This window comes from Lissotriton helveticus, chromosome 3_1 (genome assembly GCF_964261635.1).
Source record: "Lissotriton helveticus chromosome 3_1, aLisHel1.1, whole genome shotgun sequence".
NCBI lineage: Eukaryota > Metazoa > Chordata > Amphibia > Caudata > Salamandridae > Lissotriton > Lissotriton helveticus.
The window spans coordinates 794,046,431-794,190,609 of record NC_136061.1 but is presented as its reverse complement, the minus strand read 5'-3'; the positions used below and the strand labels follow the sequence as shown (position 1 = coordinate 794,190,609).

At 45.3% G+C, this 144,179-nt stretch overlaps 1 pseudogene; it reads left to right on the top strand.

Moving 5' to 3' along the window:
- Nucleotides 1–30,457: 30,457 nt before the first annotated feature.
- Nucleotides 30,458–109,980, top strand: LOC144823946 (2',5'-phosphodiesterase 12-like; annotated as a pseudogene).
- Nucleotides 109,981–144,179: the final 34,199 nt, after the last annotated feature.

Below are 144,179 nucleotides of genomic sequence, written 5' to 3'. Positions count from 1 at the left end.
TCTGTTTTCCCTTGTTTAAGTTCAGGAACCCCCGATAATATGCACACAAAGGGCGCCGCCTCTGGAGGAAGGTCAATTCTGGAATTTTGGTTCACGTTTAACTTAGTAGCAATGGGATCAGGTTTTTTTAGGCTAGAGGGACCTTGATTATCTAAAGGTGTCTGAATTTGTGTGGGCCTCTCTGTTGGTGGACTTCCTACTCGTTGCAATAAAGGTACAGAACTATTTCCATCCTGACGCTCAACAGGGGCTTTATCTGCAGACCTGTCCACTTCTACTGGGGAGAGCTGGGTTTTAACTAAACACATCAGTCTATCAACTTCTGAGGTAAGTGCGTCTATTTTGTGCAGCAAGGGGGAAATAATTTATACCATTTTTCTTTCTAGTTTGGTCTCAAAAGCGCCCAGTATTAATTCAAATTGTTCCATGTTTGTACTACAGCCTACAGCAGTTTGTGGCAATTCAGGTCCCCCATGTTTACCTTTATTTTTGCGAGGGGTTTCCTTACTCTCTAGAGCTTTTCTTGGCTTCCCACCACCCCGTTTGGATGGCATTTTCCTACAGGCCCTGACTGCTCTAGCTGTTTTAGAGCGGATCTCATCTGGCCCGGGTGAACCATCTGGGCTAGCAACAATATCGAGAATTAAATCTATTGGGGGTGGATGTACCTGGACGTCTGTCACTACCATTCCCCTCCTTCCTAAGACAGTGTTAGCCTCAGGGGGGGTAACTGTTGTATCGGGGAGGGAACTAGGGAGCAAAGGCCCTGAAGGGCCAGATTTCCCAAGTGAAGCTCTCCGGTCACTATTAATTTTAGAAACCACTTTTACTAAGTAGTTATCAAGTGTGGTGGTAGTATTTTTACAGTTAGGCATATTTACACAGCGTAGAAAAATGTAAGCCAGGTGAATAACAATACTAAACAACAACTAGCAACCCGATAGAGCACCTCCAAAAGCACAACAAGCCAGACACGCTAGAGGAAAACAGGGAGATAGATTTTAAGCCTTATTAGAGTCTCGCAAAGAGGACTTATGCACAACGGAATCTAAAACAAAAGTGGTATTTACTGTACAGCCAGGGTCCGTTGGCCATTCCAGTCTCTTCAGGCCTCTGAGGGCCACAGAGGGCCCGCCCTTTGCCCGGGCTTCGCCCCGGGCGCTCCCGCGCGCGACTCGCGTTGCGAGAGGCGTTCCTCGCTTTTCTGGCGCCTCCGGGCGCGATGGTGGCGTCAGGGACGCGACTCAGCCGCCGGGGCACCTGGGAGGTGTGGTTCTGACCCCCGGTGTCTGCAGGCGATGTAGGAGGTAGCCGTTCCCCTCACGGCGCTTCCCTAGACCAAGCAGCAGCCGTTGCCCTCACGGCAGGTAAGTGATGGATTGAATGACCCCCTGAGCGCTCGGCACTCCTCGCTTTTCTGGCGCCTCCGGGCGCGATGGTGGCATCAGAGACGTGACTCAGCCGCCGGGGCACCTGGGAGGTGTGGTTCTGACCCCTGGTGTCTGCAGGCAATGTAGGAGGCAGCCTTTCCCCTCACGGCGCTTCCCTAGACCAAGCAGCAGCCGTTGCCCTCACGGCAGGTAAGTGATGGATTGAATGACCCCCTGAGCGCTCGGCGCTCCTCGTTTTTCTGGCGCCTCCGGGCGCGATGGTGGCGTCAGGGATGCGACTCAGCCGCCGGGGCACCTGGGAGGTGTGGTTCTGACCCCCGGTGTCTGCAGGCGATGTAGGAGGCAGCCGTTCCCCTCACGGCACTTCCCTAGACCAAGCAGCAGCCGTTGCCCTCACGGCAGGTAAGTGACGAATTGAATGACCCCCTGAGCGCTCACCGCTCCTCGCTTTTCTGGCGCCTCCGGGCGCGATGGTGGCATCAGGGACGCGACTCAGCCGCCGGGGCACCTGGGAGGTGTGGTTCTGACCCCCGGTGTCTGCAGGCAATGTAGGAGGCAGCCGTTCCCCTCACGGCGCTTCCCTAGACCAAACAGCAGCCATTGCCCTCACGGCAGGTAAGCGATGGATGTGCTGTCTCATGGATCTGGGGCCTATGGCCTGCCGAACCTCCATCATCTCAACCTATCTCGAGCTCCTGGGCGCTGTTGTAGGCACTGCTGATTTCTATTGCATTTTCCAGGGTCAATTGGCTGTGTTGTTGCACCCATTTTTGTATGGGTGGATGTAGGGACATTATAAATCATTCCAGGTAGCGACTCCTGGGGGCCACCAAACCTAGGACCTGCACTTACTCCCTACAACCATGCCAGAAATCTTAGAATCATCATTGACAACAACCTCACCATGAAATAACAGATCAACGCCGACTCCTTCACCTCCTTCCTCACTCTGCGCATGCTAGGTAAGATCTTCAAGTGGTTACTCCTACACACGTGACCCACCGTGACACAGGCACTTATCACCAGCCGACTGTACTACAGTAACGCCCTCTATGTAGAAATCATAGCACAACATCTGCAGAGACTTAGGATCATACCGAATGCCGCAGCCAGACTCATACTCGGCCTTCCCCGACTAACCCACATCACAGCCCACCTCAGTCAATACCATCCAGAAGAGATGCCAATTCTGGCATCTGACCCACGCACACACAGCTCTACACAACCAATGACCTGCATACACTAACCTCCGCCTGAACTTTCACCAACCATCAAGAACACTATGCTCTGCCTCCCTTTCACTTGCCCATACTCCCCACAGCTAACGAAGCAGAAGTGGACGACTATCCTTCTCCCACATCTCAGCACAGGCCTGGAACAGCCCCCATACACTCCTCTGGCCCATCACCTCACTTCTGGAATTGTGAATGGCCCTCAAGACCTGGCTGTTCGAATAAGCCTCCGGAATATGCAAATGCCTAGATACACTATTGGGTGATTAGTCGCACTTTATAAATCCAAAGAAAAATGTATATCTTCTCAAGAGTAGCAGACACAGGTTTAAACCATCTATCGGCCATGTCTTTCACCCTGTAGTAGAGAGCTCTAGGGGTCTCATGCAACCCCTCCTTAATTTGGCAAGTTTCTTCTTCTACTCCCTAATCTCTCCATGATGCCCTTTTTTTTTATTAACTCTTTTTTATTGGAAACAAGTCATGACACAAAGGTAATACAGTTGCATGCAAGGTGGCAATAAATGTTACATTGTAAATGGTTCCTTAAAACATACATATCGCAAAATGAAAATGACAGTTTCGATTGTACAAGATTAGGTTCCACTGATAATATCCTCTCTGGATCTCGGAGGTTCACAAATCTCTCCCCTGTGGATATTGTCCCCATATTTGCGTCCATTTGTTTGGTCACCCCATGGCTTCTTAAATGGACTTCTCCGTAACCGTACACCAGTCCATATCTTTGCACCATTCTGCTGTATTTGGTGGGTTCGCAGCTCTCCACAATCAGGCAATATTCCTTTTTGCAACCATCAGCCCCAAGGTAACATGCGTTCGTTCCCTGGAGTTCAAGTCAGTGGGGTCCCATACATTCAACAAAGCCAATTTAATATTGCAATGTATCTCTTCCTCCATCAGGCGCACAATACGTTCCCAGTAATTCTGAATCACAGCGCATTCCCAGATAGTATGGATAAAATTTCTCTCCTGTCCACACTGTCGCACACAGCCACCATCCAGAGTATAACCCATGCTAACCATCAGGAGCCCTGAAAAGTAGGATCTATGGAGAAGCTTTAACTGCACCAAACGGAGCCTGGAGGAGATGGCCACCTTCCGAGGTGAGGCCACTGCTGCCTGCCACTCTTCGTCATCCAAACCCCCCACATCGTGGTCCCATTTGGCTCTCAAGTGGGTCAGGGTATTCACCATGTTGTTGATGAGCTTTTTGTAAATGAGTGATATGGCTTTCTCCGGTAGGTCGCCATCCGAAATTCTGTCTATGAGTGGGGAGGATTCAGGGAGTTCACTACCATGGGAAGCACAGCGAGCAATCCATGCCTAATTTGGAGATATCTGAAATATTCAGACTGGGCTAGATCATATTCTTGCTGCAGCTGGGGAAAAGGGACCACTTCACCCGACTTCCATAAATCACCCACCTTGGGGATACCTATGAGGTCCCATCTAGTGAAACCCTTTGAGCGGATCAGTTTACCTAATTACTCGCTGTGCCAAAGTGGTGTGGCCTGTGTGAGTTTTCCGTCCCATCCTAAGCTCCTGGTAGCCACTCTCCACACATACACCGCGTTTTCAGTCGGACCAGTCAAAGCAGGCTTCGAAGACCATACATATAGAGTGCCCTCAAAACCGCTACCCCGGAGGAGCCACCTTTCAATCTGAAAGGCCGGGTCACCCTGCGGCCTGTACATACATTGGTTGATTACCGCGAGTTGCGATGCCCAATAGTACTTCCTAAAATCCAGAAGTCCGATGGCCCCATCAAACCACCTTAGCGTGAATTTGTGTGTTGTAATACGAGGTGGCTTCCCCTCCCACAGCAAATCTCGAACAATACAGTCGAGTTCCTTGAAATACGAGGTGTCGATAGGAAGTGGAGTGTTCTGTAGCGCATTTAAGAATCTGGTAAGGGACATCATTTTGAATTGGGCCGCATGCCCCAAAATGGTCAACGGAAGTGATTTCCAGTGTTGGACATCTGATCTAAGATGCACCAGGGGCGGCAGGAGATTGCAATTGTAAAATCTAGATAGATCTTTAGAGACCCAGATCCCCAAATATTTAAAGCCAGGGGTGCCTCCACCAATTGGCAGCCCAAGGAAGCAAAGGCCATTTGCCGTAAAGGACATAGAGCACTGATTTAGACCAATTTATCAAATATCCCGCAAACCTAACAAACTTATGAAATATGTCCAGGACCACGTTGAGGGAAGCAGCCATGGAGGCCAAATAGAGCAAGATATCATACGCATACAGCGAGATGTGATCCTCCAACCCTGACCTCCATTTAAGGCACCTTATGACGGGTCCTGACGGGCCCATGTTGCCTAAGGCTCAATGGCCAAGACAAAGAGAAGCGAAGACAAGGGGCAGCCCTGTCTGGTACACCTGCCGAGAACGAAAAATAGAGACTTCCTGCTGTTGATGTTGTAGAAGCTGCACCCAATTGACAAATTTGAGGCCAAAAAAACAGTTTATGAAGAACTGCGAACATGTAGGGCCAATCGATGGTGTTAAATGCTGAAGCAGCATCAAGGGATACCACAACAGCGTCTTCTTTGATTGTGTCAACCCGGCACAGCCTCCGTGGAACCTGCACAAGTTGAGGGAGGTATTTCTAGCAGGCATGAATCCTGATGGTTTGGATGGACCAAGCGAATAAGGACCCTGAACAGGCGAGTGGCAAGAACCTTCGCTAGGATTTTCACCTCGCAGTTAAGCAAAGAGATGGGTCTATTGGAGGAACATTTGTTGGCTGGCTTACACACCTTATGAATGATAACAATGTTGGGGAGTCTCTGATCGTCAGGAAGGAAACCCTCTTTTTTACTTTCGCTGTATATTTTGGTGAGATAGGGTGCCTTCTTGCCCGCCGTGAGCTTGAACAACTCGATGGGCAGACCGTTAGGGCCCAATGTTTCCCCCCCCCCACGCAAATCTTCGATGGTTTTTTCAACCTCTGGCACTGTGATGTCATGATCGAGGTTGGAACACTCCTCCTTGATGAGTAATGGCATCGAGATATCGCCTCTTCCTCAGTATGTGCCGTGTGGGACGTGTAAAGCATCCTAAAGTATTGGCCAAATGTGTCCGCTATATCTTGGGGTGCAGTGAGGTGGGACAGGGAGTCTGTTTCTATTTCAACCACGACGCGCTGGGCTCTATCTTTGCGATCTAGCCAACCCAGTAATTTGCCAGCCTTTTCACCTACGTCGTAGATTCTGCTGAGCGTGGCCCTATAGTGCGTCTTGGCAGCCTCCATACCCAGGTCAGAGAACTCCTTGACTTTTATACGCAGTTTTTGACGCACCTCCGTGGAGTCCTGTATACGGACTGCGTTCTCTAATTCCTAGATTTCCCCCTCTAAGCGCGTCATGTCTGCTCACTTCTCTCTACGCTGTCCAGCGATTTGGGCCAAGACCACCCCCGTATAATGACCTTGTAGGCTTTCCAAATCGTAGTCATCTAGTCAACCAACCCTTCATTTTCCTGAAAGTAAAAACGCCCGATTCACTCAAGACCTTATCCCTGATGTAGGAAGTCGTGAGGTATCAGAAGTTAATCGGGGCAATACGGCCGACTGTAGGCTTGCCCACTTCTAGGCAACACTATATGGGTGAATGATCGGTGATTCCCCTATCCAGGTGCTGTATGTCCCTGGTGGTGTGGAGTTGATGCGCTAGCGTCAACACATAGTCTATACAGGACATACTGCGATGGGGGCCAGAGAAGTAGATTTATTGCATCTCGGCTGGTTGCAGTCCCCTCCAGACTTCCACCAGGCCCATCGCTCCCAGAAAGGTATGGATCTGCCTATGGGAGGGCGGCAGGGCCCTCTTGGGCTATTGGTCGAGGGAATCAGAGACAATAGAATTGAAATCGCCCCCGATCAACAATATGCAATCTGGTAAGTCCAAAAGGAGATCTCCAAGATCTATGAAGGCCTAAGTGTGCAGTCCTGGCAGTATGTAGACAGAAAGGAGATTGAGTGTGCGCCCCTCCCAGGTCCAGGAGATAGCCACAAATCAACCCAGGATGTCAGTGCAGACTGAATCAACCATCACGGGGAAGGATTTTCGGACCAGTATACCCACTGCCTGGGAACCAGAACCGAAGGCCGAGTGTGCCACCACCTGGAAACCCCATCACGACATGGCCTTGCTGGCATTCCCAAGTAGGTGGGTCTCCTGTAGGAGGACAACATCCGGGGAGTGACATTTTAACCATTGGAGAACTACGCCACGCTTAATCTTATCTCCCAATCCATTGAGTGGAGTGGTGTGGCTCACTGGTTAGAGGCAGCAGACCCAGGAGAAGAAGTCGGCCCGGGACCAGGGTTCAATTCCTGACGCGGCAGGGTCGTGAACCAGGGTCAGCGGACTCGACAATTCTCGCCTCGGTGCCTACTCTAACCTGGGGTCCCACTCGGCAACTCTGGGCATTAGCTTGCCTAATCTCCACAACGGCCCCATCAATGCCGGGGATGCCTGGCTCCACCTTGGGGATTCCCAGTAGGGACCATCCCACAGGGAAAGCCAGGATGGGTTCCCCAGCGGTATACAGCGCCGGGACGCCCCATTGCTGGGGCAGCTGTGCGCTTTACAAGTATACAACATTTAACACATTTAACATTGACATTCCCCGACAGCATCTTAAGCTCCTGTCTAGTCGTCGTACCCATCACTTCTGCTTACTAGTATGCTCAGTCGCTGAGGGAACCACCCAGAAGGGCCCCCAGGAGGAGACACTCCCGTAGACCATTTCCCCTTCACAAATAGATATACCAAAAGCATGGAACTTGTAACTGCCATTATATGAAGCCAGTCAAATGTGTCATACCTGAAGAACAAAGTAACAACAATACAAATTAAAACAATCTCCCCCAACCCTCGCAGGAGCCCAGAAAACGTTAACCTGAACCACCCTCCCTGCCTCCCTGCATGGCGGTGTCAGAATCTCCAGCCCACCCAGACTTGCAGAGTACCTATTGCCCACCCCTCAAACCTATGGGTGCATGTAACCAACCAGGCACCCATCCCTGAGACTTAAGCAACTGGTAAACACACATTTTAGGCAAAAATAATCATTAGGCACTGTTCAATACCAAAACACATTATGTCCATCACAATGAAATCTGTGAATCATCAATCAATAGCAGTTCGGTCACTGAGAGGGTCCTGACCGCAACCTAGTCCAGCAGTTACTGGAAAATTACCCAGCCCACAAAGAGATTAGCATACAGACCAGTCATTAAGACCCTCTGGTCGCCGTTTCCAGTTCTCCAGGCAACATGCCGCAGTCGGATTCATCAGCGCCCTTCTCGCCCCTTGCTCCTCGGGCATGATTGCCCTTCCGGCCCACAGTGCGCCAGCCATCCAGCCAGTCCCAGGCCTACTCGGGGGTGACGAAGAACCAAGCTTTCCCATTCTATTCCACCCTCAACTTGTCTGGGAAGAGCATAGCATATTTCAGATCCTTCTCACAAAGCACCTTTTCGACGTCAAGGAAGCTGCTGCACTGTCTCTGCACTTTAAGGGTGAAATCCATAAAAAAGGTGACTTGACTGTTCTGGAAGTGTAGTGGGGGCACCCATCTGGCTGCTTGAAGGATGATGTCCCTTCTCTGAAGTTAAAAATCCTAGCCAGCACAGGCTGTGGAGGGGTACCCGGTTTTGGCCTGCCACCCGGCACCCGGTGCGCCCGTTCCGCAGAGAAGAAGTTGGAGAGGTCGCTTGGTTTGAGGTAAGTGGTGATCAGTTCCTCCACAAACAGGTCTGCTGCCGGCCCCTCAGCCCTCTACAGGACCCCCAGTATGTGGACATTGTTGCATCTAGAGCGACCTTCATAATCGTCCAGTTGCGTTAATAGTTTATTAGTGTGGACCTGGAGGTCATCCATCCTGCGCAGCAGTTCAGAGGTGTCTTCGACCAAGAAGCTCGCTTTAACTTTCACCTTCATTTGTGTGTTCATGGAGTGCATATTTGTCCGAATAAGCGAGATTTCAGAGGACACAGAGTCAATCCGTGACTCCACCGACGTACGGACAGTCGTAATGGCAGTGAGAATATCCTGCAGTGTAGGTTCTCTCGCCTCTCCTCCGGACTGCAGCTGCTCTATTGCTGCCGTTCCTGCCTGCGGGCTCGCACCAAGGGCCTTGTCCCATGCAAATTTACTCAGCTTGGCCTGGACCACCATTTTCGTGCCCCACCTTCCTGCTATGGCCCAGCCGCCTTGATCTGTGTGTGATCCAGGGGAACAGGGAGGGGAACAGCTTAGCGCCTCCAGCGAGCACTGCCAGACGTGAATGGAGTTCCCTCTGCGAGGCTATGGATAGTGATGTGGGCCAGGGGCCGTCTAGGAACAGGCAATGTTGGCAGGCCGTTAAGTCAGACCCCCGAGGACAAGGTGGTAAGTCCCCCTCCAGGCCACAGGAGAACACCCCAACTGTGCGCAAGGGACCGGGCGTGACAGGTGCGCAGAAACTTTAGTGGCAACTGGGCCACAGCTCACAATGATACTATTGTGGGTTCTCACCAGCTATTCAGAGCCCAAACTGGCCGAGAGGCATCTTGGTCGCGTAATCCGCTGCATCGGGGGTGGACACTTCGTTTTTGCAGAATCCAGTGATAACCGCCTCTGCACCCCGCTGCAGCCGCGGGTAGGAGCCCCGATCAGCCAGGTAGGCCACCCGCGGGGCCCGGCTGCCGAGGGACAGCAGGGGTTGCGTGCCTCCTCCCTTCCTTTGCCCCAAACAGTAGGTAGTGAGTAGGGCCAGTTCAAGCCATCTCGGAGCAGTCGATGCACTATTCTGCTTTGGGGCCCAACAGTAAGTCTCTGGGACCCCCCCCCCCCAGAGCAGCTAATTGGCCGGCATCCATTCTTCCTCCGGGTAGGCGAGCACCCTCACCTTCAGGTGTCCTCAACACTCTCAACAGCGCGGCACGAGCCCTAGGCCCGCCCAATGTCAAGGGAAGCCGCGGTGTTTCCCAGAATTCATCCGGGTACCGCGCTGCAGAACTTTCACCTAAGGGGGCCGCCGCTCAGTGTTCAGGCAGTACCTGGCCCCTTCCTCACAGTGACAGGAACTCGGCCGTCTCCGGGTAACACTCCCCCCGGGATGGAGCCTCCAGCGACGTTACGGGTGACTCTCAGGCGTGATCCCAGCAGCAGCTCCACCGGGCCACGGTGTGCGTTCTCAGACCGCAAGCCGGATCCACTAGCCAGAAACAGCAGTCTCTGGCTCAATCGGTCCGCAGCATGTTCCGATGCTGCATAGTGACTTCGAAATTGGCACATTTAATGTACTTGTCAGTCCCTAGTACTACACCCACCCAGGGCCTGTAAATTAAATGCTACTAGTGGGCAGCAGCTCCTATTGTGCCAACTAATAAATAGCAGTGCAAAACCAGTCTGCAGTGCAGTTTTAAACTACCATTTTGACCTGTCAACATAATCCTTTTGCCAGGCCTGAACCTTCCTTTTTTAATACTTATAAGTCACCCGTAAGGTACGCCCTAAAGGCTTATATGTCAGGGTAGATGGCATTTACAAAGTAGTATACATGTGTTTGTTTTACATGTCCCGACAGTGAATAACTCCTAACAAATTTCCCTGTGATAAGAGCTATCTCTCTCATAGGCTAACACTGGGTTACCTTATCTTAATTAAAAAGTGTTAGTTATTCTGTAATGTTCAGTTAATTCCAAGTTACAATCACTGTAAAATCACAGTTTAAAATATCATTAAATAAAATCCGACATTTTTTACATATCTTTTTGCAATCGTCCTTCCTTGAAACATTTGGCACACCTGAACAGCCACACCTGAAAGATTTAATCTCTATAATCATGAATCAAGATTGTGTTACTATTGCAAATAGCAAATGAACAAGACTGGATACTTTAAATTGGTGTAAATGTCATTACTCATGCAATGCTTTGCCACGAAAAGTCAAAAGAACATGAACATAAAACCTTGAACATAAAAACCTTGCAAGTTCCGAAATACTCAAGAGAAAGTGCTTAGTGCTTTGATTTCATTTCATTAAACAGGGAGTACTAAACCAGAGAGAAAAGAACAACTGGGATTAAAAATATGACAGCTTTAAAAGTGCACATTTTCTGGATAAAAGTGCTTAGTGCTTTGGCTTACTTTCATTTCCCCATAGCAAAAATACAATAATACTAAAATAAACTCGAACTACTAAAATATGGTAAATAATTGCACGACATAAAGTGCGTCCTGCTTGCCCATAGACATTAAATACCCTGCAAACAAGTGCTTGACAACTAGGGCATTTCAAACCTAGGACAATGTCTTCGGTCTACCAAAGTCTTGATCAATTTGCAAACATAGCCAAGTCGTAGTAAAGCTCTCCTTTCTAATTCTAACTTTGCTAATTTTGATTCTGCGATTCGTATAAACATAAGAAATTGTCCAGAGAACATTGAGGGGCAGATTTACAAGCCCCTTGCGCCACTTTTGCATCACTTTTAACATGGGAAAGGTGACGCAAAAGTGGCACAAGGTAGTTGTAAATCTGCCCCTGAGTCTTCTTCTTGAAGGCAAGCTATGATTGCCTGCCAGCATGTACGGATGCTGTTCCTAATAAAAAACGTTCTCAGCAAACCTTTTCATTCCATCATTAGAGCAGGACAAGTACAGAAAATGTGGCAAATGTCATCCTTGGAGTAATTTCAAAGCCAACATGTTATCTCAGTAGAGGATAGCCTCCAGACATAGGTTTGGAAATCGCCCAAACGTACGGTTATCAGTTTAAGCTAAGTTTTAAGCCCCAATAGTTCTCCTAAGTATGATAAAGGCTTTAGGAGGCCATATGAGCCTATTACCATCCAAGCATGAGTTCTCTTAGACAACAATCCTTTATTATCAAAGGATGAAATCTTTTTCCCCATTGAATTTATAATTGTATTAAGAGCACGTGGTTAATGGTTAAGGCCCAAAGACCCTCTGCCTTGAAGGTGCGGAATGCTGGATTTCAATAGGCTTAAGCGTCAATGTTACTTGGATCACTATAGCCTTCAGCACAGCACTACTTAGCTTGGGTCTTGGATAATGTTTTAGCTTATACCACCAATGGCGCGCCTGGGGCAAGCCCATCTGCGCCCGTCCGCGCCTGGACTGTGCCCAGTACCATACCCCCTGGCCACCATGACCCCCACAGTACCCGACACCGCTACGACGCCAACATCCTCCATGCACTCAAAGCGGCCGAAACTCCACCTGCTTCCAGGCCACCCCGAAATTCACCCACGGGCCCTTCGCCTGCCGAAAGTGCAGCTACACCAGTGAGCGCACACCATCACATCCTGTCCATCCTAACACTGCAGGCCACACCCATATCAGCTGCATACTACTCAATAACCGCTCAGTCCACAAGCACGCCGTCGAACTCCGGGACCTGCTCGACTCCTCCGCCCTAGACGTCGCCTTCCTGATGGAGGCCTGGATGAACACCTCCTCTGCACCGGACATAGCCATAGCCATCCCAGACGGCTACAAGATCACATACAGAGACCGGAACAACAACAAACCAGGAGGAGGAATCGCCATCATCCACAGGAACACCATCAAAATCTCAACCAACTCGGAAGAAGCTCTCAGCTTGGCCGAACACCTCCACTTACAGATCCACGTCGATCACAACACCACCCTCAGAGGAACCCTTGTCTACAGACCCCCGGGACCCTGACCACGGTTCAGCGAATCCATCACCGACCTAATCAGCACACACTCTCTCGCCCCCACAGACTACATCCTCCTTGGAGACCTGAATTTCCACCTCGTGAACGCCAACGACAACAACTCCACAACACTGATTGAAAACCTCGCCGACCTCGGACTCAAACAGCTCGTCACGACATCCACCACCTCTGCCGGACACACACTCGACCCCATCTTCTCCGCAAGCCCCCACGTCTCCTTCAGCCACAACACCGAACTCCACTGGACCGACCATCGCTGCATTCACTTCACCTTCCAGAAACCCACCACGCACCATGCACCCAATAGGTCCCCCACCGCAGCTGGAGCAAAATCACCGATTACCAGCTAAACACCGCCCTCGCCCGATGCCCACCCGCCGACCCCACCGACCCCACCGACCCCGACACCGCCGCCAGCAACCTCAGGCGCTGGATAGACAACTGCGCCAGCACTCTCACCCCGTTCAAGAACCCCTCCATCAAGAATGCCAGCTGGCTCTCCACAGAACTCCTGACCTCCAAACAAACCTGCCGAAAACTAGAGAAGAAATGGCACCGCAATCAGACACCGGAGAACCAAGAAGCCTACAAAAACGCCATGCGCCAACACCATCACCTCATCAGAGCTGCCAAAAGGGCCTCGAAAACAACGCACACAACAGCAAAGAGCTCTTCAACATCGAGAAGGAACTCTCCATCCCAGCTCAAACACCACCGACATCCCACCATCGCAAGACCTGTGCAACTCCCTTGACACCTTCTTCCACCACAAGATCGCCGACATCCACAACAGCTTCGACAACCTGACCTCCCCAACAACCAACGACACCTCAGACCCCACGGCCACCACCCACAGCAACCCCCTGCTCACCTGGACCCACATCAACGACGACGACACCATCAAGATCATGAGCACCATCCACTCCGGCTCCCCGTCAGACCCATGCCCACACCACATCTTCAACAAAGCCAGCGCCACCATCGCACCCCATCTCCGCAAGGCCATCAACATCTCCTTCAAGACCGCGATCTTCCCGGAGAGTTGGAAGCACGCCAAGATCAACGCCCTGCTCAAGAAACCCAAGGCAGACCCGAGAGACCTCAAGAACTTCTGGCCCATCTCCTTGCTCCCGTTCCCAACAAAGGTCATTGAGAAAGCCGTCAACAAACAGCTGACCCGCTACCTCGAGGAGAACTACATCCTGGACCCGTCCCAGTCCGGGTTCCGCAGCAGCCACAGCACCAAAACCGCCCTTATCGCCGCCACCGACGACATCAGGGCCCTGCTGGACAAAGGCGAAACCACGGCCTTCATCCTCCTGGACCTATCAGCTGCCTTCGACACTGTCTGCCACCACACCCTATGCAAACACCTCCACAACGCAGGGATCCGAGACAAGGCTCTGAAATGGACCACTTCCTTCCTCTCCGGCAGAACCCAGAGCGTCCGCCTTCCCCCTTTCCAATCTGAGGCCTCCAAGATCATCTGCGGCGTACCCCAAGGATCATCCCTCAGCCTGACACTGTTCAACATCTACATGGCCCCGCTCGCCCACGTCGCCAGCCTGCACGACCTCAACATCATCTCCTGCGCTGACGACACACAGCTGATCCTCTCCCTCACCAAGGACCCCCTCACCGCTAAAACCAACCTCCACGAAGGAATGAAGGCCATCGCCGAATGGATGAAGTGCAGCCGCCTGAAGCTGAACTTTGACAAGCCGGAGGTCCTCATCCTCGGCTCCACCCCCTCAGCTTGGGACGACTCCTGGTGGCCACCACCCTGGGAGCAGCACCAACACCCACCGACCTCGCACGCAACCCGGGTTTCACCCTCGACTCAACACTCTCCATGTCCAAGCAAGTCAACGCCGTCGCTGCCTCCTGCTTCAACACCCTCCGCATGCTCCGGAAGATCTACAGGTGGATCCCAACCAACACAAGAAGAACAGCCACTCAGGCCCACGTCAGCAGCAGACTGGACTACGGAAACGCCCTCTACACTGGAGCCTTGGCCAAACTGCTGAAACAACTGCAACGCATACAGAACAACTCTGCCCGCCTGATCCTCAACATCCCTCGACACAGCCACATCACACCCCACCTGAGAGACCTGCACTGGCTGCCCGTCAACAAGAGGATCACCTTCAAACTCCTCAACCACGCACACAAGGCACTACACGACACCGGACCAGCTTACCGCAACAGACGACTCACCTTCTACATCCCGAACCGCCAGCTCCACTCTGCCGACCACGCCCTCGCTACCGTCCCCCGCATCCGAAAAACGACCGCCGGTGGCTGATCGTTCTCCTACCTTGCTGCCAAGACCTGGAACACACTCCCCATTCTCCTACGGCAGACCCAAGACCTACTTACCTTCAGGAGACTACTCAAGACCTGGTTCTTCGAACAGTAGCAGCACCCCTCCCCCCACCAACGCCTTGAGACCCTCACGGGTATGCTGTGCGCTTTACAAATTTCATGATTGATTGATTGATTGATTGATTGAAGTACGCACCCAGACTGCTACGTTCTCTCTAAAGAGACCAAACTCCAGACGGATTTGAGTTGGAGAGGCACAATGAGGAATATTAAGCACATTGAGATATGTTCCTGTTCCAGCTTTGTCAATTTTTTATCAGCTCTTCCTCTTAGCACCTCTATTCCATTCATAAGAGAGGGTGCATGTTTGGCAGCCATAATTTTACGGAGTGGCTGAAAAGACATTTCTTTTAAAGAGTTCCTTAAGGAGCAGAAAGCGGAGGTTAAAGTGTTGTTTCTCCCCAGTATCAAGCTGCGCGGTGAATGTACCTCTTGAATCAAAAATTGCACCCAGGTATTTGTATTCCGACAGAGGATCCAGGGCTTAGCCATCCAAATATTAAGTTGAAAGTGGGCGTTTTCTCGTTGTTACTAGTATTGTTTTTCTTTTGGATAAATTAATTGGTCGCCTGTGATTTGTACCGTAATGGGACGTTGCAGTAATTTGTCGCTGTATGCCGACCTTTGTATAGCTAATCAGAACAACATCATTGGCGTACAGCATGTTTGACGTGCTAAATCTAGATACCATAGGGGAATAAGAGTTGATGCTATTAAGTAATGCTGTCAGCTTCGCCATATACAAGTTGAAGAGATACTGAGCCAATACACATCCATGTTTGAGGCTGTTACTTGTGGGGATTTTCTTCAAAACAAATGAACCTTTGCCCAAGCTTTGGTGTGCTGCAGTTGAATGGCTCCTAATAGAAGAGGAGAAATTCCCCAGCTTTGCAACCTGGACCATAAGATGTTACACTTTACTGCATCAAAGGCAGAGCGAAAGTCAACATAAAAGAGGTGTAGATTAGAGGAATGACCCCTGGTGTGGTCAATTAGTTTGTGGCTGTACCTCTTTTGTTTATGAACCCAATCTGACGCACTGGTACCAATGAGCCTGCTTCAGCCCAATCTATTAGATCAGCAAGCAGGCATTTGGCAAAACCTTTTGCCTCCCCATCCATTAGGGCAATCAACTAATAGATTGGATGTTAACATGATCTTCCCTGATTTATAAATTGGGGCCAAGATTGATCTCCGCCAGCTATCTGGTATTATCTGGTTAGTAATTACATAATTATATAAGTTGGTCAGATGTTAGGCCCAGTACAGCGGGGTCTGTTTGAAGATCACTTGCAGTAAGCCATTGGGGTTTTGGGCGCCATCTGTGACTGGTGGCGATAATTTTCTTTACCTCCTCCCTAGAGATAGAACTTGCTGAGCTTACCACCTCCAGGTTTAAGGGCCCTTTTTCATGGTAACCCTGTAATACCCTTGGTCACACATACATTTCTTGGGGATATAGTTCAGGTGGCTTCGGTGATGTTCGAGGTTAAGGGAGACATCGCAGTCCTGTGACGTAGTTCACCAATCACCAGAACTCTCTGGCGTAATTTTGGCTGGAGGCTGGGAGAATTTTGCACCAGGACAAGTCTACTTGAGTCTTTACTGACTCCCATGTGGCTTTTTAGGTTGAGCACTGAGCCAGCATACAAGCGCTACTCTGTGGTGGTAGTGTACGGGGAGGAGCCACGCCCATTCCCCCGCTTACTTCCACATTGACTTGTGTCTTTGTCCTTTATAAACGCTGCCTCCCGATTGGTTCATAGGCTGTTAGCCCCTCTTTATGAAGGGCATGTCGTCATTCGTATCCTTCCTGGCTACTGGCCCCTTTACTTCGAGTGTTGCATGAGCACTATTTTCTTCCCATGACTTCTATGTCTGTGCCTTGTCTCCTCTCTCTCTCGTTATTTGTGCCTTCTTGCCCCCCTGGCCCCACCCACCCACACTCCCATCCGCAATGCAATAGGTCTCGCTTAAATGCGATTCCTATTGCATTGCAATTGCTTTTTTTTTGCAGAGATCGGATGTTGTACATAAGAGAAATAGATTTGCATACTGTGCGATAGAAAATCAAAATAAAAAACAGTCATACATCGCAAATCTCTGTCCAGCCTGGGTGAAGAAGGCGGCCATCTTAACATTGAAAAACCATTGCAATAATGTTCCTGTTTTGCCGTGACCCATTAGCTAAAATGCAGATTTTCCACTGTTTTAATGGTTAGAAAATCATGATTTTATTAAAGGCACAGAGACTAATATTATGCATAACACCTTCATTGCCCCGCAAACACAGCAGCAACAAACTCTAGAATTAGAATACTCATTAGCTCTAGAACGCAGAATATGCATCTAATCATAGAACAGGCAGTCATCTTCCTCTTTTAACTGCTGCGAAATAAACAAAAAACACAGATCCTTCTGCTGATCCTGAATACCAAACCCTTGGACCTCTCCCGAACTTGAACTTGATGTTCAACTCTTCTTCTTTAACCTACATAAACAAAATAAATAATTAATAAAATAGGGTGGGCACAGTGATGGGATAATATTATCATCTGTGCCTTTGATAAAGTCATGATTTTCTACCAATTAAAACTGTGGAAAATCTGCATTTCATGGCTAGGCCCGGACGCCAATATTATGTATGTTCAAAGTTCATCTAAAACTCCTTCCAACACATTTTCCACAGGTTTAAAATAGAATATTTTAAAAGTTGAATCATTCGACCAATCAGCAGCCCTCAGAATTCCAATCAAGCTAAAACCCCTCATAAAAGCTCTTCTAGCCATGGCTCCTCTAACAGAATGTGCCTCAAAGACACTCACATCCACACCAGCCTTACACATTACCCCCTTTACCTACCTTGCCAAAGTAGGTGATGAAACTGCTTTAAAAGGCTCCTTATAAGAAAGTAACAACTGTGAGCAAGCACTCTGTCTCAACCCTAAAGTCCTCTTCTCATATTCTCTTAGACAACTAACCACACACAAACTATTGTGTCCCTCTAAAAGAGGATCCAAACCCCTTTTAACACACGAATCACACCATCTTCTCCATGCTGATCTATAGACCTTTGTTGTCCCTGTAGACCACGGCTGTGTGATGAGATCCTCATCCTCTTTTGATAGGCCATGCACTTGCCATACTCTCCTGAAATCAACCAAGCTACAAGCCTTAATTGACCAGACACTACCAACTTGTGGGCACTCCCTTGCACATCCAACAAAATCTCCCTGAAGTTTGGCAAGATGACTGGGTCCTCTGTCAACAGACTCATCAGATCTGGAAACCACACCTGAACTTTCCACAGTGGCGTTACCAAGACAAACTCTACCTTTTCTCTTCTGACTTTCGTCAACACCCTCTGTTTCATTGAAAACGGAGGGAATGCATAAGTCCTCCCCTCTTTCCACTCCGGAAGGAAAGCATCTATCTCCTTTGCTTCCCAATCCGGCCTCCAGCTGTAAAAATATTTCAACTGTGAGTTCAGTCTGTCTGCAAACACTTCCACCTGCAGAGGACCCCACCTCTGCTGTAACCTATCGAAAATTCCTTTGTTCAACCTCCAATTGCTCACTTCCCTGAGATATCTTGAATACCAATCCTCTTCTACTTTGCTCAACCCTGAAATATACTGAGCTTGAGCCATAGTCTCCTTCTCTAAACAAAACCTCCAAAACTCCTTTGCTAACTCTGCTAAGCAACTCGACCGAGGACCCCCTAACTTATTCACATACCGTACCCCTGACAAGTAGTCCATTTTTAACAGAACACAACATTTCACTTGATCCTTCATGAAATTCTTTATCGCAAAGGACCAAACAATTTATGTGCATCTTTCTTTCCTCCTTTGACCACTGTCCCTCTGTTCACACTGTGCCACACTTTGTTCCCCGTCCGTGCAAACTCGCATCCGACTCTATCTCTATCTCTGGTACCTCTCCAAAAATAGCCGTTCCATTCCATGCTTCCAGACTCATTAACCACCAATCCAATTCCTCTTGAGTCTCTTGATTCAGTCTCACTTTTTGTGAGTACTTTGCACCCTGCCTCAAATGAAAAGCTTTCAACCTCTGCAACGCTCTGTAATGAAGGGGAGTGGGAAAGATCTCTTGAATTGATGCAGATAACAGACCAAACAACCAAGCCAACTGTCTCAACGTAATCCACTCTGCATTCTTCACTTTTTTCATTTCCTTCCTGATTTTCTTCACCTTTTCCATAGGCAACTTCAATACATATTCCAATGTCTGAATCTGATAGCCTAAAAACTGCATCACCTGTTCTGGCTCCACACAAGACTTCTCCCTGTTGACCACAAATTCCAGTTCCTCCAGAACTCTCACAGCAAACTCTGTCTGCTCCTTCACTAAACTCCTCTCTTCTGCCATTATTGAGATATCATCTAGGAACACAATCAATCGAATCCCCCTGGATCTCAACCATGCTTCCACTGGCCTCATTACTTTGGTAAAACACCACAGGGCTGACGTCAACCTGAATGGGAGACTCTTGAACCTCCAATGCTTTCCCTTCCACCTGAACTGAAGGTAATCTCTTTGTTCCTCGTACATCGGAATGGTCAGATAAGCATCCTTCAAATCTAACCGGGTCAACCAATCCCCTTTCCTCAGCAAATTCCGCAACATATGAATACCTTCCATCTTGAAATGGTTGTAACAAACCCTGGCCTCATTCCATTTTCCTTCTTCTCCACTAAAAACAGATTGCGTATGAAACAACCTTGCACCTTTCTTGCAGGTTTTATCACCCCTTATACTTCCAAAGCCTCTACTTCCTTCATTACCAGATCCTCCATTTCCTTTGAAAAACGTAAAATATTGGGAAACCTCTCATGCACCGGCGTCTGAAAAAAATCTATTCGGTAACCAGCTACTGTCTCCAAAACCCAAGCATCCTGAGTTATTTCTCTCCATCTTGTAGCAAACTGGGCTAGACTGCCTCCCAATTTTACTTGAATAGAAATAGGGTCTGGTAAACAACTTACCTGAGGTCCCCCTTGTTCGTCTCTCCTGGTGTAACCATAGTTTGTAACAAAGCTGGCTCCGTAGGGTCTGAATCCTCTACCAAAGCTACCTCTGGTACCCAAAAACCCTTCTGATATCCTACTGTGCCTTTTTTAGTGAGTTAAATGTACCCACATACCTAGCCACGTCCTTGACAAAATCATTGCCAAAGAGCAAACCCTCACTTTGCTCTCCTAACTCCTTACTAGCCAAGTCCGCTAGCTTAGGGTCTATCTTAAACAGGATGCTCTTTCTTCTTTCAACACATAGTGCTGCATTTGAATTTCCAAGAAGGCATATTGCCCCCTGAACCCATTTACGCATTTCTGCAATGTCTACACCAGTATTATTTGAGTGTGCTTACTCTCACAAATCAGAAATCTTAGTTAGAGGTCCCAGCACATCCAACAGCCTATCTTGGCATCCTTTGAGCCCTTTATATAGACCCCTTCTAGAATCTTATCCAGTTTTACTGAGAAAGGCCATACTTTTTTGATCCAGTTCTGGCGTGTACACCACTTTACTGTCCAAACTAGGCCTAGGGCACTCCGATCTCAACCTAGTTCTAACATCTTTTGGGATCCCTCTCTTTATCCAGTACCTTATGTACTTGGCCACCTGCTCTGCAGATGTTCACTGTGGAGACAGAGGGTGCTCTATTAAGAGCGGATCGAACATTTCATCTCCCTGTGGATCCATAAAATCGCCTGCTTCCAATTTTATTTCTTTCTCATCTACCTTTCTCTTCTTGAGAGGAACTTCTTCCACATCTGTATCCTCAAAACTTGAACTGCATGTAAACTCTACCCCCCCACTTGTAGAGCTTGAATCACATGCCACAACACTGTGCCTTCTCTTACGTGCCTTTATAGCGCTTCCATTTGCCTTCATAGCACTTTCCTTCTGAACCTTACGTTCATGATCATTGCCCTTTCTTTTCTTATCTATATGCATCCCATTTTGGGTCTTGAACAGATACTCCTGCACCACCTCTACTTCTTCCGTTGTCCAGAAGTTATCCTCTTCTCCAGTACTTTTCCTGGAGTCTTTTCTCATCATGGTTCTCTCGAAAGGATTCTCAATCTTTTTATCGAGAGATGCTGACATCTACCCAAACACCTTCTCCATATAAATTCTCATCCTCTCTTCAAATCCTGCCTCTGTATTCTCTATTTAAAACAAATTCTGTACACTTCTTCACAACTACCAACTCTATATTACTTTCCAGATATCTAAAAATATGCTTCTTACAAAACTACTTGTCACCTTTAATGTGTTTGTGCCTTGCCTTAATGGAATGATTTGAAGGGTAGCTTGTAACGAAAAAATAAAAGGTTCAATATAGAGTGCAAATAAAAGGGGAGAGAGTGGGCAACCTTGTCGAGTACAACGAGATATAGAGAATATTTCCGATTGTGTACCTAAATATATTAGTTTGGCTCGAGGATTTCCATATAGAGCTTGAACCCATAGTTTAAATCTTGCCCCTAAACCCGCCCTCTCCAATACTACCCATAAAAACTTCCAATCCACCCGATCAAAGGCCTTTTGTGCATCTAAAAGCAACATACCCGGATGAATCCCTCTTTTTTCGGCTAGATCGAAAGCAGAAATGGCAGTATTTATATGGGACGTAGTCTCTCTACCCGGAAAAAAAGCCATGTTGGTAGATTGATACAAGCTCAGTCATTGCAGGTGCCAAACGAGTAGCTAACATTTTGGCAAAAATGTTGGCATCTGAGTTAATAAGTGAAATGGGCCTATAGGAGCCACACTCAGTAGGAGACTTATCTTTCTTTAAAAAGAAGACTATTCGTGTCAAATTCCAAGATTCTGGTACTACTCCATTTTGACCAATATATTGTATTAAATCCCTGAATGGTACAATTAGATGTTCCTTAAAAACTTTATAGAATTCCAGAGGGATTGTGTCCTCCCCAGTAGCTTTACCCGAAGGAAGTGCAGATATTGCCAATATTATTTCCTCACAGCTAATACCGTTACCCATACTAACTATATCTTCTTCTCTCAATGTTGGCGAGTGTATGTTCTGAAAATACTGTTGTATATCTTGGTCATTAGCAACGGTCTCAGAAGTATTTACAGGTAGATGCATCAAGCATTTTTGTGAGCGCTAACGGTGCAAATCGCAAAATTCAGCCGTTTGCGCCCACAAAAATGGCATTTGAGATGCATCAAGGGTTCATGCCCTCGCAATTTAAGATTTCGCAAATAATTGCGAGTTCTCAAATTGCGATTGCATTTAAGGAATCGCAATTTGCGATTCCTTAAATGCAATGCATGAACCATTCCAAGATTGCGAATTCGCAATCTGGGGCCGCTATTTACAGCGAAGTCTAACTACGTGGTAAATAGCAAAAACTTAGAAATATGCACTTTGGTACATTTTCTAAGTTGTACGTTACACACACACATGTCCTTGGGACATGTGTGTGCGCAACACCAGTGAACATTACCATTTCAGGGGTGCAACAGGGTGTCCTTTGGACACCCTGGCACCCTTGAAATTGCTTCCTTATTTGCGATTCGCTAATTGCTAATCGCAAATAAGGAATGACTCCCCATTCATTCCTATGGGCCTTTAGGCCATTCCTTATTTGTGATTAGCAATTAGCGATTCGCAAATAAGGAATCAGTAGAAATCGCAAAATATATTGCGATTCCTACATGCATCCCGTTTTGTGAGTGTTTAATAGCGAATCCTTAAAATTCGCTATTAAGGACTCGCAAAACATGACTTTGATGAATCTGCGGGTTCGTTTCTTATAGTAAGCAAAAAATTGTTCTAAAATACCCTTCCTTGAACCCCGAATGTTTGTCTAACTATCGGCCTATCTCCCTCTTGCCATTCCCAGCAAAAATTGCCGAACGTTGGGTAAGCGCCTGTCTTTCCGCTCATCTGGAGCAAAATCAGATCCTGGATGATTTTCAATTTGGTTTTCGCCCTGCCGACGGGACCGAATCAGCTGTCCTGACAGCCATGGAGGACCTTCGTATGCAGGCAGACAGGGGCCAGGCAGTAGCCTTGATCTTGCTGGACCTGTCTGCCGCATTTGATACGGTTAACCATGGGATCCTGTTGGAGAGACTCTGTGAGGCTGGGGTGGACGGCACAGCCCTGCTTTGGTTCCATTCCTATCTACGGGACAGGAGGCAGGCTGTGTCTCTCCCCCCTTTTCAATCCACCTTCTCCGCTGTCCCCCACGGGGTCCCCCAGGGCTCCTCCATCAGCCCCATCCTCTTTAACGTGTACCTCAAACCCCTCATCACGTTAATAAAGGCCCACAGGTTAAAAACTATTAACTATGCGGACGACACCCAGCTCATCCTCTCTTGGGAGGGAGAAGACTCTACCCCCCTTGCAGCTTTTCATGACTGCCTAAGGGAGACGGCTGGGTGGTTACATAAAAATTCCCTGCAATTCAATTCCTCCAAAACGGAGGTTCTGTATTGTGTGGGAAGTCGAATTCCTCGCCAGTCCCCCTGCGACTTCTGGCCTCCGGAAACACCAGATAAACCTCTGCCAGTCACGTCGGTCCGCAACCTAGGGGCCACACTGAACAACAGATTGAGCACAGAAACCCAAGTTGCAAAAACTGTGGGAACATGCTCGGCTCTTCTGCGCTCCCTGCGCAAAATTATGCCACTCCTTCCTGCACAAGCCCGGGAGCTGATAGTCAGGTTCACTATCCTTAGTCGCCTGGACTATTGCAACGCGCTGCTACTTGAGTCCCCAGTTGCTCTACTTGATCGACTTCAAAGAGTTCAGTCGGCCGCAGCCAAGTTAGCTCTCGGTTGGACCAGGAGATCCTCAGCCACAGCGGCCTTAGCCGAACTACACTGGCTCCCACTTAAACAAAGAGTGGCTTTCAAGACCCTCTGCCTCGTCTTTAAAGCACTCCACGGAGCTGGGCCCAAACCTCTGCAGGCCATGTTCACCTGGTACACCCCTACCAGAACCCTACGCTCAGCCTCTGCCTGTCTGGTAAATGTTCCGAGATACAACAAAGTAAGGACGGGGGGCAGATCCTTCAGAGTCGCAGCGGCTAAATTGTGGAACAGTCTGCCTCCTGAAATCCGTCAAATCTCACAACTCCTCCCCTTTCGGAAACGCATTAAAACCTGGCTATTCCCTTAAAATCCATTTTTACTTGCTCCTCGCCGTCAGTCCCCCTCAGTTATGAGTATTCTCCAGCGCCAGGAAACCTGCAAGGTGTCAGCCGCGCTTTACAAATGTTTAAAATAAATAAATAATAATAAACAATAAAATATATAGTCTCATTTGCTGATTTAATTGCCTTAATATACGTTTTAGCCTGATCATCGGCTACCTTAGGTGAAAATGTTAGGGTTCATTTCTACAGGTGTGGCTTGAAATTTTAACATAAGGGATTATGGTCAGAAGTTACTCTCGGACATACAGTCATCTCAGCTGTAATAGCAATGCCGTTAGAAACACACGCCATATCAATTCTTGAATATGACTGATGCAGAGATGAGTAATAACTAAAACCTGCAGTGTTAGGGTGTAAATATCTCCACAAAACAGTCACTAGATGAAATCTCCCCATTTCTATTATAGCTGATCTTGACTTTTTCATTCTACGACCAGATGTCTGTCTGCTAGTATCTATATTGTAGTCAATAATACAATTAAAGTCCCCCATAAAAATGTTTTCACCTTCCCAATTTAAAAGTTCCATATTCAGCTAATCAAAAAACAGTGGTTCATCTAGATTAGGGCCATATACAGAGTCTATAACATACTTTTTAGCTTGTATTTCAACCTGGGCCAGTGCCCATCATCCAGCTCGGTCCGTTAAAGTCTTTAAAGGGACGCAGCAAAATCCTTTTTGTTTTAGAATAGCCACCCCCCTGATGGAACAAGATTGTGAAGTGCATATAATTGTTTCATAGCCCAGCTAACCTAATAACTTCCGATCCTTATAAGCTAGATGTGTTTCAGTTAGTACTACAAGATGCGGGTTATATGTTTTCAACTCCTCACGTACAAACTGCCTCTTGAGTTTACTATTTAAGCCAGAAACATTCCCAATAATGCATTTAATTTTACTCATCATAAAAATATTTATTTTCCTGTTTAATGTAACCCATCGTTCTGCTAAATGTATCTCTCTCCTGCCTTATTGTAATTATCTCTTTTTTTTGCTGTCTTGTTGAACATTTTTTCCCCAATTTTTCCCCCGTCCAACCCCACCCTGCATTCAAGACCCCGTCCCAGTACCTTGGGAGAGGAATTACCCCCTTAGCAAAAAGCTGCCTAGCAAGCAGCCAAATGGAGACAGCGCAACCCCTAAACAGCCCCCTCACCCAAAAGCCTCTACCACCCTGCTAGTAAGAACATACTATTGATTAGCCTCATCACATCGATTCTACAAGCTACATATATACATCAATTTAGTGCTTCCCAGCCTTATCCTGTTGCCATGTATTAAGTGCTTTCTTAGCCTCTTCAATGGCTGAAAAGAAATAAGTTTAACTTCCTCTAAGTACTTTTAGTTGTGCCGGCTCCTGTAAGAAGACCTGTGCATTCAGGGATTTCATAGGCTCTAATATTTGCCGCATAGACCAGCGCCTATCCATCGTAGCCTTGCATAGATCTGAACGTACAAAAAAAGTTACGGTATCAATTGTTATAGGCGAGCTAGGACGGGCCTTAAGGTATACAGCCTGATGTAACAAAAAATTGCTAAAATAAATTAACATAGGCCTTGGAAATTTAGATCTCTGCCTCTGTGGCCCAAGAGGTAATCTATGTGCCCGCTGTTTCTGACTGTCCCAATCCCAATCAGCCAGATCTGGGAAAGCTTTCTGTAATAACATCACAAGATAAGCTCGAGGGTCGGAGCCCTCTTTCCCTTCTGGGACACCAAATAGTCTCAAATTTTGTCTTCTCTGGCGTTTTTCCAGAAGTTCCACCGTAAGTTGGAGTTCTTTAATAGAAGTATCATGGGTCTGTGTTAAATCTGCTGTTTGTAGCACAGCCTCCTCAGTTTCCGCGATACGTTGCCGAAGGTCTGTTATACCGCTTACCAAAGAGTCCACTTTGGCTGTTGCAGATTGGAGAGCCTGTTTTTTTTTTAATTTTAATTTTATTGATTGGAGAGCCTGTTGAATACCTGCATTATCTGTTCTAAATTGTGAGTAATGTTCCTGTGCTTCTTGCCTCTGATCCTTTGAAGCTTGAAAAATCAGAGCTAATGATGGTTCAAGACAAGTTCTCGTACTTAAGGCAGCTTCGTCATCAGCCCCAGGAGGACCTCAAGCTGAAACATTATCAGTTAGCTTTACTTGGGCGGGGGCAGTGGGGTTTATTGTAGCCATCACAGAAGGGGAGACATACTGGAAACAACAGAAGTTCCTTCTGTGTCTTTCCCTATCGCACCTGCGCCCTGAGGTGCATCTATCAAACTGCTCCCAGAGAGTCTCAAGACCAGTGACTTAACACCACCCTTCGTTTGCACCCACCGGCGAAGGGAAGTATCATTAAGAATTTCTTTGTTGCCTGACACGCCACCATGTTGGACCACTTTAGCCGGTGTATTCTTGTTAATTCCCCTCAAATGTTTGCCTTTAATTATTACGTTATTTTTCTTGGCCCCTGATCTGGGTGTGTTCTCTATATTTGACTCTAGATCCTTCCGATCTTCCTTTTGATTTAAACTTTGATGAGCCTCCCCCTCTTCTGATGAGCTCAAGTTCGATGAATTCTGTATAGCATTAGGCTCATTTGCAATACTGGACTCAGCAACATTTTCTGTTAAGCTCAAGCTATCAGCACCATCCTCTACTTCCTCTGTCATGCTGATCTGAGGTCCTGTTTCTAGCACAGCATTTTCATGATTCAAATTCAAAGTCTCGTTATCCCCAAGATCTAACCCAACTGCCCCCTGCTCCACAGTTTCAACATCCTCCGGTGCTCCATAGCCTAATTCAATGCTAGACTGCTGTCCGGGTATAGCCCCCATAAGCAGCGCCGCGATATCCTGATTCAAGCCAGTATCTGTAATTACTTTAGCTGAAATTAACTCTGCTGCTTTCCCTGAGTGGATCAACTGGGGAATGGGTTTACCAACCTTCAAGTAGACTGCCCGAAGTCTCATGTTCGGAGTCAACTGTTCTGTCGTCCTGTCCTCATTCTGAACTACTTCCACCACTGCAACAGGGGGTGGGGGCTTCCCTGCCCGTGTAGTACAAGCTGGTACCTTCGGCTGGGCCATTCTAAGCTCGCTGCTTCTGCGTGCCGACCAGCACAACCAGGACTCCCAGCCGACTCCCGAGCACAGCAAACAAAACTGCCGTAATCTATTGCTTTGCCTGAAGACTCCAATGCAAATGGCTAGCACGAGCATGAGTCACTCTTCTACCAGCAGTTATGCGTGAAACTTTGTTGCGGATTTGTTAAACGTTTATTCTTAAAGTCCTAAAGGTCTGACCGCTAGAGAGAAAGCTGCAGCACCCACCAACAAAAGACTGCTAATCCTCGTGTGCCCTTATTCCGGCAAACCAGTAGGGTGCAGTATTGCAGAGCGGTATAACTTTAAGATCCAGACTGGAGCTCCTTTTCGAAAACAATGTTAACTTGTTAGCTCGTTAGCATTTCCTCAGTTTTTTCTCATTTTTCTCGGTTTGGCGTGTTTTCATCCAGCAGAGGAAGTGATTCCGAAGGAAGATAGTATCTCACAAGAGGCTGTGGTAGTGCTTTTTTCAGGCTTTAGCGGGAGCTGCCTAGAGTGCCTGACATTCCAGCGGCGTCAAGCCGCCATCTTGCTCCTCCCCCGGTAACAGCTTATGCTTAGCTATATTTTCCTCCGATCCAGTAGGGGCAATGTTAGAAATAGGGAAAAGAAGAAGCAGATAGATTTGGAAAGGTAGCTGAATATAAGCTAAATGCACACAAAACACAGGTGGTGGTCAATTTTAACACGGGGGATAGCCTAAGCGGGGTAAGCACTATAGATGTTTATCTGGGGGTCAGAATAACAGCGTAGGTTAGCCAAATAATTTCATTAAACTATGAGTTATTGATTAAAGAAACAGCTATCCAGTAAAAAAATTGCATAAACTTCCGGATCGGTATCATTGGCCGTGCCAACATAATTAAAATGAAGATATTGCCAAGATTTTTATATCTCTTTAGATCTATTCCTTTACGTGTTCCTAACAGTGTTTTTTAAAAGGTTGGATGGTCTCTTTAGCAGCTTCCTATGGGGTTATAGGATAGCACATAGAGCCATGACTCTATTGAAGTGTCCTTTTGAACAAGGGGGCATAGATTTCCCAGATTTTAAAATGTACTTTTGGGCTTCATTTACAGTTCGTTTCCAGAGTTTACTTATTTCTTCTCGCTCTACCTTTTTTTCATCAACTGTTATTGGCAGAAAATAGTAAGATGCATATTTATAAAACTACCGATCCTAATTACTTTAGGCGGGTAAAATTCAAGACTGTGCAGGATACTATTTCTATATGGAAAACTATTTTTAACAGCTGTGACCAATGTTACTATCACAATAAACTCCCGTTGTGGGGGAATCCAATGCTCCCAGAGATTTTTCATGATAATGTATTACGACAATGGGCAGATTTTGGGATTCATTCATTGGGTGATTTATTTGATCATGGTGGGTTTGCCTCATTTGAGAAACTACAAATTTTGTTCAACTTACCCGGTCATATGTTTTTTAAATACCTACAAATTAAGAACTTCTTGGTGACGCATTTAAAATTGACTAATATTGTTGAGTCGGATATATGGGACCTATTATATCAAGACAGTGCTAAATTTAAGATCAGTCGAATGTACAAGATCCTTACCAGTAATAGAAAGGGGAATTGTAACACATTAGCTCATAAATGGAGCATGATACTTGGGGAGGAGGTCTTGGAAAAGGACATATAGCAAAGTTTACATATTGTAAAGAGGTATGTGCATGCCACTAATTTACAAATGCAGCAGTTTCGCACTATTTGCAGCTTGTATTATACACCAGATAAAATAGCTAAATGGGTTCCTGTAGGTTCACCGAGTACACGTACAAAATGCCCCAAATGTGATCTTCATGCTGCAAGTTTGTTGCATATGTTATTGGAGTGTCCTAAATTGAAAGCTTTTTGGCAACAGATAGGCCAAGTCTGCTCTCCTAAATTAGGGATCGAATTTTCTCCAAATGCAAGGGATATTATGCTAGGACCTAGTATGTTTAGTCATCAACAAAACCGGTTATTACTGATTCTGTGCGTGGTAGTTAGATTGGTCATCGCTAGAGTTTGGATTTGCTTATATCCTCCTAATATTAGTGATTGGTGGATGCTGTTGAAGGAAATATATTCAATGGAACACACATTGGCAAATTCTACGGGCTTAAAAGCCTGGGAAAAACTTAATTCAGTCTGGGGACTTATATCGGAATGTTTTTGATTAGGAATTTAGTATAATTAGTTACGTATATTATGTCTCTTGCTCTATTTTAGCTTCTATATTATTTTTGTGCTTTTATGTTTTTTCCTTATCTTTCTTTATATATTATGTTCTACTCCTGCCTATTATTATTGGATTGAATCATTGAATTATCAAAAGATTGTTTATGTTATTTTGCTGACTTGTTGAATAATAAAGATATTTTTAAAAAAAACTACTTGTCACCTCAAACAACCTAGCTGTCAACTCAAATAAATCAAAATATGCTTCTAAGAACACATTCGAACAGTCTTTCTAAACAATAAAAATCCTCTAAAAACACTTGTAATATGACTTCGCTACACAACGTCCTCCCCGTGAACTCCTGACTGAAATCTCCCAGAAACTAACTCCCATTCTGACAGACTCTTCGCTGTTTTCCAAAAATGTGTTGCTAAATGCCTGACACAACTTAATTGGCCTTAGCCCAAACCTCCAAGATGGCCGCTGCACTTAACGTAAGTACGGCGTCCTCGCTTGTGCAAGATTTCAAAATTCCCTGCTCGCGCTCCATAACACCGAAGGCACGAGAAGAAACAGATGTGCTCTATCGCTGCTACCCAACGTTAAGGCCCACTCGAGTGCTGATCAAGGAAGCCTCGTGCATTCGTCAACCACACGCGCTCGAAGTGCGCTCCGCATTTAAAAACTAACACCCAAAGCTAACCATCTTTGAACCTCTTAATCAATATTACTGTCAATCGCCCGAAAGCTTCTTTTCATTAAAAACTGTAATAATACACGCTATGCTACCTTTCTACCGAAAACATTATTTATTCCTCCAAGATTAAATCAAAACACTGCTTCTTCTGATTTAAATTAACATTATCTTAAGACTAACAACCATTGTGCCTTCTACTCTCATTCTTCAATCATACTAGAAGGGAAACTTACAAAGAAACATATTAATATACTGATTTATCCAAACATACCACATTCATAAACAAGAAAGATATGAACGGACTTATCTGTGCTTGAGCAGCAACAAAAGAGGAAAATGGCTGCCTGTTCTATGATTATATGCATGTTCTGCATTCTAGAGCTAATGAGTATTCTAATGCTAGAGTTTGTTGCTGCTGTGCTTGAGGAGCAATAAAGGTGTTATGCATAATATTGGCCTCCGGGCCTTGCCATAAAATCCTCACTGCCCTTGTATACCTGGCGCCGTGTTGATGCTGAGGCTTTCATCCTGGAAGCTACTGCCCCAGGTTTCCCATTTCGGTCCTATGCCTGCTCCAGTACCATTAGACACACCGCACGGGTGGAGAAGGCTGTAGTACGCTGTGTGCCTTCGGAGCCAAAGCTGACCCTCTCATTCACTCTTGATGGCAGTCAGAAGCCCATGCAATGGGACCAGTCGGAGACTCTGGGCCGGGCACTGGCCCGCATCGCAACCAACGCCGTGAAGGCAGCCCAGAGCAGCACAGCCAAGAAATGCAAGTGCTGTGGAAAGGCCTCTCCATTTAGCTCCCTTGCAGAGCCGTCCGTGTGCCTCTACTACCAGGAGCAACTGCTGCCCGATGAGCTGCTCAATGCCGAGACCTGGCGGGACGGTGCCGTTCTGCACGTGGGTGATACCCGCTATACGGTGGGGCACAACCCGCCACATTATGGCCGGCTTCCCCATCTGCCCTGCTCTGCACATAGAGATCGGGCAGCTGGGGGCCTCGCTCTTCAGCTGGTTCAGGGAAGCGCCCGAGGAGCCTGGAGGCCGGGCCACCATTGGTAGCCAGTGGGTCTACACACTGACCCCGGGCAGTTTGACCCCCCCCCACGGTACGGCGCCTCCTAGGAGATATAGAGGCCAGCTGCACGGTGGAGGCCGGGCACCTGTACACACAGCGGGTGAGCCCGGAGTAGCTCCTCTGCACAGTCTCCTGCAACATCTTGGCAGACATATACACGTAGACCGAGCACTCCCTGGTCGTGCTCTACCCCTACTCTGCGCCCTATGCCCTGGACATGGTCTACAGACAGACCCTACTGCGCAAGGAGCTCAATGACTAGAACATTTCTAAACTCTCCCCTCTGACTCCTTCCCTTCAAAACTCCTTTTTACTCATCCAAAAGCCTCTTCCTACTGCTAAGACTTTAAAAAAAAAAAATCCTTCACTCTTTTATCCCTCCACTATCCTTTTTCAATAAAAATTAACAGACTAATATGTTTCACTTCTCAAATTCCATATTCCATATTAAACTATACTAATATACTGCCCAAATAACTGAATAACATATCTACTACTCAAATTACTTCATATTTATACTATACTCATTTTCAACACGAATCCTTTATGGGTTCCGGAGTGGCGTGCAACGCGCCAGAAAAGCGCTTCAACGCCCATCAGGGGTAACAAGTGCTATATGAATGCAAATCTTTCTTCCCCTTTTATCCATCCGCTAACCTTCTCACTCCAAGTAACAGACTAATATCCACCACTGAAATGATCTCATATTTCACCATATTAATTCACCACTAATCCTCTATAGGCTCCCTGAATAGCATGCGTCAACAAGCGAGCGATAAATAAATACAAACCTTTGTCCTACTCTATCCTTCTGCTATCATTCCAAATCCAAATAACTGATTAACCTATCCACCACTTAAAATGTACTTGCATGTTTCACTATACTAATTCAACACTAATCCTCTGTGGGTCCTGGAGTAGCGTGCTACCCGTCGAAAAAGCGCTTCGACGCCTCGTCAGGGGTAGTAAGCGCTATATAAATGCAATTACAATACAATACAATACAACGTAGACCTGCTCTGTCTGCAAGAGGTGGACTGTCCTCTCTTCACGGACAGTCTCTGCCCAGCCCTGGCTGCTTTCGTCTTGTTAATATTATTTATGGCATCTCTCATCGAAAACAAAGAATGGCTTGTGCACACTGTGTGCAAAACTGGCGACTTGGAAGTGTCTTACAAAAGCTGTGGTGAGTGTTTTTTACTCCCTTTCCTAATGGTTTCTGAAGTGTCTGCTGTTTTGTATTAAGAAGCTGACTGACTCATGTACTGTATTTTTTTTCAGGGTCACAGCGCACATGAGGTAAAATAGCAAACAAGTCAACTTTTCTCTCAAAATCTCTTCGTATCGGAACTTGTTCTAAATGCTCGCCATGCGTTATTGTTATGGATCTGTGTTTAGAGCTTTAATTACCACAATCGACACGGTCATGCAGTATCAGGGAGAGTGATTTCGAAGTATTGTATAGGTGTGAAATTAAAACGACGATGTGAATACAATGTTACTTCCAAGGAATAGTGGCCAAATACCAGAACCTTCACTATGCATTTACATAATTCTATACGCATCCCTGAAAGCCTTAAAGAAAACTTTTCGAGGATGTGGCCTGACGACCAGAGCTGCCGACTTTGACGCTGAGGAACTAGGTTCGAGTCTCGGCGTGGGCTCAATATCCTGTGATTCTGGGAAAATCATTTAATCTCCTGGTGCCTACCAAAACAAGCATTTTCCATGCAATATGTCTCACATTTGCGAGAGTTTAAGCTATTGACAGTGTAAATGACAAAGCCTTTTATTTATGTTTTAAAAACCAAAACATAAATAAAAGGCATTGACATTTACAATGCCAATAGCACAAACTCACGTAAATGCAAGACCCATTGTATTGGTAATGCTTGTTTATAAAGTGATCTCAGCTTTTGGAGGGCCATTCTCTATGAGGTCTGATTTGAGCTAGTTTGAAGTAACTGTAGATCACGATTCGGTGTTTTCTTAGCTGTTATAAGTTGAGCCAAGGCCTTTTTGGGCTGGGCTAATGGTAAACCCGAAGTGAAAGATCTTCATCCTCCAAGAGACACATTGAGAGATGAAACCGATGGTCCAATGGGTCACTGATTTCTTCAAAAACCTGCTCCCATTTGTACCTGGCTTTACGTTACACCCTCTCAATGGATCCCGTTGACCAGTAAAGCCTTCTGCAAGTGGTAGTAGAGAGTGAGCCTATCTCCAGCTGACTTGGTCAGCTGGCTTGGTCATGCATTGGACAGTTTAAGCCTAGCAGTATCCTCTGAGGTTGATAGTCACTTCCCAGCTGGTTTCTCTGTTCATAATGTGTAGCTATTTTAAATAGAGCTAGTGAAACGAAAGCACAATACAATATAATTATAATCAATAAGTGATGAATTCAGAGTAGTAGCAAATACAAAAAAATATGCTTTGCTTACACTCATAGGAATTGATATATAAAACCCTCATTTGTGGTATAGTTGGATTTCAGATTATAATTTTTAGAATGCCACTTTTAGAAAGTTGGCATTTTCCTACCCAGCATTTCTGAGGCCTTTCTATGAGTTTCCAGCTACCTGAGACCTGTGAATGGTTCCCCCATCAAGAATGTCTCTGTGCCCAGACAGTGAACAATGGGATTTTGGTATAGCTGTATGAGGAGCTTCCTGGCAGGATAGCCGGAGAGGAGCTGGATCCTGTCTTCAGCACACACAAAAGAACCTGGCACCAGGCCTATCTTGCCTTTTGTCACCCTAGACAGTTTAGAGTGGGGACGTGGAGAAGGGGAGGAACTGACCAGATGCAATTTTGGGAGTAGGTGACGGCATTCCTTCACACAAAGGCTGGAATCAGATATCAAAAGAGGACCTTTATTAACTAGTACCCCATGTGTTGGGCCCTGGTGGTCGATGAAACTGGCCTGATGCAATGCAAGCAATAGCTCCAACAACATACGTGACCCACAACACCCTGAAGTCAATATACTGCCTCTTATTCAGCACATTCAGTGCCCAAACACACAAATGTCAGACATCACCCCAGGGTCAAAGGCAACAGATTGAAGCTATTTACAACTGTTTTCACCTTAATCACAACACCACTAAACCCAATCAATAGCAACATTGCTCCACATGACACGCTGGCAAGCAGCCCTTCAGAAGGTACTAACATGGTATCTCAGGCCTGCCACCACAGGGCCTGTGTGCAGTTGCTAACTGCCATGCTGCCCTGACCAGTGTCCACTCTACACATTAGACAACCCTATAGAGGGCCCTAGGTACCCCCTTGGTCATGGTGCGGTGTATATGAAAGGTGGAGCATGTACTAGTGTGTGTGACATGCTCTGGTAGGGAATTACAGCCATTTTTGTTTTTTACTACTGAGAGGGCTATCTTGCTTTCTTGTCTGGCCTTTCTGTGTGCCTTTGGCGGTTTGTGAATTGACTGTCTGGTTTGTGAGTGACAGGGCTGGGGGATTCCAGGAGACAGAATGAGTTCGCCCAGTGGTGAATAGAGAGATTTGCATCTAGATGGGAGGGAGGAGTTGCACCTGGGACCTGAATAGGACTGAGCCTGCCCCCCCCCCCCAGTGCTTACTCCCCCCCCCTGTGGTGCGTCTGATGTCTCTGCCCTGCACTGTGAAAGGAGAGAAGGAATCATGTCAACAAAGTGCCTCAGGGCTGTGCTATCCCTCCACAATGCTGGCTCCACCTCCTGTGGGGCATCTGATGTTTCTGCTCTGCACTGTGAAAGGAAAGAATGAGTCATGTAAAAAGAGTGTTCCAAAACTGGTTTGGACCGGGGTCAGAGCCCTCCTGCACAAAGGGAACACAGACTTTTTGGGGTATAAGTACAGAACCCCAGACCACTGAACTTTAGTTCATCCTGGAATCAAGAAGGAACCACTGGCAAGGAGAAAGCTGGAAGACTGAAGAGGAAGGACTGTCCTGCTGTGTGCGTGTGGACTGACCTGCAGTTGCTTTGCTGCCAAGGAGAGGGGAAGTACTTTGCTGTGTGTTGTGTTCCCTTGCTTGAAGGGATCTCCAAGGGCCTGAGGAGAGCTGGCCTCCTGCTAAGAAGTCTCAGGAATGAAAGGACTTCACCTCCAGCTTCCCCCTGAACTCTGCTGTAGGAGTTCTGCCCTTCCTATAATGCTTAATCCAATTGTGGTTAACCACCACAGGGGCATCCCTAACCACCTGAACCAGGGGCAATAGGTATTTTATCCTAACAGCGGTTCACAGTGTACCAAAAGTTACCCACATTTGAAAAAAAAAGAAATACAAAAACAAGTGCACACCAAAGAAAGATATCTAATTCCGCCCATATACAGATTTTTTTTTAAAAAACATACACAATTTATTCAATATAAAATGTATCACGAGGCTCCGGCATATAAGCTGGTACATATCACAATTGGTGAACATACAAGACCAGACAGGTGGCATACAAAAAGAGGTTACATAAAACACAGAGTTCCAGAACAACACTGGGACAACAGCAAACAAAACGATGTGTCCTCCATAAATTGCGGCCACAATTGCGTCGACGACGTTTCGACCTTTGTCATTGGCACATGGTCATCTTCAGGACACATAATTAGCTAAGCATCACACCAGAAGATTTCTTAAAAAACAATATATATATATATATATATATATATATATATATTTATGGTATTTATACACATACAAACAATACACAGGGTTGCTTTGTATGGGTAGCCAACCTATGCTTTACAGGGTAAGTGGTACATAGTAAGTACTTTGGGTGGCCCCCTTTCTTGCTTGGCTATACAGTGAAGGTAGGCTGTAAGTGGAGTAGGAGAAAAGAAAAAAGTGAATAAGTAAAGAGAGAGAGAGATTGCAAGGTAGGTCCCACAGCATCAGCGAGCTCATTGGCAAGATGGGAACAAGCACAGTGAGAATCAATGCTTGTGCGAGTAAAGTCATATATGTATGAAGACACCGAGAACTTTGCAACTACGCCCCATTCTTTTCATGTCTTCCGTAGCTGCTGAGGGTAAATCAGGCAGAACATTCCTTTCCTTAGATCATTTTTGTGAGCGCCCGAATGAACATAAATTAATTCCGGTTGTTGAGCCTTGCCTAGGGTCCAGCTTGCACCTTGCCCCTCTGACAAATCAGAGGGGCAAGATCTTTTCCTCAATAAAAGTTTTTAAATGCCAATAGGGTAAAAGTGTCTAAGTTAAAAGGTAAACTTTCCATGGATTTAACCTGGTCCCTTTACTTGATCAGTGATCTATCGTAGTCAAACGTAACATTTGGCATTGAACTGGTCTAGCATGACCAGGTAACCACGGTTTATGTTTTGTGCTCTTTGGTGCTATTTTTAACTCAAACTTTAAAAAATCATGTCTTCAGTTCTACTTATTTGTCATTTTGATATCATTTTATTTTATTCCTAAATTGGTTTGGGATTATATTGTATGGATACTATATAAATACGTTACACCTTGTCTCTAAGTTAAGCCTTACAGCTTTGTGCCAAGCTACTAAAGGGTTAAGCACAGTTTTGTTTAGTGACTTTGATGGTTTACCATGACAAAGATTGTGTTTTTTATCTGAGGTGGCCTCTCCCCTCATAACTAATACCCGTAGACTTAGCCCCAGTTTATTATACAAGGTCAGATTCATTTTATATTTTGGGCATGGGAAATTAGGAGATGTGCCCATAATCACAGGATGTGGCACCGACGCCAGGACTCGAAGTTGGTTTCTGAGTTCCAAAGACAGCAGCTCTGGCCATAACACCCCATTCTCTTTCTTTTTGTTTGAGTTTTGGATGCCTTAGCTCGATCAGGTATAGAAGAAACACTGGCTACTGCTGAGGAGATCTACCTGTAGAAAATCTTCAGCACGAAATATGGCCAAAGTCACTGAGAAGATCATCAACGTCCAACTAACGAACTAAATTGAAGAGAACTCCATCCTCGACCCTTCCCAATCCTGATTCCACAGCAACCACAGCACTAAGACTGCCCTCTTTGCCGCCACAGACAACATCTGCACTCTCCTCGACCAAACCCACACCACAGCCCTCATCCTACTAGATCTCTCTGCAGCCCTCAACACCATCTCCCACCGCACTCTCACCACCAGACTCCATGATGCTGGCATACAGGGAACCACCCTGAACTGGCTCCGCTCATTCCTCATCGGCAGAACACAAAGAATCAGACTCCCGCCCTTCCTCTCCTGAGGTACTGGGTTTTTAGGAACCGGTACCGAACCGGTAACCCAGCGGTGCCAGGGGATCAACACACCAAAGACCTCGGGTTCTCCTGAGTCAGACCCACAGAAACTTCAGAGTCTTCTAGGTGAAGTCAAAGATTAGTTTATTGGCTGCAACCAAGGTGACAGGGTCCTAGAAGTACAATGCCAGTATATTCAGGAGACTGCACACTTTCACAAAGTTAGGCTTCTCTTCTTATACATAACATTTGCCCTTTGGCGAAACATTCCTTGGGTGCGCGGTATTTCATTTATGGTTACTGATTACAAAAAGAAAGCAGAGTCATGATGACATGTACATATTTCACGTCGTGATACCCATAACAAATCATCCGGCAAGGCCCAACATTTCATCAGATATCGCTGGACCCCTAATAAAGATGGTCACCTCCCCACCATAAAATAAGTGAGGAAAAGGAGTGAAGAAAGATGTGAGCGAGATATGGCAGGTGTGCGTGCTGAAATGGCTTTATGGCCGGTTGGGCCTAGATACTATCTTGCTTGGCCACTGGGAGGGAACTGACCTAACGAGTTCGGCCTGGGGCAATGGTTCTAACTTGTACTGGGGTCAGGAAGAAGTCGATTAAGGAGTACGTGTCCTTGTGGAATCAAATTCGACTGGATTAAGGCCTATGTAGAGGGCAACATGCAACTAAGGGTTCAGAAGGTAAATGACGATTTCGAGGTGAAATTGTCACTCGAATATACTGAAAATACATGTGCTTGATGTACTCGTCATTTCCGGTCTTTTGATACCAAATTCGTCCTATTTCGACGAAGTTTTTATTCTCGAGTCCGGTACTATTACGGATCCATATTTTTCAGAACCACAGACCCTCCTTTTGCCCTTACATAGGCAATTAATCTATCCTTATGTTAATCTGAGTCCGGATCTATATTCATAAAGTCATTGAGGTGTTGCTGTAACATCATTCTAGTGCTGAGTTCGTGTCTTGACACAGGCTTCCTTACACATGATGTAGCACAGAGGCCACATATTGCAGGAGCACACTGTATGCATAGACAGAACAGGAAAAGAATGGCTAAGACCATCCCAATGACCATCAGAATTTTCCATCCCCAGGCAGATATCAGCCCCCAGAACCATCCCATTAATGACCAATCTCCTTTGTCCACATGGATAGATTCGGAAATCTTATGTAGTTTGGAGATGGCCCTGTACACTGTTGGAGCATTATCCGGAATAAAAATGCAACAACTGGACTGGATCAATTTGCATACCCCACCCCGGACGGCAAGTATTACATCCAAAGCGACCCGGTTCTGAAGGGTCATCAGTCGATCCGACTGGAGCTCAGCAGTCAGGTTACTAAGGGCACCGGCAGTTTCAATCACGGTGGATTCAACTACCCTTGTCAATTGCCTTATGTTTCTGCTGTTAACCATGGCTCCCCAGAACGGCAGAATACCCATTGCAAAGTCATCAAATTCTTGACCCGCAGTGTCTTCTTTACTCAAAACACCTCTAACTACCCTTGTCCGATGGTAATCCGCCGCTGCTGTGTAGGTGGGAGGTAACAGGAATGAAACAAAACATGAGCCTGAGAAGTCAGGGGGCAACCATGTATAGGCTCTATCGTGGCAGATGAAATAAGTACCCTTTGCGGCTAAAAAGGCAGGGGAAGTCTGGGATCCAAAAACATACGTTTCTGTGCAGACACTCTTCCCTAGCTGAGCTCTGGGATTCCTACCAATACCTTGCAGACACAGGTGACCTTGATGGGGTACGATCCAGATAGGGGACGATCTCTTGGCTTGCTGTTTCTCACTTAGTGTAGTGCCATATCCGGTCACATTCCAACCTACATATGCAAGTATCTCATCGTCTGGGGTATCTTCGTAAGAAGTCACTTCCTTGATCATGTCAACTATACCCTTCACTAGAGCGCTAGTCTTGAGGTTGTCTTTTACAGAACGTAGGGGTTGGATTTCTCGTGCATATATGAACATTGTCCTATATGCCCATACTGACCCATTGTGACTAAATGGCAGGACCAAATAGGGGATGCCTCTATCCGTGGTGTGGGGCATGAGACCACACACCCAACAGTTGGTTGTGTTCATCACAAGTTGGTGTTGGTGTAATAGCTGAATGAAGGAGTTATTAATGAACTCTAATCTCCTATTTGATTCGTGGTCAGGCAAAGAGTGGAAAGAATGAGAGGAAACAGTAGGGGGAGGTATGGGCGATGTAGTAGGCGTGAATGTCACATGAAAAGAGAATAAAGCATAGCTTATCAAAAACACCATTATGCTAAATATCATAAAAATACACATCATTATAAAAATTTTCTTTCTCATTGTTTTCAAAAGTCTCTGCTTAAAGTTCATTTGTCTGGCAGTTCTCTCCACATCAGGAAACTCCATCCTCTCTAAGGTGCTGCCCGCGGCGGTAGGTTGTTTCTGCTAAAGGATGCTTCCGTCAGTCTAGGGTGGCTCCCTTCGACCAACTGGAACCGGCAACCTATTGTTGTCAGCTGCACCCAAAAGTCTTTAGTCAACCGCGACCCTAGCAGCGGAACCCGGATGGCGGTTCGAAAAAACAAAAATAAGCAAGTTACCTAGATGGGAGAATCTGCATTTTCAAAATAGCATTTTGGAAGGAAAAACTCATGATTTTATTAGTCCACAGGTTTTTCTCTCGGATCAAAAAATGAATCACTTTTACTTTAGTCTGTTTTTCTCGGTCGGAAATTATAGCGTCTTTTCCCGGGTGCTGTCTGGTCCGGAAATAGTAGCTCAGGTTCCACAGAGTTCAATTGTTCTGATGGCGGCGTAGTTTCTTGAAAAATGTTCTTACTGTCACAATCGCGTTTAGCTTCTTCTACGCGTTCATCAGTTGTGCGCTTTGAGTCAGTGGCTCCTGTCCGGACCCATTGGTCATGTGGCAGAGGGAAAGGTATTTTCTTACAATGGATCCCGTGGACCCAATTGGCCTTCCCCTCCACTTTAACAGTTGACCTTGTAGACAGGAGGACGAGGTGCGGTCCGGTCCATCTGGGCTGGTCGTTTCTTGTTCTCTGGAAATTCTTGACCAGAACCCAGGAGCCAGGGTCAATGGAGTGACCCGGTGTCTCGGAAACTGGAGGCAAGGTGTTGTGGACCTGTTGATATAAAACACGCAATTTAGCCGTCAATTCATACAGATAGTCGAGTAAAATGGGGTGTTGCAGCTCGCTAAACTTCGTGGGCCTAGGCACTCCCCATATGTTGGCTGGCCGACCAAAGACTATTTCATAGGGGCTGAGTTTCATTCGCGAATGCACAGTCATTCTGGTGGATAGGAGTGCTAAGGGTAGAGCGTCGGGCCATTTAAGACCTGTGCTCGCTTGGATTTTGGCCAATTTAAGTTTAAGCGTGCCATTGTAACATTCCACTAATCCAGCTGATTGGGGGTGATTTGCAGCGTGGAACTTCTGACTAATGCCTAGCCCTTCACACACTCGTTTCATCACACTGCCCACAAATTCACTTCCGTTGTCCGACCAGACCATTCTAGGCATTCCGAACCTGGGGAAGAACTCTTTCACAAGGGCTTTCGCTGTGGACAAGGCAGTATTGTCCCTTAGGGGATAGGCTTCTACCCACCTTGAGAAGGCGCAAACAACCACGAGCACATATTTTAAGTTGTTGCACCTCTCCATGTGTATGAAATCTAGCTGCAAAACCTCAAACGGATACGTAGGAGGTGCGAAATGACCAGCTGGAGTTGGAGTTCCCCTACCAGGATTGTGCTTCAGACATACCATGCAATTCTTGACAACATTTTCTGCACACTTGGGAATCCCTGAATTCTTCCACACTGGGGCCAACAACTCGCAAATCCCTTTCGCGCTGATATGGGCCATCCCATGAGCCATTGTAACCACTGCAGGCACATACGCATCGGGTAACATCCATCTTTGTTGCTCTGTCGATTCAATCCAACAACCATTTACATCCATTCTCCCTGTACTTTCTTTCCACATGCTTAACTCTTTCTCCGTGGCCTCAGCTTGGATGGACTTCACACTTTCTATCGTGTCTTCACACATTCCAACATCACCAGTCCATCTTTCTGGGCTCGCAACATACATTCGGCTCATCACATTCTTTGCCGTTTCTTTAGCAGTTTCGTCAGCAAATGCATTTCCACGACCAACATCATCGATCACTTTCTTGTGTGCACTACATTTTACAACTGCTACTTTCAGGGGCAACGTCAGTGATTCAAGAAGCTCAGTCACCAACTGACCATGCTGAATCTTAGCTCCATGCGAAGTCAGGAACCCACGTTCTCTCCACAATCGACCAAAACTGTGAGCCACTCCAAAAGCATACTGACTGTCGGTATAGACAGTCACTTTCATTCCTTTTGATAACACACATGCTCTCGTCAGTGCCACGAGTTCGGCGGCTTGAGCCGAACCATGTGGTATTCGCGCAGTTTCAACGATTGTGTGCAGAGTTGTGACAGCATACGCTGTAGTCACTTTACCATTTGGGAGTTTAAAGCATGAACCATCCACCCATAATGTACCATCACTTTCGGCGAGAGGAATATCGGATAGATCAACTCTCCCTTTGGTCTCCTCCTCCGTCCTGAGGAAACAATCGTGCTTTTCTGAAGCATCCGATTCCTCAGCAATTGGTAACAATGTGGCTATGTTCAGAGTACTGCATCTTTTGATGTGCACATGGCTCGCTAGTAGCGTCAATTCATAACTGGACAGTCGAGCACTAGTTAAGTGCTGTGTCTTGGTCCTATTTAACAATGTATCTACTGCATGCGGAACCATCACAATTAATGTATTATTCATTACTAGGCCTGCAGACTGTCGAATAGAAACAGCTGCTGCTGCTGTGGCCCTTAGACAACTTGGCAATGCTCGTGCTACTGGATCCAAAGTTGACGGAAAAATAGGCGCATGGCCGTTGTCTATCTCCGTATAACTGAGTCAGCACAGACAATGCACAGCCCTCCTTCTCGTGGACATATAATGTGAAAGGCTTACTGTAGTTGGGGTTACCTAACACAGGGGCCGAACATAATGCTGTGCGTAATTCGAGAAAACTTTTCTGGCACTCATCGGACCAAGGAATGGGATTGGGTGTATTTGTACACGTTAGTGCCAATAAGGGTTTGGCTAATAACGAAAAATTTGGAATCCACTGTCTACAGTACGATGTAATGCCCAAGAAAGCGCGTACTTCTCTCTGCGTTCTTGGCACATTTAATTTCGCTATTGCCTGAATTCTTTCTGGGGTCAGTTTCCTTCCCTCCTTCGATAAGAGATGACCTAAGTAGGTCACTTCTTGTCGGCAATATTGGAGCTTGGAAAGTGACACCTTGTGATGTAGATCACATAGATGACGCAGTAGTGCCAACGTGGCCATTTTACATATTTTCTCAGTATCCGCAGCTATGAGCAAATCGTCCACGTACTGTACTAGAGTGGAACCTTTGGGCAAAACCATTGCGTCAAGCTGACTTTTCAGAGCTTGACTGTATATTGAGGGGCTCTCACAGTAGCCTTGAGGAGCGCGTTTAAAGCGGAAACTGCGACCACCTAAACTAAAGGAAAAAATATCCCTGCTCTCCTCCGCAATCGGGATACTGAAGAAAGCATTCTTCAGGTCAATCACCGAAAACCATGATGCGGATGCTGGAATCATAGTCAATAATGTTGTAATGTCGGGGACAACTGGGAATTGTGGCACCACTATCTTATTTACTTCCCTAAGATCAATCACAAATCTATACACAGGTGGCTGAGAAGGGTCAGTTCGTTTTAAAACAGGCAGAACAGGACTATTGCAAACATTGCCTCGTGTTTCCTCAATTACGTCTTTCTCAATCAACTAATAAACAATCGCTAGCAAAGCTTTTTCGCCCTCATTGGATATTCTGTATTGGGGAATTCGTGGCATTTTGACATTCGACTTAAATGTTACAACATACGGTGGAATTTCTAAAAGACCTACATCATTCGGACCAGTAGCCCAAAGAATATCCGGAAGAAGTGTCAATTCTGTTGGAAGCGTATTTCTCGACAAATACATGGGAGAGACCACTTTCTTACCTAAAGTCAGTTGTACTCCTGAGGGAGAACAGTACAAAGTCGCATACAATCTTTTTAGCAAATCTAATCCTAGCAAATTTTCACCACAACCTGTTGTCAAAATAAGGGGTGCTTCGAATTCACAAGGACCAACAGAAAGAGATAAAGGGTCAGAAATCGGATTTCTAACCGGGGCGCCAGAAAAACCTACGGAAACGTTCATTTCGCCAGACAAAGGTGCGCCAGGGAGTTTGGAGTGCAAAATAGAACTCTTTGTAGCACCAGTATCCAACAGAAAAGGTTCTGACACACCTGATGTAATCACCTCAACGTAAGGTCCACTCTGATCTACTGGAACTGAAACAACTCCCTCTCTTCGTCTAAGGCTGTCCTAGCAATCGTTATTCTCCCACTGCTCATTTTCTGTGTAATACTCATCGACGTAGTATTGAGCTGTCCTATCAGATACGTTATTTTGCTGGTCAAACCTGTTCATAGAGTTTTGTGGTGGAAGGGGACGTGTGTCCTGAGGGGTGTTTCCACGCCCTCTACCTCTGGGCGCTTGCTGACTACCACGACCTCGTACACCAGAAAACTCGCTTGTACGTTGCGGCAGGGCAGGACAGTCATATTTGTAATGGCCTTCTTGTTTGCAGTATAAACACTGATTGGGACCTACGCGGTTTTGATTGTAATCGAATCTCTGCAAGTTTCTCTGCGGCTGCTGAAAAGTGTTCCGGTAGTGATTCGGACCATTATTATTTCTATTACCACCACCACGTGGAGGATATGCTTGCTGTAGCAAAACCTTCGTTTTGAGTTCTCTAGTTTTCTTCTCTACTTTATCTTTCTCATCCTTGTCTCTATTCTCGTAGTACTGTGCGGTAGCTAATATCTGGGCTGAAGATGAGACTGCCCAAGAACTTTCTGAATCTTTCAATTTTCTACACAAGTCTGGAAGCAGATTGTGCACAAATTTATCGACGAACAATCTCTGACCACCTTCTGTGGTCATATCTTGACCGCTGTGATCAATGAATGTTTCTTCAAATCTGGTGAAGAAATCTGACACAGTTTCTTCTTTCTTTTGCTTGCATGCAGATAACTTATCCCAATTTACACGTATCGCAGGCATTATCGTCTTCATGTAATCTACTATTCTACCAGGTAGTTTCGCTATCAGGGGCTCAGGTTTTGCACCACCAACTTGTCGTGCATCTGCAACAGTAATATTAGCCCACGTGGCACCTAATTCCTGGTCATGATCTTCATGACGAATTTTTCCCCATAAAGGCTGTGGAACAACGTTCCCGAATAACATATCGATATCGGCTAAATTCATAATACATGACCCAGCAGTTTGCGACAATTCTTTATAGTACCCTGCAGGATTTTTACGCGGATCTGGTAGTGTTTGTTTGAGTGCTAAAACTTCTGCTCGCTTCCATGGAACATGTACCCATACTCGGTGAAAGTGGGGCAGGACAGGTGGGACAGCTGTCGCGTCACCCTCTCTCCACTGTGGGGGAACTTCTCTCATAGGGTATTGTCGTGCCTTTTTCTTACTAGATGCACTAGATTCTGATGGTGACCCAGAACTACTTCCCTTACTTCGATGTGATAATAGCATTTCAACTGCTTCTTCTACATCGGGACCTACAATCATACCCAGACTAAACTTAAACCTTATACGACACATCTCTTGTGGGAGGCAATCCTGATCATTGTCTTCTAAATCCTCGCAAAGAAAAACACACATCTGTTCGAACACATATCTCTGTGTCGCTGTTTCCCATTGATGGAAAACTTCCATGACAGACTGTAAATCATATTTCGCAGTGTCCATGACCCATTTCCGAGCTAAATTATTCAGGGAATCTCTCTCTTGATAATCGGGCAGTTGACTTCGCAACTGTCTTTTTCCTATGTTAGGGGTCGTAGCAGGCGACCCGAAAAGTGGTAAAAGAAGATTAGTAACAGTACTGGCCATTTTTTGCCGAAGGGAAGGTGAAACGGAAGAACAAACAGATGAAAGAACGGGGTGAGGTAAAGCGGATGCAGAGATGGCAGAAGAGGTATGAGAAATAATAGATGTGGTACTAGGCAAAATCACAGAAGGGGCATTTGTAGAAAGTACAGTAGGAAAGATCGTAGAAAACACAGGAGCAACAGAAGTGGTCGGTGGGCCTAGAGGAGGCTGCACCGAAGAAGTAGGAGCCAGCTGAAGAACAGCTGGTGGGTGCTGTGGAAAAGCCAGAGGCGCAGCTTGTGCAACTAAAGGTTGCGGGGGTGCGGTAGCATTCTGCGCATAGGGCGGTGGCGAAGTTAACAATTGCGACATTAATTGGTCTTTTTCACGCTCTTTTGCTTTCCCTTGCTGAAGAGACGGCAAGACTGGATAGCACTTATCTATTGCCATTTTACGTTGCCTGTGCAGTTGTTCATTTATCTGCTCTTCCTCATTATCTTTAAACTGCACGGCAGCTTGCATTACTGAGAGTCCCTCTTCTCTCTTATTTTTCTTAGCTAATTTAATTTCTTTTTGTTTGGCTTCTTTGCGCCATATGCGGAAAGAGTCAAACATCGCCGGCCGGGCTTTCTTTTTGAAGAGTTTAACTTCAAGGTTGTCTAAGATTTCAGAATCAAAGCTACCATATTGGGGCCATTTTAAAACACCGTCTTTCCTAGTGTATTTAATCCATACCTCGTTGTAAACGATGGGGCCTACCCCATGTTTAACGTATAGCTCGTAAGTCGGAGTTCCAACTGGAGGAACCGGACATGAGTCCTCCAATCGGGAGTCCCTATTATTATTACCAAGACAAAACAAATTCCCGAGTCTAAGACTAGGCATCCTTCTTCTCTAGTCTAGTTCCAAAACTTCAAAGGAGTTATCGATTACGATATTGCTCGTGAAAACACGAGTCCTTCGGTTATGGTACTTGCAAGAACCAATAAAAACCTTTATGTATCTCTAAGATATCACAAAGTAAGTCCAACTAAGGACTAGGAGACGCTCCACTTATACTTAACTGAAAATTATCGATGGCTTCACCAGAAGACTCGTCTCAGCGTTTCGCTCTACCGAAAATGTCAAGGGTCCAACATCAGGGCGATAGCCAGGGCAGCAGTCCTTGTAGCCGTCGGGAAGCGGGGAACCTCGTAGTAAAGACCTTCGGACCACGTCGACATGCAGGGGTCGATGAGGTGGTGGGCCCTCCTCCGGAATTTTCACACGAAGCTCCTCACGATCTTCAGGCTGATTGGTACCACTGGAATTGCCCCAACGCTGGGCGCCAAATGAGGTACTGGGTTTTTAGGAACCGGTACCGAACCGGTAACCCAGCGGTGCCAGGGGATCAACACACCAAAGACCTCGGGTTCTCCTGAGTCAGACCCACAGAAACTTCAGAGTCTTCTAGGTGAAGTCAAAGATTAGTTTATTGGCTGCAACCAAGGTGACAGGGTCCTAGAAGTACAATGCCAGTATATTCAGGAGACTGCACACTTTCACAAAGTTAGGCTTCTCTTCTTATACATAACATTTGCCCTTTGGCGAAACATTCCTTGGGTGCGCGGTATTTCATTTATGGTTACTGATTACAAAAAGAAAGCAGAGTCATGATGACATGTACATATTTCACGTCGTGATACCCATAACAAATCATCCGGCAAGGCCCAACATTTCATCAGATATCGCTGGACCCCTAATAAAGATGGTCACCTCCCCACCATAAAATAAGTGAGGAAAAGGAGTGAAGAAAGATGTGAGCGAGATATGGCAGGTGTGCGTGCTGAAATGGCTTTATGGCCGGTTGGGCCTAGATACTATCTTGCTTGGCCACTGGGAGGGAACTGACCTAACGAGTTCGGCCTGGGGCAATGGTTCTAACTTGTACTGGGGTCAGGAAGAAGTCGATTAAGGAGTACGTGTCCTTGTGGAATCAAATTCGACTGGATTAAGGCCTATGTAGAGGGCAACATGCAACTAAGGGTTCAGAAGGTAAATGACGATTTCGAGGTGAAATTGTCACTCGAATATACTGAAAATACATGTGCTTGATGTACTCGTCATTTCCGGTCTTTTGATACCAAATTCGTCCTATTTCGACGAAGTTTTTATTCTCGAGTCCGGTACTATTACGGATCCATATTTTTCAGAACCACACTCCGAACCCACAAAGATCAACTGCAGAGTACCCCAAGAATCATCGCTCAGCCCCACGCTCTTCAACATCTACATGGCCCCCCTCGCACCCATCGTCAGACAGCATGGACTCAGCATAGTATCCTGGGCCTATGACACCCAGCTCATCCTCTCCCTCACAAATGATCCCCACACCACTAGACTCAGCTTCCAGGAAGGAATGAAAGATGTTGCATTTTGGGTGAGCTGCAGGTGCCTGAAGCTCAACTCGAGGAAGACAGAAGTCCTCATCCTCGGACCCACCGCCTCAGCATGAGACAACACTTGGTGGCCCACCGCCCTCGGCAACCCCCCAATCCCACAGACCATGCCCGAAACCTCAGCATCATATTCAACTCCTCCCTCCCCATGACCTGACCAATCAATGCCGTCGCCTTCACCTGCTTCAACACCCCCTTGGCAAGACCTTCAAATGGACCCCCCCTCGAATCCAGAAAGACTGTCACCGACGCACTCATGACTAGCAGACTGGATTACGGAAACACCCTCTATGCCGGAATCGACAAATAATTGTTCTGCAAAATCCGGACCATCCAGATGCCCGCGGCCAGACTCATCCTCGGTATCCCATGACATGAACACATCACCCAACACCTGTGAGACTTCCACTGGCTCCCCGTTTAGAAGAGATTAACCTTCAAGCTACTCACTCATGCCTACAAATACTTCCACAACACCGGACCCCAATACCTCAACAAAACCTTCCAAATACCCAAGAGAAACCTCCGCTCCACCGACCTCCCCAAAACCCTGCGCATCCGCAGAGCCATAACCGGTGGAAGAGCCTTCTCCTCCATCGCGGCAAAGACCTGGAAAGAGCTCCTGATCAACATCAGACACTCCCCACTCTTCACACCATCAGTAAGAGCCTCAGGACCTGACACTTTCGCTGACTTGGTGCTGCACCCCCCCACCCTCCAGTGCCTTGAGACCCGCACGGGTGAGTAGCGCACTTCATAATTCCCTGATTGATTGATTGATTGATTGATTGAGGGAGAGAGAAAGCCAGGGATGAATGGAATGAAGAAATACAAAAATGCTAAAGTTAGAAAAGAGAAATAATTATTTTCCGAATAAAAACACCACACGTTAGACCTGCAACCCGTGAAGGGAACTGTTTTAGTTTTGCAGAAGTGCATTTTGTACACAGCCAATATTCTGTAATTCACAATCAGCTGAGGCATTCAGTGCTCCTTGTAGTAGGTTGTGGTGGACAGAAGCAAAAGAACAATGCCACTATAACAGACCAATGGACAAAGAGGACAGCTGAAAGCTCCTGTATGTATGTATATGTGTGTATTTTGTAAGTATTTTTGGGAAATTGGGAAAAACTTAAGGTCTTGCATAACGCCTGATCTAATAGAAAAAGTAACCACTCCACTAACTTGCAAAGTCCTCCAATACAGGCTTAGTCTATGCCTGTTTTAAACGTGGTAACTTTAAACTCATTTGGGCATTCGAAAATGTGAAGGAAGGGAATGTGATTCACTCGCTTTAATACTTTTCCCAGTTGTATTGCAGAACATAAATAATGCACTCTGTTTTACTTTTTCTTTTTGAAAAAAAAGATTACTATGATTTCTGCTTTTCATTTTGAATGTGTACATATTTTTTTGAGGTAAAATGTCGCTTTCATGTATTAAAATGTGATGTGCTTTAGTTTCTACCAAGCCAATGTATACCAAATGTATTGAACATGCTTCCAATGACAACACTAAATATTGCATTACCGACGGCATCACTGATGTCATTGATTACATCATGTCTGACGCCACCAAAAGCACTGCCATTGAATTAGCACTCCGAAACTATGTTTTCGTCGTGTTTAAAGCTCCATAAATTTAGTAAAAACAAACTGATGATATCACTTAGTACAACCGAGGAAAATAATATCTGTTGTCACTTCATTTACCATGGCGCGGTGTGACTCCCGGGAGAAGCAGTGAGATAACCTTTGCTTTCCTTTTCACACCGGGGGTTGATAGTAAAAGTCTCCGACATGTTGTTGCATTCTATTTTATTGAGCAGGCGTGCAGTGAGTTTGCACATTTTCTGGCTCCTTTCCCCACAGACCACACGTAAAAGATGTCTAAGTTGGTGTTGAGTTAGACGCAGAAACATGAAACTTAAACCATAAAAAATGGAGGTAAGGGCTAACAATGAAAGGTTAATTCGAATGGTTATTGACTGTGTTGTGTACTTTCTTGGCAAAAGTTTTTACAGGCTCAGGCGAGCAGAGCCCTAAGAGAGCAATGCTTCACACCGCACCACTTCATCATGTGTGTAAACGGGAATGAGTGCAAACAGATTGCGGGGCCTGCTGTCAGGATCACCTCCTTCTCATGGACGGGATACCCGTCATAATTACATTTTAGCTGCCAGATCATACATAGTTGTTACTGCGAACCAGACGTTATTGATGGCTTTTTAAAAGTACTAAAGCCGAACTCTAAACGGTAGATATGTCAGCAAATTCAAAACATGCCATCTTCATAAGTAATCGCTGGTGAAAGGACCCCTGAAACCCTATCCAAGTTTTTTTCGAAATCGAACACGAAGTTGAGGCTGCAATATGTTTTTAGTTAAGAAACTTGGATTCAGCTTTACCGTATTTTAAACCACAATAAGAACAGATAAACTTATTTGGCGTAGCCGTGAACTTTTTCGGCCAGCATCCTGTAATTGTTTCCTCGTTTCCCTTGGCAGTTAAATACACTAATGGCAGACCATGGTGAAGCATTTATACAAGTTTTAAAGCCAATAGAACAACATTCTACATTTTACACTAATCTTTTTTTAAAAATTGTCTTTATTGATTTTCAGCAGGTTATACATAGTTCAAACATTGACAGCTTTGTTATGTAAAGTATCAGAGTAAGATTTACTTGGGGTACCAAGCAGTACTGTATACAAGTGTCATGAAATGTAAGCAGCATTATGTGCATGCCATTGAATGTTATTGACACTAGAACCAGTACAAGTTTTCTCCAAATAAACTGCAAACTACCTGAAATTATTCGATCAGATCTAACCTACACATGTATTGTGGACTTGAACATATGTGGACGGGAGTAATTATTTATGTATGGATGTATGTGATACAGAAGGCGGGGAGGGGTTACTGCGTATACTCCTTAAACATGGATATATGCTGATCCAAGTCAATATTGGACTTGGCTATATCGGTCGCAAGGCATGCCATATATGCAATCATTTGACTGTATGCTGTGTTGGGTATGCAGAGCGAGGACATGCCTCACAAGCAGGCCCGGCTCCAGGAATATTTATTTGGGTGGGCCAAAGGTACATTTGGGTGGGCCACTGCTGGCCCGATTTATCGCTTATATATCTAGCCAGACCAGCTTCTGGGCCCTCCTTGTTCTCTGTAGTCTTACAAGGCACAATAAAACACACTCTTTTCCAAGTCTATTTCTAAATGTTATCACTCTCAAAAAGTGCTTTTCTTCCATGTAATGTCCCTTTAATGGGAAGAGAAGGTTACTAAGGTGGGAGTATCAAGAAAGTGACACTACTCGGCTCCCTCTGTGCGAGCCTTCAGGGAGAAACCCTCTTCATTACTACCTCCACCTTACCCCTGGCTCTGCAGCGCACTCCCTTACAGGCTTGATTATCCACTTTTCTACCATCCCCCTCCATTACACCTTATCTCACAGCTGACCTTGGGCCCCAGCCCCATATCAGCCACCATACAGTTCCACTTTCATTATTCCCAGTAAAAAAAAATAGTAAAATCACCTTCAAACTTGAAACATTAAATATAGCAGTAAATGTAATTAGCATGCATGTTAAAGTATGCTCCACAGTTCTCCTAATCGGTCGGCTTTAGTGCTGGTGCACAAGTCTTTTTGACCTCTTTTTTTACCTCTTTGTCTGTAGATAACTCAACTTCCACCCTCCAAAATTGCCCTTTATCTCTCCGTAGCCACTCCCCCCTCATGGCCTCCTTCTCACACTCCCTAACTTCCACCCTCCACCAGTGCCCCTCTTCTCTCCGTAGCTCCCTCACATCCCAAGACCTCCTCCTCAGATTCCCTCACTGCCACCCTCCACCAGCTCCCCTCATCGCTCTGTAGTTCTCCCCACCCCGTGACCTCCTCTTCGGATTCCCTCACTGCCACCCTCCACCAGTGCCCCTCATCTCTCTGTAGTTTCCTCCACCCCATGACCTCCTCCTCGGATTCCCTCACTGCCACCCTCCACCTGTGCCCCTCATCTCTCTGTAGTTTCCTCCACCCCATGACCTCCTCCTCGGATTCCCTCACTGCCACCCTCCACCTGTGCCCCTCATCTCTCTGTAGTTCCCCCACCCCATGACCTCCTCCTCAAATTCCCTCACTGCTCCCTCCACCAGTGCCCCTCAACTCTCTGTAGTTCTCCATCACGCCGTGACCTCCTCCTTGGCTTCCCTCACTGCTCCCTCCACCATTGCCCCTCAACTCTCTGTAGTTCTCCTCCCCCCGTGACCTCCTCATTTGCTTCCCTCACTGCCACCCTCCACCAGCGCCCCGCATTTCTCCGTAGCCCCCCACCCCATGATCTCCTCCTCAGATTCACTCACTACCACCCTCCACCAGTGCCCCTCATCTTGCCGTTGCCCCTCTCTCATATCCATTCCATTTGTTTCATAGCGCTACTTATATGAGTGTAGGGTGTCACAGTACTTTATATAACAGCACACTTTAAACAGAGACAATAAATCGGTCTACGGGGAATGTCACATAAGCCAATGAGGATTACAAGGTGTAGAAATAACATCATCCACACTGGTGGGCAGTATATTTTACGGGGGTTTGGTCTGGAGAAGCACACACTCAGGATTTAATGAGTACTCCAGTGGTTGGGAGTTGGCTTTACTGATAAAAAGGTATAACTGCCCAAACAAACTCTTTTTAGTAAAATTAGACTGTTGAAAGAATGGAGAAGTTCTAACTATATCACAACACAAAAAAGTGAAGTTTGTACGCAGCTCTTTGATGACAGTTCATAAGTCACTGTCCTATGTTAGGATAGTAACTTCTGAACTGCAAGTAACACAAGGATATCTGTGACTGAGGTAGTAACCCACTGAGCTATTCCCATAAAATTCAGTTTATCTGCATTTAAAAACTACCAACAGACAAATGGTTGCTCTGCAGCAGGATCGTAAATCACCAGTTATCTGAACAGTTTTTATTGATGTTGTAGATCGGTGGCAGATTTACTGCTTGGGCCAAGGATCATGTTTGGGTGGGCCAGGCTCATGTTTGGGTGGGCTTGGCCCACCCGGCCCACCCTCTAGAACCGGGCCTGCTCACAAGATGGTTGAAATGGATTCATTCAATCTAGCCTCTATGAACGGCAGATACTCACGCCAATATATGGGACTAGTCCGTGAAGGCGCACATGGAGTATTAAGGGCCTTATTTATGAAGGCCTTGCGCCGCCGGTGCGTCACTTTTTCCCATGTTAAAAATGAAGCACCGGCGGCGCAAGGCATTCATAAATCTGCCCCTTAGTGTTTGTGCACTATGCTCCGCAACTAGTGTCTGGCTGAGATGCAGGAGCCAAGTGCGTGTAGTAGGGCCAGTATGCGACTTCCACGTCATAGATATTCTACGTTTCGCCAAACCCAGGGCCAAGTCTAAAAATGTATTAAGGTTGTTATGTGCAGCAGAGGGTTTAGTAATACCAAGTAGGAAGTGTGGACCCTGAGGAGTTATTATCGCGTCCGTCGCTTCGGCTAGTGTCGCAGCTATCTCATTCCAATATGTACTAAGGCGAGGGCAAGTCCAGACCATATGATGAAACATTGCTTCTGAGGTTAAACAGCGAGGGCAGGCATCAGTAGGGGCGGAGTATATGCGAGCCAATCTATGTGGCGTTAAATATGTGTAGTGTAAGTAATTGAATCGCGTATACTTCAGCCTAGCGTTCATGGATATGATTTTAGGATAACCTATACATTGTTACCATTGCTTCTTCGTGACAGTGATCAACAGCGCTTAGTCCCAATATATGCAATGTGATGCTAATAAGGTTGTAGGGTCGGGCTGAGAGAGTTTTAAATCGCCATCACCACGTGCTTGCCCCTTCCATGTGTGAGTAGAATCTGCAGTATCTTCGATATGGCGGGTTCTATATGGTTATTCCCCCACGTTTGGAGAAATTGATGAGATAATGAGAGTCCCCTGTGGTATCCCGAAGTCTTATATTAAACCCTCGAGATTTTGCAGTTGTGAGTGTGCAAACAAGTCACGGTCACCCCAGGTGTCTAGTCTCGCCACTCGCCAGGTCTCTAGCTCCGCGTGTCTATGACAAGTAAATGAGCCCAGAAAAATCTCCAAAGGTAGATTTGGTGCATATGGTGTAGGTTGGCCTTTAGGCAGCATGTATCTAAACCAGCTGCACCTAGCTGCCATGATTAGCATGTTACCCGGTTTCCTCTGCTGTATCGTTGTGGGCCCCGAGAGCCATTCCATTATGGCTGGTTGTCACAGTGGCAAAGCCCAAGAGGTCAGCTCGGTAATGCTATCACCCATGAGCCACCTCATTGGCCATTGCAGTTGGGCTGCAGCGTAGTAATGCTCATAGTTTGGTGCACCCAAGTCTGTAAATGTAAGATCTCTAAATATACTCTGTGGTATTTGATGAGGGAGGGCTGCAAAGAAATACAGAAACCGTGGAAGTAAAAGCATTTTGGAAATAGCCACCCAACCCATAGGGGGCAAGGGCAGGCTCCGCCAAAATGGAAGGGTTGTGGGAACTCTAGTAATTGCTTTACGCAGGTTCGAATCTATGATATCTGACCGGGAGTGATACATTTGTACACCGAAATATTCGAAAGTGTCAAATACCCGTTCCAATGGCGTACGGGGTATAGTCTGTCTCTGGTATGGAGAACTCAATTTCATTGGGATCATTGCCGACTTGGACCAGCTGACTCAAAGACTTGAGACCTGAGCATGGGTGTCTAACAGTCTCATCAGCTCATGCAGAACAGTGACCTTGCCATGCAGGTAGATTAGTGCGTCATCTGCATAGAGCAATACTATATGTCATTGTCTGTCTGGATGCATGCCCCAGTCCAACACCTTTTGGCGCAGGTTGCACCCCAAAGGCTCCATGGACAATGCAAATACAATGGGCGAGAGGGGCAGCCATGTCTGGTACTGCGCTCTATTATGAACAGTAGGAAGAGGACACAGCCTGTCTTTGCTCTTGCATGCGGTTTTGTGTATAATATTTACACCCATTTCAAGTATTTAGGGCCAATGCCGAATTTTGCCAACACATCCAATAAATATTACCAACCCAAATTATTCAATGCTTTTCAATATCTAATGCTGCTAACCAAGGGGTTTCAGGTTCTGTATGGGCCCAATCTAGCAATTTAAAGATACAGCGCAGGTTCAGGCCAGTGCTTCTCCCTGGGATGAAACCATTTTGGTCTTCATGTATCGGTATGGATGCTGCTTCTAGTAGTCTATTGGCCAGTATATTCCCCAAAATGTTATTATTGACATTTATTAGTGACAAAGGTCAATATGAGACCATTTGGAGGGGATCCCAAGCCGGTTTAGGCAGCACCACTAGTAGCGCTTCGCACAAAGATGGTGGAAGCTCTCCTCTCTCAAATGCCTCTCCATACATATTGGACAACTGAGGCACAGGCTGCTCTGAATAGGTAGAGTAGAACTCTGAGGGCCAGCCATCCGCTGCCGAGGATTTGCCCGCTGCCAACTGTTTGATAGCGTCAGATATTTCGTCCTCTAAGATGGGTTCCTCGAGTGAATCATATTGGGATTGTGTTACCTGCGGGAGCTGGATTTGTGATAAAAAGTGTTGAATGTGAGGGAGATCATCAGTGTTAGGAGCGCTGTACAGAGAGGTGTAATTCTTATGAAAAGAGCCATTATTCCCCTCTGTGTGTTCACCAATCGCCCTTATTAGTATTTATCACCCCGATGGGGGGTTGTAAAGTATCATTTTTCAATAACCAAGCCAGCATTTTGCCTGCTTTGTCACCTTCTGAATGCCGACGAGCAAGATATTGTTTATAATCCAACGCAGAGAGACAATCCAATGTTTCCTTGTATGCCAGGTGTGCCTCAGCTAGCAGAACTATAAGATGGGGGTCTGTAGGTGTCAATAGCTCACATCTTTGAATTCCCAACTCATGTTTCTACAGTTCTGATGTAAGTGTCATTAAGTGGCAGGATTTCTACTAATGTTTAACATGTATTTTCCTAACCCCTATGCGTGGAATAGAAACACAGAATTGTGGGTTGTCTCCCCCCAAAAAGTATTTGACTCCATCGGAGGATGGTTTGTACTCTTACTTTAAAATAAAAGATGCACAGGTACTCAGTACCTGTTCGCACCTGTCCATTTTAACCTCTGCCTATCCTCAGTCTGAATGGCATGCTAAGATTGAGTTGCTGATAAGCATGACGTAAAACGTACATGGCTAAAATGATTAGCTTCTGAGGGGTATGGCCAAGATTGCAGATGGGTAGGACATCTTTCCCCACCTCTCTGTCCTCGCCGTCGGCCTAAGCCACATAAAACGCTGTGGCTGCCCACCTGATGACCAAGCTGGGGTCCTGAGGTTCTGCAGATGGTGGTGTACCCCATTGTGGGCAGAAGAAGCTGACACACTGGTTCAACAATCCAATGAGAGGACCCCATCCGAGTAAAGGTCAGGTTCAGCAAGATGGCAGCCGCTACCAAAATCTAGAGTCCAGAGCCGGGACTTTATTAGAGACGCAGAAAGAGGTCATGTGGACCCAAGACTCCTATTGGTCTCTGGCTCGGCGGTACTGTAGGGCAGCGGAGAACACCCCTCACTGCAGCAACTAGAGAGTTGAACCCAGCTGTGCGTGGCATGTCAGAGTCTGATGGGCCCCCGTCATCCAGTCTGAGTGACATTCTTCGCTGCCTGGGCGCTGAATCCTGCAGCCATTTGGCCCAACATTAGAGGCCTGGAGAGTGCTAACACTGGGCTGACCAGAATTTGAGGTGAAGCTGGAGTATGGAGATACTGCAGAGACCAGCAGCGATCCCCGCGGGGGCCCAGGGAACTCAGCTCCCGCTTCCCTATCGGCACCTGAGCCAAGGCAGCAACAGACCGAGTATGCTCCCCTTCAAGCCGTGCAAGCAGAGGCCCTCACTATGTAACAGTGACCATATAGTGTCTGACCCAACTCACAGCCTTTCCTACAGGACTGACATAATGTATGCAAGGGCTGCTCAAAGAGTGGAACTTTAAATTCAGGGGTCTGGGCCCAAGGGGTTCCATAATACTCAATAGCTGAGCTTGCCCAACACTCCAGGCGTTTGCAGGTGGCACGTGACTCTGCCCATCAGAGCTACCCCATACTGCCACATCGGGGGAGACTGACAGGTGAGTACTACCCGAACCATCACCACTGATATTTATTTGGGGTCCCCGTGGCCACCGAAGAGGTCCTCTTTCTGCTACCACACTATTCAATAACCTGGAGTAAATTTAGGGTGACACTAACTCAAAGGCCTACACTAATAGCACTTCTTCACTCACTGCACCAGAGATACATACTACAGTGCACCCTCTATATTTAATACCGAGGCAAACTGGGATAATTCCCAGGGACTATAAGCTACTCGCCTCGGGATCAGGGGAATAGAGAAGGTGGCACAAGCTGCGAGCTCCTGGATTTAGCAAAAGCGATGGGAGAACTCGTGGAAGCTCATGTGGTGCACTCACCTACTTAGTCCCAGGTCATTTGGTGTGCATAATTGACCAGCTGAACTCGCCTGTTTCATTTATAGCAGTATTTATGCACTGCTGTGTCCTGCTGAGCTGGGGCTGGGCAGATGCAGAGTTCGGATGCGATCCCTTGAGTCTGGAGAGATGATAACAGCCCGGGCGATAAAGACCGCAACCTAAAAGAAATGCTAACCAAGCCTGTCGGCGCTCCGGGGGAGATTGGGGGGGGCGGATCGCCTATCGAAATACAACCCGGGCCACCTCAAGGACAGTGAAGGTGTGGAGCAACCTGTAACACACTCCTTCCTTGAAGCCCTGTTCAGATCTCTGCGAGATGACCTGCAGGTGGTCAAACAAGATCTCTCAAGTGATATCAAAGAGATCCAACGGGACCTCCACATTGCCGGGGAACGAGTCGCAGCTCTTGAGGACCATGAAAATATAACCACGAAGATGAAGTGAAACATCTGCAACAGGAAACAGCAGATCGAATTGCAAGCCCACGCTAAAGATTTAGAATATAAGTCTCGGTGGAATAACATTTGCATCAAAGGAGTGTCATCAAAGGCAGAAGGATCAGACCTCATCCTTTATGTTAAAGATATCTTTCTTCTTATCTTGGAGGCAATAACAGACTTTAAGATTAAAATTGAACAATCGCACAGAGTGGGTCTACAGAATTGGCTCCTCCGGCCAACATCCTAGTCTGATTCGTGACTTTCAGTTAATAGAGACCATTTTGCGCAAAGGCTGCGAGAAAAAATCAGTGTACTTCAAGGGGTGCTCTATCAGGATCTAGTGGTGATCACTTTACAGAAATGACATGACTTTCGCACAGTTACTCTTACCTACAGAAAATAGGGGTTGCCTATTCTTGTGGCCACCTGATCTGGGTCATCTTTCACCTAGATGGCAAGCTGCACCAGCTGAGATCTTTGGAGGAAACCTGTTGGATCTAGGTCATTAACATCTCCACTACCAAAGAACTATAAATGAACTCCCAATCTCATTCGATCTGCCGTCGTTCATGTTGGCAAAGGCACAAAACAACCTCTGGAGACATGCGGCCTGATCCAGCGACAATTGCACTGGAACAAGAGGTCCTGGAGTCTTTGCTCGGGGAGCTGGCCAAAACTGAGGATCCGTGACATCGCTGGACATACAATAATGAAAACTGGTTTTGACTTGCCGCGATAGGTGGCAGGACAAGGGAAGGAGACTTGATGCCTCAAAATGGACCCAATCTCACTGTGCTCCCAAGGAACTGTAAGGTGTTCTACCATTATTGGACTTGATAGTCTTGTTATTTATGTTATTAATTGATGTTATCCTTGTTACTTGAAGAAAGCACCCCTTCTGGATAATTGCAAGTTACAGATTTGACATGCCTTTACAGAGACTGGTTGGAAGTGGAGAGGGTCGCAGGATCAATACAGTTGGAACATTGTACACTAGTGCACGTGCAACACACCTCAGGTCCATCTTACTCATACATCTACCCGGCGTCCTTACGTTAAATGTGAAGGGTCTTAACAACCCAGTCAAACACCTAACGGTACTATCATACCTAGAGCATCCAAAGCCAGACATTTGCTGTCTCCAGGAGACCAACTTCTTGTCAAGTGACTGGCATTGGCCGCAATCCCGAGCCTTCCTCAATCAATTCTTCTCATTGGCACCAACTAAGTCAGTGGAAGTGGCTATATTGGTAGCTCAATCCTAGGTAGGATAGGGTCCATAGTAGCAGAATTAAAAGGCAGACTCCTTGCATACAATATGTCCATTGGGGATCGATCCTTTGTAGGAGGCGCCATAACACCCCTAATGAGAGACAAGAACCCTTTCTGCGTAAAGCTGTGTTAGAGGTTATGTCTACACTGGAACAGCAGGACCTTTCAGAAGGCAATCTTAACCTAGTATTCAACCACGATATGGATAGAACAGCACATAGACACAGCCAGACTGGTTTCTATCTTGGGGGGGAGGGGTGGGGCTGATGTACCCAGCAGTTGCGGGACATGGGACTTCAGAATCTATGGAGGGAATATCACGTATGCGCACTAGAATCCACATTTATCTCACGCACTCATATAACATACGGACGTCTTTACTTTTTTGGCATGAAAGAAATATATACGCCTTGACTACCTCAGCGGACAGCGGTGAGGTTGCTGCTAGCGCTCTATTCAGTCTCTAAGCGAGACACTCAGCGTTGCTCAGCTTTAATACACTGTTTTTATTGCTCACTTTTTAAACTGTTACCTGCTCTTTTAATTTTTCTTTGGTGCTTTATTTTTTACTTTACCTGCTTCTCCCATACTCTTTCAGCCTGCCCTGGGTTTCTTGGGGGCCCTTTCTGCCTCCTGCCCCGTTCCATCGTGGCTGCCTCCCGCTTGTGTGGAGGGTGTTGTGACACCATTTTTGGGCACTTCGGGACTTTCCCTGCATTTCCGGGTAGTGTGCGGTCTATTTTTTACCACAACCACCTTATATAAACTCATGCTGAAGAGGACTGTCATATAGATATGCTTTGCCTTCACACCGTGTTAAGTTAGCATGAGCTTATTAGGAGTTTAAACGCCATTTTACCTTTCTGCTGCTTCCGCACAAGGCACATATTGTTATTAGAGCTTTGAGCCTAGTAGCATATTTTGCTTCACACGAGAATAATATGTTTTGCTATTGTATCAGCTGTGTTTGGTAAGTTATGTCTGTACAGTGAGTGCGGAGGCCTTCAAGGTTATTTCAACAAAGTGGTTGTTGTGAGGTCTGATCTTCGCACGTCCTAAACATAACATATATGCATCTGCGGCCAACTCTGGCTTTAGGCGCATTTAATATTGCACTGTGCAGAGCATGCACACACACTTGATGATGCTTCGCATGCAGAGAGCTGGTGGAAGATGATGTGATTCCTTTCCACTAGAATCAGAGGTATGGGGCCGCCCTTCTAAAAACCCAAGAGACCTTCTTTAGATATAATATAATATACTAGCAAGGGAGGGTAAGACTTAGGTGCCATTTAGCCTTCTTCCCTTTAGCATTTTAACATGCTTTCTCCCTTTGTTTTTTTTATGAACTAGTAACTATGCTGATTACTTTGTTTCTTATAATATGTTTGCTTGTATTAGCTAAGATACTGCGCTTGAGAACACGGATCCAGCACAACCCGCCCACAAGAACACAACCGAACTGAAGACCCTGCAATGCATCCTCCTCAACGTCCGATCCCTCCACAAACACGCCACAGAAATCTGGGACCTCCTCGACAGCACAACCCCAGACGTAGCATTCTTCACCGAAACCTGGACCAACACCACCTCGGGACCGGACATCGCCATCGCCATCCCCCAAGGATACAAGATCTCCAGGAAGGACCGCCCCATCCACCCAGGAGGAGGAATCGCCATCGTCCACAAATCCAGCCTCCGCCTGAGCACACTCCCTGACGAGTCCACAGAACTGATGGAACACCTTCACTTCAAGATACTGGCCAGCCCCACCTCCGCCCTTCGAGGAACCCTCATCTACCGACCCCCTGGACCCCGCGGACCCTTCGCCAACTCCATCACGGACATTATCTCCCCGCAGGCCATCGCATCCACCAACTACACCCTGCTGGGAGACCTCAACTTCCACCTCGACAATCAACTGGACCCCAACACCACATCCCTCCTGGACAACCTCCACAACATTGGACTCCGCCAGATCGTGACCGAGCCCACGCACTCAGCAGGACACACCCTCGACCCCCTCTTCACTACAGGAAACTCCATCACCTTCAGCCACACCACCGAACTCCCATGGACCGACCATCGTTGCGTCCACTTCACCTTCAGAACACCCACCATCCACAGACACCAGCACCTGCTTCCACAAAGAAACTGGACCAAAATCACCGATGACCAGCTCACCTCCTCACTGAACAACTCCACCCCAACCATCGCGGAAAACGACGACCCCAACACCGCAGCCCGAACCCTGCATAGATGGATCTCGGACAGCACCAACACCATAGCCCCCCTCAAGAAAAACAACAATACCCGTGCCAAGAAAGCCAGATGGTTTACCACCGAACTTCGAGAGTCCAGGCGCACATGCCGCCGCCTCGAAAAGGCCTGGAGAAACACCAAATCCACAGAAGCCCACAACAACTTCAGAGCCGCCACCAACGCCCACCATCAACTCATCAGAGAAACGAGGAAAAAAGCGATTGAAGACAGAATCTCCACCCACGCACACAACAGCAAGGAACTCTTCAGCATCATCAAGGAGTTCGCACAACCCACCAGCGAGTCTACCGACATCCCTCCCTCACAAGACCTCTGCGACAAACTCAGCATCTTTTTCCACCACAAAATCAAGAGCATCTATGACAACTTCGACGAAGACAACCAACACACTGAACTCTCACCAACCACCCCCGACACCCGGAAACCAGCGGTTGATGACTGGACAGCCCTCACCACCGAAGACACACTGAAGACAATGAAGTCAATCCACTATGGGGCCCCCACGGACCCCTGCCCCCACCACATCTTCAACAGAGCCGCCAACACCATCGCACCCATGCTCCGCCAAACCTTCAACCGCTCCCTGGCGACCGCCTCATTCCCCGATGACTGGAAACACGCCGAGGTCAAAGAAACCCTCAGCGGACCCCACCGACCTCAAAAACTACAGACCCATCTCCCTGCTCCCGTTCCCAGTGAAAGTCATCGAGAAAGCCATCAACAGCCAACTCGCCACATTCATTGAAGAACACAACATCCTCGACTCCTCCCAATCCGGCTTCAGAAAAAACCACAGTACGGAAACCGCCCTCCTCGCCGCAACAGACGACATCCGCACCTTACTGGACAAAGGAGAAACAGTAGCCCTCATCCTCCTCGACCTATCAGCGGCGTTCGACACAGTCTCCCACCGCACCCTAATACGCAGACTCTACGATGCAGGAATCCAGGACAAGGCCGTCGACTGGATCTGCTCCTTCCTCTCCAGCAGGACGCAGCGGGTCAGACTCCCCCCTTTCCTCTCGGACCCCACACCTATCACCTGCGGAGTCCCCCAGGGCTCCTCCCTCAGCCCGACGCTCTTCAACGTCTACATGGCTCCACTTGCCCCCATTGTCAGAACCTATGGACTCAACATCGTGTCATATGCAGACGACACCCAGCTCATCCTCTCCCTATCCAACGAGCCCAACACCGCCAGACGCAACTTTCGAGAAGGCATGGAAGCCGTCGCCAAATGGATGAAAAACAGCTGCCTACAACTAAACACCAACAAAACAGAAGTACTCATCATGGGCCCAAACCCCGACGCCTGGAGTGACACCTGGTGGCCCACCGCCCTCGGAAACCCGCCAACCCCCACAGACCACGCACGCAACCTGGGAATCATCCTGGACTCCGAGCTCAAAATGGACCGCCAGATCAACTCTGTCTCATCTTCCTGCTTCCACACCCTCCGCCTCCTTCGTAAGACCTTCAAATGGATCCCCCTCGAACACCGAAAGACAGTCACTCATGCCCTGGTCACCAGCAGACTCGACTACGGCAACGCACTCTACGCCGGAATAAACAAAAACCTCATCCGCAAGCTACAGAACATCCAGAACGCCGCCGCAAGACTGGTCCTCAACCTGCCAAAACACTGCCACATCTCCCAGCACCTGCGCACACTCCACTGGCTCCCCGTCGAGGCGAGATTCACCTTTAAGATGCTCACCCACGCACACAAGGCCCTCCACGGCACCGGACCAGCATACCTGAACAGGCGACTCAAATTCCACGCACCCCAAAGGACCCTACGATCAGCCCAGCTTTCCTACGCTGTGGTCCCCCGCACCAGAAAGACCAGATCGGGAGGCCGCTCCTTCTCCTTCCTCGCGGCCAAAGCATGGAACGCCCTTCCGCTCCACCTCAGACAGACAACATTGCTCCCCATCTTCGCAAGAAACCTCAAAACCTGGCTCTTCGACAGACCCCCTCCTTGATGGAATGGAACCTGCACCGCCCCAACCCCCCCCCACCCCTAGCGCCTTGAGACCCTTACGGGTGAGTAGTCGCGCTTTAACAAACTCCTGATTGATTGATTGATTGATTGAGAACACTGCATTAGAAATAAACATTTCAAACGTGCACGTGTCTTCATTTACTCCTTGTTCTGGATTGATATGTTGGTATAACAAAAGAGTGTTCATGTGTTCCACATTACCTGAGGTGTTCTAAATCCATGTTCTGGGTTGTCTAAACATTGGGAGTTTGTAAGAACCAATGAGACACTGATTGCTAGTCTGGTAGGGGATTTTGGGTACTAAGGTGAGTTTTGGCACACCCTAATTCACTGAGGTTCCAAGTCTCTATGCACAGTTCTGTGTGAGAGCAGGATCCCTGCGACAGGACAAACGCAGCGGGCGCGCCGCTGGTGCGCTGAAAGTGCAACAAAGGCAAGTCTGTCTGTACCCGTCCACATCTGATCTGGGCCAGGGTCCGGAAACCTGGGTTCGTCAGAGCAAGCTCCTGAATCTATTCCTCCCTGGCCCTTTTTAAATTAAGACCCACATCTAAAGCCCACTGCTAGGTTTTTAATCCTGACTCTCTCCCTTCTTACTGCACGTGCTGCCAGTTTGAATGTACTCCTATTTCCCAGCGTGTGTACGTCCCTCAGGCTAGTGTGGATGCACCCCGGCCCCTCTCCAAAGTTCAGACTGACTTTACCCTTTTCAGTGCATTCCCATGTTTCGGTTTAAACTGCCGCTCCTACCCAAAGATCAACTCCATTTATTTAACTTTCTTGTTGATGTTGGTCCTTATGTGGTCATTTTAACAGACACCTGGCGTCATGATGGGTCCCTACCAGATTTTATCTCAGCACTCCCTGATAACTTTGCTTTGTTGGGAATAAAAAGACACAATAAAATAGGGAGTGGTATCGCCATTATTTCTAAATAAATCTATAAGTGCAAAATCGTGAATCTTTTGATTTCTAACTACGAAGCCTTGTTTTTTTCTATTCCTTTCTCCTCTAAATGTTCTTTCTCGGGTCCTCTTATTTATCACCGCCTAGGCCTTTTCACAAGTGGTGCTCTACTCGCGGAATTTTTGGCCCCACAGATTCGATGGGAAGCCAATTTTTCTGTGCTTGTTGATCTTAACCTCCATCCTTAGGACTCCAATGACAAACAAGCATTGGCACTCATAGATTACCTGAACACTCTTAATCTCTGGCTTCCTAATTCCTCACCCATTAACTTGCGGGTCACATTTTGGACCCCATCTTTTCCAATCTCCCAACCTTATCTCTTGCTCCACCCATTAAACTTTTTTGGACAGATCACTTTGCGGTACCTTTTAACATTAAGTCCCTCTCCACCCCTTTTACCTGGCAGGCCTCCCCGCCTAAATCCAGGAATTGCTTCAAACTTGATATGTTAGTTTTTAACAAACTGCTCTTAGACAAAATCCCTACCCTTATATCCCAACCTGACCCAGAGCAAATCTCTGTGCATCAATGGCTTTCGGAGGCTATCGACTCAACCCTTCCACTTTCAGCTAAACCACAACACAGAATGCATCCTCCTGCCCCCTGGTTTACAGAATCCCTTAAGTAGGACAAAAAATGCTGCAAAGCCTCAGAAAGACAATGGAGGAAACACAATGCACCCAAGACTAAGTCAGAATGCCTGGCAGCATTGAAAAAATACTACGCCCTTTATAGATCAGCTTTAACAACCTTCTTCACGGAAAAGATTTCAAACTCCCAACACTGCCAGAAAACCTTGTTTAAAGTCATGAACGAACTCTCTGCAGCCATTAGTCTTCAACCCCCTTTCTCTATCCGAACATCAGTGTAAGGAGCTAGCAATGTTCTTCCAAAATAAAGTTGAGTCTATTCACTAGCATCTTGATATGGATGCTTCCCATATAGTGTTCCCCACAATTTCAACTTATGGTCATTCTGATACATCTTCCCAGGCCTCTCATTCTGAGGAACCTACACAAATTACAGCATAGCTCCCGTTGGACTTGACTACTCTACATTGATTACTGGGCTCCCCGCTTTACCCCCTTCTAAAATCAGGCTCTTGGAAAAGGCTGTCCTTATGGTGATTCTCAACCTTCTCAATGCCTCTTTAAGTACAGGGCATGCACTTCAGAATTGGAAACACGCTCTTTTTCTTCCTTTGTTAAAAAAGGACGGTCTTGATGCTCTCTGTTGGTCAAATTTCCACCCAATATCCCTCCTTTCTGTTTTTTCTAAGGTATTGGAAAGACACATAAATGCCCAATTTTCCTCTGTTGTTGCAATGCACAATTTGTTTCATTCATCACAGTCTGGCTTTAGATCTTGCCATATCACCGAACCGACCCTACTTGGGGTCACCGATTGTCTCAGGAAACAGCTAGACTCCGGTGCTATTGACACTCTTATTCTGCTAGACCTGAGTGTGGCATTTGATATGGTGTCACACCCCATCTTGGCAGACCGACTTGAAGCCTCAGATATTGAAGATTTGCCCTTAAGGTGGATGATATCTTTTTTAAAAGATCACACCTTTCAGGTATTCTTGAATAACATCCGATTCAATCTTTTAGCATTAACTTCCGGGGTACCTCGGGGATTGATTCTAGGCCCTCTGCTCTTTAACATCTATGTTCGCCCCCCTGGCGGACATTGCTGAGAAGCCGGGACTGGCCATTTTTTCATATGTAGATGATACCCAGATTGTCCTCTCACTTTCTGCTGCTAAGCACAAAGACTCCTCCTGGCTCCAGAATGGCTTGAGAAATATCTCCCTCTGGATGACCACAAATGTCCTGAAGCTGAACGGCACTAAAGCTGAGGTTCTTGTTCTCGGTAACAAACCTGAACCTTGGGGAATCAACCACTGGCCTGTTATCCTGGGACCACTACTTGTTCCGGTCCCTAAAGTAAAGAAACTTGGTTTCATCATTGATAACAATCTCTTCCTCAATCCTCAGGTGTCTAGGGTCACTTCGACCTGCTTTGCTCTCCTTAAGTCACTTAAAAAGATTCTCTTGCTAATTCCACCGGCAGCCCAGAAATCGGTAATGCAGGCTTTAGTGACATCCAGACTGGAATATGCCAAAGTTCTGTACTTGGTTGCAGATAAAGCCATCGCCCGCAGATCATACAGAATGCGGCAGCGCGCCTCCTCTTTTGCTCCCTAGAAATACCTCAGCTTCACCTCTACTTCATAAACTCCACTGGATCAGGGTGAACAAATGCATCGGATTCAAAGCTTTATACTACATGTTCAGGGCCAAACTTGGCTTAGCACCCTATGACATCCAGAGCCTTGTGAAACCCTATGTGCCTGCCCGACATATGAGATGAAGCAGTCTTTCTCTCTTCTCTGTGCACAGGTTTCCACCTTGCTCAAATGAGAGGCCGCACATTTTCCTACTTGGGCCCACTAACTTGGGCCCAAAACTTTGGAACTCTCTCCCAAATGAGCCCAGGAACTGTTACTCTGCTAGCCTTCTGTAAAAACCAAAATAATTTCCTTTATAGCCACCAAGTTTAAATCCTTATCCTAGGTTGCTGTCTAGCTGCTTGTGGCTTGCCTGCTGGCTTTTCCAGCGCTGGGAGACTCTGTTGTGTAGCTGTGTGCTCTATAAATCTTTAAATACATTTAAACAAAAATAAAAAATCGAATACAGAGTCCTCCATCCTCTTGCAGTGGTATCCCTTACCATGGTGCTCCCCCTGACGGAGTGTCCCTCACAAACTTGCTGATAACGAGAGACCCTTCTACACCACCCAGCAGTGGTGACACAGGTTAACTAAGCCATAAGCAATTTCCTTGAATTAAGTGGCACACTGAATATCTCAGTAACCAAACTATAGGAGACTTTGAAAACGGTCATAAGGGGTGAATTGATAGCAATTTCAGCAGTGGACAGCAAGGGTCATAATAAGCGGAGAGATCATTTGTCCAACCTGGTAAAGGAGTTGGAAAGTATCCAGCAGCACACTGGGGCTTCAAGAGGTTGGTGTCAGTTAATGGTAACCCGCTCTCAATTGGTAGGTATAGATTTAGATAGAGACAAGTATGCACCACTTCGATTACAACACTCCTTTTATGTTGGGGGGATAAGTGCAGGCACCTCTTGGCTTATAAATTGTGAGTCCAATGACAGGCGACCAGGGTTCACTCTTTACAATCTCCAGACAGCAGCAAGATAATGGATGACAAATCTACAGCTTCTGAGTTTAGAGATTTCTACACAGAACTTTATACCAGATAAAACCTTGCCCCAGAACATCATGCCACATACCTCCAGAATGCAAATATGACAAGACTTTCTCCAGAAAAAGCAACCTCTGTAGACTGCCCTATCCGTCTAGAAGAGATCATCTCTGCTATCTCTCGCCAGACGCCTTTGATTTCACCGGGACCTGGTGGGTTCCTGGCTATTTTCTACAAAACCTTTTGCCATACCCTTACCACAATTCTAACCAGGCTGTTTAATTCATTTGCCTGGACCAGCATTCGACCCCTCATCAATGTTGACAGCAGTCATAGTGATTATCCCTAAGCCTGGAAAGGACAAACAGCAATGCCTTTCATACTGTCCAGTATCTCTTTTAAACATAGATATAAAACTCTTTTCTAGCATACTTGCTACCAGACTGGGCCCTTACATGCCACACATTATTGACCCAGATCAAGCAGGGTTTATTCCTCAAAGACAATGAGGCAACATTACTAAACACATTTTGCACCTTTTTGACACAGCTAAACATCAACAAGGGAGCCTATACTACTGACGATTGATGCAGAGAAGGCCTTTTATTGGTACACTGCCCATAGCTCGAGGCAACCTTATCTCACTTCAGATTCAGCCAGATATTCAGAGTGTTGGTGCTAAGCAGCTATAGACCCCAAAGGGCAACAGTTAGAGTGAATGGCCACATTTTGGCACCCTTGTCCACTAGCGGAGGTACATGGCAGAGGTACTCATTGTCATCTCTGTACTTTGCTCTCTACATGGAACCCGTGGTGCAGTGGGGGCAAGACAACCCCAACATCATCTGGGCCACCTTTTGTGGGGAACAGCACATCATCAGCTTATAAGCTGATGATGTCCTGCTGCCCTTAGATGACCCTAGCATGGCCGTCCCAGCCTTTTTACCTGAATAGACTTTTTTCGGCCAAGCCTCAGGATTTCGTGTTGATGTAAATACATCTCAGGCTCTTAATCTATCAGTGTCCCGATACTGCAGACCCATCACAAAGCACAGTATACAATACAGTGGGTGCCTACATCCATTCCTTACCTGGAAATCCAGCCAGCTTCTTCGATTCAGACAACCTCTAAATTATACTGCAGCTCCCCACTCCAGCAGCTTAGGAATTACTTTTCCTGCAGAAAACACCTCTAGCTACCATTGATCGGACAACTGGACTACTGGACCAGGAACCCAGGGAAATACTTTCAGCTCGAACATAAATACAGGAGTGCCGTCTCTGTCCCTGGGGTGGGGCACAAGTCGACTAGATGATGTCTACGCGCATGCACGAGCATCAATCACGTCGAAAGAGTGCACTGCTAACCCAGTGACAGGGTGGCCAACGCTTCAGCAAGTGAAGAGCGCATGCGCACACAGGGCAACTATGCTTATTACATGAAGCATGTAAAAATTCACTACTAAACTAGTAGAAGTCTAAATAAGTATGTGGTGTTTGTTAGCGCGTGCATAGAGCCTCAATGGGATTGTAAGTGTATGTGGGAACCTTACAATAACTTTAACAGAAAGCACATATGATAGCGTGAATGGTTACTTTGGGCAGATCAGTGGTTCTGGTTAAGCCCTTAAAGATTAGATCCCAAACAGATATGTGGAATACATGAACAGAATATAAACACAGAACCTTACTGGTATTTAGAGAACGACAATGCATGTAAATTACTTACTCCCACAGCGTAAATAGGCACAAGTAGCCATGTGGAAGCTTACTCAATTGGACCGGCTTAGAGACGTGCGCAGACGAAACCAACCTCAGGCTGGAGCATGTTAGTCATCTTTTCAATACTGACCCCCCACGGGATGTTATCATTCATTCCCTGCTTGTGGAAGGCCAGACGGTAATTCCAGTTCTGCTCCTTCTCAAAGAGAGAGCTTTGCGTGTTCTAGCCTGGTTTGAGATGCTCAATTATTGTCCAGTGCATGTAATTTGTGGTATGATTGGCCTGCAGAAAATTGTTTGTCAATTTAGTTGTATTCCTTTTGCACTGGACGTTACTTCGCTGTTCCCAAATTTGTTGCTTGATTTTTCTGGATGTAATGCCCAGGTAACGTATGCCGCAGAGGCATGTGATTAGGTATACCATGTTACTCGAATTGAAGTTTAGGTGGGCTTTTTGAATCCATGTTCTGTATGGCTCAAGGTCAAGTGTTTTAGAAGCAGTGGTCAAATGGCAAATGCTGCAATGCCGACAGGGAAAGTGCCCAGCTATATACGGTGGGCCCCAAGTGTTCAGGATTGATGGATTGTTAGTAGGCGCCGGTCTCTTGGGACGGGTGTGAACCAACCAATCCTTGAGGCTTCTAGCCATTTTGAAAGAAAAAAGAGGTTTATTCCATTTTTTGTTTCCAGTCTCTAAGATCTTCCAATGCTTATTGATAGCTTTTGTCACTGCGTTAGAGGCTGTGCTGTACGTGGTCACGCATGTAGCGGGATTTCTCCTGTGATCCTTGGGTTGTCTTCAAGGAGTGTGTCACGGTGCTTTTTTCTCTCTCGCTTATAGCTTTATTTGAGGATGTGTTCTGGGTAACCACGATTCCGTAGTTTGCCTAATAGTTGAGCGGCTTGAGAGCGATAGTCATTGGTGCTGTTGCAATTTCACCTGATCCTCAGGTTATTGCCCATATGTGAGATTTTCCAAGAGCACTCTGGGGTGGAAACTGGTGAAGGCTAGGAGCCTACCTTCCTGTACTGTGATGGTTCTGTCCAGTTACACCATCTCCTTTTTTGTCATAGGTATGGGTAAACCGTAAGTTGGTATCACAGGTGTTGACCCAGGTAAAGAAGGCCATCAGGACTTCCTCTGGTCCCTGCCAGATGATGAAGACATTGTCAATATATCTTTTCCAGCACGATATATAGAATCTGTACAGATTGGCTGTGAACAAGATGTACTTCTGCTCAAAATCATAAAAGTACAGACCAGCCCCACTAGGGGCAAAAGTGCTGCCCATCGAAGTTCCTGTGGTTTGCAGAAACAGTTACCCCTCATACTCGAAGAAGTTCCTTTCAGGGCTAGGGTAGCACATTATATAATGAACAGCCGTGGTACAGTGTAATCCCATTGTGCATCCTCTAGTGCCTTTGTCAGAACCAAAATGGTTGCATCTTGTGGGATGCTTGTATATAAGCTTTCTATGTCCATAGATACCAGGATGGAATAGTCTGTATCCAGGGTGATGTGCTGTAAAAAGGATCTTAGTGTCCTTCAGGTAAGTGGGAGTTTTTTGTATCAATGGTTTCAAATAGAAATCACAGAACTTGGATAACAGCTCTAGTAAGGAACCGATCCCTGAAACTATCGGGCATACCGGGGGTGGGAGGATGTTCTTATGTGTCTTTGGCAGGGTGTAGAAATAGGGGATAATGTTATCCCCTGTGGTTAGAAAATCTACCTCATGTTTTGAAATGTGACAATTTATTTCTGCATGATTGACTAGACTGCTAATCTCTGATTTGAGAGACGCTGTGTCATCTGATGTTAACGGGGTATAACTACCCCGGTCAAGGAGGAGGCGTTGGCAATCGGTATTGTGAGAAGTTAGCCTGGCATATGATGTCCACTAGTTCTAGTGGGCACCTTCCACCAGTCTAATCGACCCTTATTGATGGTGGTTGTAAACTCAACCTTATAGAAAGCTATCCTAGTGGTAGCATGAACCAGCAGTCTTTAGGCTAAGACTTCAGTAGGTGAGTTAAGCAAGTTGTTTTACCAATTATAATCCCTTGAGTACCAAATGAAAGGACACCACACAAGGAATATATCAAATATATATGTATTTAATCTAAATACAACCCATCCGCACTCTTTATGAGGTCAGAGGTCAAAATACAATACAAGTCACACAGTTAATATACGATAAGTTGCACCGTATACGTTATGCCCTAGGGGCATCACAAATAAGCATGAGCGCAAAATCCGCTCCGATCGCGGATTTTGCGGATTTTCGGTGAATCCGCGGTCCGCGAACTCTCGCGAATTCACCGAAAATCCGCAATCCGCGATCGGAGCGGATTTTGCCGTCAAAAGTTCAAGCCTAATGCCTAATTTACGATGGCGCCGGCAAGCTGCCAGCGCCATCCTCAAATGGTTACTTAATTAGCTTCAACAGGAAGCTCTAACAGATAAGATAAAGCAGGGGCTCGAGCGCCTGCTTTATTTTATCAGTTGGAGCTTCCTGTTGAAGCTAATTAAGTAACTTTTGCAGGATGGCGCTGGCAGCTTGCCGGCGCCATCGTAAATTATTTACATGGGGAAAAACGGTGGTGTCTTCTTGAATAAATATGAAGGGCAGGGTTCATTCTGGCACGACCGTCCTGGCACAAAAAATAAACCTCAACAGGAAACACTTGCAGATATCAATAACGCATGTGCCCTAGTTGAAGCTTAAATTCAGTGACTCATTCATCAGCCCAAAAATAATCGTGAGCGTTGTGGAGGCTGGGCAGGTGTGCAGACCGCGGTGACGTTGAAAAGACCATGCAGGTCAACCCGGTCCCTGGTGGTGAGTTTGGTCTGTGTGCACACGAGTCACGAACACCATGACAATTTGAGTGGAACTGAAAGTACTGGTTTACTGAGATACACGAGGAAGCTGACAGCGTTCAGCAGCCCTAGATGAAGTGTACTCCCACTTATTATTCCCCATTTTGTAGGTTAAGCATAAATAGCCATACCTGTGGCTCAAAAACCAATGTAAACATCAGGGAGTGGGCAAGGATCATCCTTGGAGTGCCCCTCTCTCTATTTCTTATTCTTCTCATTTTTCCTTGCCAGTTTTAACTGGTTTAGTGTACAGGAGCCAAATCATTTTAATGGACCTGGCGCGTATATCCAAGTGTACCAGACAGTGCCAGAAACAAATATGACGCTTTTTTTCTCTTAAGCCACTGCGTACGCAGTAAACAGCAAAACACGAGATTACAACTGGCCCCCGGAGAGCTCCTAATCCTTCCAGCTCATCACGTTTCAAATAGCAACGGCCACATTAAATATGCAAAGGTTTTTCCACCTGTTCAATTGGAAAGTGGATAAAGTTCATCACAGGACAGCTGTTGCGTTGAAATTATAACAAGAGATTATGCATCCACTGACATTCAGCTCGTGCTCTAGATAGGCAGGTCAGTGTTAACGAGGGGCCGGTGAGGAAATAAATTAAGCAATTATGTATGAAATTGGCAGTTTGACATCTGTACGCCACGTGACGTACAGGTCATATCAAAATAGTGCACTTCTGACAGTGCTTTCCCTTGTTTGTACATTACTGTTACACGATGAGATGCACTAATGCTTTGATGATCCGAACATATCTGGAGGTTTGTGCTGAATTATGATGTTGTGAGTAGGCTTCTTGGGAGACCTGTAGCCCAACAACATGTCAGGTTTAGGACGATGTCAAAAACTCGGGGTTAAACCAGTGGCTTTAATCTGCATTGCAAAGAGTAATATTGTCAGTATATGTCAAATTAATAGCTGTGGTGAGGTCCAAATAGTATAGAAGTCGGCTGTGGTTGTTAGATGTCATTGAGAGTTGTCTGTTATTGTCTAACAAACCTATATGTGAAGTTCCAGTGCTGGAAGAAGTGCAGGCCTGTTTTGTTGTAGAATAACAGCAGGCGCTTCCTTTTCAATAAGGCACTCACGAGCTGTTCCTGTGACCAGGGGCTTCTGTCTCTTAATCTGCTGCTCTGATCGGTCTCTGACCTTTTATACACACAAGCGGCATGCGCGCTCGCATGGAAGCCCCGTCCGTTTGGCCCCGCCCACACACTCGAGGAAGCCCCGCCCCCAAATCCGCCGATCCGCTAAATCCGCGGATTTTGCGGATCCACGATCCGTGAATTCGCAAATTCGTGAATCGTGGATCCGCAAAATCCGCCCATGCCTAATCACAAACCATATACAAAGAAAGTGGTATTAGTACCACGAAAGAATTAGAAAGCAAGCCTAGGGCTTGTGGAATCGCTGAGGCTGGAGCAACCAGGAAAGCCTGCCCAAGGAGGTGCCAGCCAGCACCTCCCGAGACAGGGTTTTGTGTATTAGGGCAGGAAGGGCTGCATCAGCAGATGCTTTTCCAGACACTGCCGGGGGCACACAAGGTGCTCCATGCATAGCCCAGTTCAAACCAGTTGCTGGGGCACTCAGGCCCAGCTCTGGCGCGAAACTGGACAAAGGGAAGGGGGTGTAACCACCCTCTGCCCAGGTCCACCCATAGGAGGGACCTATCCAGGTAGTCCAGCCCCCAACCTTAGTATAAGTATAGGAGCTGTGTCCCTAGGACTTTAGATTACCCTGGACGAATCTTTGAAAGACATATCCAGGAACTTCGAGGTTCCATTCTGATTGGAAGATGGAAGATATCTCCCTTGTGGTCAAGGAGTGACTACCCTGTTCAAACAGGCACCAACAGCAACTTTGCCAGTCTGCATTTTCAAGGCTCCCGTCGGGTCCTGAAGACTCTGTGACACAGGAACTGGACTTCCAGATATTTCTGACTCCGACCCACATCCACAGCAAAGCTGAGACCCGTGGCGGACACGAGAGACGTGAGACTGGACACCCTTGGATATACTACATTTTGCTACCTGCACTCCTTTCCTGAAGCCTCAGTAAGTTGTGCATTGGGGTAGGAGAAGCCCTAGCTTAAAGCACCATTTGTATCGAAGTCCAGGCCCCCATACTCCGTGAGTGTCCCGTGGTCCCCACCTTTGTATTTCAGCTTGATGCATCTTCCTGGCTCCTTGGCCATTGACTAGTGAGTCTCCTGAAGACTCCAGTTTAAAACTAACTCACTTTCCTGGTTGCTCCAGTCTTGCTACAGCTCCCCTGAAAAGGAGAAGTGTCACAGATTTTGCTGGTCTGCAACAGAGCCAATCTCAACATCCTGTGTGGGTTGCGGTTGCCAAAGCTTGTTGGGTCCAATCCAGATACCGACACTGCAGCCATCTAGATCCATCATAGGACAGCTCGAATCCAGTGTCTGGTCATTGTCGATGCCTCCTGGACCTTGTGGCTAAAGAGACCAGTTTGACTACTGAAATCACCCAACATCGCCTGGTTCCTACCTGGTACCTTCCTGTTCACTGGCTAGTAACCAAGACTCTGTCCCTTCTGCTTTCAGGTTCTTCAGATCTTCAATCCTCTCTTGGATCCACCCGGACACTTTTCCTCTGGTCGCCTGCAGCACTTCTTTGCAGCTCTCCAAAGAAAATGACGACGAAACCCGACATGAAAAGACACCTATGCACCTGGCTTCCGTGGGTGAGGTAACACGAGTGCTCCGGTGCTCCCGTGGGTCTTGACTCACGAAGTGTCCTAGTTTAAAAGGGTTCCATCCTAGTCCATCCGGAAGTGTCCTTAAATTGCATATTTGTAACTTTTACGAACTCTATAGAAAGTCAACGGTAACACGCGCCTGTGTTTAGACACTGCACGCGGCTCCCGTGGGCCTCCTACTTCCTAACCTTTGGTCGATTAGTGTAGCCCCAGCAATTCCACAAGCCCTAGGCTTGCTTTCTAATTCTCTTGTGGTACTTATACCACTTTCTTAGTATATGGTTTGTGAGGCCCCTAGGGCATAACGTATACGGTGCAACTTATCGTATATTAACTCTGTGACTTGTATTGTATTTTGACCTCTGACCTCATAAAGAGTGCGGATGGGTTGTGTTTAGATTAAATGCATATATATTTGATATATTCCTTGTGTGGTGTCCTTTCATTTGGTACTCAAGGATTATAATTGGTAAAACAACTTGCTTAACTCGCCTACTGAAGTCTTAGCCTGAAGACTGCTGGTTCATGCTACCACTAGGATAGCTTTCTATAAGGTTGAGTTTAGAACCACCATCAATAAGGGTCGATTAGACTGGTGCATGGTGTCCACTAGAACTAGTGGACATCATATGCCAAGCTAACTTCTCACAATACAGAATGCCAACGCCTCCTCCTTGACCGGGGTAGTTATACCCCGTTAACATCAGATCACACAATGTCTCTCAAATCAGAGATTAGCAGTCTGGTTAATCATGCAGAAATAAATTGTCACATTTCAAAACATGAGGTAGATTTTCTAACAACAGGGGATAACATTATCCCCTATTTCTACACCCTGCCAAAGACACATAAGAACATCCTCCCACCCCCAGGAAGCCCGATAGTTTCAGGGATCGGTTCCTTACTAGAGCTGTTATCCAAGTTCTGGGATTTCTATTTGAAACCATTGATACAAAAAACTCCCACTTACCTGAAGGACAATAAGACCCTTTTTACAGCACGTCACCCTGGATACAGACTCTTCCGTCCTGGTATCTATGGACATAGAAAGCTTATATACAAGCATACCACACGATGCAACCATCTTGGTTCTGACAAAGGCAGTAGAGGATGCACAATGGGATTACACTGTACCACGGCAGTTCATTATAGAATGTGCTACCATAGCCCTGAAAAGGAACTTCTTCGAGTATGAGGGGTAAATGTTTCTGCAAACCACCGGAACTTCGATGGGCAGCACTTTTGCCCCTAGTGGGCTGGTCTGTACGTTTATGATTTTGAGCACAAGTACATCTTGTCCACAACCAATCTGTACAGATCCTATATATTGTGCTGGAAAAGATATATAGACAATCTCTTCATCATCTGGCAGGGACCAAAGGAAGTCCTGATGGCCTTCTTTACCCGGGTCAAAACCTGTGATACCAACTTACGGTTTACCCATACCTATGGCAAAAAGGAGATGGTGTTCCTGGACATAACCATCACAGCAGAGGAAGGTAGGCTTGCTACTAAAACATACTATAAGCCAACATTAAAAAATAACCTCCTAGCCTTCACCAGCTTCCACCCCAGAACGCTCTGGGAAAATCTCCCATATGGCCAATATCTGAGGATCAGGAGAAATTGCAGCAGCACCAATGACTATCGCTCTCAAGCCGCTCAACTATCAGGCAAAGTACGGATTCGTGATTACCCAGAACACATCCTCAAAAAAAGCTATAAGCGAGCGAGAAACCAGCATTGCGACCCTCTCCTTGAAGACAACCCAAGGATCACAGAAGAAATCCCGCTGACATGAGTGACAACGTACAGCACTGCCTCTAACACAGTGACAAAAGCTATCAATAAGCATTGGAAGATCTTAGAGGCTGGAAACAAGAAATGGAATAAACCTCTTTTTTCTTTCAAAAGGGCTAGGAGCTTCAGCGACTGTTTGGTTCACACCCGTCACAAGAGACCGGCGCCTACTAGCAATCCATCAATCCTGAACACTTGGGGCCTACCGAATATAGATGGGCACTTTCCCTGTGGGCATTGCAGCATTTGCATTTGACCACTGCTTCTGAAACACTTGAGCCAAACAGAACATGGATTCAAAAAGCCCACACAAACTGCAAGTCGAGTTACATGGTATACCTGATCATATGCCCCTGCGGCTTACCTTACCTGGGCATGATGACCAGAAAAATCAAGCAACTAATTTGCAAACACCGAAATAACGTCCGGTGCAAAAGGAGTACAACTAAATTGACAGACCATTTTCTGCAGGCCAATCATACCACAAATAACATGCACTGGACAATAATTGAGCAACTCAAACCAGGCAAGAACACGCAGAGCTCTCTCTTCGAGAAGGAGCAGCGCTGGATTTACTGTCTGGCCACCCACAAACAGGGAATGAATGATAACATCCTGTGGGGCTCAGTATTGAAAAGATGACTAAGTAACATGCGCCAGTCTGAGGTAGGTTTCGCTGTGCACGTCTCTAAGCCGGTCCATTTGAGTAAGCTTCCACATGGCTACTTGTGCCTATTAACGCTGTGGGAGTAAGTAATTCACATGCATTGTTGTTCTCTAAATACCATTAAGGTTCTGTGTTCATATTCTTTTCATGTATTCCGCATACCTGTTTAGGATCTAATCTTTAAGGACTTAACCTAGACCCACTGATCTGCCCAAAGTAACCATTCACGCCATTATATGTGCTTTCTGTTAAAGTTATAGTAAGGTTCCTAAAAAAAACTTACCATCCCGTTGAGGCTCTATGCACGTGCTACCATGCACCGCGTATTTATTTAGACTTCTACTAGTTTAGTAGTGAATTTTTACACGCTTCATGTAATACGCATGGTTATCCCTGTGTCCGCATGCACTCTTCAATTTCTGGAGCGTTGGCTATGCTGTCACTGGGTTGGCGGTGCACTTTTTCGACGTGATTGACGCTCGCACATGCGCATAGACGTCATCTCGTCAGCTTGTGCCCCGCCCCAGGAATATAGATGGCACTCCCGTATTTATGTTGCGCTGAAAGTCCTTCCCTGGGTTCCGTGTCCTGTAGACGGGCACAACATAGGTGAAGTGGGCGACTGACTTCTAAACAGTAAGTTTTGCAGGGCGTACTGGTCAGCACAAGGTATGTCTCCCTATGTGTGAAGCCGCATTGACCTCGTTTTTTGTCTCCCACTCGCCAGCAAGTGTTTTGTAGCCAACGTCCCCTGCCAGGACCCATGCTATAATTCCGCTCCTTTTTAAACGTAAGCTTACCAAATTTATTTTATAAAGCCATTTCACTGGTTTTACTTCTTGGGTAGCTCCACCCATTCCGCTTGGGCAACTCGTCGAGGAAATATCAATAGTGACTAAAAAGTCAAGCTGATTACCTGAAACTCACTCGGTGTCGGTGAATTTACCTTGTGCATAAACACCCTAATTAGCGTATTGGCACACTAGTTTAATTGCCGTTAATGCGTAATCACGCCTGGAAACTCAAATATTAGGCGATTCTAGACCAAATCACTCACCTATTGAGCTAACTAAGAAATGTGACGGTAATAACCTTGATAGTCACAACACAACGGCAATTTACAGACACACTGAATCACTGTTTTGTTCAAAGCATGCATCAGGAGAAAATTGACGTTTGTGTTATGTCCTGTGTTGATGTTTTGTCATTGTCACTTTTGCTTTACAGACCTGTTACGCATTTAGAAGTACTGAAGCCGTGATTTTTTGGAACCGTGAGTAGTCCGGTTCTTGTTTGGACCATAGGTTAGGATGCACCTTAGCGTGTTCATATAGCCATGGTCCACGGTCCTGAGGAAAGCCTCGCAACTGGCATACAGAGGCTGAAACATGTCGACCTAATTCTCTAAAATTCCGAATGTGGCTGATCAATTTATTCAGTCGCAACTTCCACCATACACCCTTTTTTAATCTAGTCGTACTACCCTACCAGTACATTTTTTTTAAGGAGTAGTAGAAACTATTTAAACATCACTCACTTCACCAACACTTGCACTCAACACTCACAAAATCCTGCTCCGCTGTAATCAGGCGTTGAAGCACACCGGAGAGGCACTCTGCCTGTCTCGTGGGGGTCCAATGGTGAAGCATGTCACCAACCAGTTTGGTAAGTGAGGACCCTTCTTAAAAACATGAGTGATTCCCCTCTCTAGCCTTTGACATCCTGTCTTCACTCTTCTGTTGTTTATTTGTATCTTGCCCATAAGCCAGAATGGGGAATACTGTGTAACATGTTTACCTGTATATCTTCCCATAGGAGCAAGATAGAAAATTGCAATCTGGTATCGCTGAACTCAGAATTTAATAACACATCTTTTAGGAAGGATGGTTTTTAAATTCGGTGTTTGAAAATAGCACTTTTAGAAAGTGGCTATTTTCTTGTTCAACCTTTCTGTGTGCCTCTGCCTGTTTGTGGATTGACTGTCTAGTTTGAGAGTGGCAGGGGCTGGGGTGGCTCCAGGAGTCTGGGTGAGTCAGCACTAGGCTGAATAGACCTATCTGCATTTGGAGTGGTGGGAGGAGTAGCATGTGGTCCTGAATAGAGCTGTGCCTGCCTTCCACAATACTGGCTCCACCTCCTGTGGTGCGTCTGATGACCATGGCTCACACTAACAAAGGAAGAAGTTGTGCACTGGCAGAGTGCACCCAGAACTGGTTCGGACTCACACATAGAGAACAAAGACTTTTGGGTATGAATATGAGAGCTGAAACACCTGAACTTTAGGCTGCTTAGTGATCAAGAGGAATCCCTGTCAAAGAAGATCAGCTGAAGAGACTGAAGGGACTGAAGGGCTTTGCTTTGTGCTGTGTCCATCTTGTCAAGAAGCGCTGTACCTGATTCTCCTGAGTTCTGTGGGGGCGATAGTCGAGGGGCGTCTAGATGAGTATTTCCCAATTCCCAAACACCCCTGGTCCCAGAGACCTCTGAGCCCAGGGATGAGGGGGAAAGGGGAAGTGGATAACGAACAACAGAGAGACTGCCACACCCTGGTGTCTTCAGCTTACCGGCACCTGTAAGAATAACATAGCATTAATACATTCTCACTAGCTTGACCAGATTGCTCAGGCTATATCGATTCCAAAATGTTGCTCCTCTTATACCTGTAGTTGGTGTGGAATTTGCCTCTCTCTGTAGAGGAGATGAAGTTGAAACATAAAACTTGCTTTTCAAATGATTGGAGAGGATGTCACTGAGTACTTCACTTGTGAGTAAGAGAATATAACTACATGCGCATATAGATATCCCCCTAAACACTTTCTTGAACTGATAGTCGATGTAGTGAGTAGGCTCAATAATGTTCTCCAATTGCTCCTCTAGGGAAATTGAGTCAGGATTGAAAGTTCATGAACAACTGTGGTAAATAAATAAATAATACCTCTATTTTTGACTAGACATACAATAACAGATAGCTCAATAAATAAGAGTCAAGATTCGAGGTATCTTGAGTTTGCAGGTTTTAATACAGCATAAAGGACAGCAACAGGACAACCTGCACGGGAATAGGATGGCAGGGCCCGGCAGCTGCCGGGGCAGGATCTGGGATGAGCGCGCTAACTTTTAATAACAGTGCACAAGTATATATAGTTAAACAAAATACATAGCATTCAGTACAGTAGGCGTAGCAGTGGGCGGGGTTTGTAGCAGTCGCGAAAGATAAGGCATAAAGTAGGTGTAACAAGAGGCGTATACAGGGCGTATACATAGACATGTGATGTAAACGTAACAGAATATGTCATAAATGAGGCGGAAACATGGAGGGGGCTACCTAAGGAGCCGGGACCTCTAACCTAGTGGTGCGCGCAAGCTGGCAATGACGTGTTACTAGGGAGAAGCTGGGGGCTATGACTTCTGCGCTAGAAGGAGAGACTAAAGTCGGGAGAGTCAAAGCGACATGTACCTAAACACTATCTAGTATCTGATGTTTAGAGAACATGTTGATAGAATCCAAAAGTTATCAGGGTAAAGGCTAACAGACTCTAAGACTGGTGCATGCATTATTCTACATGTAGTGCGTGTTGAGGAATATTAAATGACCATTAATACAGTATTTCTCTTACATGGAGACGTAAAGGCTAGACCATGACGGAAACTATTGATGCGATTCAGTAGCTTAGGAATGCAGAGAAGGAGAGCTGGACTGATAACTGGAATCATAACATACTCTTGGCAGACTGGCAGGCAGAGCCAGGCCGAGCCGGGCACTGTGAGGCATGAAGTAAGTGAAGGGTCAGAGATACAGGTGGGGGCTGTATCGCTCCTCAGCGAGGGTTCAGGAGACAGGAGCTGAATCTGGTGTCCGGGCCCTTTTGAGGCCTAGAAACGGGGATTTTACAATGAAATAACGTGCACACTGTGAAACGTGGCAACATAACTTTACATAGGCCTAATACTCGTAGCTTTCACGAGAACTAGAAACTGGCATACTAGAGTTGGACACAACTGTAATTGCGTCTTTAATCGATCATGGGGAATACATATGCATATTAATCATGCACATACAACACAACATGGGGAACACGTAGGGACACAGAACATGGCAAAATTTACTTTTCCACATTCCCTCCTTGTCACTACGTTTCCATCAGGAAACATCAATATTCATGATACCATCTATCATTTCATACAGTATCATTTGCTCGTCTCGAATTGTCTTGGAACGGGATTTAGGACGGAACTTGGGACTAGGAATACAAGAGGTAGCACAAATGCCGCAAATCGCAGGGCCACATTGTATACAGAGGCAGCAACTGAATATGATCGCTACTGCAATACCTAGAAAGGACAATACTTTCCATCCCCAGGCAGAAATTATACTCCAAAACCAACCGGACCATGTCCAGGTGCCTGGATTCTGGTGTAACTGATGGGCAATTTTATGAAGTCTGGTTATAGCTGAATAAACAGACGGCGCGTTATTAGGAATGAAAATGCAGCAACTAGATCCGATGACTCTACATGCTCCTCCTCTATCGGCCAGTATGACGTCAAGAACGAGACAATTTTGGAGCACGACAAATCTCATAGCAGATTGCTCTTCCGTTAAGTTACCTAGGGCAGAGGCAGTCTCATTCACTACTGCTTCAAGGGTTCTAGTCAATCTACGTATTAACTTACTATTCTGGATAGGGCCTATAAAGAAGAAGAAACCTTTATTGAAATCTGTATACTGTTCTAGAGCAGTTTCAGTTTGATCGACAATCGGGGACTCGATCTCCCTTCTATGTCTAATGTGTACTAGATGTGTGTTTCTATGATAATCGGATGGGGCTAGGAAAACTGGTGGCAGTAGGAAGGCAATGTAACATGTTCCATCCCAATCGAGGGGCAGACGAACATATGCGGTCTGACCACAAACAAAATAAGAATGACTTGAAGCTTTGAAAATAGATTTCCCACTGTCACTATACTTGACAATAGTAGTACAATCACTATGTCCTACATGTGTGGAACCATTCTTTCGGACACATAATTCGCCTTTGACTGGTAGTACTGAAATAGCAGGTAAGTCTGGAGTAGGATCAGACTGAACATTCAGGACCATAAAATTCGAAGAATAATTACCCAAATTATAAACTTCATTTTCTAGATCTAACCCTGTTCTGTGGGGAAGACCTTGCTTGTCTGGAAAACATGTACTATTCAGAAGGGACATATCTGTTGAGGATGACGTTAACATGGACCAGGCTCCACACGAACCATTATGTGAAAACGGATAAGGAAACAGTGGCAGAACTCCCTTCGGTGTCTGGAAAGGGGGGAGTCGACCACACACCCAACAATTAGTGGCATTGCTGGTCTGGTGTGAATAATGTAACATACGGATAAATGTATTGTTGCGCATAGCAAGACGATAGGATAGTTCGTGAGGAGGCAGATGACTAAACGTGTGCTCTACTGTAGCATTAGAAAACTTATTTACATGAGAAATTGGGAAACATAAATGAAATGCATAACTTGTGCAGGTAACCATCAAACTCAAAAACAATATAAAACTTAGAAAAACGATACATCGGATTGAGTTTTGACTAACTCTCTCACTATGGGGGTCTATCTCATACATGTCAGATACCTGTCTAACCGTTTCACCCGAGGGGGACTTAGACAATTAAACTGGCTGACTTATTTTACTAGACCGAAGCTTCTGTTTGTACTCCTGCTGCGGAGTTTTCTCTAACAGGGGAGGCTTTGAGTCAAAGTCAATAGCGGGACAGTCCTTGAGAATAGGGCAATTTTTAGACTCGGAATTGTCTGTAGAAGTGTCAATAAACGTTTTAGTTCTTAGTCCGTGAAATTTCTTGACATGAGACAGATGCACCCAGCCTTTTCTGCCTTCCAACTTCACGGCCGTGCGGGTGGTCAGAAGGACTAACTTCGGCTCCTTCCAGCGAGGCTCTAGCGGACTTGAACGATCGAAATTCTGGATTAAAACCAGGGTGCCGGGAAGGACCTCGTTTGGCTTGACTTCAGTATTGTCGGGAAATGCAGCGGCAACCTGTGAACGACAAGAGTGTAGGGCAGACATCAAGGAAGCTAGGTAATCTGTCAGCATATTACTGGAAACATCTGTAATACTTCGGGGTCTGGGTGTACCCCACATGTTCGGGGGGCGGCCGAATACGACCTCATAAGGGGACAGACCTGATCTGGAATGTGCGACCATGCGCATATAGAACAAAGCAACTGGCAGGGCAACTAACCAGTCTACACCTTTCTCTTTACAGACTTTGGCAATACGGATTTTTAGGGTCTGGTTATGTCTCTCTACGAGACCGGCTGCTTCTGGATGGCGTACACAATGGAACTTCCACTGGTACCCTAACAAAAGGGAAACGTGCTTCATTAGTTCAGATGAGAACGGCTGGCCGTTATCTGAATACACGACCCTAGGGAGTCCATAACGAGGGAAAAATTCACGAACCAGCTGCTTGGCAGTGGTCGCGGCTGTGTAATCTGGAACTGGATATGCCTCTGTCCACCTGGACAAAGCGCATACAACTACAAGGACATACTTGAAACCTCGACATCGCTCCATCTGAATATAATCCATCTGGAGGACTTCAAAAGGGTGGTCAGGGGGCTGGAACCCACCTTGTTCCACCGGGACACTTTTACCTGGGTTGAACTGGCAACATATCATACAGGTACGGACTTTCTGCTTGGCTGCAGCTCGTAAATGCTTGTTAAACCAAATATTCTGGATACTGTCTAACATGGCTTTTTCTCCTAAGTGTGCTGGACTATGTGCGGTATTGATAATGACTTGAACCATTGAGTCGGGGAGAAACCATGTGGCTTTTCCCTTCGTCAACCATCCCTGATCTGTCTGGACCCCTCCTTGTTCGGACCATTTCTTGATTTCTTCGGGAGTAGCATGTAACTGTATGTCTATGACATCTTGTGTAGGGTCCTTAACTGTCATACATGTAATCGGATCTGGAGTGGATGTCTGTGTCGTGTTAACTGGAATGTCTGGAGTCTGGGCTGTGAGCTTGGCTGTTCGATCTGCTAGATCATTACCTTGGGAAATAATGTCAGTAACTTTCGTGTGTGCTTTGCACTTCATGATAGCGATAGCTGTCGGTAAATGTATTGCATCTAACAGAGCTTGAATAAGGAAACCATGCTGAATCTTGGTTCCATGAGAAGTCATGAAACCTCTCTCTTGCCAGAGCACTCCAAAGTCGTGTACGACTCCGAATGCGTAGCGTGAATCTGTGTAAATATTAACTTTCAGGTTCTTGGCATGTATGCAGGCTTGTGTCAGAGCGATTAGCTCTGCTGCTTGAGCAGACAGGGTGTCAATACGGTGTGTTTCAATAACTTCGGTGTCAGTAGTCACTGCATACGCGGCTACTAGTTCTCCTGTACTTGTTCTCATACATGAACCATCCACATAAAGTGTCAGGTCGGGATCTGGTAAGGCAATGTCTGTCAGATCTTGTCTTGGCTTTGTCATAGTGTTGACTACTTCCACACAGTCATGTGTGGCAGGATTTGAAGTAACTGACGGTAAAAGTGTAGCAGGATTTAGAACGTTGCAGCGTCTGATTTCTATGTGTGGCTGGAACAGTGTCAGTTCATAACCTGTTAAACGTGCAATTGTCAAGTGCTGAGTCTGTGTTCGGTTTAAAAGAACTTCCACGGAGTGTGGAACTTGTACTGTCAGGGAATGTCCTAACACTATGGAATCACTTTGTCTGATAGCTAGTGCTGTGGCTGCAACTGACTTGAGGCACGCAGGCAACGCCTGGGCTACTGGATCTAATGTGCTCGAAAAATAATCACAGGGCTTGTATTGTCCTGCTTGATCTTGTGTAAGAACAGATAATGCTGTACCATCACGTTCTGTGACAAAAAGTGTAAAAGGCTTACTGTAGTTCGGTGTAGCTAGAACAGGAGGTTGGCATAAAGCTTTCTTCAACTCATTAAAACTAAGTGTATGTTCAGATGTCCAGGGGAGAACAGTCGATACGGCTGCCTCCTGTGTCGTTAGCTGTATCAGTGGCTTTGCTAGAAATGCATACTGAGGAATCCATTGTCTACAATAAGAAGTAAGGCCGATAAAAGCACGTACCTCCTTCTGTGTCTTGGGCTGTGGAAGACTCGCTATTAACTGGATACGGTCTGGTGTCAACTGCCTACCCCACTTGGACAGTAAGTGGCCTAAGTAGATCACTTGCTGGACACAGAATTGAAGCTTCGAAGGGGACACCTTGTGCCCCATCTCGGCTAAGAAATACAGGACTGTAAGTGATGCTCGCTCGCAAGCACGTTCAGAACGGGCTGTGATCAGTAGATCATCGACATACTGGAGCAGGGCAGTGTCAGCTGGCATGTGAATATTGTCTAGTTGTCTCTTAAGTGCTTGACTGTAAATACTAGGACTTTCTGTAAAACCTTTAGGAGCTCGTGTGAATTTATAGCTCCTTCCATTTAAACAAAAACCGAAAAGGTACTGGCTGTCTGGATGAATGGGGACACTGAAAAATGCGTTTTTGAGGTCTATGACAGTGAAAAATGTGGCTTCAGAATCAATAGCTGTCAATAAGGAAGAAATATCTGGGACTACTGGATACTGGGGTATGATACATTTATTAAGTTCTCGAAGGTCAATCACTAATCGATATACTGGAGGTGCATTTGGATCAGTACGTTTCATGACTGGAATGATAGGAGAATTACATACATTGGAGTCAGTTTCTACAACCACTCCTTGAGCAATGAGCTCGTCAATAATTTTGGATAAGGCTGCTACAGCCTCAGGTGGCAATCTGTACTGTCTAATTCGTGGTAGGACTATACCTTGTTTGAGAGTCACACGATGGGGTGTGATTTGCATAAAACCAACATCAGTTGGACCTTGTGCCCATAGATGCTGGGGAACATTGAGTAATCTTGGATCAAAATCACGTAATACATAGTGACCCTCAAAGTCACGTAAAAACAAACGTATTCCTTCTGGGGAGCAGCAAATAACTGCACCTAATTCTTTCAATGTCTTAATACCTAACAAATATTCTGGACATGACTTCGTAAGTAATAAATCAGTAGTTCGGGACAATGGACCTACTTCTAGAGTAACTGGTTTGGAAATCTCGTTAACTATTGGCTTTCCTGAAAATCCAAGGGAAACATTTCTAGAGCCTGAGAGCGGAGCCCCTGGAACCTCGTCATGACTGATAGCAGTCCTACTTGCCCCTGTATCAATCAGAAACTTTCTGTCTTTCCCCAATACTTGACTATGTACATAGGGACCTTCTTGATCTACAGGAATCTCGATGAGAGGCAAGCCTACCTCCCTCTCTAGGCTGTTTCATGAATATGCTTGATACTCTGAATACTCGGACTCTGCATACTGGTACATCTGCTGTGTAACATGCTGTGTTGCAGCAATAGGCTGCGGTGCTGTAACTGTCTGTTGTGCATTCTGTGGCTGAGAAGTCTGTGAAACTTGTTCTTGTCTAGGCGGACGTGGTCTTTCTTTAGTTTTACCAGTGGCTATATTGTGTTTCAGAACGGCACACTCGTTTATGAAATGGCCTGGCTGTTTACAATAATTGCATGTCCCTTTAACGGGAGATGCAGAATGACTGGCTTGATTCGTACCCCTCTTCTGACTGTCTTGAGGAACAGATTGTGCAACTAGTACTTTCATTTTCGTGTCTTTCATACGTCTTCTCTCGTGTTCTTGTTCTTCTCTGATTCTATTCTGGTGATACTGGAGCATCTGTAACATCTGGGACGGAGTACTAGCTTGCCATGTACTTTCGACTTTCCAAACTCGATTCTTAACTTGTGGACTTGAATTCTCGACTAATTTAGTAACAAAAAGATGAGGGTATGACTCACTACTCGTCTTCAAACCACTGTTTATGATAAAACATTTCTCAAATCTGGAATAAAAATCACTAGTGTCTTCGTCTTGTTTCTGTTTACAGGCTGAGATTGCATCCCAGTCTTCCTTTTTAGTGGCTAATAACCTAGGCAAAACCTGTATCAATAATTCTGGTAATTCTTTACATTTATCTCCAAGACCGGTACCTGGTACACGTGCATTATCTTCAGCTTCTAGAGCTGTCCAATCGATCTTTTTCTCTCCCACCTCCCAATCTTTTTCCTTGAGTTTTTCATATATGCCCGCAGGCAACAGGACTTTTAGCATTTTAATAATATCTGGATACGTGTATTCTCCCATACGGAGCATGTCTTTTAATTCTCGGTGGAACCCTGCTGGATCTTTGTCGTGACAGGGAATTAACTTCTTCATTTCTAAGAGTTCCATCTTGGTAACTGGGGTGTAAACAAATACTCGTTGCATTTCACCACCCGCTGTCCTAACTGGGTGTACTTCTCGTAGTGGATGCTGTCTATCTATGTAAAACGGTTTACTTTCTGGAGGTGAGACGTGAACAAAATGCGGGTTCAGAAACGTTCTATATTTGTGGCGCTGTTCTAGAATGACACTAATTAAATCGGTACCTAAACCTTTCCATTTATACTGGAGTAACTCGTTCAGGATATCATGTAACGGGCCTGGATCAGAATGTTGACCCTCATACAATGTAATGAGGTGCTGGATCATATACATACCCACCAGTCGCTGCTCGGCTGGGGGCAATTTCAGAAATATTTGTGCCACTATTTCGTCTGGAAAAGTGGTAGAATCAGTAATCCATCGGACTGCTGATCGGGCTAGTTCTTGTTCATGCATGGTACCTAACTCACTATAACCGATTCGTGATTTCAGAATTTGATCGGTAGCTTGAAATACTTGTTCTAGAGAGCCTTGTTCTGGTGCTGGAAGATGAAAAGCTTTCTTGTGTTCTAGGCGTAAATGTCGGTCTGGAAATCTAGATTTACCTACATACGCTATTCTGGCGGGATTCTCGTCGTCTACCTCTTCAGTAGAAGAGTCATTTTCTTTCTCGCGTACTTGTGCTGTTTTGCGTTGTTCGTGTAACCTTATTATTTCTTTACGAATTTTCTTGTACATACTTTCTATACTACTGATTGTCCTGTGTTTACCCTCGGCTATATTATCACTCCACCTTGTCAGAATTTTCATTTCATTCGGATCTTTAGTCGGGGAATCTTGTTCCCTGATTAAACAATTGATCAGAAACTTTAATAGCATAAACTGGATCTCAGATTTCCTGAGAGACATGACTTCACCAATACTTTCTGGATCTTCTCCTGTACGGATGAAACGATACATTCTGTCTAGATCTTCTTTCATATTCGGTAGGGTGACCAAATACTCGGACACCTGCCTTATACGTACGGAATATATAACCATACTATCCTCGCCTGGGACTGGATCATAACAGCATTCAGTAAGAGCTCGCCTGATTTCTGCAATGGACTGATATTTAGGCGTACGCTGTAATGCACGTTCATGTAACTTGACTACCCCTAGACGTCTATTTGGCGGCGGGGTACCAGGAGGACCTCCTCCCGCGGCCCCTGAACTGGAATCGTCTACTGATACTCTTCGTGCTGGCAGAGTGACTGATGTGGCGGGAATTTGTACTACGGGCTGGACCGGGGGTAACGTAACAGATGCTGCAACAGGTGCCCCGGTGGCTGGAGGACCATGAATTACATTATTTACAGGAGCTGGTGGAACAGGATTTGCATATTCTGGGACTGTGTCGTCCAAATAGGACGAGAGAAAAATATCAGCTGCGGTCGGTTTGTGACGTAGCTTGGTCGGAACTAAGGGTGGCGGAAAATTACTGGATGCCTCCGGGGTTGCTTTTGGCAAACCCTCGGCAAGAAGAGGGTACATACCCTTAATAAGGGCATTCCTCTGCCTGTCTGACTGTTCGGTTTTAACTCGTTCACCTATTTCGATTGATTCTCTTTCTTGGGCTCTTTCTAAGGATTCTCTACTTAATTCTGACTTTCTGATTTCTTTTTCTGTTCTCTTGTGAGATTCTTTGCGCCATAACTCGATGGCATCTTTTTGTGACTGTCTGGCTTTCTTTTTCCATAATACTTCTTCTACTCGCATGATGCACTCGGCATCCCATGTACCCGATACGGGCCATCTATACTTTTCTTCTAACTGTTTGGTGTACTCCACCCATAAATCTAGATACAATATGGCACTTATGCCATGCTTTTGATACATAAAATGACCTGGACTGTCCCTAGGTGGGACAGGAACTGCCTCTTCTAACAGACCTTTTCTAGTTCTTAACTGACGTAACTTGGAAAACAGAGGCATGGCTGAACGGGAGTCTAGATACAATACAATACACAATGAACACGATAATTACTGAAGAACACCACTTTCATACCACGACATTGAAATACATGAATGACATTTAAGATAACTGTTCGGACAAAATACTACCTGGAATACTGAAAACAGAATACATGAATTTCTCGAGAACAGAACAGACTAGAACAGAAACTAGATGCACTGCTAAAACAGTACGAAACTTACCGGTCTCATAAAGAGACACGTCAGGACCCGCATCCACCTAAGTGGACACTTCGTGTTGGATCTGTGTACCCAAACCCACGGACCAGAGACAATGCAATTGACCCTGTCTAGATACTACCCCAGCAACGGTACTCACCGGGCAGCAAGAACGGAAGGCCTCGGACTGGACTGGACTGTTACGACGACGGACGGACGAACTTCGGACTTCTGTTACGGGTGGGCCTCCGGATACCTCGGACCTTGGACTCTCGGCTTGGGCTCTGGTCGGGACTCGCCGCGTTCCTCCACCGCCTCGTCTGGATGCTGGACAGCAACCTCCGTCTCCTCCGTGGGCCTGAGGGATACTTGAAGCAGAAATATCTGCACGTGCACGGTATGGTTCTGTCACGGCTGCAGAGGATCAGGGGGCCTGCGTGGCTTCTCCGGCGCGTGGGGAAAGGGCAAGTCCCTGTTCGGGCGCCATTATGTGGTAAATAAATAAATAATACCTCTATTTTTGACTAGACATACAATAACAGATAGCTCAATAAATAAGAGTCAAGATTCGAGGTATCTTGAGTTTGCAGGTTTTAATACAGCATAAAGGACAGCAACAGGACAACCTGCACGGGAATAGGATGGCAGGGCCCGGCAGCTGCCGGGGCAGGATCTGGGATGAGCGCGCTAACTTTTAATAACAGTGCACAAGTATATATAGTTAAACAAAATACATAGCATTCAGTACAGTAGGCGTAGCAGTGGGCGGGGTTTGTAGCAGTCGCGAAAGATAAGGCATAAAGTAGGTGTAACAAGAGGCGTATACAGGGCGTATACATAGACATGTGATGTAAACGTAACAGAATATGTCATAAATGAGGCGGAAACATGGAGGGGGCTACCTAAGGAGCCGGGACCTCTAACCTAGTGGTGCGCGCAAGCTGGCAATGACGTGTTACTAGGGAGAAGCTGGGGGCTATGACTTCTGCGCTAGAAGGAGAGACTAAAGTCTGGAGAGTCAAAGCGACATGTACCTAAACACTATCTAGTATCTGATGTTTAGAGAACATGTTGATAGAATCCAAAAGTTATCAGGGTAAAGGCTAACAGACTCTAAGACTGGTGCATGCATTATTCTACATGTAGTGCGTGTTGAGGAATATTAAATGACCATTAATACAGTATTTCTCTTACATGGAGACGTAAAGGCTAGACCATGACGGAAACTATTGATGCGATTCAGTAGCTTAGGAATGCAGAGAAGGAGAGCTGGACTGATAACTGGAATCATAACATACTCTTGGCAGACTGGCAGGCAGAGCCAGGCCGAGCCGGGCACTGTGAGGCATGAAGTAAGTGAAGGGTCAGGGATACAGGTGGAGGCTGTATCGCTCCTCAGCGAGGGTTCAGGAGACAGGAGCTGAATCTGGTGTTCGGGCCCTTTTGAGGCCTAGAAACGGGGATTTTACAATGAAATAACGTGCACACTGTGAAACGTGGCAACATAACTTTACATAGGCCTAATACTCGTAGCTTTCACGAGAACTAGAAACTGGCATACTAGAGTTGGACACAACTGTAATTGCGTCTTTAATCGATCATGGGGAATACATATGCATATTAATCATGCACATACAACATAACATGGGGAACACGTAGGGACACAGAACATGGCAAAATTTACTTTTCCACACAACTGCTGTTATTCGGGCAATAGCCATCACCCAAATGCTGAGTTTTAATCAAATTCTATGGATATCGTTCTAAAGAATTCAGCAACGGACTTGATACTTTAATTCACACTACTGTCGTTCTCCAGAAAACGCTTCTCAATCTGAATTAGTCTGGTAACAACTTGAATGTCACTAGAATCAACTGTTCAAAGTCTTACCGTTACTCTCGGACCAAACTGCACGGCAAAACGAGAGTGGAGAGATAACGGAAAACCAGACCTTACACTCGAAGACAGCTATACTGCAGACTGGACATCTCACAAAGAATTCGTAGACTTCTGAGTCTTCTCCGAACACGATAAAATCTTCTTTTGACGAGCCGCTACAGGAATGAAGACGCCTCAGAAGAGACTCTCTGGAACGCAACCGACTCCGTCAAGTTCTTCAGTTGAAGTGCGCAGCACCAGAGCAGCGCGCGCACGAAATGGCGGCACTGCTGCAAAAGACTAGAACGTCAACCGAGGGTTGGCGTTTTCCACAGCGGAACAACAGGAAGTTCTCCACCTGAACTGCGCCACCAATTGACTCCAATTAGCAGAAGGTAGAAGATGGGATAAACTGTTAATCAATCTTGGAGCAGACCTGGTCCCTGAAAGCTTCGACACCAGAGCGGGCTCGACACATCTCAAGAAAAGTCTCCAAGGGCCTGAGACGAGCTGGCCTCCTGTTTCTGAAGTCCCAGGCACAAAAGGACCTCACCTCCAGCTTCCATGAACTTCCTTGCTGGGAGTTCCAGTCTACCAGGAGGGCCTGTAGCTGAGTATGAGGCCTTTTTGCTGTGGGGAGCTGGAAGCATGATGCAACGAGAGAGAAACGTGATTCCACTGCAGCAGCCGCTATCGCATCCTCGAGGAAGCATGTTGCCGCTGCTGCTGTTCTCTATCTTATCACCAGAGAAGCGTGCCGCAGCATAGAGTGTGCTGTCGCATCACTGGAGAAGAGTGTCGCAGGGCTGTGCCTGTTACATCACTGAGGAAGCATGCTGCTGCTATTCGTCACGGCAACACCGGAGAAGCATATCGCCATCACTGAGGGTGTCGTCGTATCATCAGTAGCGTGTCGCAGGGTCTGCCGCAGCTCAGATAACCACCGAGTTCGCCGAACGACCGTCGGGCGTGCACGCATCATCTCTACGTTTTCGCATCGCAGTAAAGCCCCCATTTTCTCGCATCGCACCGGATCGTTGCAGTACATCGATGTGCCATCTTGCCGCATCAGAACCAGAGCGCAGGAAGAATCAATGCATCGCCTTCTCTGTGACCCTTTTGATTATTTTCCGTTACGCATCCCAGGTACTTTGTGAGTAAAGTGTCGCATTTCATCATCTACACGTTTATTTTTGCAACAACCTTTCTAAAGACATTCTACTGAGTTTGTGTATGTCGGATTTTTGTTGTTTTGTTCTTGTTTAGTTTAGATAAAGGTATTTTATTTTCCTAAACTAGTGTGGTGTCCATTTGTGGTGTTTTCACTGTGTTACTGTGAGTGTTGGTACAAATACATTACACATTGCCTTTGGGATTAGCCTGTCTGCTCGTGCCAAGCTACCAAGTGGGTGAGCAGGGGTTATCTAAAGTGTGTATCCCCCTTACAGTGACTAGAAGCAAGGGTGCCTATTTGGACAAAATTACCTACCTCTGCCAACTAGAGACCCCTATTTCTAACACATATGACAGTGAAAAGCAGGAGACAGGAGTTGAATGTGAAGATAGGAGGTTTCAGTTGTATATTGACACATCGTATTTGGTCCAAGAGGAAAATGATACTTTTGTGGAGGAATTGAGAGATACGCGACCCCGCCCACACATGCCTTGCATAAGATATACTCCACTGTTCCCTTACAGACGCAGCAGCCTGTAATATCTGCTCCAATTGTTCCCGTATCTACAGCAGCTTTTGCCACGGTACCCCCTGTTCCTCTTCGTCTTCGCCATCTTTGGCAACTGTGACTATCAGCACAGCTACTGTCTCAACTGTATCCTCTGTACTCTCTCCTCTGGTAAAAGTGCCAGCGACAATTGTACCTGTCACTTCTGCTGCTTCTCCTTCCATGGTATTCCATCCTTGACATCTTTGAGTGTTGAGATGCCAGCGCGTGGATTTAAGGATAGAGACTGGATGAAATTTAAGGAGCACATGGACCCGTTAGTGCGATCTGGGGTGGGGAATGAAGAGAAAAATGTAATAGATAACCAGGCTGCGCAGTGGGCTAGTTATGCCATTGATAGTGTAGAGGATGTCTGGGAAGTTCAGCGAGAATTAGAGTCTTTTATACAACAACATGCTCTTTATGAATCCTATGATTAAGCCTCATGGATGCTCTTTGACTGTGTTGAGCATTTTCTATCTGGCCAACATAAACAGTCTTCAGTCAGAAGCCATCAGAAAGAGCGGAACCATTCCCCTTTCCTCAAATGGGGGTATAGTGACCTCATGTGGGTTTGTCGGTAGCCGGTAGGCGGATGCCTACCCCCGATTTGATTCTGAAGCCTACGTCTCCCAAAAAACGGGAAACAGCTGTAGACATCCTACTCTTGTGTCTACTGAGGTCTGAGGCAAATGAGGATTAAATACAAAAAAAAAAACAACATGCTCTAAAGCATATGTATGCTACATTGGGACAGGCATGTCTCCATTTTTTTTTATATTACAGATCGTGTGAATGTTAGTCCAAGTCTTCGGGAATCTTACAACATTAATTGCTTATAGAGGTAGGTATTTCAGTTTCCGATGTCGGATGTCAATCTTATACATCACCCAGAAATACTTGAGATAACGGACTAGCATGGTAATGTTACTAGACAGGTTTGTAGGGGCCCATTTTCAGGAACAATGGCTTCATACTCCTTGGAAAAAAGTGAGATTCTATCCCTTAAGACTAATTTGTCTTATCCTAGAAAACATTCTACTGCTTATTGTAAGGAATTGACCAAAACTGCCTCTTCTACTGTAATGACTCTTGCTGATATTGAACTGTTCTTTGGTATTCTTTTTCCAGTTGATATTTCGAGACAGATTCATACCCAAGATCATGTTGCGGAGTTGGGTGGCAAATGGGAGCAGATTAAGAGATGGGATCAGGAAAGGAAGCCAGGTGATAAACCCAGAGCTGAGATACTTACTTTGCCAGGCCGCGTTATTACATATATGCACTCTCTTATTTCTCCCAAGAAGGTAAGTTGGGATAAGTTGAAAGCTTGTCGACAGAAGAAGGATATAAGTGTGTCTAATTTTTGTACTCCGTTTGAAGATACGGTTTGGGATTATAGTGGGCAGGATATGTCTGTTGAGGGAGGCGTTCAGTTGTTTGTTGACAGGTTTGTTTCTAACCTGTTTCATGAAAGTGCGACTCATTTACAGGCATCTGAGAGTACCTGGTCCACCTCTTCCCTCTCTGTTATTTTGAATATGGCTCAATACTATGAGCATCGTGACCAGGAAGACAAAGCAGAATCAGATAAAAAAACATAAGGATTTGAAGACGAAGGTGCTGTTACAGCAAGCGTTTAGGGGAAATGGTAGAGGATGCAGTGGTCCTGCTAGACAGCTTTCACACACTAGCAGGCAGCTGACCGCAACACCTTTGGGGCGGAATCAGTGTGCATACTGTAAGAAGGAGGGTCATTGATGTAGCGAGTGTCCTGTGCTTTTACAGTAGTTTGCCGTTCCTAGAGGGCAGGGTTCTCGTGGACGAGGTCGTGGGTCCAATAGACCTCAGAATGCTGCGGTCTTACAGGGTCGCTCTGATAACAATTATTTTGATGACCCAGGTGATGGAGAGTATTATCATGATGATTATGATATGGATGAGGTGACAGGGACATCTTCTAGCTAGGATAGCCAGGCACAGAGTGAGGGACCAGTTCAGATACCTGTAGATCAGCATGGTCCTTATGTCACTACGGATTTGCAAGGCTCGACTAAGGAATTTTTGGTGAACACAGGTGCAACAAAGAGTTCTGTTTCTCGACATTTGGTCCCTGGGGTGGCTCTGTCTGGTCATAATAATGTTTTGGTGTTTATATGACAATGGGCCCAAATGTGGGTACTAAACAGTGTCTGACTCACGATGCGCCTCTTCCTGCTGAATTTGCTGAAGTACCACCTACCCTATGGGTGACAGGTGATACAGATGTAGGACTATTGCATATACCACCGATTTCGATACAGGTTAAAGAAAATGCTACTTTGCCTTGTATTCCTCAGAATAGAATACCTCAGGAGAGAGAACGTGCCCTTCTACAGATTATTCAGACTTTCATACAAAAGGGCGATACCAAAGGGGATGATGGACAGAGCGTTTGAGCAAATCAAACACTCACCCCTAGTCAACTGATCTGGGTTTAACCCATCACCATTCTTTAGCTCACTCCACCACCCCAGTTCAGACATGGCCATATGCAAATCAGTCTGACCCTGTGCCTCATGGGAACAGTCCAGCCTGAACTGTCAAGCCATGTCTTCCCTGGACCGGAAACAAGCATCCTGGGACCGGTTTCAGATTCATAATCCTCATCAGCCAGGCTACCTTGAATCCAGTGGTAGAGTGAGCAAGGGACCCACGTCTGGGCATACACTGCCAACTTAGGGTGAACAAAGCCATACCAAAGGGGATGATGGATGGGGCGTTTGAGCAAATCAAATACTCACCCCCAGACAACTGATCAGGGTTTAACCCATCACCATTCTTTAGCTCACTCCACTACCCCACTACCCCAGTTCCGACATGGCCATATGCAAATCAGTCTGACCCTGTGCCTCATGGGAACAGTCCAGCCCGAACTGTCAAGCCATGTCTTCACGGGACCGGAAACAAGCATCCTGGGGGTGAGTGTCTGATTTGCTCAAACGCTCCGTCCATCATCCCCTTTTGTATCACTTTGTTCATATAAAAGGGAGTAGTTGAAGAGACGTCTACCAACATTTGTAATAGTCCCATTCTTTCGATTTCTAAATGGACACTCTCAGATTCCTCTGATGATCATGAGGATGTTTACCGTTTTGTGAATGATTTGCGTGAAGTTAATAAAATTGTGGTTCCCCAGTTTCCAGTGGTTCTTGATATCACCACACTTTTGGCAATGATTCCTTCTACTGCTCGATTATTTTCTGTTATTGATTTGAAGAATGCATTTGTTAGTATTCCTATTCATCCAGATAGTAGATATCTGTTTGGGTTCCCCCTACCTAGTAGGAGCTGTAGGTTCTGTCGAGCCCCTCAGGTCTATACAGAGAGTCCGAGTATTTATAGCCAAACATTGAAAGGTCAATTGGATTCCCTTTCGCTTCCCCTAGGTAATGTATTAGTGCAGTATGTTGATGACTTACCTATTGCTTCTGGCACAGAACAAGGTTGTAAAGATAGTACTGGTAAATTATTGATGCATTTAGCTCATCATGGACATAAAGTCTCTAAAGTTTCTAAATTTCAGTATTCTCGACAGGAGGTCACCTATTTAGTTCACCTACAGTCGAAGGAGGGTAGGAGGTTGACCCCTCAGCAAATCAGTACCATTGTTAAAATGCCCATTCCACAAACTCAAAAAGGTATGCTCGCTTTTATAGGTATCACTTCCTACTGTCACCAGTGGATCCCAATTTACTCTTTACTAATCAAATCTTTGCTTGCGTTAACAACAAAAGAAGTGCATTAGCCTTTGCCTTGGATGCCCGAACATCAGCAGTCTTTTGAGCAACTGAAAACTGCGCTTTGTTCAGCTCCTGTGCTTGGTATCTCTAATTATGGCAAGCCGTTTGTGCTTTACATCTACTAGATAGCTAGTTGTGTGCTTTGTGTACTAACACAAAAGTTTGAGGATAAGCAACAGCTGTGTGCTTTCTTCTCTGATGCACTTGATCCAGTTGCGAGAGCCCTCCTGAATTGTCTAGGAGTGGTTGTGGCTGAGGCCACTTCAGTTGGACAATCGACTGGACTTGTGCTTAATTCTGACCTCACAGTCATGGTACTCCATGCTTGGGACACGCTTTTGGATCAGACAAAGACACATCACCTCACCAGTGCATATGTTACTGACTATGTAGTGACATTGTTTGCTAAACACATTACAATCAAAAGATGTGCCACTCTGAATCCAGCCACGTTACTACCCCTCCCTTCTCAGAGTGATGAGGTTGACAAACTTGACTGCATCTTCCGAACAGAAGAAGAGACGAAAGGACGGGTAGACTTGACTGATGGTCCCTTATCTGATGCACAAGTGGAACTATATGTTGATGGCTCTTGTTTTAAATAACCAGATGGCACAATCACTGCAGCCTACAATATTACCATGCTACACACCATAGTAGAGACATCAAAGGTCCCTTATCAGTCGGCTCAAGCTACTGAGTTAACTGGCCTTATTCGAGCCTATGAATTGAGCGAGGGCCAGTTGTCAACATCTATACTGACAGCCAGTATGCCTTCGGGTCGCACAAAATTTTGGGCAACTCTGGACCGAGAGAGAGTTTCTTACTTCTCATGGTACAAAAATCCAACATGGGCACCACATATTGAGGCTTTTGTCTGCTTTGACGCTCCCCACGAAATTGGCCATAGTTAAATGTAGTACCCACACGAAGGTCACTGATGATGTGGATAAGGGAAATGCTTTTGCTGATCAGACAGGTATGTAAACGGCCCGGAAAAAGATGAAAAGAATGTTTGTAGAAGGTCCAGCTAGGTGGGTTCCTGATTTTCTCATGTTTAAAGATACCCTTGAAAGTGTAAATGAAATACAAAGTGAAGCCACAATAGAAGAATTAGAGGTGTGGCAGGTAAAGGATGTTGGATTGATAAATAAGGAAAACAGTAATGGATGTTGCCGGATGCATATGTTCTTCCTATGGCCCACAGTCCAGCACAGATCAGTGCTAAAGGTATTTGTAAATTGCTAGACCCTGTTTGGCAGAATGATAACATCTCTAAGACAGCTGCACACTTAGTAAAGCACTGCATGGTATGCGTGATGCATAATCCTGGGAAGGGTACCCCTACACCACTGGGCAATTTTGCAGCACCCAATTTTCCTTTTAAAGTCCTTCAAATGGACTATATTGAATTGGAGGGATGTAATATTCTGAAGAATGTTTTGGTGGTTGTTTGTGCATTCAGTAAATGGGTTGAGGCTTATCTCACAAAAGATAATACAGCTATTACAACTGCAACGGTACTCGTTTCGGCTTGCCCAGAGTTATCTGAAGTGACAACAGAAGTCATTTTAAAGCAAAAGTGATTCAATTGATTTGTGAGGGTCTCCATGTGAAGCAGAAGTTCCATGCTGCCAATCATACACAGTCAGCGGGTTTGGTTGAGAAGTACAATGGTACTCTAAAAATGAAACTGGCAAAAATACAGGCGACTACAGGGTTAAAGAGGCCAGACGCTTTACTGCTCTTTTTTCAACAAGAAATAAAGCTCATTCTAGAACAGGATTGTTACCTTATGAGGTCGTGTTTGGACACCCGGCAAAAATATGCGGCGTCCCGCTCCCTCGCAGGTTTTCAGATATTGAGTACCCTGTGTTGCTTGATTATCTCGACCAGTTAACAGAGAATTTACGTTCTATTCACCAACAGGTGCATGTGTCACTGCCTTCTACACCAGAGGGACCCGGCCACGACATTGTGCCTGGTAATTTTGTGCTCCTCGGGAACTTCCAGAGCACGAAAAGTTTGGAGCCGTGCTGGAAGGGGCCTTAACAGGTCCTGTTGGTGACACATCCTGCTGTGAAGGCTGCTGGCCGTAAGAACTGGGTGCACTACCCTATGATCAGTGGGTCAAGAATGGCATTGAGGACTCTGAGTGCGAGCAGGTGCCTCGGTTTGTCCCATTAAGTGATACCCAACTAACGTGGACGCAGACGGATAAGGAAAATGACGACGTGTTGAATGTGGCTGTAAATCCGGAAAAACGAGCTATCCAAGAGCCTTTATTCACAGATCATTCAGTGCCTGGGTCTACCAGGTACAATTTGTACCCTCAGCTGAGGGAAAGCGCATCTAAAGTGAAGAAAGATTAGTTAGGGATGGACTGTATAAGATAGGTTGTACTAAATTATAGTATCAATGGAGTTACTTCAGATTGTTGAGGGATTCATGCATTGTATGAACATTGGACTGAGGAGATTGAAGTATACCTTGAAGGTGTACCATCCTGATTGACGTGAGATACGAGCTTCGGACAGAGCAAGCTCCACCGCTTGTGCTCAAGAGTGCCAAAGTATTGATGAACAATAAGAGCCTGTACCAGTGAGGCTCTGATGGACACTGGTAACTGGTATAGTTCTCTTGCATGTTGCCCCCTTTTCATTATTTGTTATGCATCCCTTTGGTAGGATGGTTGCTGAGGAAGAGCAGCCAGTGATTCCCATTGCCCAGCATAATATGCAGTGGACCCGCAAAAAGAAAATAGTATGTGTTGCTCTTGTGGTTCTGTTGTTAATAATATTGTGTGGGGTGTCATGGGTTTTGGAAAATGGTCAGGATGTACCTTCAGGCACTAAGGGCAAGGTTATTCCTCTGACACAACAGATAAAGACAGCCTGAGTAATGTGGTTCTTTGGAAAAGGGACAGCTTGTTACCCCACTGAATCTGTTACTAGTTTATGGACTGCATATCTATTATCACTTGTCGATTATACCTATACCCGTCCAACGCAATTTTCTGAAGTAAAAGGAGTCTTGGGTTTTGGTTACCCAGGTCCCTGTTTATATTATAGAAAGCTACAGGGGATGGTTTATCCGGGGTGTGATAACAATACATATTGCAATAACTTTTCATGGAAGAACAGAATGTTACATTGTTGGGTTGGCATTATCAGTAATTGACAGTCACAAGGGAGGCTGGATATTATCCGGCAAATCTGGAAACTTCTATCTGTATGATTTGACAGGATTACAGTTCTGCTCAGGGAATCTTAATATTATTTGTAAACTTATACAATTGCTAACTAACAACGCAGGGTGGTGGCTGTTTAGATTCCCTTTGGATGCATTTCAGAAATATCAGGAACCAGAATAGAAAAAGCCATCAAGATATTGTGCAGCAGAGACCTCACTGCCCATTTGTAGAATTCAGGATTTGGACTTATGTTATTGCAGTGCTATACAGTGGGTTTGTGTTACACTAGCATCCCATATAAATAATTTCAGGCCATTGTTTTAAAAATTCTCCCTGATTGGCTTCTTTTATTTTTCCAAATCTACTCTAATTTCCACTGGACTATCTGAAACCATACCTGCAGTAATGGAGTCAGATCTGACCAACTTGGGAAATAACACTGTGGTTTAGCTCAAACAGGTCTGTAGGGAAAGGGGACTGGGAAAGCAATAAAGACTTCAAGAAGTTGAAGCTTCAGTAAGCTAGGATGGCCTTGACAGAGGTCCACCAGTTGACGACAGCAAAAGAGGACCAGAATGATGAGGACTATATGGATTAGCAGGATCAGGACCTGCATATGCAGCCAGCCTTCAAGGCAGTTTGAGCTCCCTGGCAGAGTAGGAAGTAGTGTATCCTTACATGACTTGCCCCCAGAGGAGGTGGCAGACAAGAAGACAGAGAGGGAATTCAGGCTCAAGATGGTCAAACCTAAGATGGCAGCAGAGGAGAAGAAAATGTCACATGAAAGGAGTCATGTAGAGCTGGAATCCAATGCAAAACAAACTGATTACAGCAGCAATTTTGGCAGCATACACTCTGTCTGCATATCTAAAGATCTGGTGCCAAAATAGGTGGTGGGATATGACATCAGTGACTGTTTTTCTACCTGTGATGTGACCCTGAGGTTGCACAAGATCCCAGGGGAGCACTGGGGGTGGCTTGAGGAAACATATACCCCCAGTGGAAAGGGATACATTTCTTATACTAGAAGTAAAGGACCAAACCAGGTACACCCCAATGAAAGCCATGCTTCTTTCCAAATTTGGACTTACCCCTGAGAAGTACGGCCTGAGGTTCAAGGAGAGCCCCAAACTCCTAACTCACTGTTGGATGGATTTTGTGAACTACCCCAGCAAGGCACGGAATGGCTGGATGAGGGGCAGCAAGGCTGATGATTCCAGTGGGCTGTGCAACTTGGTTCTTAGGGAGCCCATGCTCAATATTTGATTTACATAGCTCCACCAGCACCTAGTGGACAGCAAGCTGGTTGACCCCAGTAAGCTTGCTGAGGAGGCGGACCTCTGGACCAGTACCAGAGTGTCCAAAAAGACATCTGGGGGGACTCCAAAAGGGTGGTCAGGGGTCCCACCATAGAAAGAGAGTGGAGAAAAACTTTAAATTAACCCCTTTGATGCTCATGACGAGCTCAGCTCGTCATGAGGTACACCTCTTGTGTGCTCATGACGAGCTGAGCTCGTCATGACCACACTCATTAACATTATGGCCCAGCACAGCAGAGGAAAATCTGCAGCATCCATGGTGTTAAGGAGATCTCAAAAGGCCCCCAAAATAGTTCCCAAGGGAAAAAACGTACCCAGTATCAATCGGAGCCAACGAAGAAAGGTTTCTTAGATAGACCGGGAGATTTTTCCCACAGTGTACTGAGTGCAACAAGTATGCATACTCTAAGGGAGACACCAAATGTCCCAAGACGGTACAGACCACCACTAGTGGACAGTCATCTGGGTTGGTAAGTGTAGCGCTTGGGGAAGAGGTAGTCCCAGTGAGCTTTGGGGGCAGACAGAGGTTACTCTCGTGTCCATAGGGAATAAAGAGACAGTGCCAAAAGCCCATATGCCTGAAAATACTTCTAAGTATAGGCAGTGGGTCCCCATCAGTGGGCATCAGATGGAGGCTCTTCGAGTGGGGGGGTCTCAGGTTCTCTAAAAGTAGCTGTGAACCCTGCCATGACAGTAGATTGCGTGTTGGGCAATCACCTTGCTTCAAGATCTCAGGTCTCACTGGGTAATGTTGGGATTTCCTGAATGGGTCTAAATGATCCCAAGGTACATGGCTGCTGGGGAAGGAAGTGAAGGGAGCCCGGAGCCTGGATAAATGGCACAGATAGCTGTCAACAACAGTCAGGCCAAGTAGCGCCGAAAACCAGCCACTGAAGTTCCTGCAAACCATGCACCACTCTAGAGAGCTTGAGGTTGCAAGCTGAGGCCCAGGCAGCAGGTGATGTTTCTGGAGACCTCTTTATCTTTTGGGAGAGTAACCTCTTTCACTGTGAGCCTAAGGATTCTGGATCTAGGTCAGCCTGTGTGCTGGTGGTCCCTCAGTGTTACAGGACCTTCCTAGTTGGGTTGGCTCATCATATCCCCCTGGCAGGACATCTGGGGCAAGTCTTCGCCAGACTTGTGACTCACTTCCTTTGGCCCAGGATGAATACAGCTTCTGTTGCATTCTGTAGGTCCTGTCCCATCTGCCAGGCCAGTGGGTCCACTGACCCCATTACTTGTCAATGACACTCCCTTTAAGTGTGTGGGCATTGACATAGTTGGTTCCTTGGATGCCAAGACAACTTTATGAAACAGGGTCATCTTGGTCTTGGTGGACAATGCCACCCACTACCAAAAAGGGTTCTGCCTGAGGTCTGTGACTGGACCTTTGTGGTCAGGGCCCTGATGGGGCTTTTTACCAATGTGGGGTTCCCCAAAAAGGTAGTGAATGACAGAAGCACTAACTTGAAGCATGAAGTCAATATTCGATGAGTGTGGAGTGACTTTAATGTTCTCCACAACCTATCACCTCCAAACAAATGGGTTTGTGGAGCAATTCAACAAAACTCTTAAAGGCATGTTAACAGGCCTACCTGAGCACATGAGGCATGAGTGGTACGTCCTCCTGACATGCCCCCTGTTTGACTACAGAGAGGAGTTGCACAAGCCCATTCAAGCTGATCTGTTAGGTGACCTCTTAGCCTTATACAAAGAGGGTGAGAGCAAGCTCCCTCGATACCCCCTCAGGATCTGGTCAGCTACATGCTGGCATCCCACAACCAGATGCATCACTTCTGGAAAAAGGTAAAATACTCCATTGAGGCCAGTCAAGAAGTCATGAATCTCTGGTGTGATCAGAAGGCAACTCTGGTATAGTTTCAACCTGGCAGCAGGTGTGAGTTATGAAGCCTGTGCAGCCTATAGCTCTCCGGGATCGCTGGACAGGCTCATCCAAGGTGAAGGAGCAGAATGGAGAGTCCACCTACCTAGTGAATCTTAAGTCCCCTAGAAACCCCTCAAGGGTGATACACACAACCCACCTGAAAATCCACTTTGAGAGGTCTGAAGTTAACATGCTCCTGATGACAAATGAAGGGGTGGAAGTGAGAGTAAACCTCTCTCTGACCTCCTATCTGCCCAAAAGCACAAAGGGTCAGTAGAGGGCATTAACCTCTCCCCTACCTTGACTCCAGAACAGCAGAGTGACTGTCATCAGTTGCTGAAGCAGGTTTCCTCTCTATTCTCCCTCACCCCTGAGTTTCCTCAATTGTGTGCCCGTGATATAGACACTGGAGACAATATACCTGCCAAAAACCAAATATAGAGGCTGTTAGATAAGGTTGAGGCCAGTAACATGGAGGAGGTCTCCAAGATTCTGGTGTTAGAGGTGATCGATCCTTCCAACATTCCCTGGCCCAGTCCTGTGGTTTGGGTATCCAAGGCTGCCCCACCATACACCACTGCAGAACTTGAGTTCTATGTAGGCTACAGAGGACTCATTTGTGCCAATAAGAGTGACACACATCCCATACCAGAGCTGAAGAGCTCATAGACAGGCATTTCACTGCCAAGCTTCTCAGTACTAAGATCTTACATCAGTGTAATGTCAGTTTGCTCTGACTGAGGATATCAAAGAGATGTCTGCATTCTGGACACCAGAGAGCCACTTCCAGTTTAGAGTGATGACCTTTGGCTTGAAGAATGTCCTTGCCAACTTTTAGAGGTTGGTCAACAGGATCCTAGCTGGGATGGAGGCATTCTGTGCCACCTACCTAGACGACATAGTTGAGACAAAATAAGAATACTTATTTTAGCCACAATCTTTACACTATAGTTGATAAGTTAGAAAGAAATACCCCACTTGATAGAACTTTACTTGATGCATAAAAAAACACAATAATTCATCCCTATACACTTGTTATCTGTTGGTTGTATGAAGTATCTGTATGCATGGGTACATGAGTGTAGAAGAAAGTGATGTGGATGACATGTATTTGTTTATGAATTGATTGATGTATCTGTATATATATGATATGATAAGATATGATATGATAACCGGTATTTCTAGGGCGCTCGTACACCAACATTTTCTTTGCGCTGATTGGGAGCTGCCTGGACAGGTGCATTGGGTGAGCTATTGATCGTAGGCCTGAGAGAATAGCCAAGTTTTAAGGGATTTTCTAAACATGGGATATGAATCGATTTGACGTAGTTCAGGAGGGAGTGTGTTCCAGAACTGAGGTGACAAGAACGTAAACCGGAGTCCACCCAGTTTCTTCCTTTTAAAGGAGTGAGGTGTCAACAGATTCAAACTGGCAGAGCGGAGGGCACGGCGAGGGACATAGAGCTGAATTCTATTGGCTATGAAGACAGGCCTGTGAGCCGAGATGGCTCTGTGAATCAGACAGCCTAGTTTGAAGAGACAGCGTTGGGCAACTGGGATCCAGTGAAGGCTTTTAAGCAGGGCTTTTACGTGTCGCGACCTAGGCTGCCCATGTATCAGTCTGGCCGCTTTGTTCTGCACCAGTTGAAGCCTTTGTAATTGGTAGGCGGGGATTCCGGCGTATAGTGAATTGGCATTATCAATTCGAGACATGACTAGGGCCAGAGTGACCTGAACAAGGGCCTCAAAGGAGAGAAATCTACAAATTTTCCGGATCCTACGTAGATGGAAAAAGCAGGCGGAGACTACTGTATTGATCTGAGTTTTTAGGGTGAGATCACTGCAGACTGTGACCCTGAGGTTTTTGACCGTTCTGACTGGAGAGGGAGGGGGGCCCAGGGCGGGTGGCCAGAAGTTGAGGTTCCAAGGGTTAACTGCAGACCTGGTGAGGTCCAGCTCGGTCCTATCTGGGTTTAATTTTAATTGGCTTAGGTTTATCTAATTACTGATGAACGTCATGGTGGATTGGAAGGTTTCCATTGCGTGTGAGGAAGAGTCAATAGTAAAGACCAGCTGGATGTCATCGGCGTAGTTAAAGATAGCTACGTCTCTCTTCCGTAGATCTGAGATCAGCGGAAGGATATATAGGTTGAATAGGAGCGGGGAAAGAGAGGACCCCTGAGGAACCCCATAAGTGAGTCTCTTTTTCTCGGAGGAAAAATCAGAGAGGCGAACGGCTTGGTGGCGGTTGCTGAGGAAGGAGGAGATCCATTTTTGGGGGATGCCCAGGATGCCGGCACTCTCGACCCGTTCAACCAGTAGGTTGTGGTCGACGGTGTCGAACGCTGCCGACAGATCTAGGAGCACTAGGGCCTGTAAGATGTTGTGGTCTGCTCCCTTTCGTGGACTGCTTACATGATGGATTCAGTGGAGTGTCTAAAACCCGCTTGGTGTGGGTCTAGATAGTGTGAATGTTCCACGAATGTGCTAAGGCAGCTAGCAACATGGGCCTCCAGAATCTTGCTCATAAACGGTAAAAGCGAGATAGGTCGGAAGTTGCTGGGAACAAGAGGGTCAGCTCCTACTTTTTCAGGATAGGTCTGACTTCTGCGGTTTTGAAGCAGTTGGGGACAATGCTGATGTCTAGGGAGTTGTTGAGGAGGGATAGTGGGGGTTCTGGAAGCTGGAGGAAGATCTCCCGGGCGATATGGGGGGGACAGCTGTCTGGTCAAGAGCCATAACAGACTCTTTTGAGTAGGGAGAAAAAAATCTCCCCAGTGATAGGTGGAAAATGATCAAAGGAGAGCGGGTTACGATGCATCGGGGCAGGTTCCAGAGGGGGGCAGCTCCTAGGATGCTGGCTTTGATTTTAGATATCTTGTCAATGAAGTAGGTATTGAGGGAGTCACAGAGCTGTTGTGAGGGGACTGGTTTAGTGGTAATGCGATTAGGTTTGACGAGTTCGTCTACGATGTGGAAGATGTCTTTGGCTTTATTGGTAGAGTTAAGGACCTTTAGTGAGAAGTAATCTGATTTGGCTTTTAGGATGGCGCCTTTATATTCCTTGAGTGCGAGCACGAAGATGGATTTTTTTATGGGGCAGTAATCCTGTCTCCATTTGCGCTCAGATTGACGTAGGGTCAATTTCATTTCCTTGAGGTTAGTGGTGAACCAACGCTGGGCGTCATGTGGTCTTCTGCATTTGACCTTCCTAAGGCGGGCCAGTCTATCTCTGGCTGTAGCCAGCCAGGTATTGATGTTGTCTGCCTGTGCATGGGGGAGGCCTGGGGGCCCTTGGGAAGGGGGTCCGGGGGATTAGAGGAGGATAAGATGGAGCAGAGCTCAGGGATGCCAACCCGGCTCCAGTTCCTTGCCTGGCCGGCCCCTGGGGGAGAGGTTTTAAGGAGGGGAGAGGTAGGGATGGAAAAGGAGATAAATTGGTGATCCGACCAGGTACAGGGGGTGACCTGTAAATTTAAGATCTCCAGGTTGGATGTCCAGACCTGGTCCAGGATGTTCCCCTTGGAGTGAGTGGCTAATTTAATGTGCTGGGTAAAATTCATCCCAGTCAGTGATTCCGTAAAGGCCACTTAAGTGGTGGTTTCACGTTCGTCATATGGCCAGTAGTTAAAGTCCCCAATTATTAGTAGCCTAGCATGATTTATAGCAAGTTCTGCCATGATGTTTGCAAATGCTTGCGGGAAAATGGGCATGTGGTTAGGGGGTCTATAGACTAACGCGCAGACAAAAGGGGTAGAGATAGACTCGAGTCTGAAAAAAAGGCAGTCTACCAAGGGGATTTGAGAGATAGATAGAGAGGTAAATTTATGGGCTTGTGATATTATGGCCGCCACTCCCCCACCAGCCTTAGGCTCCGATCTATTGGCCTGAAGGGCATATTAGTTGTCAGGGATGGCTGCTAGCATATCTGGGGTAGATTCCGCTGTCAGCCAGGTTTCAGATAGAAGTAATATGTCGGGCTTGTGGGTGTCTAGGAGATAGAAGATCTCTAGTTGGTGTTTGACCATTGAGCGGCTGTTGATGTACCAGGAAACATCCTTTACAATGCAACTTTTACCACGCAGTGCCTTTACGACGCAACTTTTACAACGCAAACCATTACAACGCATTGCGCTGGGGGGCGCTCTAGGATAGGGAATAGATTTAATTTACTATCCAACACCTTCCCCTTTATCCACGGGGACTGGAGTTGGAATAGTAAATTAAACTATTCACTATCCAGCACCCCAAAGCGCTATGCGTTGTAAATGCATGCATTGTAAATACCGCGTTGTAAAGGCACGTGTGGTAAAAGCATGCGCTGTAATGTCATACATCCTGATGTACCAGATGGACAGGCGGTTATGGGTCTTGGTTCTGAGGGAGGGGGGAGGTGTGTGGAGGATAACTTTTTGGGGCTTGGCGAGTGGTGGAGGATGGGAAAAAAGGGGGTTGGTATTCCCGACCGTGTCCCTGGGGGATAGCAGCCCAAATTTCTTCAAAGTCCTGCTGATTTCCGGAGAGATTGTCATAATCCGCCATGGTATGGTGCGGTGAACCACCGGGTGCGCGCCACTACGAGGAAACTACACCACCCAGCATGCTAGGAGACGCATCACGTAGGCGACGCAAGGTGCGCACGCATCTCCGGAATCAAATAGACGCCGATGAGGATGAGCGGCGCCGATAATTTTTTCCCATTCCTGGCTGTCGGTTTGTAACCTGGAGTAGCGGGAAGGTTGTTCTCTCTTGCCCCTACGGAGCCCCGTTTCTTGATTTGACTTGTTCACGGATTCACTTGGTGTTGGGTGTCCTGGTCCCGACAACGTGAATAACACTGTGAGGTATTGTATTTCCTCTCGGCTGAGAGGGAAACGCTACAGGCGCTTTTCTTAGCGAACATTTGTGTTCATATAGCGATGCTCATTCCACTATGTAAAAATGTTCCTTAACTTTGGTGAAACCCTCATCTGCCGCGTTTGCCATAGACTTCCCGTGCAAACAAAGGCAGAGTTCCAGGGTTATTGGCTGAGTGTGCAATGATGACGGTGTGATGGCAACACCCCTGTGAAATGCACAACCAGCATAAGCAGACACATTGGAACAGTCAGAGAATGCTTGTCTGCTGTTATGTTCTCCCGTAATTCTTCCACAACATTGTTTGTCTTTTTTCATTTGGAGTAGGAGACAAGAGGGGTACCATATCAGAGGGATTGTTTCATACCCAATGAAGTGAATAAAAATTCATAACTAGGGTACGTGAGGAAATCTACGTTGACAATCGCACAACGCACATAGGTTTCAAGTTTTCATTGCATATCTTCTGATTTGTATCTACAGTTGGGTAGAGTCCCTGGTAACTCCTCGCCTTAAGCCTCCTTGGAACAAGACCATTGTATTTTCCTTTACAGGTACGAGGGGGCCACTTTGTATTGTTTGACTTAAGGGACTGCAGTGGGAGGGTCAACATTGAAGGTCACGGGAGGGGTGTTTTCTAAATACCTTTTGTTTATCATTGCAGATCTCCGTCCCTGCTGTCCCCTTCCTTTCCCGCCCGGCTGAACTGACTTAGCAGTCTGTGTCTATACTTCAGACTTCGAGGAAGTTCACAAGGGGTGGTTATAGGTCTTTTCAGCACAGCCCTGAAGAGGCCAGAAAGCAGAGCCTGACAGAATTATCGGCCCAAGAATTTTATGCACTTCTTGGCTGTGCTGAACTCTGCAATGGCTACCATAGAAGATGTGCTAGCAGCCTTAGCACAGGTCCAGGTTGAGCTGGCGGCTTCCAATAGGGAAGTGGCGGCCTCTAGGACTGAAACTGCACAATTGCGAGCCAGGTTGGACAGGTTGCCCGCACCTCCCACAGCGGCAAGTGGTAGCCAAGCTTCCTCCACCTCAGTAGTAGTAGAAATGCCCTCACAGATACCGTTGGGCCCTCCTGAGCATTTTTATGGGGACAATAAAAAGGTGCAGGTATTCATGACGCACGTATTATTACACTTTATGTGTAAGCCTAAAATGTTTGCTACACATCAAGCTAGGGTAGCATTTCTAATCTCATACCTGGGGGGAGAAGCTGCGCAATGGGCAGTCCCTGTCGTTAGGAGAGACGACCCTCTTCTATATCACTGGGATGACTTTCGTGCAGAATTTGAGAAAACCTTCGACAGGAGAGCCGAAACCTTCACTGCAGACAGGGAATTACTGAAACTTAAACAGGGTGATTCTGATCCGGTAACGTACCTGAACAGTTTCCGTCGTATGGTGGCCGAAACGGACTGGCCAGAAGCTAAAAAATCGGCTTTGTTCTACCAAGGGCTGAGCGAAGAGCTTAAAGACGTCTTGGCGCAAATTGACACCCCAACCCCGTACCTGCTCAGCACTTCTTGAACTTACCCTACGCTTGGATCATAGGATGAAGGAACGGAAAGGGGATCACAAGAAGAAAGAACGAAATGTTATGCCTTACGAACATCAGAGCATAGGAGAAAAAACGTCCGCAGCAACAGAACCTATGGAGATAGGTACAGCAAGGGCTTCTTTGACATCGAGCGAAAAAGATTACCGTCGCAAACAGGGGCTCTGCCTGTATTGTGGCAAAAAGGGGCATTTCTTAAGGGAGTGCCCTGTAAAACCCAAACCCGGCAGGTTTCAGGGAGGACAGACCGCTGCCGGACTTGCTGGAAAGGAGCCGGAAAACTCCAAAGCTTGAGGGTGAAAGGAGGGGAACCATGAAGCAGGAACATCATCCCTTCAATCACACCGGAGAACGACCATGAACGGAATCATCTCTTCCTGGGCATGACTATGGTGATAGAAAATGTGGAAAAAAGCATCCGTGCAATGGTAGATTCAGGAGCTACCGGCTGTTTTATGGACTACTCAGAAGCCCAACGGCTGGGGGTGCGTCTGGTCACCGAAACAGTATATGCAGTTGACGGAAAGGAGCTCGAAGTGGGGCCCATTAAGTATCACACTCCAGAGTACGAGATCTCCTATAATGGTACACATCATGAACGGCTGGCGTTCAACATAATCGAAGCACCGCAATACGGGATTATACTGGGGCTTCCCTGGTTACAAAAACACGACCCGTCTATACAATGGACCACCAAGACGGTGCAGTTCGAATCTCCCTACTGCCTAGAACATTGCCTCGCGGGGTTGACTAACCCTGCACAAGCATTGGCCTCTATACAACGCATTGCCACGGCCGCAGAAAAAGAAGTGTCTCTTCCAATGTGTTACAAAGCATATGAAGCAGTATTCAGCGACAGGGAAGCTGAATCCCTTCCTCCCCATAGAACGTACGACTGCCGAATAGACCTTCTGCCAGGAGCCGTGATACCCAACTGTTGGATCTACGCTCTCACCATACCTGAGAACAAGACATTACGGGCCTACCTGGACAAATACCTGGCCATCGGATACATAAGGCCTTCTAGGTCGCCAGCAGCCTCCCCGTTATTTTCTATTCCGAAGGAAAACGGAGAGAAAAGATGTTGCATCGATTATAGGGCGTTGAATACCATCCCCGTCAGGAACCAATACCAGTTGCCCTTAATCCCTGTTCTATTAGAACAGGTCCGAGCAGCGACTATTTACACCAAACTGGACCTACGAGGAGCATATCACCTTGTTCGCATCCGACGAGGTGATGAGTGGAAAACAGCATTCAAGACGCGGAATGGGCTTTACGAGTATCTAGTGATGCCCTTCGGACTATGCAATGCCCCAGCCGCATTCTAATTCTTTTTAAATGAAGTAATGAGGGAGTTCCTTGACCACCACATCGTAGTATATATCGATGATATACTCGTGTATTCCAATTCAACCGAAGAACACGTGGACCATATGAAACAAGTGTTACAAGCATTACAGAAGCATCAATTATACTGCAAAATCACCCAATGTGAATTCCATGCCACTACGGTGGAATTTCTGGGTGTAATGCTCACCCCCTCTGGACAAGTGATGGCGGAAAGAAAAGTCCAAGCCATAAGAGAATGGCCATGTCCCTGTAATGTCAAGGTAATCCAGAGCCTGTTGAGGTTCGCGAACTTTTACAGACGCTTCATTCACGGATTTTCTGGTATGGTAACACCTCTGACCAGACTCACGAGGAAAAAAGTTCCTTTTGTGCGGGATAAAGAAGCACAAGAAGCCTTTGATCGGTTGAAAATCTCTTTCACCAAGGCGCCGGTGCTAACTCATGCAAACCAGACCTACCCTTTATCGTAGAGGCCCATGCCTCCGAAACCGCTCTGGGTGCTGTGCTGTCTCAGAAGGAAGAGAAGACTGGCTTGTTACATCCCATCACGTTTATGTCCAGAAGGCTCAGTTCGGCGGAGACCAATTACACAATCGCTCAGAAGGAGCTGTTGGCCATTCGGAATGCAGTCATGGAATGGAGGTATTGGCTGATGGGAGCGAAGCACCAAGTAACTGTGTACACCGACCACATAAATCTGCAAGTCATGCGGGCCGCACATCATCTCACTCCGCGACAACTTTGATGGATGCTATTCTTTGAAGAATTCCGCTTCATTGTCACATTCTGACCTGGTTCTAATAACAAGAAAGCGGATGCTCTAACGAGACAAGATAATTCCACACATCTTACCGCGAAACCTGTTAGGGCCTTCATAGAACCTTCCAAGGTCATATGTGTCACCCAAACCAGCGATTTCCTAATGGGAGTGAGACGGGGTGTACGGACCTGTGTCTGGTGAACCTGGCTTCGACATCATCCTCAATGGAACATAAAGCAGGGAATACCTATGAGAGGGAGACAAGCCCTCATCCCTATGAACGCTTTGCGGAAAACCGTGTTTTCATGGTGCCACACTGTTCCCTGTGCAGGACACATGGGGGTATGTCAAGACTCTCGAGAAGGCGCAAAGACAGTTTTGGTGGCCTTCCATCAGACCTGACATACGTCGGTGGATAACCAAATGTATGACATGTAATCAAATGAAGACAGATCGACAACAACCTCATGGGCTGTTTCAACCCATGCCCACGCCCGAGTACCCATGGGAAAGGTTCTCGGTGGACTTCATTGTGGGGCTCCCGAAAGTTCAGGGGAAAACAGCTATCATAGTGGTGGTTGATTACTTAACCAAAATGGGGCACTTTATAGCGTGCAATCAGGTTCCCACGGCAGGCCAGCTAGCTCACCTCCTTCTAGTGAATATAGTTAGGCTGCACGGTCTCCCCAGAGATATTGTGTCCGATAGAGGGGTCCAATTCACTGCACGTTTTTGGAAAACTTGGTGTTCAGTGCTCCACATTACTTCTTCCTTGTCCACCAGTTTCCATCCGCAGACGGATGGCCAGACGGAGAGGCTGAACCAAACCTTGAAACAATATCTCCGTTGTAACGTACAAGAGAATACTGATTCTTGGGTGGATTGGCTGTGGGTGGCGGAAATAGCTTATACCAGTACTCAGCACTTATCCACTAGGTACACACCTTTTTTGTTCATATGGGCACCATCCCCGGTTCGACCCTATGTTGTTGCCGAACCACAGTATAAAATTGCCGGAGGTCAAGGAGAGGTTGTCGTGTGTACGCAGGGTGCTTTTGGATACACGTATGAATCTAGTGCGAGCCAAAGCTAGTTACAAAACACAAGCTGACAAACGCCGGAGACCTAACCCGGTGTATAAGAAAGGGGACTTGGTGTGGCTGTCCACCAAACACATCAAGTTTAAGAGGCACAGTGTGTTCAATCACAGGTTCACAGGGCCCTACAAGGTGGTGAGGCACATTAACCCTGTGGTTGTTCGTCTCCGACTGCCTGCACAGCTCAGAATACACCCTGTTTTCCATGTTGCGCTCTTGAAACCCTCTAGGTGTCCTATTCGCCGTGCTCCTCTGCCTCTCTGGGTACAGCAGGATAGGGAGTACGAGGTGCAGGGGATTCTGGATTCCCGGTGGGTGAGGGGGAGCCTGCAGTATCTGATTTCCTGGAAGGGTTATGGGCCGGAGGAGAATTCCTGGGAACCTGCTGGTGCTGTACACGCTCCCCGGTTGGTTGCTCGGTATCATCGTTTGTGCCCGGGCAAGCCCGTAGTCGGTCACCGCCCTTTGTGAAGGGGGATGTACTATCATAATCCACCATGGTATGGTGCGCTGAACCACCGGGTGCGCGCCCCTACGAGGAAACTACAACACCCAGCATGCTAGGAGACGCATCACGTAGGCGACGCAAGGTGCGCACGCATGCCCGGAATCAAATAGACGCCGATGAGGATGAGCGGCTCCGATAATTGTTTCCTGTTCCTGGCTGTCGGTTTGTAACCTGGAGTAGCGGTAAGGTTGTTCTCTCTTGCCCCTACGGAGTCCCGTTTCTTGATTTGACTTGTTCACAGATTCACTTGGTGTTGGGTGTCATGGTCCCGACAACGTGAATAACACTGTGAGGTATTGTATTTCCTCTCGGCTGAGAGGGAAACGCTGCAGCCGCTTTTCTTAGCGGACATTTGTGTTCATATAGCGATGCTCATTCCGCTATGTAAAAACGTTCCTTAACTTTGGTGAAACCCTCATCTGCCGTGTTTGCCATAGACTTCCCGTGCAAACAAAGGCAGAGTTCCAGGGTTATTGGCCGAGTGTGCAATGATGACGGTGTGATGGCAACACCCCTGGGAAATGTACAACCAGCATAAGCAGACACATTGGAACAGTCAGAGAATGCTTGTCTGCTGTTATGGTTTCCCGTAATTCTTCCACAACATGGTTTGTCTTTTTTCATTTGGAGTAGGAGACAAGAGGGGTACCATATCAGAGGGATTGTTTCATACCCAATGAAGTGTGTTTATTCATAACTAGGGTACGTGAGGAAATCTACGTTGACAATCGCACAACGCGCATAGGTTTCAAGTTTTCATTGCATATCTTCTGTTTTGTATCTACAGTTGGGTAGAGTCCCTGGTATCTCCTCGCCTTAAGACTCCTTGGAACAAGTCCATTGTATTTTCCTTTACAGGTACGAGGGGGCTCCTTTGTATTGTTTGACTTAAGGGACTGCAGTGGGAGGGTCAACATTGAAGGTCACAGGAGGGGTGTTTTCTAAATACCTGTTGTTTGTCATTGCAGATCTCCCTCCCTGCTGTCCCCTTCCTTTCCCGCCCCGGCTGAACTGACTTAGCAGTCTGTGTCTATACTTCAGACTTCGAGGAAGTTCACAAGGGGTTTTTATAGGTCTTTTCAGCACAGCCCCGAAGAGGCCAGAAAGCAGAGCCTGACAGAGGTAGCCTGAAATGACCAGAAGGAGAGTAGTTCAGCACGAGAATAACGTAGGGAGAAATGGGCAGGATGTGTGGCCCCTGGCCCCGGCCGGCCGCGGACGGGCGCAGACGGACTTGACTTTGGCGCGCCTTTGGCGCGAAAGCGGCGCGTCCGCTGCGCGACGGGTAACACATAGGGAGATATAGGCTGCAAGCCCGGCGCTAGTCGCGTAGCTCCGCCCCCAACTGCCACTGAAGAGATACTGCTGCCTGTGTCAGCCTGCACCATCCACAACAATTGGGATAACCCGTGGTGGACCGGGGTGCAGGCGGCAGGACAGGGCAGGTAAGCAAGATAGAAATTGTGACAGGGCAGAGGAATGTATACATATATATATATATATATATATGAATAAATCAATTTTTAATATATTTATCTTATATAATAATACATTTCCATTTTCATGTAAAGATATATGTATGTTTCCCTTTGTACGTGCTTTTAGTCCTGTTTTGTAATTGAATAGTTGCCTAGGATACCTTTTGGCATTGATAGCTGTCTTCATTTCCAGCTGGGAGGAACACCTATAACACCTCCAGGAGATGCTTCAGGCCCTGAAGCAGGCAGGTCTTATGGTCAAGACCATTAATTGCCAGATTAGGCAGGTTTCCAAGGTATATTTGAGCCACATGGTGGACAGGGGAAAGATGCAGCCCCTCCAAGCCAAGATTTAGAATATCCTGGCTACAGAGCAGAAAATCTTGGATGATATTAACTTTACACGGATGCTAAAATGTACCTTGACAATAACGAAGAGAATGCTTAACAAAAATAAACCGTAGGAGAATGTGCATTTCCTAAACGTGAAGGAAACAAACGTGAAGTTTATCAGATGGCGGAAAGGTCCCATTTTCATCGTGCTCACTAGGCCTTATATTTTTTTCTTTCATTTTTCTCTTTTCCTTTAATAAAATCATGCCTTTTAGAACTGTTGTATGTGTCATTATGTGTCATTTTCAGAAAATATGCTGTTGCAAGGAAATGCATTTCTTTCTTTCCTCACACCATATGATTTCATCATATTAGATCAAGTCACCTGCTATGTGTTATAATAAATCAAATGTTTAAGTAGAGTTAAGGCTTATTGAAGAAAAATTTTCTCATGATCTAACCTGGGCAAGCTAGATGTTAATATTAATGTTTTGTTTTATAGAGTAGTCCAATGTTACACAGTCGGTCACTGAACAGCTAACAGAGTAGGTTTGCAAAGGTTCTCATGAGAACCTTCGTAGATGTATCTTTTTGTAATACGCTGTAGCTGCATTCAAACAACATCACGTCAACATGGACATTTACCATGGGAATCGAGAAAGAAGGTGATGGACCATTGGAAGATCCATCTTAATTTGCTGGAAATGATTATGGCAGCAGTTTTTGAAGCTTATGTTTTGTGCTTTTCTATATAGTAAATGCTCATAGATACAGAGGTAAGGCATGTATTCTATGCACACCTACCCTGCAATGCCCCTTAGAGTACTCTTTATGGGCTTAATACTAGGTTAGGTCCTTTAGATTAAGATAGGGACTACCCAACATTCCGTCCATCATCTTCTTGTGTTGCATTTTCACCGTAAGTGGGAAGGGTATGCCCAGATGTGGGTCCGATGTTCGCTACACCACCGGTTTCAAGCTAACCTGGCTGATGAGGGATGATGCCCTGACACCGGTTCCAGGATGCTTGTTTTTCGGTCCAGGGAGGACCTGGTCTGGCAGTTGGGGCTGGACTGTTCCCATGTATATGGCTGGGGACTGGAATTGCGTGGTGAGCAGTATAATAATAGATTAAACCCAGATCTGTGACTGGGGGTGAATGTTTGACACTGTTCAACATTCCGTTCATCATCTTTTTGTGTTTCATTAATCTGAATAAAAGACCTTGATTATTACTGGTCTCCTAATGAGAAATAAAACTTTTAAAACTTTACCAAACCTCTCATCCTTGAGTGAGCTCTAAAGTGCTGTAAGTTGATGAATTTTGATTTGTGCTCCATTCTAACAGAGTGGCAAAGGTCTGTAGACTGAGAGATGGAGCTAGTGCAGAGTTGGAGATTTCTGGCGTAAGTTAAAGGGTTAAACTGTTTAGAAATTTCTGTGCTATCATATTTGGTAGCAGAGGAATGGTTTACTTCCTGAAAGGAGCTATAAAATAGTTACCCAAACCTTTACTTAAAAATCCCAATTAATGAATCTAATTTCCTGAACTTGCGGATCTAGGAAGGCAGTATTCAAAAGTGGTTGCAGCTCTGAAATTGTGTGTATTAATAGAGCAAATAAGTTGAGGTTGTGATCATGTTTTTTATTTGGATTAAAAGTTTGGATTGAGTGAGTGGGTGAGTAAAAGTATCAATAAGTTGTTGAAGAAATTGATTGAAGATTGGATATTACAAATTAATTTGAACATTTGTTTACAGGATACCATCACCTACACAAGTGACATGGGGTTATTAAGTTTGTTATGACTGATGAGCATTGATCGGTTTTAGTCAAACCTAATTGTGCAAACAGGGGAAACTACATTGATTTGAGTAATTTCATGCTGGTCCAGATTTCACTTGTGAATGTGAAGTTTATTCTTGTATGATTGTAATGCCTATTTCCTTAGTAGAGCAAACAAGAAGGTGCTTAAAGTCAATAATTACAGTTGAGTGAGTACGAACAAACTTGTAAAGGATGGTGAGCTGCTGCGAGGAGTGAGGTTGTGTGTCTTAGTGTTTCAAACTGGGATTGGTCAGTAGGTGTGTTCTTGTGCTGTGATTGGTTGGTGGCGTGGCAGTGCTGCGCTGGCATTGGATCTCTAAATGTGAATACTGTATTTGGATCTGTTATCAAGAATTGTGAAAAATAATAACTGGAATTTAATTAGTCCTACAGGAAATTGATGTATATGGACCAAAATCATAAGATTCAATTCAATCGTGTTGTTTCAAATTGGTTTGTCCTTTTGAAATGTTTCAGGGTAATTAGGAATTTGGTGAGAGGAGATGTTACATTTCCGGTATGGAAAGGAGAAGAGGATTATATGCATATAATGCGACTACCGAGCATGGTTTAAACACATGTGCTTGGCTTCGCCATTGGAGAAGAAGCCCAGAAAAGGAGGGTATATTGAGCTTTCCTGGATATAGGACATTTAACACTATAATTCTTGACCATTTGAAAAGAAAATTGTACGAAATGAAGTCGCCACCTAGACCCCTTCAGTATGAAGCTTTCAATGCTAGGGAAACAGTTGCCAGAGAGAATGAGAGGGTAAAATACGTGAGGACACTAATATGGCAGTGAAAAATTACACGAATGCCCGATGGGAAAAAGAGCAGTGTAGATGGAGAAAAGCTATTATAGCGGGAATTAGGTTATATCCAGTACTTAATACAGAGGCTGCTAAGAGAGGAAAGGATAAAGATTCCTTCAAGAAAGAAGAAGATGAGTCAAATATTGATTCAGGGGATGAAAAATTGGAGCAAATGTTGACTTTGATACTCCCACCACATGCGATCCCTGCATAGCAAAGTGAAACAGGCACTAGTACCAGTTTCAACAGTGCCTACTGCTTCCACACATCCAGGTGCAACTCCAATTGAGCGACCCTGCTGCAGTGACTGGTATAGTACCAGTGCCTGTTCATAATGCTCAATCTTTAACCGGGGTATTTGCAAGTGCTCCTCCACTTGTGGAGACAAGACCTGAGACTCAACTAGTTGCCGGAGGTTAACCAATCTCTGCTTCCCAGAGCACACAGATAGTTGCCCGAAAGCCACCACTAACAATGCAAGAACTAACAGATGGAGGGATATTAGCACTCACAGCCCCAATATCACCAGCAGAAATAGTTGTGACTGAGGAGGGATATATATCAGCCTGGTTTGATAAAACAGTGGGATCTAGTAAAGAAGGGAGTGCAGGAACATCTGAGAAATCAGAGGTTCAGAAAGAGAAGCCCTTAAATGTCTCTCAACTGAAAGTTGAACTGGAATAAGTGGATGTTTGGAATTTGAGTGCATTGAACAGTACCCAAAGAAAGTATTAATGTACTTGTGCAAAGAGGTTATGAGAAGGGCAGCCTCAGCTCATGACAAATTAACAGAACTAGCTCAAAAATATAAAAAAGATCTTACAAAAAATTTGCATTTACACAGAAGTTGGAGGGTTCAATTGGATGATCCAGCACTTGAGAATTCAGGATTACAGGACTCCGTTTGCATATTATAGAAGTGCATTCACAGGTGGCTTGAGATTCAAAAACTTGAAACCAAATGAGCTAAGAAACATGAGAAGAAAAAGGGAGAAGCAGCTATTACAGGAAAGCAAGATGTAGAAAATGAAGGAGAGGTGACAGTTTACCCACTCAGGAAAAAAGCAGGGGGAATATAGGTACATGTTCCTTGGAGTTGAGGTGATTTGGCGGCATTCACGACATATTTCCAAAACTGAGAGATAATCCTGTGCAGTTGTTAGACTCCAATGATGTCTGTTGGACCTAGGTTTAATCTAAATCAAATTCCTAAACATTAATACCAATGCAATTAAGAATGCCATGCCACAATTTCAGAATCCAAACCAGAATGCATTACAACAATTCCTGTTATTTGAAAATGATGGTTCCAGTTCAGATAATTCCCAATGATGGTGCTTGAGAGGGAAGGAAGACTGCGTACTTGGCGCAAACTTAGAGGTAGAAAATAGTGACCCCTATGTAGAAGCTAAAGTCTTTGGCCACCCCGTATTGTATCTCATTGATACAGATGCTACCCGGTCTACTGTTAGGACAGTGGAAGTCCCGGACTTACCTCTCTTGGGGAATACTATCCAAGTTGTTAGAGTTACCAATAAACACACCATCAACCTAGTTTCAGAGAAAGTCACAGTAGAAAAAGGCTCCTTTAGAAAAATACACCAATTTGCTGTTTGTGCTTCAAGCACTGTAAATAAATACATAATGGGTTTGGTGTTGTCCATGATTTTGGGCAATTGTGGTCCCAGAGAGGCTTCCTTACCTCTGCAGGTACCCCAATAAAGAATAGGATGCATGTCAAATACCTATTGGTACCTCTATAAATACCTGGATAAATTGCTGTAGTAAAATGTGCTGCAAATGCCCTCCTGAGTATCACAGATGATATAATATTGCAATATTGCAAGGGACTGACAGATGTGGTTCGTTCTGTCTCTCATCAGGTCTCAGCTGCCATACTAGATCCACATTAAGAACAGTGACACAACCTCAATCTTGGTGATAGGATTGTTATAAAGAAGTACGATCAGAAGACTTGCCTCAAGCCCAGATAGAAAGGTCCCTTCGAGGTGATCCTAACTATGCACACTGCTGTTAAACTTTCTAGAGTTCCAAATTGGATTCACGCTTCACATACCAAAAGAGTGAGCAATCCAGAAGAAGTGCTTTTGGTCTATGATCCTGAATGAAGAGCCTTGGTAGTTGCACCACCAGTTGAGAGACCACCTAGACCAGCAGCGCCGTTGCTAATCCAGCGGCAGGAGGAAGAGAGGGGTGAAGATCGGCAAAAAGAGAGACAAGTGCAAATAAATGAAGTGACTCAGTATGGCATTGAGATCTCTAACAACAAAGAAGTAGAGATCGAATTACAGAGTTGAAATTCCACCAAAGTCGACAAGCAGAGTGGCCATAGAGCTATGAGCTTAAAAATCGGAGGGGAAGTTCTTCAATAGCTCAAATTCCAGAAATAATAACCGAAAAAGTTGAGTGACGTGCCGAAGGTAGCCTAGAAACAAATCAGCATGACCTAAGATCAAAAGGAGCACTAGTGCCCTGTCACAGATATTCAGCATCTGAATGGTCATACTACATGAACACTGCTTTCAATGCCATTGGAAGACTTGTGCAAAGTGAATCCTGAACTAATTGAACCCCTTGAAAAAGAGAAAACAGAACTGATGGAAATATTCTGATGAAAACCTAAAGCTAAATGGAACTGAAGAAAGAATATTTGAACTGAGCTTAATAGATGTTTGTTGTTTCAGTTCTGTGTTTTACAGAAGATCTACTTGGACTTTAGTTGAAAGTTACAGAAGAATAGGGACAACATTTTAGAAGAACTTAGAGTAGGAGTAGGGATAGTCTTCGGGAAACTAAGTGCTGAAAAGAAGAACTAACTGCAGTAATTTAAGTTGCATATTGAATTCTACTACAAGCTACACACTTAAGTGTTTGGGTCTGACTCGAAGAGAATGTGTAGCATTAGAAATAAGTGCAAACATATCATGGGTTCAATTTTCTTAATAGCAATAATAATTATCACTTTAGTACTAATTGGATTTTACCTAGAGCCAGAGTCAGAGCCTAAAGCAAAGAATATCATTAATACACCTATTTATAATAGTAGGGATGGCCCCTTAAGTTACTCCTTTGTAGGCTACAAGAAAAATTATTGTGCTACTAATTTGTATTTTTAGGTTAGTACAAGAATACTCTGACACAATGGATGCAAAGGATTGTTACGTTTGCATACACTTACCTACTTCAGTTTCAGAAAAAGTTACCTATTACCACATGCTTTTGACTTATGCTATTTCTTGCAGCATTCTATTGTCTTTAGATTGGAGGCGAAGGTATTTTACTATTCTAATCATGACTTTCCAATGTACTGTTAATGGAGAGCATGAATTTACACTCACAAGCACAGGAAATGGGCACAACTTGGTATAATATCTTTCACCGTAGACCCAAAGAAAGTGTGAAGCCTTAAAAAACAAAGTAACCTTTGAAATATGACCAACAGAGAAGGCTGATATGAAGGCTTTAGAAGAGAGATACACTAACATGACCCGAACTACCGACAAAAAGAGCGGTGTTTTAGAAAATGCTTGGAAGAAGGAAGAAACTATTTTAGAAAGAAGATGGTTTACCCTAAACTGACACTTGACAGCCAACACAAAGGTAAGATTTTGTGTATGGAATACCGAAACCCAAAATGAGTAGACATGTAGTAATTAGTAGTTGTAAACACACATTCAATTTAACAAGGGGATCTTGGCAAATTTTACAGGGAGATGAAAATGCTATTCCAGAGGTTTACTACATTTGTGGACAGAAGGTTTACTTCTTACTGCCAGCTGACTGGGAGCAAATCTGCTACTTAGGCATTCTGATTCCAAAGATGTACCACATGAAGAGTTTAGATGTATTAACATTAATACCCTCACACAGGCAGAAACATAGTACAGACGCAGGAGCTGGATTGGTGGGAGATATATTTGGAACAGTCATTCCACCTGTTGGCATCATCTCAAATGACAAAAAGATAAGAAAGCTAGTGACAGTTGTCGACAAAATGGCAACCAGCACATCCGGAGCTTGCTTGTAATCAGCAGCGGCCGGCAGTGGGATTACCTGCAGGGCGGTGACGTGGGGAGGGGGAGGGGCAGGGTGGGGGGTAGTAATGTATGGATTACGGAGTTTTACAGGTAAGTAAACATTTCAATAAATAAAACGAATTTCGTTGCGCGCACTGCATCGCATTTGGGGATCCAGAACTTTGGAACACCTCGCCAGCAGAGGAAATTCTAAAGTTTGAAAGATTGTGCCTCCTCAGGCCCATGTGGGCAGAAAATTTTGTGATGTACCTGTTGCCTTCAGCAATTATATTGTCCATTGTGGATGTAATGTGCCCTCCCCCTTGATGGCCTTTCTGGGCAAGTTCATATCTAAGAAAGGTTGTATCTTGCCTGGTTTCTTCAGCCTTTGGGTGATGCCCATCAGTCATACCCACAGAGTGGGTCCTGTTGCCTTCTCTATGACATTGAATTGCTCAAGCTTGTACAGTTCTTCTTCTGCCAGAGATCATAGGTGGAATGGTATTCTGCGATGATACAAGGCCATTGGCTTCACTGTTGTGTCGATATGTAAGTGCATGGGAGCCCTTTTAAGGCATTCAAGTCCTTGAACTAGGTGGGAGAAATCATGTAGTATGTGAACTATATGCTGTGCTTGGACGTTGTGGGTGAAGGATACAATTTCGAGGTCTTCAGCCATGTGACACCCCACTTGGATTTCTGTCTCTCCTTGGATGACATGGAACAACAATGGTGTCTCCAATTCATTGCTTTCCACTGGCACATTGATAGTCCATAGCAGTGGAAGTGGGGCCTGGTCTCGGTAGGCGTATATCTTTGTGGAGGAGAATGACAGTGTTGGCTTGGGTCGCAGGTGGTGACTCACAGCCCATGGCCATCTTGATGCTTGATGCTGCTGTTTGGAGTCATCTAGTGTGATGCACATGACTGTTTTCATGAGTGGTGTCCGGCATCCCCAGGGGAGGAATAACAGGATGTGGCAGGGGCCCTTAGGAAGTGGTGCAGTAGATCCTGGAGTGTCACAGGCGATGGGGTGCGTGTCTTTCGATGAAGCAGGGATGAGGCTTGTTCAAAACATGGAGAGGACATGACTATGTGGAGAGGACATTGCTATGTGGGCCAGCGTGAATGATGCGTTAATGGTAGACTGCTGGTGGGTGCTGCTTTGCAGGCCCTATGTGGAATACAGGGGCTCCTGGCAGAGGGAGAAGGCACTACAGGCATTCGATGCATCAGCTGCTCGCAGACAGGATGTGCCCACTGAGTGGGGCCACTGGGAAGGGTCAGGGAGGCGGTGGAGACACGGTATCATCTACAGGTGAGGCAGAGTCGTGTGTGCCGCATTCAGGAACAAACAGGGAAAGACACACATTTTACTGATTACAAGCTGAAGACACAAAGTTGTCTCACCCCCCCTTATTTATACCCTTAGTCTGCGTCCTTCTTTAAGGTTTGCATGCAAGATGTTAGTAGGATCAGGGGTGAGGTGTATGGGCTAAGTGGCTCACTACAAGTTTCACCTCAAACATAAATATGGTTTTAGTAGACATTACCTATGTTTGCTAGAGTGTGGAAATGTTACAAATGACCTGGGGATAGGACAAAATGAGTATACATAAATCAAAGGTATCCACATCGTCTATTATGTCATGCATATAAAAGAGCGAAGTACTATGAAAGGGATGCACTATTGCAAGGCACTAAAAAAGTACCACGCAATCATATTACGTGCGTAGTCAATTATTCAACGTTACATTTTAAAATAAAAAATGCGATCAACAAAAACTGGAGAATCCTCAATACGTATGAAAAGGAGCCCCAACTTCCCTTGCCTCTTGTTGCGTATAGCAGAAATCGGAACCTCAGCGACCTGTTGGTTCATACACGCAATAAAGTTAGAAATCTTGATAATCAGACGTCCATTTCTGGTCTACCGGTCATACTGGGTAATCATAGATGTGGCTCCTGCGATGCGTGTGAAGCGGCTTTAGTGACAGATGAACTAAGTTATATGGACAAGGTGGTGAAATTGAGACATCTAACAAACTGTAGAAGCAGCAACATTATTTATATCCTTTTTTGCCCATGTGGTCAGGCATATGTGATGGGCCGTGAGTTCCGAGTACGCTTCAGTGAACACAAGTCCGCTATCAGGCCAAAGAGGGTTTCTGCGCCCTTAGTACATTTTCTGGAGGTTCACCATACAGAATCAGACCTAAAATGGTGCATTGTAGAGAAAATCCAACAAAGTGGGGGGGGGGGCAACCTATAGAGTTGACGCGTACAAAACGTGAAACATTCTAGATTTTCCAATTTGACAATATATGTGAGGGTTTGAATGATTACATAGCTTGGTATATCACTAAAGCCTGATTGATTTACTTTTTAATGTTGAGAGGTATTTCTGGAATCCTACTTATGATATCATTTGAGGGTAATTGATCAGTTCATATCTTTTGCTGAAATCTGTCTAATATAGATTCTTGTTCAGAGTGTTCATCTTCTGAGTCCCACAGTAGTATCATTTTAGATGCCGGGTAAAATAATACTGAATTAGTGACGACATATGATTGTATTCCTTCCTCCTCCCTGTTTTTTAATCTCATATTTCATGATTGCTGAAATGATGAGGAGGTGATCAAAATTAATGTAGAAGTAATGAGAATATTGAAATTTCTTTTGGTTACTATAAATACGTTGGAGTTGTTGGCTGTTTTATAGGTTGTGTATGTTTGAGACATTGATAGCTTATATGTGGATTTAATTGTGGAGAATTGGTGTTGGGTTATCATAGAGAGATCACCAACACTTTCTGTTGTCACTAGGATACAACATAATAGACAAACAGGACGTGATAATTATAATTAGATATCTAGTGGAGATCCTCTATACCTCCTAGTTGGCGACCTAAGATGAGTCTGTTTTCCAGATAGGTTGGAAATTTGGCCAAGCAAGAACTGTCGTAGAACCCCAAAACAGAACGCTCTGTACACAAGCTCTTGCTACACACATAAGATGGCGATCGGAATGAGTCTGTCATCTATCCAGGTTGGAAACTGGGTTAAGCTCGCGCTTTGTTACCACGAGTTATGGTAGACTCAAGTCTCCAAGATGGCGACTATAATAAGTCCGCTTTCTATATTGAGTGGTAACGAAGGGAGGCTCGCGTTTCAAGAATCGCAATATGCAATAATTGCAAATTATGAACGCGGGAAATTTGGCTATTTAAATCGCTCAAGTGACCGACGGCATTTGAGTACCGGTTGCACGTGGCAGCATGGGGTGTCCTGTAGTGTGTTTATCTAGGGCCCTGTATCGATACTCCTATTTCTGACCCTTGCCCCTTTATAAATCCCTAATATCCATACAACGGCACAGAAACCCGTTTCATAAATTAGTCATAGCGCATGCTGTCACATTAAGCAAGTACTATTCCTCCAGCCCCCTAAAAAGCACACCGAGTTCTTAAACAAATCCAAGCCTCGAGCAAACCTGGTAAATCCCCGCCTGCCATGTTTTGATTTAGTCTAAGAACTCCTGTAAAGCACTGCAAGAACGCTCAGTTCTTAGTGACATCCTTATTGACGTCTTATGTCCATCCTTACGTCAAACCCAGCACCTCTCAGGTATAAATATACCAACGCTGTCCTAAGCAGACACACGGTGGTGATGAACCTGGAGCAGTGACTACTTGCGGAGAGCCCAGCTGATGCGAGAGCCCACGGATGCTGCCCCTCCCCTTTTGACGCGCTGAGGAAGATGCTGTCTTTTCTCTTGCCGAGAAATCCAGCCTCCAGCGTTTCCAGCCCACCTTCGCGGGTGACTGGGATACCGAGTCCTGAGAAAGAGATACCAGACCTCCAGCCTTCTAAATCCCAGGTACTGAACTGACTAGACCCTTTAGAGAATTCTTGAGTCAGATTCTTTGCAAAACAAACTTAACTTAAACTGCTACTTACTTACTCCTTCCCACGTATTAGGCTTAGGTCAGGTACACCGGGGTAGGCGTAGTTAGAAGCACCAGTTGAGTACGATTAGTCAATGTATATATGTATGTATATCTTTTATCCATTTTAAAGTATCATATGGCTAAGAAACCATATCAATGCTTTTACAGTATTATTTTATACTCCTGCTTTTACTATATGCATTCTACTTAACCCTAAGTATTGCAATTGTAGCGATTCATTTCTCTTGTATGAGAACAGAGACTGATCAATAAATAACACCTTTTATTGAACACGCCCATCTCTTCTTTTCTCTACAAATCTGGTGAAACTAAGTATGCACGTATTGACTGAGTAAAATAGCTGTCTTTTGTTTTCACACAACTCTAGAGATATACTCTTGATCAGGGAGAGCAAAGTTGTCATGTTCTATGGTTGTCAGAAACTAAATCCCTTCTTGTCTATCCAGGGAGGTTAAACTCCTCCTCGCTTATTCGAGAAAGTTTCTAGTGAACTCTGAGCTAGCTGGCACACAAAACTTAAGTCTAATATCGTCAGTAAAAGACCTAGTTAACCTCAGTCCTACGTCTACACTACTGAAGATATTATTCCAATGCGCAGAGCCTATTGGGAATATAGGAACTACACTACATGGCGCCCAACGTTTGGTAAGGCGATAAATCTAACGCAAGACATTAGAGTAACTCAGTCGTGCTTTTTCACACAGACCCTTTCTCCCGTAAATACTCCAAAGACGTCTGGAGTGGGTCAAAGGTTAAAATCCGCCAGAACTTAGTAGAAAGAGATTTCTATGTATAGTTTTTGGTTTATTCAACGTTGAAGGATACAGTGTTCCAAAATATTGTGCACCTAATCTTTGTTTCCTTGAAAACCTGATCTGCAACAACAACAAAAAACCTTCTTGTCAGTAAAATGTCAGACAATGAAGAAGAAAGGGAGGCAGCTAGAATAGCAGCTCAACTCCTAGCGGATGACACAAGTCTCCTACAGCAGGACCCGGATGCAATACTCATCCCGGTCAGCATAAGAAAAACTATAACACTTAAACTTATAGAAAATGGACTAACACCAAGAGGTGGTACAGTCATATTCGTTCTAGAGGCACACAAATATCGGCAGACAGAGGTATTCTATTCATGGATAAACTTTCCAACAGCAAACGCTGTCACAAAAGAGTTCCACTGTTATAAAATAGAGGAACCTCCGGATGACTACACTCCTTTCGAGGAGGTGGAAATCCCATTAAAATACCAAGAGCACTTGCTTTGGTTTAAAGGCGCCCTAAAACATAATAATCACATCACCAGGCTCGGTCCACTAGGTAGACCAGGAGCAACATGGCCAGTTCTAGCCGGCTACACACCACATCCAGACATTGAAAAAATGTCAATACTAGAACTTTTAGCACAGCTAAAACAACTGATTAAAATACATAGGCAATTAGTCCAATATGTAATGCGGACTTCAACAGTCCAACCAGCTATTAACATTCCACAGCTGACCCCTCATCAGGGGAACACAAATAAAATCACACCACAGAACATACAATCATGTCTGGGTAAAGTACCCATAAAACGGGACCAAATTCCATTCTGGTTAGCACAGAAAATCACTCAAATAGAGGCAGTATTTCCGGATACTACCCCTACTTAGAAACACAGAATTCTGACTATCTGCCTTCCAATGGGGATCGCACCACATGTGGAGGACTGTGACACTTGGGGCACAGTCTTTGCTTCCATTTACACAAAAACACATGGTGTTCCGTCCATGGCGGTAATACCTGATGTGCTAAGATAGATTCAAAATGAATACGGTCCAGAACCTGCTTTAACTCTGGGTATGAAATTACTGAAAGACTTCAAGCAGGTCTCGGCTATATTACTAGCCAACATAAAAGGTGAAGCAGCATCTGTAGCGATCCGCCAGAAGTTGAAAGAAACAGATATAGCAGAACAACCATTTGAACTTGCCAGAATCATAGAAAAATCCTATGAAGAACTAGGAAGAGATAGTTTAGCTGGGAAACCAGTGAAACCCCAACTAACTGAAAATCCTGAAAAGGTATTTATTAAAAATAATCTAACAGCTCCAAAAAAGAACTGGGATGGAAATAAACAATCCACTCCCAAAGAAAAAAGATTCCAGTCCAGAGGAAAGTCTCCTCGGCGGAGAGTAAGATCTCCAGACCAAGGACACAAGTCTCCCCAGAGGTCTGAGAAAAGATACAACCTTAGAAATAGGGATCATTTGAAGAAACCTGATAGATATCAAGATATTGATACACGTCCACCTCGATCTTTTCAGACTTCCTCGCAGAAATCGGAAAGAAAAGGACGGTCAGAACAAAGGGAAGAGCACTTCAAGTCCAAAGACAAGGAACCTGCTCATCAAAGTAAAAAATTACAATTTCCAAAAAAGAAGGTAGCCAGTATTAAAGTAATCAAACATGCCGAGGATACTGAGGACACAGCTGAAAAACGGAGAGTGGGCTCAGACAATGCTAGACAGCGCAGCAGAAGTGAGCATAGCTCGCAAGATCCTGATGAATCATCTGGAGACAGTGGACACGAATGAATACATTCAAGTGGAAACTGCAGACACCAGAGTTAGCAAACCTCATAAAATATACGAAATAACATTACGTATAGAGGGAGATAAGACTAGGAAACTAAGGGGTCTATTTTGGGATAACCTCTCCAAAGGCTATGACATCCTTTTAGCTGAAAAAGACTGGCCACCAGAGTTTGTCAGGGAGTGCCCTCATGGCGAAGAAATGATTATTCCTGCCTTCTCAAATCACATTCCAATACATAAAAAATATACACTTGCAAGAAAGTGGGCAGTAGCCCAAGCTCCTGCATTATATAAAAACCATGTAGGATGGGATGAGGACTCACCTCCTCACAAAATCCAGTTAAAATCTCAACCAACTGCACAAAGGCAGTACCCAATTAAGCAAGAAGCAAAAAAACAGGTCAGGAAGATCTTAGATCAACTTGAATACCAGGGGGTGATTGAAACATGCACTTCACAAATGAACAATCCTTTGTTTCCTGTCTCCAAGCCAGATGATTCATATCGTCTAGTTTTGGACTACAGACACCTTAACTCATGTTGTAAAACATTTGCAGTACAAAACTCACACAGTGCAGCACTAATGAATAGCATAGTGCGCAAAAAATACAAAACAACATTAGACATCTCTAATGGATTCTTTTGTCAAAATATAGCACCAGAAAGCAGATATTTGACCGCTTTCTCAATAAATGGCTCGCAGAAAAATTTCTGTCGTTTGCCACAGGGGTTCAAGAACAGCCCAGGATTATTCTCAGCGAGAGTAACAGAGTTACTACAAATATATGATGATGAGGCATTATCTTATGTTGATGACATCTATCTAACAGATGATGACTTGGATACTCACTTGAAAAGAGTGAACACCATAATACTTGGGTTCGCAGCAAAGGGTTATAAATTCAACTTCAAAAAGTCAAGAATTGCCCATCTAACTGTCCTGTTTTTAGGATATGAATTATCAAGTGAAGGCAAAAGCCTGGCAGACAATTTCCTAGAGAAATGTGTCGTAATCCAAGCACCAAGAACGCTGAAAAACTTACAATCAATTCTAGGTTTCCTGAATTTCTGTAGAACGTACATTCTAAATTATGCAGAGAGGGTTAAACCTCTCTATGACCTAATAAAACCAGATTTTAAAACAATCAATTGGACTCAAAAACACACAGAAATTTTGAGATCATTGCAAACAGACATGTTAGCTAAAACAAAATTGCAAACACGTGATAACACACGCAACCTTGTGATTCGAGTCATCCCAGGAAGATGCGGATTCACATACCTGACCTCTAATGAGGGAGAAACGGTACCAATAGTATACAAATCTCATTTGTACACAGAAGCTGAAAAAACATTCAGCATTAAGAAAAACATTGTTCATGCGGTTCAAACAGCTGTAGCAAGAGAAAGAGACCAAGCTGACGGCAGACGGATTACAGTCAGAACAGCAGAATCAGCCTTTGAGGCATTAACAAGCCCATGTAATTTACCTACTGTGGCATTAAATCCAAAATGGATACAATGGGAAAATTCTCTTGCTACAGACAGAGTGAAATACTATTTTGACCCAGAAATGAAAAAATTAAAAAATCTAGAATATGAAAGAGAATATCCTCTGCCTAGCGACATTCTGCCCATATAACTTTACGCCTGCGTAATATACACAAACAGTTATGCAGAACCCTCAGTTTGGGGAAAACAAGCCTACAACGCTACATGCGAGGTGGTCAAATGCCGGTGGCGCGGACGTAAATTAATGCCACTAGTAACGATGTCACAATCTGTAAAAGACAATTGAGGTCATCAAACTGAATTAATAGCTTTAAAAATGGCGCTGGATATTGCCGATCGCGAATTCCCGACACTAATAGTGTGCGATTAGCATTCCTGCGTCAAATCATACAATGAAAACTTGCAGAAATGGGTTGAAAACGGTTACAAAGATAACACAGGTGCCACAATAAAGCAAAAATCGCTTTGGGAACAAGTAGTTCGTTTACAAAAAGAACTACAAAAGACTCACGTGATACATACACTGAGTCATCAGCGTGATGGCGTTCACGTTTCAGGGAATTCATTGGCTGAGACAGCCACAGCGGAAGCAACTAAGTGGGCTTCCGTAGCTACAAAAAAGCGTTCAGGAAAATACATAGACAGGGAAACGATGCTGGCGGTAAAAACGTCATCAAAAGGCGACTGTTCAGCGTTACCTATCAACTATCCCCTCAATTATACATACATAATCGATGCAAACTCCGTTCCTTTTGCTCGAATCCCTGGAGTGGGGGATAGGGTAATTCCAAACAGGAACAGGAGAGGCTTCTTAATACAAGAAGCACATATGGGATTAGGTTTAAGGCATCAGAAGATCAAAGAATCTTTGACAGAATTAAAATCAGAATACTGGTGGCCGGGGATGAGCGTGGATAATCACAAATTTGCAAAAAATTGTGAAAACTGCAACAGAGATCGCAGTGGCGAACCGGCCGAGGTAGTGCCAGAACACATAATAGAAAGCATAAAGCGATCTATTCGCATGATTAAACAGGAAACATGCGGCCCAATGTATATTATTTAAGACGAAATTCACTTAAAATGTAGACCCCAGCTCTCGGCTGACGTCTGAACTGTTATAAAAAGATTTGCGAGTCTATAATGGCATACACGCAAAGGGCATGCTACATTCTGACCATTGTCTTGCCTTTAGCTCTCGAGCTTATAGGGAGGCCATGACCAGCATGGGCATTGCATTGCGGTACTCTTGTCCCTTTCATCCTGAGGGAAACGGAATTGTGGAAAGAAAAAAACGTGACATAAAGCAATCTATAACGGCAAAGATATTAGGTGCGGGGGCTGGGTGGGTCAAACATTTAATAAGTGTCCAACGTAGTCTTAATAATCTGCCAAGAAATTCTCTGAGAGGTCTCAGTCCGTACGAACTATTGTTTGGGACTAGAATGTTGATCCAGGACCTCGATAGTCAAACTTCAGTGGTTAAAGAAAAATGCTTTGATATCAAAGATCGTTTGGCTATTTTACAGGACTTAAACGAAAAAAGAAAAGACCTGAGCAACATAAAATTGAAACAACAGCCAACAACCACTGAAGAAAAACCACCTGTCCCAGCAAGGCCTGTCTGGATTCCAAAAATCGGGGATCTGGTCAGAGAGAAGATCGCGGTATAAAGGAATTTGGGCCTTCTTACAGAAAGGCAGTACCTGTCTTGGTCATCAACGGAACAAGATCAGTTGTACTACCGCCCCTTGCTGGTAAAAAGGAGAACCGAGTTGTATCAATCGACCTGGTTAAACCACAATCATTTGGCCGATAATAAGTAGTAGGCCAAGTGGACTCCCAAGAAATAGCAGAACACCAAAGTTTGCTACAAACATAGAGGTTCAAACTGAGAGACTAATCACATTTGATAAACCTACAGTGACTAAACAAGGACTATGCAACAAAGCCATGGAACTTAAACCTCTTGAAACCCAAATCCAAATCTTACATCAAGAAACACCAGTCTATAATGATGTAACCACTGACTATGCTAATGCAACAAAGAGAATTCCAAAAACAAAAAGGAATCCAGAAGCAATTGAAACAATTGACAGAACTGCATCAGGCTATTTCATCAACTTCGATGACTTTTCTGAGGATCCGAGCGAACCTGAGGAACAGCCGACAACATCAAAGACTTTTAAAGACAAAGCAAAAGAACTCTTTCATCAACTACAAGAAACCTATCTGATTTCTCCATGGATTGAACTTTGGGTGGCACAAGGTGTATTTGTCCTCATACTTTGGCTCATCATGGTACTATACTTGGGACATTTCATTGAGGGAAAATATGTTAAAATGGACACAGCAAGTCAGAAAATCAACTTGGTCCTGAAACCACACAAGTCTTCACACATCGAGAAAAGAGAACTTTCTTCAGTAAACTTCACAGCCAATCCTATACCCGGTGGGGTAGCATGGGACAAAACTGATTACGAAATCTATGGCCCGGTCGAGCTCTTGAAGTATCCTCATCAATTTAAGGTTTCATTAAGTGACTTTGTAAAACCGAGCACATTCGCTGATGATTGGGACTTTGAAAGTATTAATGATATGATGTCAGATCTAGTGATGTCAGCTAAATTTACAGAACATGATTATTTACAGGGTTCATCTAATTATGACCAGATGTACTGTTACAACCACTATGGTAACCATTATCTGCATAAATCTGCTCAACCTAGAAATGTTTTTAATTATAACCAATGGGAACATTGTGCAACTCCACCAAAAGGCAGTTCGAAAACATTTTATGAAAAATTTCCATATTTTTCAGGGTTTAACACAAGTAATGCAGAAACGCTTTATTTCAAATTGTTAAATAAGACAGGAATGAAAACCATGCTTACAAATACGAAATTAATCTATTCAGAATCATTTTTTGACAAAATGAATACATTCGGTTTTGATTTCTGGAACAATAATATTGAAACGAAAACAATCTGGGGTACGAAAGATTGGCAAGTGCAAGGTACAGATTCCTTATTTAGAGCCTGCATGATCCCAGAACAAATTATATTTTTGAATGACACAATTCAACAGACAACCTGTCTTGGCCCAGCCAAAATTAAAGACTTGAACAAACCGTCTATTCCAAAGCCAACACCTGACAGTAATAGCACTACAGATGTTGAGATAGACGTATCCCATATTTTTAACCAAAACAGAACACATCCTGATTGGAAAAAATAGTTGATCTGGCCCACAGACACAAATAACTGTCAAGATAGATTCCTGAACAAAATACAGGGGTTCAAATTGACCAGGCCAGACCCTAGATACTCCCAGCGACAACATCCAGGGATTGTAACAACATACAGTGTGGGTAAACTATGCCTCGAATGGCTACATACATTCACACTGGCAGAAATTAAGCAACACTTGACTTTACTTAAAGAAGGTGCTGACTTGCGTGACTTCATTATGGGACCGCGCAAACAGCGTCAAAAATGTTTCATAGTGGCCTCTATATATGCAGCTTACAACGAAGCTTGGAAAGTAACTCAAATTAAGACAGCAGAGAAAATACGGGAAATTGACTGTGTTAATTTGGAAAAATCACTTTCTGTTGTGGACAATGGGTTAATGACTCTGTCTTCCAGAACATATTCACTGGACAGCATTTTATCATCTGCAATCGATATAATAGAGCAAGACTTACTGATGTTGCAACACAGTCAGTCCCAATTACGTTCTATTGTACAGCTTGGCTGGACGTTACAAAATCTGCGTTCAGGCTACGTGCCTTGGCGTTTAATCAACACAACGTCATTATTCAATATCTTTAACCTTACTGATACACAAATCAGCTTGGCACAGAAGGGTGCAGAATATACAATTCTGAGCATTGAAAAACTTAAGAGATTACCATTGACAATGTCAGAACGACCTGTCATTGAATGGATAATACATGGGATAATAACTATTCCGATAACGACTTTCCAATTTCGATACTGCCAAAAATATATACAGGCAGGCCAGTATGAAGGGTTGGGTAAAGGATACATTAAGTCAGCATGGAACCTACCTTATACACACACATGTTATAGTGAAAAAGGACAGAGTGTATTTCTCAGTGATAACAATTGTGAAAGATCACTAAGTGGTATACTTCTGTGTCAGGGTATAAGTTTACATGGGGCCTGTGAGGGGACTTCAAATAACCTTTCATGTCACCAGCTTGGCACACCTGCAACGCGAATAGAGCCATTCTTTAGAAGGCTTTCTAACGGGAGCTACATTCTAATTATGGATCACAGATGTTGTGGCTTGCTGCCAGGAAAACCTTATCTGGTAAGCGTGAGTTCCATGGTCACTTGCTGTGAGCGAGTATTGTTTCCAAACGACACTCCAGACAGGGAGGGAAAAATTTGGCCCAGTTTGAAAATCTCTTCTGTTCGAATTGATACTTTAAGCAGAATGAAGACTGTGCTCCTACAGACACCAGTTCATTTGACGTCATCAAAGGAAACGTATGATCTCCAAGTTGCAAGGACAACGGAAGAGATACATGCATTGTTATCGACAAATTGCCCCCTACACTTCGCAGAAATGCTAAACGAAATATTAAACATTTCGGATACGAATGGTATCGCGAGTGTATTTAAGACCGTTTTTTCAGGACTGTTAACCCCATTCAAAGCAGTCCTGGGTATATTTCCCAATTTTGTCCATTCGGTCTTTGGCGGACTTCCACTCCTATTGGGACTCGTAGCAGGCATCTTATTTTTGCTACTCCTGCTTCATTATGGCAAGCCATGTCACAGACAAAACTCCAGCAACAATGGAAGAAACGATCCTAGCTATACGCTATCGGGACCGCATAACTAAAGTCCTTGGATTAGCCCGGCTAAGAGATCTGAATATGACCTGGTTTCTTTCGTTCAGACCCATATGGCAGAATTGTGTCTTACCTGTATTGAGATGCATGCTATGCGGCGAAGAATGCGTGTTGAACACCTGTCTCACACTACAATCAGAAGTACCATTGGATACAGAATACTTTGTTGGGTCCAGTAAAGGCTCATGCATCGTGCTGTCCCCAGCGGCTACCTATCCTGATGACGGCATTCGTGGAGACTTCACCACTACAATTGAAGGGTAGTGAAGTACAAGATGAGAGCAGCATCAACCAGGTACGACCTTCAGTAAGCAATACTGATCGAAACATCACTGAAAGCGAACATGCGCACGACTGCATGGTAGCGACATTCTCCAACTTGGTCGAACTTTCACCTGAAGCGGTAAACTGCTTTTTTGAAAATCTGTCTGACATGATGTTTTCCCCCGAACAGAAAGAATAACTTTAAGCAATCGAGCACACAGCGTTCCCTGAACTCTGAATTTGGCCTTCAGCTTTAATAAACAGAGCTACTTAGACAATTTGGAACTATTTTTCTTCTTTCCCTGAAAACGAAAACTTTTTGGGAATTCCAAAATATTTACTTTTTTTTTTGGAACTCGTCCTCTGCTTAAAGTAGAACTATTCTTAGAGAACAGAGCTTCTATTTTTAGGAACTCTAGAGACAATAATTTACCTCAGCCTCTAGCATATTTACAAATAATTGTATTTATATGTGATGAAGTGGTCTCGCACTTTTTCTTCTGTATTAAGAGCCATTTCATGTGTTATTTTCTCAAATCATTCATGCTGATATAAAATGTGCATTCTTTTTTGAATGATTACACTGCTTGAATGCATACAGTACCTATACTCATTTTCGTGTATTTCGAATATACCATTTTTCAAATGCAATTTTTTTTTATTTTGGGGTGGTTCGGTATACACATGCACTATTAGTTATGTTTACTATTACTTAGGTTAGTAAATATGGACATGAATTCGTGGAGTGGGTGTAGTGTGTTTATCTAGGGACCTGTATCGATACTCCTATTTCTGACCCTTGCCCGGTTATAAATCACTAATATCCATACAACGGCACAGAAACCCGTTTCATAAATTAGTCATAGCGCATGCTGTCACATTAAGCAAGCACTATTCCTCCAGCCCCCTAGAAAGCACACCGAGTTCTTAAACAAATCCAAGCCTCGAGCAAACCTGGGAAATCCCCGCCTGCCATGTTTTGATTTATTTACAACAAGGGGTGGTGAGGGAGACAGTCTCTGAATTAAGCAGAATACTCTCACCCAGTCAAGAGATCAGGGCTAGATCCAACACCGTTTTTTAGCTCATTGCAACATCCCAGTTTCAGAACCTGGCTGTATGCAAATTAGTCTGTTCCTGTCCCAGTGCATGATGGGAACAGGGCAAACCAAACTACAAAAGCCAATTCTTACACTGGGAAGGAAACAAGCTTCCGGGGACCGGTTTCTGGCATTACAGCGGTGTTGGATCTAGCCCTGATCTCTTGACTGGGTGAGAGTATTCTGCTTAATTCAGAGACTCTGTCCATCACCACCCCTTGTTGTAAATATTTTTGTCCACCCTAAGCGTGGAAGGGTATACTCAGATGTGAGTCCCTTGCTCATTGCACCATCAGGATTCAAGCAAGCCGGGCCGAAGACGGCTGTAATGCCAGAAACCGGTCCCCGGAAGCTTGTTTCCTTCCCAGTGTAAGAATTGGCTTTTGTAGTCTGGTCTGCCCTGTTCCCATGATGCACTGGGCCAGGGACAGACTAATTTGCATACAGCCAGGTTCTGAAACTGGGATGGTGCAATGAGCTAAAAAACGGTGTTGGATCTAGCCCTGATCTCTTGACTGGGTGAGAGTATTCTGCTTAATTCAGAGACTCTGTCCATCACCACCCCTTGTTGTAAATATTTTTGTCCACCTTAAGCGTGGAAGGGTATACTCAGATGTGAGTCCCTTGCTCATTGCGCCATCAGGATTCAAGCAAGCCGGGCCGAAGACGGCTGTAATGCCAGAAACCGGTCCCCGGAAGCTTGTTTCCTTCCCAGTGTAAGAATTGGCTTTTGTAGTCTGGTCTGCCCTGTTCCCATGATGCACTGGGCCAGGGACAGACTAATTTGCATACAGCCAGGTTCTGAAACTGGGATGGTGCAATGAGCTAAAAAACGGTGTTAGATCTAGCCCTGATCTCTTGACTGGGTGAGAGTATTCTGCTTAATTCAGAGACTCTGTCCATCACCACCCCTTGTTGTAAATATTTTTGTCCACCCTAAGCGTGGAAGGGTATACTCAGATGTGAGTCCCTTGCTCATTGCACCATCAGGATTCAAGCAAGCCGGGCCGAAGACGGCTGTAATGCCAGAAACCGGTCCCCGGAAGCTTGTTTCCTTCCCAGTGTAAGAATTGGCTTTTGTAGTCTGGTCTGCCCTGTTCCCATGATGCACTGGGCCAGGGACAGACTAATTTGCATACAGCCAGGTTCTGAAACTGGGATGGTGCAATGAGCTAAAAAACGGTGTTGGATCTAGCCCTGGTCTCTTGACTGGGTGAGAGTATTCTGCTTAATTCAGAGACTCTGTCCTTCACCACCCCTTGTTGTAAATATTTTTGTCCACCCTAAGCGTGGAAGGGTATACTCAGATGTGAGTCCCTTGCTCATTGCACCATCAGGATTCAAGAAAGCCGGGCCGAAGACGGCTGTAATGCCAGAAACCGGTCCCCGGAAGCTTGTTTCCTTCCCAGTGTAAGAATTGGCTTTTGTAGTCTGGTCTGCCCTGTTCCCATGATGCACTGGGCCAGGGACAGACTAATTTGCATACAGCCAGGTTCTGAAACTGGGATGGTGCAATGAGCTAAAAAACGGTGTTGGATCTAGCCCTGATCTCTTGACTGGGTGAGAGTATTCTGCCTAATTCAGAGACTCTGTCCATCACCACCCCTTGTTGTAAATATTTTTGTCCACCCTAAGCGTGGAAGGGTATACTCAGATGTGAGTCCCTTGCTCATTGCACCATCAGGATTCAAGCAAGCCGGGCCGAAGACAGCTGTAATGCCAGAAACCGGTCCCCGGAAGCTTGTTTCCTTCCCAGTGTAAGAATTGGCTTTTGTAGTCTGGTCTGCCCTGTTCCCATGATGCACTGGGCCAGGGACAGACTAATTTGCATACAGCCAGGTTCTGAAACTGGGATGGTGCAATGAGCCAAAAAACGGTGTTGGATCTAGCCCTGATCTCTTGACTGGGTGAGAGTATTCTGCTTAATTTAGAGACTCTGTCCATCACCACCCCTTGTTGTAAATATTTTTGTCCACCCTAAGCGTGGAAGGGTATACTCAGATGTGAGTCCCTTGCTCATTGCACCATCAGGATTCAAGCAAGCCGGGCCGAAGACGGCTGTAATGCCAGAAACCGGTCCCCGGAAGCTTGTTTCCTTCCCAGTGTAAGAATTGGCTTTTGTAGTCTGGTCTGCCCTGTTCCCATGATGCACTGGGCCAGGGACAGACTAATTTGCATACAGCCAGGTTCTGAAACTGGGATGGTGCAATGAGCTAAAAAACGGTGTTGGATCTAGCCCTGATCTCTTGACTGGGTGAGAGTATTCTGCTTAATTCAGAGACTCTGTCCATCACCACCCCTTGTTGTAAATATTTTTGTCCACCTTAAGCGTGGAAGGGTATACTCAGATGTGAGTCCCTTGCTCATTGCACCATCAGGATTCAAGCAAGCCGGGCCGAAGACGGCTGTAATGCCAGAAACCGGTCCCCGGAAGCTTGTTTCCTTCCCAGTGTAAGAATTGGCTTTTGTAGTCTGGTCTGCCCTGTTCCCATGATGCACTGGGCCAGGGACAGACTAATTTGCATACAGCCAGGTTCTGAAACTGGGATGGTGCAATGAGCTAAAAAACGGTGTTGGATCTAGCCCTGATCTCTTGACTGGGTGAGAGTATTCTGCTTAATTCAGAGACTCTGTCCATCACCACCCCTTGTTGTAAATATTTTTGTCCACCCTAAGCGTGGAAGGGTATACTCAGATGTGAGTCCCTTGCTCATTGCACCATCAGGATTCAAGCAAGCCGGGCCGAAGACGGCTGTAATGCCAGAAACCGGTCCCCGGAAGCTTGTTTCCTTCCCAGTGTAAGAATTGGCTTTTGTAGTCTGGTCTGCCCTGTTCCCATGATGCACTGGGCCAGGGACAGACTAATTTGCATACAGCCAGGTTCTGAAACTGGGATGGTGCAATGAGCTAAAAAACGGTGTTGGATCTAGCCCTGATCTCTTGACTGGATGAGAGTATTCTGCTTAATTCAGAGACTCTGTCCATCACCACCCCTTGTTGTAAATATTTTTGTCCACCCTAAGCGTGGAAGGGTATACTCAGATGTGAGTCCCTTGCTCATTGCACCATCAGGATTCAATCAAGCCGGGCCGAAGACGGCTGTAATGCCAGAAACCGGTCCCCGGAAGCTTGTTTCCTTCCCAGTGTAAGAATTGGCTTTTGTAGTCTGGTCTGCCCTGTTCCCATGATGCACTGGGCCAGGGACAGACTAATTTGCATACAGCCAGGTTCTGAAACTGGGATGGTGCAATGAGCTAAAAAACGGTGTTGGATCTAGCCCTGATCTCTTGACTGGGTGAGAGTATTCTGCTTAATTCAGAGACTCTGTCCATCACCACCCCTTGTTGTAAATGTTTTGATTTAGTCCAAGAACTCCTGTAAAGCACTGCAAGAACGCTCAGTTCTTAGTGACATCCTTATTGACGTCTTATGTCCATCCTTACGTCAAACCCAGCACCTCTCAGGTATAAATATACCAACGCTGTCCTAAGCAGACACACGGTGGTGATGAACCTGGAGCAGTGACTACTTGCCGGAGAGCCCAGCTGATGCGAGAGCCCACGGATGCTGCCCCTCCCCTTTTGACGCGCTGAGGAAGATGCTGTCTTTTCTCTTGCCGAGAAATCCAGCCTCCAGCGTTTCCAGCCCACCTTCGTGGGTGACTGGGATACCGAGTCCTGAGAAAGAGATACCAGACCTCCAGCCTTCTAAATCCCAGGTACTGAACTGACTAAACCCTTATAGAGAATTCTTGAGTCAGATTCTTGGCAAAACAAACTTAACTTAAACTGCTACTTACTTACTCCTTCCCACATATTAGGCTTAGGTCAGGTACACCGGGGTAGGCGTAGTTAGAAGCACCAGTTGAGTACGATTAGTCAATGTATATATGTATGTATATCTTTTATCCATTTTAAAGTATCATATGGCTAAGAAACCATATCAATGCTTTTACAGTATTATTTTATACTCCTGCTTTTACTATATGCATTCTACTTAACCCTAAGTATTGCAATTGTAGCGATTCATTTCTCTTGTATGAGAACAGAGACTGATCAATAAATAACACCTTTTATTGAACACGCCCGTCTCTTCTTTTCTCTACAAATCTGGTGAAACTAAGTATGCACGTATTGACTGAGTAAAATAGCTGTCTTTTGTTTTCACACGACTCTAGAGATATACTCTTGATCAGGGAGAGCAAAGTTGTCATGTTCTATGGTTGTCAGAAACTAAATCCCCTCTTGTCTATCCAGGGAGGTTAAACTCCTCCTCGCTTATTCGAGAAAGTTTCTAGTGAACTCTGAGCTAGCTGGCACACAAAACTTAAGTCTAATATCGTCAGTAAAAGACCTAGTTAACATCAGTCCTACGTCTACACTACTGAAGATATTATTCCAATGCGCAGAGCCTATTGGGAATATAGGAACTACACTACAGTCCGATATAGCAGAGCGTTGAAAAGAGATTAGAAGGTAAGCGGAACTTCGGGGCATCAGAGTCTGAAGTGTGTGTGAGTTTGATAACTCTAGCGTTGGTCCTCGACATTTGGGGGTAGAGACCTAAAAGAAACAATGTCGTTTTCAAAATGAGTCGACTGACTCTCTTTCATATTTTGTCTTCCCGACACATTGTTTGAGATAAAAAGGTTCTCGGTTAGCATATTAAAGTGGTTGTTTTTAATATCTGGTGGTAGAGAGTTCGATTATGTGTTAAGATGGCATTTAATATGGGTCTACGAACCCTTGCTAATAACTGCTGAAGTTTGTGTATTATTGGGGTAGTACACACTCGCATATTCTTGTTAAAGCTGTACGTCATTATCGGTTGCATCAATATACCGTTTAGCATGAGAAGGTTTAATAACCTTGTATGGTAAATAGGGGTTAGTTCACCGTGATCAATGTTATGTTTTTGGAGTGACCCACTTGGGGTTTAATAAGTCCTGGAATAGATGCTCGCACGATGATTGTAAACAGAGCAGGCGTGTTAGAAGTTTGCAGTTATAGTTTGTTTGGCCGCATATAGATGGTAGAATCTCTATAGGTATACTCCTCCAGTAATACGTAATGAGTAAACACTGCATATATTAATGTCATCCTACAGGTAACGACATATATTATCCTGGTTGGGAAAGGAGATAATAAATAAAGACAGTCCGTATAGAAAATCAAACGTGCGAAAGAGAGCGTTAATATCAGGTAGGTACCCGCTAAGTGATTATTATACTTGCTCCATAAGCCTCAAGAGATACCAGTGTAGAAATTAATGAAATCCCACAACACTGTTTTTCAGTATATCTGGTGCAACTTAGATGGGGCGACCTGCTGCTTTTTGACGAAATACGTCCATATTAGGTAGGTATTTTCTTAAGCCATCATGACACCCGCCTTATAGCCATAAGAGTTAACAGTGTAGAAATTAAATCAATTTTGCTACACTGTTTTTCAGCATATCTGGTGTAATTTGGACTTGACGATTTGCCACTTAGGAGGATTATATCCACTTATAGAAGCATTAGACGACGACCCTACACAAAAAATAATCTTTTGGTAGGAGGAGGAGGAAATGAATCTTCTCTTTGTTGTCTGAACTTAAAGGTGTTAGGCAGAACTGTTATCGTATATTGACCTATTTTAGGTATCTGGACGCAATTACCTCTTGAACGTTTAATGAAAAATTGTCGTTGGAGCTACATTACTGGGATCGATAGTACTGAACGGAAAACTTATTGCCCTGTGGCATTATGTAAGTCTATGTGAAAATATTGCAGTAAGGGTGGTTATGGTGGATGAAGAACAGTTTTTCTGACAATATATATATCTTCACAGGGTGATGGTGAATGTTGCTTGATCTATGAGATCTATTAGAGTATTATTTTGGTGGCTGAGAGTTTTTCTCTGCTGTAATGTAAGACATGTCTTATCCGAGTGGGATATGTTATAAGTATATTTTCTTGCCATGTTTCTCTTTTCTCATATTTTGTCTTTTGATTTTGTTCTCTTATTTTTTGTTATTGAAAGCTCAAACATGATATGACTAGGTTAGATATATGGATGTCCATGTTGGGTCTGACTATAACACCTGTCTTGGGAAAAAAAGTTTTTGTATGTCTGTAGTGCAACAGTCCTCATACTTTTATGTATTTGTAGGTCCCCTGGCAACTGACTTTTATATATCTGGAAAGGTCCTGAGGAAGGTGGTTTTTACAACCTGAACCCACTGAAACACACGTCGACCTAGTGCTGAGTCTCATGTTCCATTTGGAGACTCTGAAGCTGGCAGCAGTCTTCTCTTGCCAGATAATACTGTGTACCGATATTGGATGAGTGTAATTGGTGTGACTGAAGTATGATTGTATGTATTTATTTCTAAACAGGGGCATTTAATTCGTTTTATGAACTGGTCTCTCTTTATGTAATTTTCTTAGAACTGGTTCTATGTTTTTTTAAAGTGTAAATAATTATTGTTGTAAAAAAATGTATTTATGAGCCAAGAAATCCATAATAATATATATTTGTGCTTTTAATGTGATAAAGATATTAATTTGTAAAAATGAAGTCTTTTTGGTAAAATAAAGAAATATGAAAAATGAGATGAAAAAAGAAAATGAAAAGTTTTTTTGATAAAATAAAATAACAAATGAGATGATTTTAGTTGTTACTGTTGCATCTTTTGATGTTTAATGAAATGAATAGGAACTATGCTCAATGGTAAAAAGATGATGGTCTATGAGGGAAACATTTAGTTTTGTCAATAAAAAGAGCAAACCGCAGGGGGGATAATGGGCATCACTGCTGAGTGCCCCTATTGATATTTACCCTCCCTGCTTCTGTCCCATTAATAATAATCTTGGCTTCGGCATGGCTATATAGTTATTTTAACATAGCTATCATCTGACTAGGGAAACCAAACTTTTCCAATATTAAAAATAAGACCCACCAATCCACTAAGTTAAAAGCCTTCTCGGCGTCCATCATCAGTATTGCTGGCTTAATCTGATCAGTCGAAAAGTAATCAATTGCTTGTATCAAAAGGTAAGTATTCATTGCCAATGATCTCCCGGCACAAAGCCATTCTGATCTGGATGCACCACCTGTTGGGCTGAGGGTGCAATTCTCCTTGCCCAGATTTTTGTACAAATCGTATAATCTATAATAAGCAGACTAATCGGTCGATATGAATTAGGATTACGAGGATCTCTATCTTTTTTAGAAAAATAATTACTACTAACTCCTTGAATCCCCTAGGAAGGGTTGCGCCTTCTTTTATTTGATTAAAAAGACTCAAATAAACTGGAAGTAATTCATCTTGGAACCTCTTATATAACTCTACCAGGATTCCGTCGCAACCACAGGCTTTAGCATTGGGCATACTTTTCAATACTTCTTTAATTTCTAATGATTCTATAGTAAAATTCAAATGCTGTGTATGTTCCCCTGAAAACTGTGGCAGCTCTAAAGAAACAAATTATACGTTTGGATCACACTCTGCATTTATCTACGTTTCTGAATACATTTTATTTAAATGTGAGAGAAAAATATTCGCAATCTTCTGATTGTCCTCCACTAATTTATTTGATCTTGGATCCTTCAACTGATTTATTTTTTGAGAGCATTTCTGACTTTTGGAAGACCATGCTAAAAATGTGCCAATCT